This window comes from Littorina saxatilis, linkage group LG5, assembly GCF_037325665.1.
Source record: "Littorina saxatilis isolate snail1 linkage group LG5, US_GU_Lsax_2.0, whole genome shotgun sequence".
Classification (NCBI taxonomy): Eukaryota; Metazoa; Mollusca; class Gastropoda; order Littorinimorpha; family Littorinidae; genus Littorina; species Littorina saxatilis.
Window position 1 is genome coordinate 23,191,049 of NC_090249.1, and position 129,786 is coordinate 23,320,834.

Here is a 129,786-nt window from a genome sequence, read left to right on the forward strand (position 1 = left end):
AGAGAAGAAAAAGTAAAGCTTCAAAATCAAAATATCATCTGCTGTCAAACTACATACTGAGCCTCACATTTATAGTCTTCACCATTCCGATTTTTTTTTTTAATTTTACTTAAAATTTCCACCTCAAAATGCACATGACAAAAGTTAAGCTTTGATGAGAATGACACTTAGAACTGTCCTTCTTTGGGGTGTGAAGATGCAATGTATCTCCAACTCTAAACAAACGTTTTGACTTTTTGTTTTACTAAGGAAGAGAAATTAAACAGCCAGTCTCATCACAAAATTGGGTGCATGTTGAGTGCAGTGTTGTTCCCAGGCTGACGGGCGCAATGGCTTGGTGGTAAGACGCCAGCCTCCAAAGCGGAAGGTCGTGGGTTCAAATTCCGGCTGCGCCAGGTGGAGATTTTTCCGATCTCCCAGGTCAACTTATGTGCAGACCTGCTAGCGCCTTATCCCGCTTCGTGTGTACACGCAAGCACAAGACCCAAGTGCGCACGGAAAAGATCCTGTAATCCATGTCAGAGTTCGGTGGGCTATAGAAACACGAAAATGCCCAGCATGCATCCTCCGAAAGCGGCGAACGGCTGCCTAAATGGCGGGATAAAAACGGGCATACACGTAAAAATTCACTCGTGCATAAACACGAGTGTACGTGAGAGTTTCAGCCCACGAATGCAGAAGAAGAAGTTCACAGGCTGCGGTCTTCGGTCAATGATGCATTTTTTGTATTAATCTGAAGCATTGGGTTGACCCTGGTTGGTCGACCGTCGATCTTTCTGACCATCACTTTTCCTATGATACAGACCTTTTTTGTTCGGACCCATAGATACATATTTTCTTCTGCGTTCGTGGGCTAAAACTCCCACGTGCACTCGTGGTTTGCACGAGTGGAATTTTACGTGTATGACCGTTTTTACCCCGGCATTTAGGCAGCCATACGCCGCTTTCGTAAGAAGCATGCTGGGTATTTTCGTGTTTCTATAACCCACCGAACTCTGACATGGATTACAGGATCTTTTTCGTGCGCACTTGGTCTTGTGCTTGCGTGTACACACGGGGGTGTTTGGACACCGAGGAGAGTGTGCACACAAAGTTGACTCTGAAAAATAAATCTCTCGCCGAACATGGGGACGAACTCACGCTGACAGCGGCCAACTGGATACAAATCCAGCGCGCTACCGACTGAGCTACATCCCCGTCCCATACATATTTTCAATCCGGACCCAAATGACCTTTTGTCCTCTGACGCCGGGAACAACACTGTAATTGCCATACACCATGACTGAGAAATGTATGCTTTTTCATGCAGGCATCTGGTCTATTCAAATCCAGAGTAATAGCTAGCTGAGATGTACAGAATAACCCATGCTTTTTATAAAAGTTTTTACTGCCTATTTTAATTACCACCATTAATAAATACGATTAAGAGATTCTCCTTGCACAAAAAATAAAGCCATTTCTCAGTTGTTGCAACTGCAAGAGTGATAGAACCAGTACACTACCATAACCAGTGTTGTCCAAAATGTTCTCAGGCCTAGGTCTTTCAGTTTCACGCATACTTTTTTAATCTAACGCATTGCTTTGCACCAAGGCTGGTCGAATTTTCCATAAATTTTGACACAACATTTTCGGTGGTTAGCACCTTTGACCAATACATATTTTGAATGCAGGTCAAACTGACCTATTGACACTGACAGTATTATCCTCTGAAGTCTGGGAATGACACCACCTTGAAACCTGATTGCGTAAACTGGTTCAATATGTGTTTAACTTTCAGAAATGAAATCATTAAAACTTTCAAGAACAATTTTCGTTATAAATTCTTAAGAGCAAGATACAATAATTTTACATAAAATTGAGAATTAAAAAATATATTCAATTAAAGTAACTTTGTAAGTCATACAGAAAATATCTACATGGCATCTCAACTGGAAATCAACAAATGAAACTGATCAGCAATTCGATTAACTATTAGCATCCTCTTCTACTTCTAGCTCCTCTACGAGAGTGAGAGTGAGTGCTAGCGCTTATCAGTGTCATTCACTCTGACGGAAGTAACACATGAAACAATGCTGACGAACCCAAAGACAGCAATATGTCATCATATTTAAAAACTCAAAACTAAAAGACACAAGGAGTAGGGCAGTAACGCTCTCCCTCGTGAGCAAGAGCTAAATTGCTTTTGTTTCAACAACCGTAATTAGCTTTTCGGTGCCGTCAGCTCCGACCACGGTCACAGATCCCATCCAATGATTGAATGAACGTCCAAGTAATTTTGACAGCATTGTCAACAAAATGACGGAACACAAATAATGAATCGAACGTGTAAACTAAATCTAAAAGTTCTCATTCCTTGTTAAAATCTCAGGTGAACAGGAATCTGATGACAAATTGGAGCCCAGCGGAGCCGTGAAGCTGACAGCCATATTCGAGGCGGAGAGCAAATGGGTCAGTCAGCGGAAGAGCATGGTTGTGCACAGAGAAATGAATTGTCTCGTTAAAAAGACTAAATACAAGACAGTTGCCTGACAAATCAGGTTCCTAGCATCCTTAGCGAAATCATGCACATGCATCCGAAGAATTCAACTGCAAAATCTGCGACCAAAAAACGCGAAGATTCCGCATCAACCCGTAGGTTGATCGGCAATCGCAACCAAATCGCCTCTCTTGACACCGGTGAATGCGACCTCTAAACTCCAACACAGCAAGCTGGCACCGCAGCCAGTGTAACAAATAAATATCCCCATGCATCATTAGAGTATGCCATAAGGTCTACTTTACCTGGAAAGGTGTCAAATATGCGTTAGAAAAGCCCATGTATCACAAACGCCATGGAACAATAACAAGTGCCGCCATTTGCAATGGAATCAACACGCATGCGCAATAGACGACAGAATTCTGGGAGAGAAACTGGCCGAAGATGGCGCGAGAGGCAATATGAGAAACTGGTAAACAAACCGGCAGCAGGCTATTTTTTTCCCTGCAATAAGTCCCTTTCTTTCGTGAGACTGAAGGAAGCGAGAATAAAATAAAAATGCTCTGTCTTGCATCGGCATTTCTGAATAAAATGAAGAAGTAGATCATTATAAAAGCTGATTGTTTCATGCACACAAAAAGACAAGCAACAGTCAAGCAGCGGACGAACTTTCCCGACTTCCTTATTTCGTTTTTAGCGACTCGAGTTACCCAAGTGCTCTCTCTCTCTCTCTCTCTTTCTCTCTGTTGATTGGATTGGATTTGATCTCTCTCTCCGTGCGTGTGTGTGTGTGCGTGTTAAACTGCCAGCAGAAAATGCCCCGCTTTGCTTACTTTCTCAGTGCGGCGGCTCACCACCGAAGAATGATGTTCTGATTGCAACCGACACACTGAACTGAAGAAATACAGAAAAAAATATTATTCCGATATCAGCCGTTTTAACAACTGATTTCATTTGTATTCACATTTTAGTAATGTGTGCAAGGTTCGTCGGTCACGCGGTTTTCTTATTTTTGTCACCGCATCAGTTTTTACCCCAAAAAAACCAAATCCGGCAGTCACGTTGTGAAGGTTATCATTTGGAAGGAGAGTTTTGGGTGAAACACAATATAAATCCTTTAAAATGTGAATGTGTTGTATTTACTACACGTTATCAAGGGCGGATCAATTCACTTTGGAGGGGGGGGTTACAAAATGACTGCGAAGATACAAGTTGACGGCGCCGAAGGCGCCTAAGCCTCTAGGGGTGTCCGGGGGCATGCCCCCCCGAAAATTTTTTTTATCCAAAGAAGCAAAATAGAGCTATCTGGTGCATCCTGAGCCAATAAATTACCTCTTTTTTGGGGGGTGGGGGGGGTTACGTAACCCGTGTAACCCCCCCCCCCCCCAGATCCGCCCTTGCGTTATAATGAACGCCCCACCTCATCTGATTTGATTTGTTCTTTCATGCAGTCTCAAATGGGAACCGTTTCTTTTCAGTCAGTATATATACCGGCCCTGCGCCGGATTTGTGAATGTCAGTGTACACATAATGTGTGCTGTTCTTTGACATATGACGCCGGGTTGGTTTGTTTTTGTTGTTGTTCAGTGTTGTGTGTTTGGGATGTTTTGTGTATGTTGTTTTTGGCTTGTTGATTTGTTGTTGTTCTTCTCCTTTTCTTTTTTTTTATTTTTCTTTTTTTTCTTTTTTTTTCTTTTTTATTTTTTTATTCTTCATATTTGTTCTTTGTTTCATGTGTGTATTATAGTAGGGACTAGCTGTAAGAAAGGACCATATGGACCTAATGCTATCATCCCTCGGTAATAAAGTTTTCGAGTTCGAGTTCCTTTTTTTGTTTGGGGGGGGGGGGGGGGGGGGTTACTTTGTAGTGTTTGATCGGTGTATTGGGGGTCTATTGTTTTGTGTTCGTTGGACTTCGTTTTGTTTTTAGTGTCGTTTTTTGTTTTGTTTTGTTTTGTTCGATTTGCTAAAGTTGTTTTTGGTGTTTGTTTGTGTATCTGATTCTTGGTTGTTGTCATATGTTGTTGTGTGTGTGTGTGTTTGTGTGCGTGTGTTGGGGGGGGGGGGGGGGATTTTTCTGCTTCTGACCAAAATGTTCGCCGTTTTTGACGACCCAATTTCCAACTGACCTCGATCCCCCCGCATATGAAACCGAGCGTTAATTGGGCGAGAAACGTCCGTCCGTGCCCCACGCCGGGGAGATATCGACGTAACATTACACAGGCTCAGTGACCTCGATCGCCCAACACGCTGGTGTAGTACAGACCTTTTTTTCTTCTTTCAAAAAAAATCTCAGCCAGAGTTCAAACTGGGTCCAAACTTTCGCTGTCTCAGTCGGAGTGTCGCGTCCTCATTGTATATTCGATCAGCAGCAATGCGGGGGTTAGGGTTATGGGGGGGGGGGGGGGGGGGGGCACACTAGAATATTTAATAAAAACATAGTTAGTTAGTTAGCTGTTGCTTTTCGGGTCCAGCGGACCATACAAGGCCAAATCAGGACCCCAATAAAATCGAGAAGCTGAAAAACTTAATAATTTGTTTACTGGTTTAGCCAAAGGATGTAGTTTTTCAGCGTCATTATCAACCGGGGGGGGGGGGGGGGGGAGGTTGGGGAGAGCAACTTGAATTGTTATTTCAATGAGTATTGGTCGCCCTTCTTTCTTTATCTCAGGCTTTCTGATTTTTTGTTTGATTGTTTGTTTCGTTGTCTGTTTGTGTATGTAGGCCTATTTAAGCCTGGCAGTGTTGTTACTGATTCACTGATACTGTGTGTATGCGTGTGTGTGTAGTGTCACTAATGTGTTTGTGCCGGTGTGAGTGACAACAACAACTGCAGTAATCAAGGCTGACTCGGAACCGTTGAAAGAGAAGTAACTAAGAAGCCTTTTTTCTTCTTCATCCTTTTTTTTGGGGGGAGGGAGGGGGGGCTTCTTCTCAGTTTTTTTTCTCTCGCTCATCATGTGTTCAAATGTTCGTTTTTCTCTCGCTCTACGTCTGCTTCTTTTGGCCTGCTTCTTTGACCCCGCGTGATGATCGTCGTACTTTACTGATGTACAAGCAGGACAGGCCGCAACAAGAAGTCTGGCTAATGAAGAGGCTGAGCCTAAAGTTCATACATTTTATTCCTGTTCCGCCGGACTGCAGTTCGGAAACCAGGGCAAGTGACGGCAGTGCCACTGATGAATTGCAGTCAGTCGAACCTCAGCCGGCCGTCTATTACGACCATATAAGGCCGGACCAACCAAATGTGGTATTTATTGACAGGTGGTCGCTATAGAAAGGTGAATATATAGATCGTGTGCGATGTTTGCAGGGGCAGGTGATCGTAACCGAGAGGTGGTCGCTAAGGCAGATTCAACTGTAATTAACCTCTTGGCTACAACCCGCCCTTTCAGTAAATCATGACTTGAAAAGCAAGTTCAGATCAGTCAGTCATTGTTTATTTAGCCGCCTTTATATATATAAAGCGGCTCAGTATTAGGTTTCAATGTGTTTCTGTTTGTTTGTTTGTCGAGTGTTGTCCCACGACAGTCACAGTTTGGACTTGTTATTAGATAGGCGACCTTTACCTTCCTTGACGGACTATGTATGGAAGTTTAAAGGTTTACAATACACCGCCGAAGGCGCCATCTTGAGAAAGTTGCCATGCTGAACTTGATTTAAACATTTCAATGATCATTCGCTGTGCTGTTATCGAGAAAATCACTGATACACCATCTTGAAAGACCAACGTGGCCCAACTTAAAAGCATCACCGAAGAATGGAACATTCAAACATTAGTTCTGAGGCGGCGTTACAATTTACCCGTGACACGTATCATGCCAGTAAAATGATCAGTTCATAAACCGACCTCTGCTCTTCAGGCGATTTCAAAGCTGCATTTCCAGCCGAAAAGCGTGTGCCCATACGGCCGGACTGAGTTGCTCAGTCTTGGCAAGGCCGCGGGGCAAAAAGTATGACGAAAATCAAAAACGAATGAAGCAATATCACAACATTTATTCAATCTGTCGGCCTGAAAATAACAGATTAACACTGAAAACCAGTTATCACGGAGACTAAATGTCGTAAGGCGAGGCATGCGCTACTGACGCGTGGTACCTAATTCGCATAAGCCGATTATCTTTATTTTTGAACTAACTTTAAGAGTAAACATAGCATATCTATGCATTTTTAATAAGGAATATAATGCAATCGTTTTTAAATCTTTAGTGAAAATTCGATTTTAATGACAATTTTAGATTAAATATTTATAAGCGGCTTTCAAGCTGAAAGGCAACCCCATAGTCGGACAGAGTGAAAGATTGCTTGACCAAAATTTTAATCACTGAATTTGATTCAAAAAGGAGGTCGTCACAGTGCCGCCTCAACTTTCATAAATTAAAAAAAAAGATATGACGTCATCAGAGACATTCATCGATTTTTTTTTTATATATAAATTAAAAAAACGTCTGGGGAGAATTGTTATGTAAACTGTCATGACGATCTATCCAGTAGTTTTCTTGAATAGACGATTTTTGAAAATAACTCTGTTAGGATAATAAGCGATCTGGAAGAGTAAGACCCCTTGTACCTCGGACAAGGCACGGTTTTCGCAACATCCGGAGCAGTATGTTCCACGCTTCCGATCGGCTGTATATTGCGATCGGGGCGACACAACTAACTCTGATGTTTATCGCTATGCAGCGGGACGACAAAACAAAAACATTTTGAAACGAGTTACGTAACTGCCCCCCCCCCCCCCCGAAAAAAAGGTCTATACCAGAGGAAACATCTGGTTTTAAATCAGAAAAACCTTTTTTAATCAATAAATGATGCTTCATGTCCCACAGGGGGTACTTTGCCTAATATTATTCGATACCGTGCGGGGGGTGGAGGCACCAGGCCAAGAAGGTGACGTGAAGAGTCTAGCTGCCGATAATTAAATACTGATGGTTAAGAGATTTTTGTTTAAAGGTTCGACGTAACTTTGGATGGGAGAGGGCCGATAAAGGAGAAACTTTTTATTATATAATATATTAAAAGTGATAAAACTCAGGACCACCCTTTTTAAAAGATAAAGTCCAGTAACTGGTATGATGATATATATCTATATATATATATACGACTTGTGTGTGTGTGTGTGTGTGTGTGTGTGTGTGTGTGTGTGTGTCCGCGATGCACGGCCAAAGTTCTCGGTGGATCTTTTTCAAATTTGGAGACCGTATTCAGCTACACCCCGGACACAACCTCATCGATGAGATATTTCAACACGTGCTCTCAGCGCGCAGCGCTGAACCGATTTTGGTTTTTCTCTGGATCCATTCCCAGTAACTCTTCCTTATCTTCTCCAGTGTTTTCAGCCGCGTTTATCTCCCTTCCTCCGTGCGGTGCGCCGGCTGGCGCAGCCGGGTATTCGGCTCGACTTTTTCCCGGCGCAGCCATACCGGCCGGCGAAGCGGGTATTCATCTAGTATATTTACATGTACACTATGTACAGAGAAATGATGATTAGGGGGGATAAACATACATTCACTTTCTAACATACCATGACACAGAGAGTAAACTGAAGAGTACCACGTAACATATTTTGTGGATTTATTATATAATATATATTATGCGCTAAAAAACCTTTTCATGATCATTTATCCTATTTAGACTGTTTAACCAATTTTTGTCGTAACGCGGGTAGTCATGGCAAAACTGAGTTGTTCTGGCGTGCGCACCCGGCCCATCTCGTGGCCGGTGGACGCCGTCATCTTGGCCCTACCGTCATATTACCCCCTCGATTTATACTCGAGATTGATGACGGTTGTTTCAAGTCCTGGTAAAATTAATGAAGTGAAATTATTTTAGGACGAAAAGCATGTCAGTTTCTTGAATGTGAAGAAAATTGGTGGTGAAATTTAATAGATTTTCATCAAAAAAATCGATTTCTTCGAAAAAGTGTACCGAGTGGTTCCGTCCCTTGAATGAGAAGGGAAACATTTCAGGATGAATCAAATTTCTAAGTTAAATACAAAAAATTGGTTGGAAAAATTTGGCCCCATGAAGTGTAAGGTACCCAAGGTCGCTCATCAGCACTATCGAAGGGTGTTTTTTTGTTCAGTGTGGAGTTTATACAAGATGAACGAGGCCGATAATCGTAAAATGACGGTAGGGTCAAGAGTGACGGCGTCACACCGGCCACGACCGACACTTGATCAGTCCCTCAGTCTCCGCCGGACCTCGGCCCGGCTCAGCCGGTTTCACTCTGGCCGGCGGTCATCGTCGAGTGAGGCTTATCATTTGCGTTTATTTCAGTGTTTTAATTTGAACCTACCACGTTGAGTGTTCTGATTTTTTTTTCAGTTTCAGTTTTCAGTTGAGGGTTGGACGAGAGCGTATCCAATAATGCGCAACAGCCTACCGAACTTTTGATAGCGGGTGGAAGTATGGGAACCACTCATGTCAGCTCCGCGAAGCTGATACTATTTCTGTCCGAGTAATCGCCCTTCCGTTACGTGTCCTGTCAAAGCGCGTTTGCCGTGCGTTCGCTATTACCGTGTGCAGCACGAACCCAAAGTTAGATATATATTTCTTGTTCCGTACTGTGTGTTCTTGAGAGAATGAGAGAATGTTTCAGTAAAATGCAAGCTACAGAACCGGCATAGAGAGGGGGAATAACATAAGCTTGCATCGAACTGAAGCGAACGCACCTGACCGATGATAACATTGAGGTAGACAGAGGAGACGATGATTAAAATGGTTGTGGGGGTTGTTTACCTCATATCTACGTCACTACGTCATTGAAGCAGCAAACTTGTACCGACATGTCGCATGGCCTCTTTTGACGCGTCCTTCGCCTATTGTCATGCAACCAGGTAGCTGTATATAAATGTGCACACGCAACCATCCACCCCATATTCTGATTCTAAGCAAACTTCGACAGGCAGCACACTCGAAACTCCTACCCGGTTGCTTTCGGTCCCCCGAAAATCTAGGTCACAAACCGCCGGAAGGGGTAGCTAGTACATAGTTGGTAGTACTAGTAGTGTATCAAGTGATCCAAATCCGGAGATAGGAAAACAAATTGGCCAGAAAAGTGAGAGATTCATAATTTTTCAATAATCAGCGCAGTGTGGTGCACAGCTAACTAATAATATGGGTCGCTCGAAGCGCAAGGCTGTTGACGACACGGCCCAACGAGCGAAGAAAGCGAGGGGGGAAACGGATCTCTCGGACGGCCTGCAGTGGAGTTCGGAAGGGAAACCGTTGAAGGGGGTGTGTCCTCTTCTAGTGCTCAGTTCCGATCAGTTGGAGGGCCGCGGTAAAGTGGCCGCCTTTGACATCGACTTCACGGTCATCAAGACGTCCAGTGGACGAAAGTTTGCCTCTGGTAATAAGATGGCAAACTTTTAAACCAATTTATGTGAGGAGGCTGTTGGTCAAGGGGGGAGGGGGGGCGCTGAGGGGGGAGTTAGGCGGTTCTTTCCGGAAGTAAAAACAGAAGAGTGTGCAAGTTGACCTACACACATACACAGAGAGACACCCACACACATCATTTCCTTGTCTATTTTCATAGAATGAAACCATGCATATTATATCTTATTTCATATATTCTTTTTAGGATTATCAGGCTGCTATCCTTGAGCCTAGTTGCAGTGATGGTTTTGATCATTGCCTAACTTCAATAATACCTACCATTCTTGGTTTTTTTATTCTGAATTTTGGAACGTTGGCAGTCTTCTGGTTTTTGGATTGTTAGAAAAATAAAAGATGAATGTTTATTGTGATAATATCATTGTGACCAGTCTGTTTTTACATTTAGTCAAGTTTTGACTAAATGTTTTAACATAGAGGGGGAATCGAGACGAGGGTCCTGGTGTGTGTGTGTGTGTGTGTGTGTGAAAAAATTGTTAAAAAAAATAATAAAATTATAAAACGATCCAAATTTACGTTCATCTTATTCTTCATCATTTCCTGATTCCAAAAACATACAAATATGTTATATTTGGATTTAAAAACAAGCTCTGAAAATTAAAAATATAAAAATTATGATCAAAATTAAATTTTCGAAATCAATTCAAAAACACTTTCATCTTATTCCTTGTCGGTTCCTGATTCCAAAAACATATAGATATGATATGTTTGGATTAAAAACACGCTCAGAAAGTTAAAACAAAGAGAGGTACAGAAAAGCGTGCTATCCTTCTCAGCGCAACTACTACCCCGCTCTTCTTGTCAATTTCACTGCCTTTGCCACGAGCGGTGGACTGACAATGCTACGAGTATACGGTCTTGCTGAAAAATTGCAGTGCGTTCAGTTTCATTCTGTGAGTTTGACAGCTTGACTAAATGTTGTATTTTCGCCTTACGCAACTTGTTTGTTGTTGTTTATAGGTTCTAACGATTGGGAATGGTGGGACAACAGAGTTCCAGACAAGCTGCGACAACTTCACAAAGATGGCTTCCGTGTGTTGTTCATCACAAATCAGGCCGGTATCGAAAAGGACAAGGTCAAGCCACAGACCGTCAAAGACAAATTGGAAGCCATTATCAAAGAGCTTGGGATCCCTGTTCAGGTATGTTAGGAAGGTTGAGTGCACGCGTGTGTGGGTGTGTCTGTCCGTCTGTCTGTCTGTCTGTCTGTCTGTCTGTCTCTGCGCCTGTGTTTGTGTGATTTGATAACTTCACACACCTTTGTCTTCATCATCATTATGCTTTATAGTTGAATTTTGAATGGTGTTAACCAGAATTATAAAAAAAAGGTTTCTAGCACATTTGGTTGTGGCCATCTTGATACATTTCATCAACATTTTTAATGATTTATCTGTTTTCTGTTCAGAAAATGCCTGTAGGAAAAAGTAGGAAGAGGGTTGCAAGAGAAATATAAATAACAAATAATAATAAAGGGTCATAGAGAGAAAGACAAAATAAGGAAGACAAAATGTAGGAAGAATAACAATAAAATTACATTTTCTTTGCAGGTGCTCATTAGCACAGGTAACAGCCACTACCGCAAACCTTCACCTTGCATGTGGGACTTCTTTGTCAAAGACTGCAACCAAGGTGTGGCGGTAAGTTTCAGTTTGAAAACTCAGATTTTTTGCTTCCATATGAACATGTGTGATTTTCATTTTGTTCATTCATTTACATATATATACATATGTATATATATGGTAAAGACACTGACAAAAAGACAATTATACACCCACAAGAATAGCATCATTAAGCATAGATACATGTATACGCTCTGGTACACAAAGGGTCTAAATTGCACTCAGTAGGTGCATTTCAAGGAGATGTTTTTTTCTGGTACCACGCATGCACAGATGCACACATTTTCACAATCTGTCTTTCACAGTCCTGGTGCGTTTCTAAAAAAATCACTTTCCTGTGGAACACATAACTGTAAACTCAAACAGACCTGTAAAGCATCAACAACACACAGAGAAATCATGTAAAACAACAAGACCAATATTCGTGAGCAGACATTTAAGTGAGTGATGCATGTTCGTGGGATGTCATTTAGCATCAACAAAACGCAGAAACTCGTTTAAAATCACTGAAAACTTTGACGTCATTCCGGCAGGGCTGCCAAACTTTTGTTCCGTATGGGTCTTAGGACTGTCTGAAACTTAGCAGAAGAAAATAAATCCTGGTATAACCCCGCTGTTGTTATTGCATGATTTACCTGTCAACAGGTGAACAAGGCAGAAAGCTATTACGTCGGCGATGCAGCGGGCCGAGCGAAGGAATGGGCGCCCGGTAAACCAAAGGACTTCTCCTGTAGTGACAGGATGTTTGCCGCAAACATTGGCATTAGTGAGTGTGGTTGGTTCATTCTTGTTATTGGTTTACTAGTACACTGATGGTTTATTTGTGTGTGTGTGTGTTTCTTTGTGTGTGTGTGTGTGTGTGTGTGTGTGTGTCTCCGTCAGTGCTAGTGTTTCATTTAATCTTTTATTTGTGTTTTTTGTGTCTCTTCCCAGGTTTCTACACACCTGAGGAATTCTTTCTAGGAGAGAAGCCAGCTAAGTTTGAGTGGCGTTCCATTGACCCCAAAAATTATGTTACTGGTGCAGCCAAACCAGCGGCTAAACAAGAGTACCACAAAAAGGTGACTTTGACATAAGCCATAAAGAGAGAGAGAATGAGAGAGGAGAGAGCAAGAAAAAGCAGAAGGGAGAGGATGATGATCAGGGCACGAAAAGCAACTTTCAGTTTCATTGTCGTTTCTTGTACATTGTAGTATGTACTAGCTTATACTTCAGGATTTCAGCTGATCTTTTCCATCCAAAAGCTACATCTACATGTATTTGTTTTCTTTTTGTGTTGTTAGTGTAACAGTAACTCACGTGTGTTTGTGTGTGTGTGTGTGTGTGTGTGTGTGTGTGTGTGTGTGTGTGTGTGTGTGCCAGTTTACATCAAATGGAAGATGATAGATTAGCTTATTGTTCTTTTTCCATAGAAACAAGCACTGCATTTGAACGAACAGTAAGACCACTTTTTTGTCTCCAGAGAAGAATGTGATTTCCTGTGATCTGCCTGAACTGAAGGGTTGCTTTTCATTTCCCCCTTTAAGAGAAACAAAGAAGGATAAAGTATTCCAGCTTTCTCATGACATGCAACATGAAGTTCAGTGCATCCATTGTGGAGTAAACGTGTAATGATCTTTGTCCTACCGAAAGTGCTGTAAGAACTTTTTTGGCATTACAATGTTTGCCTTGTCTTGACAGGGGCAAGAACTGGTGATAATGGTTGGTTGTCCGGCGTCAGGGAAGAGCATGTTCACAAAAAGATTTTTTGTACCTCATGGCTATCTCACTGTCAATAGAGACAAACTCAAAACTGCCAAGAAATGCCTCAAGGTAGGTCAGCCATTTTGAGATGTAAATAGTTCATGGTTGTACATTTTGTTTTTCATGAAATGAAAATGCCTCAAGGTAGGTCAGCTGTTTTGAGATATGAATAGTTCATCAAGGCTTGGAATTTACAATGCAAAAGTATTATGTGTTTTTTGTGACAATTACTTTTTTTTTGCTCTCTCACAAACATGCATGGTTATGCAGTGCACCTTAAACTCTGTGCGGCTTGTGTGTGGACAAACTCATTTTTGTTCCCAAAAGGAGTGGGTGGGTGTTGATAGACGAATTCCGGAAATAACTCTGCCGGGTTTGTATGGGTTGTGAAAGAGTGAATACTCTTGCAAAAGTGAGGCAAGCTTTGTGCACATGCTCCTTGTCCATGTATATCAGACATACTCCTCGGTAATGACTGGTCTATAATTTCACGTGGGAAAGTTTGACTCACTAAAAGCAAGAGCATTTACTCTTTCACAACCCATACAAACCTGACAGAGTCATTTCCGAACATCATATGTTGGTGGCGCAAATTTGAATCCAGTTTGTGCATTGCCATACTAAAGCAATTTCATACTTTACACTCATCACTGCATTTGGTTGTGAATGGTTACAGGTTGCCAAGGAGTCTCTGAAAGCAGGGACGAGTGTGGTGGTGGATAATACCAATCCCGCTGCCAGTGCCAGGGCACCCTTCGTAGCTGCTGCCAAAGCTGCAGGTTTGTTGAAACTTTTGTTGACATGGATCCATGCAGATTGGTACGATGTTGGTTGAAAATCCTCCTAAGGCCTTTAATTTCTTTAATGCTGTTCTATCTGAAGTGAAAGAAATCTCTGGTTCAAGCCAGAAGATGATTTTGTTGATATAACTCTGTGTGTCTTACCCTGTGTGTCTGTATGTGTGTGTATTGGGAATCTGTGGATCAGCTTATACACAGCAATACTGTTTTTCAAATTTTACACAGATGCATGGATGTTTAGTGCATTTCTTTTTTTCCTCTGTGGTATGAACAACAGGTGTTACCCTTTTTTTTGTTTAACTGACTGTGATGCTTTGATGATGATACTGTTAAGTTGGCAGGGCACTAATAATTATTGTCTAAATATGGTACTTTTGAATGTACACAGATGCAATATCTTTTCAAGGTCACCTTAAACCTTGAACAATAAGTCAGTCTTTTGACCTTGACCTGTGTTCCACCAGGCGTTCCATGCAGATGTCTGTGGATGCAGACACCACTGGAGCTGGCTCATCACCTCAACCTGGTGCGACAGAACCAGACCAACGGCGAAAGTCGCAGGGTCCCTAACGTCGGCTACAATGTCTTCAAGAAGAATTTTGAAGAGCCGACAAAAGCTGAAGGCTTCAGTGAGGTGACTAAATTGGACTTTGTGCCCAAGTTTGACAGCAAGAGGGATGAGAAGATTTTCAAGCAGTGGACTACTTAGCTCACTGATCTCAGAGATGTGTGTATTCAGGTGAATTCAGCATCATATGAAGCAAAGAGGCAGCATTCAGACATGAACTGTATGAGTGGAAATGTTTTGAGTTTTCAACAGTTAATTCCAAAAGAAATCTAACACACACACACACACACACATGTACACACACACTTGCAGGTAAGAATCGAGTCGGACCAAAACTTAATCTGTTGCTGTACTATACATTATCAACCATTTTTGTTGTTGCACTCATTAGTCTTTCTTGTCAAGAATTTACCGTTTTCTTTGTTGTTAGTCGCAAGATTCGTATCTCTGTTTTTCAAAATCCAAGTCTAGTTGTCTTCTTGTGATTGTTGTTGTGCCAATTGTATATCACTATGTAGGACTTTTTTTTTAACTGTGTTAGATTGCGTCAGATATTGCACTCAAATATGCAGAAATGTTGCTTGACAAGGGTTTGCTTGACACATTCCAAGGCAAGCTATGTTCTTCTCGTTATCTTGATGAGTTGTACAATCAATGGGTGCTGTTGTGTCTGGTTCATCTGGTGAAGTTATATATGCACTTAAGTTTGAGCCATCGCATTTTCAGGGGTGTCTGTGTTGTTTTGCGTCATACTATTCCTTGACTTGTTCAGCCACTTTGAAGGATTTAGTTTGTTGGGGGGGGGGGGGGGGGGGGGGGGGTGCAATCGATGGGAGAGGGAATGTTTACAGATACCTTGTTGTCTTTTTTTTTTTTACCAAACCTCTTTTGTATATCACCTGTTTACAATATCTGTCGGTATCACAGATCATTTTTACTTTATCACAGACCATTTTTACTTTAGTAGAGACAGTGTAAACTATGTTCTTTTGAACAGGTTGCAAGGACTACTAGTCCTTGACAGGTTGATATATTTGATCTTTTTACTGTTTCCAGTTTGCTTACCCAGTAAACATTTATGGTGCGCCGCGCATGCATTCACCGTCGCTTGGGCGATCCCACCTGCGCGGACATACGCCGCGGAGACTACGCGCCGGTGCATTTAAATTCTAGGTTACACCATCGCCACTGTCAATGCGCCATACCGACGCCGCGCAGTTCCGAAATGCGGGTGTATTTGTTTTGCTTGGTTTTTGTTGTTGTTGGTTTGTTTGTTTGTTAATTTTGTTTTTACGTAGAGCCGAAAGGTACATCGGATTGTGGGTTGGTCGTGCAGACGGTAGGAAAAAAACCCAGCTTTAAAATGTGAAAAAGTCCAAATATAGCTATTTCTTTAATTTAATTCGGCGGCTAAACGGCTCAAGCGATTTCAAAATCCTTTTAAGACAGTATCATGCTATTGAAGGGGTACACTAAAAAAAAATTGGCAAAACAATATCTGGCCCCTTACAGCAAGCAGCTTGATTTCCCCAAAACGTTTCACGAGAGCGGCGTCCTAACCGTAAGAGCTAGCGCCTGCGGATTTTTTGTGAACGAAGAGGGGGGGAATGTGCTTATGAAAATCAAATTTTCGAGAGCCTATAGGTCTTGGTTTTTTTTTAAATGAATTTAGTGGGGGGCGTCGGAAAAGATCTGTTTTCAAATGTAAACACAGTACGGATAAAATAATAAGAAGATATATAGATCTGTTTAACCAATCACAATGGAACTCCAAAATATTCCATAGATTTGTTTACTTAATTTTTAAAAGATAAGTTCGAAACATTATCATCTGATAAGTCGCCGCATAACCTTATAGGTTCCAGCGACTAGATATTCCTGATCCTGTTCCCCGGGTTTTCGAACCAAGGGCGGCAACTGTGCAACCATAGACATGTACGTCATCATGATCTCCCCTTATTATGCGTTATTCATCGTCAATAATTTGACCGTCTTGGTGAAATGGTAAGATATATCTCTATGTTTTTTACATGTAAAAATACAGTTATAGCAGTTATGTACAAAAATAAGCAGCATATGCTCTTTTCGCCAAAGTAAAGTCTTTTTTTCTTTTGGTTTCTTACATGTGTCACAGCACACCGCAAGCATTTAGGCGAATAGCAAGTGAGTGGTATATATATATTATCAATTGAATAGTAGGTAACGGTGTTAATTACGCGTTTTCCATTTGTGTCTTTGATTATTGTTTGATGCCATGTATGATATTACAATATTTCTTTCAAGTCAACAGTGTGTCCAGTTAGATTGCGTAGTCATAGTCATCATAACTCGAATTTTGTTTTACTTCGAATTACTTGGGATGCGCCGCATCGACTTCTAGCATGCATGTCACCTGCTCCAGGCATGGTCACGCGATGGTCAGGCGCACCATATACACATGCGCCGCGTCGACTAGTGGACGATCATAGTATTGACTGAGGCGCATGCACCAAAGTTCCATGAGGCGCATGCACGGCGCAGGTGTATGGTGCATGCGCGGCGCATGCGCGGCGCACCCAAAATGTTTACTGGGTACTTTGATGCACTGAGGTTTTAATAAATGTTGTTCCTCGGATTTGCTACTTGCGTCCATGTTTTTTTTCTTCTCATTCACACGCATACTCTCACTGCTTCTCTTCCTCTCTCTTTGTATGCATAACAGGTCAAATTGTCATGATTTTCTTTTTTACTCCAACAAATGTAATGAGTATAACCACACAAGAAAAACAAACCTGTGTGATAGCATGTTTTGATGTTTCATTCAAATTATCTCAGTTAAAGTATTAGTGTACAATAGAAAAACATCCAAGCTATGTAACTTTTCAATGGAAAAGATCAGCTGATATCCTGAAGCGGAAGCCAGTACATGTACAGGAAAAGACAATGAAACTGAAAGTTGCTTTTCGTACCCTGATCATCCGCACACTCTCTCCCTTTTGATTTTTCTTGTTCTCTCCTCTCTCATTCTGTCCTCTCTCATTCTCTCTCTCTATGTCTGAATTTGTCTGTCTGTCTGTCTGGATTATAGTTTGACAGCAAATAAGCAGAAAACAAGACAAAAAACTATCTTGTGTTTTGGCAACAACAAAAGTATGATGCCACGGCATGCTGAGTGACAAGTGGTTTGGAATAGGTATGATTATTCAGTCTGAGGTACATTCAAAGGTACACAACAGTTTGTTCCCAGAATCATTTCTTTAAAATACAAAGACATCAATTTCCATACAACGCAGATTTGTTTACTTAACTTCTTACGAAAATGTTCATGTGCATAGCAGCAATACTGGTTCAGTGAACAAAAAAGGAATACAAAAAATATACATATCACAGTTGTCACATATCACACTATTCATATTCTTCCACAGATACTGTAAGTACAAGTACTAGTTTACCTAAAAATCTTTCGAAAACAAATTTTAAAAAAATGTGTGAAAATTGAACAAGAAGAACAGTTCATACAAGCCAATACCCCAAAACTGAGGCCAACATATATACATGCACACACTTTGCACAAAACTTCAGCAACCTGGTGTACAAGCATGAACACTCGCATAGAAACACTCAAGGTTTTGCATAGACCACAAAATCGCAGACAAACGGAAAACAAACACTTGAAACTCTCACTGAGAGTCAGCACATTTTCATGAATATTACTTTCACAACATTACATTTGAATTTCACTCAAAAACATGCTAAAATGGCACTTTAAAGAACACACTTGGCAAACATACTCTGTTTTCACGCTTAAAGCGTACGTCTGAGCCAAACAAACACAAAATTACTTATGCACTGAGCTCAGTTTGAGTATCACCTCCGTTGAAACGAGTAGACCGCAACAGCGCCTGACAACCGAGCACCATGTGAGCTGTGAAGGGCCGTCACCAACACATCGATCTGCACAAGTACACACATTAACCATCAGTGATTGTACTTGCCGTTTTACAGAGGGTATTCCCAGTAGGCAGGAAGCTCAGTGTTGAAAGATACTACAGTGGACCCCCCCCCCCCCCCTTCCCCCTTTCAAGACCACCCAAATCAAGTCTAAATAGGGAGGGACTCTTAAATGTAGGTTAACATTTACAGACATTATAAACAGAAAATCTAAAATGTGGGGTCTTAAAGGGGGGGGGGGGGGGTACTCGCTCAGTCATGGCAACAAGTCAGCTGAAGGGAAACAACCCATCTGTGTAAAAACATATCAGGACCCGACGAGAAGACAGCTTTTCCAGTGCATGTACTTTCTCATTTCAGCTAGTAAATTGCCAGATTAACTGGTAAACACTATCACTTTATGTACCTTTTTGACCTAGCTACTTTCAATAAACAAAATCAGTGTTAATCAATCAGCAAATAATAAGTCACAGGCGCATATGTCAGTGTATGGACACCAAGTGAAGAGATATAGCACCAAATGTTAACATTGTGCCTGGGACTGCCGTAGCAAGGGCGAGAACGCACAGAGAAAAAAGCACACCTTCATTTGAGACACGTACAGTTGTACGCCAGAAAAGACAAATAATGACATTAATGTCTAAAATCATCATAATCATTAATGTCATTCTTTGCATTTACAAGGCCAAGAGCAAAACGGTGACAGTAAATGAAACAATCCACTTGTCCATGCGTGACATTTTCTTTTCTTCAGGTTTAGAAGAAGGGACGAAAAAACAGCGTTCAGGTGCCTTACCTTTGTTTTGCTCTTGACAACAGCAAACTGGGATCCAAAGCGGGCTTTGTCTTCCCCAAACTTCAGCTCCACAGAGGACTAAAAAAAAAGTTATCCTTAAATTTTGAAAGTGTTTTAGGAGAGATATCACACATACCCCTCCCCCCCCCCCTCCACACACACACACCACTCTATGCTTAAGTGACAACAAGCCAACCAAACTAGAGGCAAGCAAAACACACACACAGGCAAGCATTTATCAATCTTGTTCTCTAAACAAGAAACATGCAACACATAGATAAAATAACACATTTCCACAAACATTGTGTGTTTGTTTACCTACTCATACTCATATGTGCAGTCACATGCACGCACGCACGCACACACGCATGTGTACACACACACACACACACACACACACTTAATTAGGTTAATAAACAACAACGTATGTCTAAACACCACAACCCACTCATGGCACTGGTATACATACCAAATCAGCAGGGCAAGGCTTGCAAAGAGAAGTGTCAGGACACTTTGACATGGCGTCTCTGCCTTTTGGGAATGATGCTCCACCGTAATAAATGTATGCTGCTCCCTCCTCCCCTGCAACCAACACAAATCCATTAACACTTTCTACCCCAGGTATGTTGACGAAGGTTTTTTTAGACGAGACCAGTTGCGCTGCAGCAGGTCACTCAGAATTGTAGTAACTGTGTATCAACACGCTGGAATGCAGGCGTTAGATGGATGTTACAGGAAGCGACTGAAGCTAACAGTCTGAGCGGATATATCCGTACCTGGTCAGATAGACCCAAATGAGTGGGTACGGATATATCCGTACCTGGGAGACAATGAGTGAAAGACTGACTCCTAAATTTATCCACCGGAACCTCCCTTTCAATTAAGCCGTCCAAACATCTGGAAAAAATCCGGGTTTCTTCTTCTTCAATAGTTTTTTGGCTAAGTTTATTTTGCATTGCACCAAACTGCAACTTCTATCAGTGAGAAAATTGATCACAATATTGTCTGAAACATGGGATACAATTCACTGAAAGAAAGATGTAACCCTCAGGTTTTTTCGTTCTTAAAACCTTTTGATAATGCGACCATCAAACCACTGAACATCCCCCCCTCCCCATTCCATCCTCCCACCCCATGTATGTTGTAATTGTCCAAGTGTGCTTTTCTGTTATATATGATTCTGTCCTTTCGGTTAGGTGATGTCCTGTAATGTACAGCATATACATGTAAAAAAAAACTGTACAAAAAGAGAATAAACAAAAAATAAAAAATAAAAAAAGAAAGAAAGAAAGAAAGAAAGAAAGGAACAAATCAGAAAAAATTAACACACAACTCATACACCCAAATAAAAACACCAAACAAACAAACAAACAAAAACAAACTCACCAGCATGAATCTCTTCTGTGATGTCATCAGTACGAAATGGAGCACCAACTATAAGATCATCAAAACCATCCTGATTCACATCTGAAAACTATACCAAAAACAAGAAAATTACAAACATGAAATCCATAAACAATCTTGATTAATAGAGGACACTCTTCAGAGTATATAGGGAGTGTATGAATATCCTACTATCAACTGAAAAAGTATACATGTCTTCCATCTGTGCCAAACATCAGATTGCTTAGCATTAATGCAGCTCAAAAGTCTAGTACAGTGGAGTCCGGGTACAACGAATCTCAAGGGAGATACATTTTAGTTCGTTATATCAGCAATTCGCTGTAGAGTTTTGAACCCTAAATGGCCTTAAGACAAGTTTTCCCACTCACCTTCAAATGATCGTCCCATCGATCTTTCCTTGGAGAGTACAATCTCTGAAAACCCCATCTAGACTAACTAAATGTATCTTCAAAGTGAAGTATTGGACATGCCTGTGAAAAGTAAGCCTGATTCTTGCTACATGCACCCTTATATTTGTGTTGAGAGACGGATTTTCGACAAAATCGATGCAACAATTTCAGTGCAAGGGAGGTAACTCTTGTTACTCGAAAGCACAAGTATTGATGACGTCATGTGATTAGTGCTTCCGCTCCTTCGTAAATCCTCGCACAAACACGAAAATAAAGCCATGAACGGTGACAGTTGCAAATATAAGTTACGCTGCTCAGAACTGGCACACTTCTCCAATGTACACTCCAATTTGGAGATCATATCCAAGTCACAGACATCGCTGCACTTTGCCTGCAAGTAGCGACGTAGGGTATTGGCAGCAACACGTGCTTCTGTGGCAGTCATAGCTCAGCACAGTCATAGCTCAGCAGCTGATTGGAATAGTGAAAAAACAGCGGCGGTGGCTGTTCCGTGCACCTCCCGCTGTTTGTTCAGAGTTCGCTCATCACGCGATGTGCACTTGTGTTTGTGTATTTTTGTCTTTGGAGACAATTATTGACATCAGTTCGTTATAGCCTTGTGACTTTTAGAGACAAAACGGCTCTGGGGCGATGAAAACGTGTTTGTTAAAAGAGGGGTTCGTTATGCAAATGAGTTCAAAAGGTTCGATGTAGCCGGAAAATAACAAGTAAGAAATAGAAGGCTGTCTGCCGGGAAATCAATGGCAGTTTGTTAAAAGAGGGATTTCTTTATACCCAGGTTCGTTATAGCTAGATTCCACTGTATGTACAATGTAACAAAATATCTGGCAGAAGTATAATTGTCCAATGTAAAGATCATTCATGTTGTCTTGGTCAGTATCTTAAAACCTTCCCATATTAAAGGATAACTTGCAAGTGGCAGTTCATAAAATGATCTTGGTTTATGTCAAGTATTAGCACCCATAAAATGTAAAATAGCACACTCTAGAAGCAAATAGTCAATGATCATCACCCGTGTTCCTAAATTAAAGATAGCAACTACATGTCTTCATCTTGAAATATCATTTTCACATTTCACACCATTTTCACATAGCAAGCTCGAAAAATTCCAAATGAACGTGTTCGGATTCATTTACCGTAAGCTGGCTGCCAAATCGACTGTAGCGTCTGTCTCCCTCAAAGATGGCCAGTGGTGGCTGATGGGGATTTGACATGTTGTACAGATGCACAGCTCCTGTTTGAGGGAATTGTATGTGTATACCAACACATGATCCTGCCACATCTGCAAGAAAAAACCTCACCCAATAACAACAATAACAAGGGGGATAACACATGCAGAAGTGAATACAGAAACGCACATATGCCACATAGTTATACTGAATATAAATGCTCAAATCTTTTTTTTTTTTTAAGAAACATAAAATAATGATGATGATGATGCAAATGATCTGGGGAGATGTGGGAAAAACCCTCCTCAGTTGACAGCATATGTGTCATAAAATGTCACTGATTTCTTCACTAAACTTTTCCTTTTATAATGCAGCCAGTTTCATACCTGTTCATTTTCTTGAAAGAACAATCCCCTGACATAAATGAATTTCTTTTAACAAAGTAAAAAAAAATCTAACATTTAATCTTCTTCTTCTTCGTTCATGGGCTGAAACTCCCACGTTCACTCATGTTTTTGCACGAGTGGGTTTTGACGTGTATGACCGTTTTTACACCGCCATTCAGGCAGCCATACGCCCCTTTCAGGGGACTAACATTATACTTGAATGTCTAACAAGGAGACTTGGAGATGTGACATAAAGAAGAAAAATCTCACTCTGTCCCGTCGCTCCGACAGCTCGGATAAGGGTTCCGTCAGGGTATGGTCGACCCACTGCCACACTGCTGCCAAAGCTCTGCAAGGCGTCTGATCCTCGTTGCTGCATGTCCAGTAATATTGGCCCACTTTTTGACGTCACAAATGTGCTAAGCTGTCCCACGCTTTGTGTGTCGTTGTCAGCAAAGGAGCCGTTGGGTCTGTTGATCAGGATAAGTATGTTTATTTTTGGTGCAAATTGTACTTCTGGCAATTTTTGGTTCAAACTTACACTGAGGTAACAAACGTGTTCAGCTGTTCTTATACTTTGTATGTCTTATCAAAAAAAGAGCAGTCAGGTCTGTTGATCAGGGAAAATCTGTTCTGAAGCAAATTGTACTACTGGCATTTTTTAAATTTCAAACTTAAAATGAGATGAAAAATGAGTTCAGCTGTACTATGCTTTGTGTGTCTTTATCAGAAAAGGTGCAGAAAGGTCTGTTGATTAAGAAAAATCCGTTCCTGAGGCAAATTGTACTACAGTGGACCCCCCCCCCTTTCAAGACCTCAAAACATCTGAGAGAATCGGGTCTTAAAAAGGAGGGAGTCTTAAAATGGGGGGTCTTAAAAGGGGGGTTCCACTGTACGAGCATTGTTTGGTTCAAACTTTCACTGAGGTGACAAATGAGTTGAGCTGTTCTATGCTTTGTGTGTCTTTATCAGAAAAGGCGCAGCAAGGTCTGTTGATCAAGAAGAATAAGTTTTTGAAGAAAAAGTGTACTATGCGGTGAAACCACTGTTATAAGACCCTCCATTTGAAGGCATCGTCTACTTTAAAAAGAACTTGATGATCTATGAGTTTCTCTTTAAAGTAAATTTATCTCCATATTAAAAACTCTATCTCTCCAAGCATGAGAACATGAGCTTGCAAGAAAAGTGTGAAAACTTACCCCTATCTTATGTACAATAAAATAGATGAAAAAGGATAAAAAAAATCGACAAAAAGAACAGACAGATTGATACAAGAACATACACACATGCATTGGCAGACAGAGAGACAGACAAAACAAAAATCACAGACAGACAAACAAGAACACAAACACTAAAACAGACAGACAAACAGACAGAAAAAAACGAACACAGACTGACACAAGGACAAACATACATGCAGTGGCAGACAGATACACAGACAGACAGACGGGCAGAGACAGGCAGGCAAAAATCCACATCCACCAGGAGACTCACAAGCCACACCAGCGCACGGTAGGTTCTGAGACAAATATCCATGAGCTCCCCTGTTTCAACGGGTTTTCCACAGCCTTCACGCTGTGGCCAAACCAGCTGTAGTTCTGAAAAGAAAAACAGAAATATGGAAAACATCACTTCTGACAGGTTGACACAGTAGTCCCCCTTTCATAGCAGATACCCTGCATTGACCGAGTTGTCTGCTGGCCTTGAGCATGAGCTATTTATGGTACATGTAGCTCTATGTTTCTTTTGCATCGATTAGACACAACTGTCAAATATAAGGAGCTGTTTGTGAAAGGGTCTGACTGTTGTTGTGTCCAGGGGCCAGTTTCATAAGATAGCAGTGAACCGACTGACAGTCGATCGACTGTCCAGTCGATCGACTGTGGTTGATCGCCGGGTCACCGAAAAGCGCGTTTCATGAGCGAATCACCGTCACCCGCGGACAACCGCAGTCGACCGACTGTACAGTAATCCGAATGGCCAAGTCGAGGGCTAAATTTAGCAACATTAACACTTCCGTTTGCTCATTCGCACGTGGAAATGGCTGATTTCAAAGAAAAAACTAGTCTCGGCCCGCTCAAAATAACAATGACCGAGACTTTCAGTAATTCCTTCGCGTGACGTCTAACCCTCTTACGCCATAATGTGACGTCTTCAAGACATAACCCTGACTTGTCTCCTGGATTACTGCGTCATGATAGATACATTTCGAAGAACAATCACAAGGTTTGGCTCACAATCCAAAAAAGTGTGAGCATTCTGCCACTGACTGTGCGGATAATTACATTTATTTTCGGTTTACCGCAGTAAGCCGAACACAGTGTTGGGGGGAGAGCATCACCGTGTTTGGCCGACTTCCGGTGAGACGACCCGCAGGCGGCCGACTGAAATTTTGTTCGTGAAACCCGATAACGTTGGATTACTGTGGTTCTCTCGGACAACTGCAGTTGGTCGACTGTGTTTCTGGCTTATGAAACTGGCCCCTGGTATGCTCTTGCAAACCCTGGAGTTCAGCATCAGCAGATTTTGGATAGGGCTATTAATTACATTTAGCCGAAACTCACTCCTATTTGACTGGCTTTGCCTCCAAACGTGATCGAGTGTTTCTTACACCTTGGTACACATTCAATAAAGACTTCACACAAAAAAAGAAGACCATAGACACAAGGAAAAAAGAAAAAAAAGAAAATAAGATGCTACCCTGCTCTTATACGCACACTCACACACATACATACATAAACACACACCCATTCACACACACACACACACACACACACACACACACAAACACACACACACACACACATACACACACATACACACACACAAACACACACTAACACACACACACACAGACAGACACACACAGTTGATCCTTACCTGATTGCCATAAGCTGTCCAATCAAGTTCTGACACACTCAGCATGGCAAAATGACCTGTTCACAAAAATGCAATGTTTGATTCTTAACAAACACTCAAGCGAACAAAAACAACATCTGGGTTATCATGAGGGGAAAAGCTAATTACTTCTCATTAACGCATTCAGAGGGGAGTGAGAGATTGGGGAATAGAGAGATAAGAGGGAAAGAGAGAGAGAGAACAACACCTGTATTATCCTGAGGGCAAAAGCTCATAATTTCTCATTAACGCACTCATAGGAGGGGGGGGGGGGGAGGGGGGGGGGGGGGGACAGAGACAGAGAGAGAGACAGAGAGAGAGACAGAGCAAGGGACAGAGAGAGAATGCGATTGAGAGAGAAGCACCCACACAGAGAGAAAGATGTGACCGATAAATTAGCACAAACAACAGTCTTCAAGCAAGCCAAACTGTTAATTTAACCTATGTGCTTTAGTACACTTCAATACCTTGATATTTTTTGTCAGACAAAAGCGCAGAGACCATGCCCCGTTGCTCTCCCTTGGCACCAGAAAACGGCGAACCAATCAACAGGTCAAGGAAACCGTCACCGTTGATGTCACCAGCTGCCAATGATCGTCCAAGGTTGCAGTAATGAGCCTGCGTTACAGAAAGAGATTTTTTTCTGTATCATAATGTGCATTGAGTGTTCTCTGTTGTCTAAGGTAAAAACAGTGCATGGCATCCAGATTCCTAACGAATAGCAACATTACCTGATCCTGAATTTTGTGGCTAATTATGTTTAAAGCAGAGTTACAAGAATAGCCATGCTAAATAAACTCAGAAACTTCACACGTGTACATGTATACACCAAAATTGATATTTGTCAAACAAACAAATCACCATATAAACTAAAATGTTTGTACCCCAACTAAATCATTCATGCCCCTGTCATTGCATTTAAACTTTTATGCTGTTAAAGGCATTTAACTTGGCTATCGGGCACACTTTTCGAATCATAGATTTCTTTCACAGATGTCACGTGAATGCTACACAAATTAGGGTACCCCCAAAATCAACCCAACAAAAACGTAAGGTACCAATTAAAAGATTGCAATAATGTTTTTGCTGAGTTTATATTCAAAATAATATTTGAAAGCACACACTCATGCACACACACACAAAGCTAAAGCCCCACACAGCCCTCTAAAAGTGACATTTTCCCAAAAATAAACACCTACATGGGAAAAGTTTTCGAATTTCAAACAAAACTGCATGCACTGATAGAGGTATTATTGTCTGTAAACAAGTGCATACTTCGCAAAAATCATGCTCACCTCACAGCTAATGCTCATATTGTGTATAAAGGTGCGCCTTCCAACACCGTAATACACTTCCACCGATCCCTGAAAGAATGACATTAATACTGTATTTAAAATCTGATATGAAGCAAAACAGTGCTTTCTTAAAGTCGTTCTTTAATCAAAGCTCCAAATCTAACACACCTTCTTATGTTCTCTCTCTTTACCTCCTCTCTCTCACACATGTACACACAAGCATGCACACATCTCCGCACACACGCACCCACTCTTTCTCTCTCTTTCTCAAACATACACACCTTTGGGAACAGATCAAATGTTATGACAAATTCCATAAAAAGTGTACACTGAATTATCAAATTAACTCTCTAATTTATAGCATATTTTCTTTTACTTTTATTTTTTCTCTTTTCCTTTCCTTTTTGAATTGTTTCACCAGAAAACTCTGAAAAGTATAGTAAAAGCAAATAAGCAACACACAGAGTACGTGAGTTGAGAGGAGCCCAGACTTGGAGCACCAGCTGCGACATCAGGGATCCCATCTTGATTGATGTCCACTATGGCAACAGATGATCCAAGTCTTCCATTCAACTGAAATAAAAGAATACCACAAATCGAAACGTTTTAACGATTTTGTTTCTTTCTTTCTCTGTATTTTTTTTTCTATGTACTTTTAAAGTTCAGCTACACTTGTGTATATGCCAATGGGCAGCCATCACACAAACCCCTTTGCAAGACTGTATTACAGTGGAACCTCCAAAGACATAACCCGCTGCCCTCAACCCCCACCCTCCACTGTATAAACTACAGACGAAGAAAAAAATGGGAATTACTACTAGTTTTACTCACATATTCCAGTCCATACAAAACCACATCAGCTGTTTCCTCCAGGTTGGACCCAGACAGAGGTAGACCCTTGTCTGTCCCTGAAAGAGGTCAGTGCATACAATCTCAAATGTGCAATCCATGTACTTTGTTGAAAGCAAGGAAAACTTTAAAGTTTTCTACATATGATCAAAACCCCCAGATGAACATAACCTTTTGAACAATATATAAAAAATATATAAAAAAAACAGAGCCATTCTACCCGACTCACCTGACATAACATAACAAAAATTTTAACTTTGCAAGGCAAGGCAACATTTTTTTTTTTAAACCTTGCATCACATGAATTTGGTAAATTACAAATTCAAAGGAAAAAAACAAGGCACAACACTTCATAATCATATAGCATAAATAAACCATATCTGTGCTGAGTATAAAACAAACAAAAATGCCGGGAGTTGTGCGACTTTCTTACATGGAGTATATTTGACTCACCAAACAAAATGAAGACAGCCCCCACCTGAGGGGAGTGCCCCACACGGTAGCCTGGTGCCCCTATCACAGCGTCTTCATTTCCATCTCTGTCCAGATCCCCCACAGCTATGGACCTTAAAACACATTATACACACATCTACAAATGTATCTTAAATGCTACTGAAAGTGAAAGTGAAAGTAAGTTTTATCGCAGTTTTTTCTGATGGGAAAAGTAAGAAAGAGGGAGTCCATTCAAACAAACAAACAAACATTTAAAACCTCAATATTAAAAAAAAATCTGTATTTGCTTAAAGCTGAACTACACATCATCAGGATTTAAAATAAAAAGATATACTTCCCCACATTTGAAAAATACCCCAAACTGCTCAAGTTGTTGAACAGTTTGAGAAAATGCTCAGAAGCAGATGCAAATTTTGATTGACCAGTTAGAGTCAGCTTATCTGCAGCTAACAAGTTAACAAGAGACTGTTTTAACAGTTAGCTGAGGGTAAAGTAGGGTTACAATGGTACCTGCGATGAAAGGATACTCTCGGGACCAACCAAAAGTGTCCCCACATTGTACTTGTAGGTGCGCTGTCATGACATGTGGGTTTTGGCAAAATGAACAGACACACGTCACACAGAAGGTGTGGGGTATCATCTCACCCAAGAGTTCTCGCATTGCAGGTACAGTTGAACCTCCATCTGAAGACCTCAAAAATTCTGAGAAAATTAGGTCTTAAAAAGGAGGGAGACTAAAAATGGGGCGTAATTTTTACAGAAGTTATGAATAGCTAATAAAAAAAAAGCACGGTCTTAAAAAGGGGAAGTCTTGAATTGGGGGGTCTTTAAAGGGAGATTATAGTGAACTTAAACTGTACCACTGTTGTCAAATATTCTTTCTGTGTGTGTAATATAACCAATCCAATCTACACATAATTATGTGTGCATGTGCACTTATGAACTTTGCAATGGTTAACAGCAGTCTGTTATCTTCTACATTTCAAACTGAATGCACTACTTACCAGCCAAGCTTAGCGTATGTGTTGTTCACAGAGTACACAGCATCAGGGTATTTCTGATTGGTCGATGTTTGCTTCCTTTGTTGTTCCCGTCTCTTCATCATGGCAGCCTCTTTCTGCTTCTGTTTCCGATACAGTGCTTCCTGTCAGAGAAATCATCACAAAATAAACATAAGCAAAGATTAATAAAACTGTGTGGCAAAAGTCAAAACATAGATGAAAAGCAACAACAAAGTAGACAAAGGAAAAGTGGAGGGGGTAAGAGCAGGGGCCAGAGAGAGGGAGGTGGTTGAATGATGCAGGCAGAAAGTGCACACAGACAGACACATAGACACACACAGACACACACACAGACACACACACACACACACACACACACACACACACACACACACACACACACACACACACACACACACACACACATATAATAATAATATTAATGGTTAATTAGAGTCAATTTTTTCACAAAAATAACACATACCTGTAGAGGAGGTGCAGGACTCAGAGAAACACCTCTAAGCAATTTTTTCACAATAAAGTCTTTCCCCTGAACATCGGTGAACTTCCTTTCCCTGAAGAATCCATTGCGCTCTGGTTTCTTGCCACCCTTCTGCATCTGTCTTTCTTTCCCATCACCACACTGAATGAACAGTGGGTTGTGGTCAATTGTACATGCCCTGTGGAAAAATAAACATACAAAGTCTTTAAAGGACTGACAACATGCAGAATTGTACTCTGTACTCAATAATAGTGCCCCACATCCAAATATAGCAGAGAACTAGAAATTCCAATTCTCAAGTAAAATGTTTACGATTGACTGAATAAAATCATAACGCTGTAAATAAGTTGAGCTTGATTTGCCAAAATAAGTGCATAATGCCGAAAACAAGCACTGATAAGATAACACTAGCATATAATTACAGAGATAGCCATATTTCGAACTGTGGGTATTGGTTCCTTCTGTCAAGATCGTTGAACGTGCTAGAGTTTTGTTTGTTGGACACTCGCATGCACGAAAGCTTGGGGAATTCGTTCAACGTGGTGGGGGGAATGGAAGGCGTGTCTGCGAGAGCTTCAATGTTGAGCGAGCCTCGGTGCATTTCCACGGCGTGGGTGGGGCACGAGTCAAGGATTTGACTAGCCCCGCCTTTGTTCGGAAAGTGCGCCGGGTGAAGCCAGACGTTGTCATGATTGGTGACAACGATCGTGTGCATTCATGCGATGTGGAAGAGCTGTCGTCAAACATAGTGGCGTCGGTCTCCTATTTCCACCGTGCGCTGGGCGTTCCTCGAGTTTGTGTGACACAACTATTACCTAGATGTACGAACGACCGATCAAGCGTACTGTATGACAGGAAGGCTTTTCTCGCCAATGCAGAGATGAAAACCATGATCAAAGACATAGATTATATGCATTTTGTACAGTTTGATTTTGCACGTTTCGAACATGAAAACCCAATGCGTTTCGCTACATTGTCCAGGTATTACAGGGATGGCGTGCACTTGACTGATCAGGGCTACTACAAAATGTACAAAGTTTTCCGATCTGTTGTCATTCGAGCTGTTGCAGCTATGAGTGCAGAATGATTAATATGTGAAAACCGAATCCTCAGGGACGTGCAGATGAACTGGCAATGCAAGGCAGTCGTAGTGGGAGGTTGATGCTGAATGTGCCATGGTATATGTGTCGAAATGCTTTGGTTTTTTTTAATTACTGTTACAGACAATGACTGAATGAGACACAGTTGTGTTAATTGGCTGAGAGGGCCAGTAACTGAAGCCCTTAGAAACACCAGTGATTAGTACACGGTTGAGAGCGCGTATCTGCCTTTAGATACACCAGTACAATATAATAATAGAGTTGAGAGGGCTGCTATGACGGAGTGCTATATGCCCTTAGATACATCAGTATATATATATGCTTTGTTTTAGTGATGACTGTTACAGACAATGACTGAATGAGACACAGTTGTGTTAATTGGTTAAGAGGACCAGTAACTAAGCCCTTAGATACACCAGTGATTAGTACACGGTTGAGAGCGCGTTTTTGCCCTTAGATACACCAGTACAATATAATAATAGATTTGAGAGGGCTGCTATGACGGAGTGCTATGCCCTTAGATACACCAGTATATCGTATTAACAGGGTTGAGAGGGCTTCTATGCCCTTAGATACACCCGTACGTTATGATACTAATATGTGTAACAGGGTTGAGAGGGCTTCTGCCCTTAGATACACCAGTACGTTATGATACTAATATGTGTAACAGGGTTGAGAGGGCTTCTATGCCCTTAGACACACCAGTACGTTATGATACTAATATGTGTAACAGGGTTGAGAGGGCTTCTATGCCCTTAGACACACCCGTACGTTATGATACTAATATGTGTAACAGGGTTGAGAGGGCTTCTATGCCCTTAGACACACCCGTACGTTATGATACTAATATGTGTAACAGGGTTGAGAGGGCTTCTATGCCCTTAGATACACCCGTACGTTATGATACTAATATGTGTAACAGGGTTGAGAGGGCTTCTATGCCCTTAGACACACCAGTACGTTATGATACTAATATGTGTAACAGGGTTGAGAGGGCTTCTATGCCCTTAGATACACCCGTACGTTATGATACTAATATGTGTAACAGGGTTGAGAGGGCTTCTATGCCCTTAGACACACCAGTACGTTATGATACTAATATGTGTAACAGGGTTGAGAGGGCTTCTATGCCCTTAGACACACCAGTACGTTATGATACTAATATGTGTAACAGGGTTGAGAGGGCTTCTATGCCCTTAGACACACCAGTACGTTATGATACTAATATGTGTAACAGGGTTGAGAGGGCGTCTATGCCCTTAGACACACCAGTACGTTATGATACTAATATGTGTAACAGGGTTGAGAGGGCTTCTATGCCCTTAGATACACCAGTACGTTATGATACTAATATGTGTAACAGGGTTGAGAGGGCTTCTATGCCCTTAGATACACCAGTACGTTATGATACTTCTATGCTTCTATACTAATATGTGTAACAGGGTTGAGAGGGCTTCTGCCCTTAGATACACCAGTACGTTATGATACTAATATGTGTAACAGGGTTGAGAGGGCTTCTATGCCCTTAGATACACCAGTACGTTATGTTACTAATATGTGTAACAGGGTTGAGAGGACCACTAGGCCCTTAGATACACCCGTACGTTATGTTACTAATATGTGTAACAGGGTTGAGAGGACCACTATGCCCTTAGATACACCCGTACGTTATGATACTAATATGTGTAACAGGGTTGAGAGGGCTTCTATGCCCTTAGATACACCCGAACGTTATGATACTAATATGTGTAACAGGGTTGAGAGGGCTTCTATGCCCTTAGACACACCAGTACGTTATGTTACTAATATGTGTAACAGGGTTGAGAGGGCTTCTATGCCCTTAGACACACCAGTACGTTATGATACTAATATGTGTAACAGGGTTGAGAGGGCTTCTATGCCCTTAGACACACCAGTACGTTATGATACTAATATGTGTAACAGGGTTGAGAGGGCCACTAGGCCCTTAGACACACCAGTACGTTATGATACTAATATGTGTAACAGGGTTGAGAGGGCCACTAGGCCCTTAGACACACCAGTACGTTATGATACTAATATGTGTAACAGGGTTGAGAGGGCTTCTAGTTCTATGCCCTTAGATACACCCGTACCTTATGATACTAATATGTGTAACAGGGTTGAGAGGGCTTCTATGCCCTTAGATACACCCGTACGTTATGATACTAATATGTGTAACAGGGTTGAGAGGGCTTCTATGCCCTTAGATACACCCGTACGTTATGTTACTAATATGTGTAACAGGGTTGAGAGGACCACTAGGCCCTTAGATACACCCGTACGTTATTATACTAATATGTGTAACAGGGTTGAGAGGGCCACTAGGCCCTTAGATACACCATTATGTGATAATTGCCTGGTTGAGAGGGCCAATAGGCCCTCAGATACACCAGCAAGGAATGGAATTACTATCCTTGGGTAGAGCAATATGTGGTGCCAATACAATGGCGTCATCGTGGAAGCAGTACCGTCGCCTCCTTGACAATAAGGATGGGTTGTTATACCGGTGTCTGGGCGAATTATCACCACAATTTATTCAGCTAACAATCAATTCTCTCCACAGTGGTGATTGTTGTTTTCCTGCCGAACAGGCAGAAGTCTGGACTATCAAGAATGATTATAAAATCAAATGGTAGATATCTTACCTATATGATGTTATGCTGTGCAGACCACTGACTGACCATGCCTCCGGTGAGAACTAAAGCGGTGCCTACGCGCTTTGCAGATGCGCCAGTTAGTGCTCGTGGACGACCAGCCAAGCGAGGAAGGCAGAGAGGTGCGTCCACAAGCACCACAGCTGAGGGGGCCGCAGATGCTGCACCAGCCTCCACTGTCCTGTCCGACCAACGCTTGGCAGCAGGTTTTGAGGCGGTGATGGCACAGCTTCAAGCCATGCAACAGACAAACATTCAGCTGGCGGCTCGTATGGAGGTGGTGGAGAAGGCACAGGCGTCACCCACAGCAATGGGAGGATCCCCTGCAGGAGTCGCACAACCTGGTCCGTCCAACAGTCAACACCACCAGGACGCTGTGGTGCACAACGTGCTCAGAACTGTCCTCTGGACGGTAACAGGTGAGCCTGGGGTGACCCATGTCCCAGTGGACTTGCACATTCATGATAAATTGAAGCATGCGATTTGGCAAGGCCAGTTTGTAGAGTTTGCGGATTTGCTCCACCAGGACGCTGACCCAGAGTACATACTGTCCGTGGACACCTCTGGCCAACCAAGCCTCACCCTAGCCCAAAAATCCAAGCAGAAGAAATTGTCCTTTACAAAATGGGGTGAGGCCTGGAACCTTTTTCAGTATGTTTTGACGCAGCAGCCCAACCAGACCTGTGCACAGACTGGTTTCTCTAAACATTACGAAGTGGTCTCCAGTCTGTTCCCCAAGGGACATGACTGGGACTTCTATGACAGAAGTTTTAGAACCATGCTAGAAAAGGGGCTTGTGAAGTGGGGGGACAAGAATTTTGACCAGGCTTTTGAAGCCAAACAAAGGGAAGGGCAACATGGGGGGCAACATGCCAAAAAACAGGGAAAATCCGGATCCGCAGAACCTTCTTGGGTCCCCAAGGGCCATTGTACTTTTTTTCATAAATTTGGATCCTGCAAATTCGGTGACAATTGTCGCTTTTTCCATGCCGGCGTGAATTGCGATGGGCCCCATTCAGCGAAGGCTTGCCCTGAAAACCAGTCCTTTCGCGGTCAGAAGTCCGACCGATACCGAAAAATTAACAACCGGCCCACTTCCACCGCAGGCCCCAAACAACAGTAAATATTATTTCCCACATGCCGACAGGGATCCTGCGCCATTCCCACCCCTACCATCCGACCTGAAGTCATAGACACTGCACAGATGCTGATTGGCAAGGCGTTAAGTGCCTCATCCAGTAGCCTGTACCGAAGAGACAATTTTTTCCATGATTTCCGCGTTGAGTTATGTGCACAAGTTATCTAGTGTGTCTGATCCGACTTCATCTTACATAGTCCGTAAGTCGACAAAAACAGCACATAAACTTAAACCCGCAAACGACAGTCGTCTTCCTTTTACTGAAGAGATCCCAGAACAGCTGGTGAAAACCAGTAGACAAGCTTTTCAAAATATTTATCTCACATATCTTTACCCATCAATGTTTTTGTTAGCTTTTCATGCTTTCCAACGGGTTGGGGAAATAACAGAATCAGATCACACACTTGCTTTCTCTGATGTGACCTTAACGAATGACTCTATTCTTATTTCCTTCAGATCTGCTAAGCACTCAGCTGGTAAGCATCAAGAAGCCGTTGTAACCACAGTGGCTAATCCACTCATATGCCCCGTACAAGCTCTAAAAGAATACATAGTGAAAAGGCGGCGCATGCCCGGCCCGCTCTTCAAGCTTAATGGTCGTTCATTACTTAGGAGGGATTTTGTTACGACACTAAAAGCAATGTTGAACATTGCCGGAATTCCAGCTGACCGATTTAATTCTCACAGTTTTAGAATAGGAGCAGCTACATCGAGCGCAGCAAAAGGCGCCTCAGATGCGCAGATTCGCAAGCGGGGACGGTGGCAATCGGATGCTTTCAAAAGGTATATTCGCTTACCTTAAACAATTCAGGGAGTAAACTGCAGACAAGACTGCTGGTCATAGGTTTAGGTAAGCATTCAGTCAATCACAAAAAGTCCTTATCCAGGAGGTGGGCCTGGGTTTGGACCTATGTCGAGGAAGCTGAGTCCAAAAAATTACATACATAATTCAGTCAACAGTGGAAGTTCTTATCCAGGAGGTTGACCTGGGTAGGGACCTACGTTGAAGATTGAAGTTAATAGATAAACCAGGTTACAGAGGGCAGGAGGCTGGCCATACACTGTCAGCCTCGGTTAAAGGCACAGTAAGCCTCCCGTAAACCATCACAGATACGGTCAGGCTTTTACACACAGTACAAACACCCTTTCATTTAAACACTCACCGATTGAGAACATCCTAGGTGCCCTCCGTAAAGAGCGAACAATTTTCAAAGAATTTATTTTTGCGTGGTTTATCTTACCCCTGAGCCATCGTGAACCCGTGTGATCCAGTTTCCCTTTTTCACAATGTAGTCGTCAGTTAGTCATTTGAATGCGACTCGATGTGAGATTATCTACAATAGCACGTTTTTATGCACGAAACAAACGGCTGTGGTTCACAAGAACTCTAGCGATGGCTTTTGACTGTTGAGAGGAACGGCGATATGCCGCATAAACCGTCGTCTGCTACGACCCTTGCGTGACCCTGCTTCCGGGCTTTTCTTTTTTCAAACTTTCACAACTTCGAATTGCACTGATCTTGTCTTGATGAAAAAAAAATTCTTTTATGATTAAAGAATGTTTGTGTAACAAGCTAGATTTTAAAAGTTAGGTCTAGCGCAAAAACGCACCACGGTCCAAAAACATTCTGATAATCATCGATCCACGGCTATCGCCAGTTTAAGGGAAGTAACTCATTTTTGACCTGAGTTCAGGATGGGTCCAAAAAGTGTTCGAGACAATCTGCAATTTTTTTTTTTAAATTGCTCGCTCATTACGTAGGGCACCTAGGATGTTCCCGTTTGGTGAGCGTTCAAATGGAAGGGTGTTTGTACTGTGTGTAAAAGCATGACAGTATCTGTGATGGTTTACGGGAGGCTTACTGTCCGGGCGTGATTTCCGGGATATTCATCACAGCCGTCCAGCACCAAAACGAGGCGCCATTGTTGTAAAGGGCCAAGTCCACGAAAATAAATTCTTTGAAAATTTCTCACGCTCGACAGAAAGCAGCCAGGATGTTCCCGTTCGGTGAGCGTTTAAATGCCAAAAATGGAAGTATGCTTGTACTGCATGTAGACGCTCGGGGAGCTCTGTGATGGTTTACGGGAGGCTTACTGTGCCTTTGACGTAGGTAATAATAGCAAGTCGTTCAGGTATAACTTTTTGCATAATAACCAAAGTAGGGAGGTTGACCCTGCTTAGCTGCTGTGCACGGGATCTGGTGTGGGGTTGCTGTGTAATCTCTTTTAAGTTGTATTAGAGATACCACAGTTGTGGCGGTCAACGCCCACACTGGTCATATTTTGTACATATCAAGAACGGTTTTATTCATGTGATGTTATTATGTCATTATGTAGGCAGCATGAATGACTGAGGGTGATTTGATTATGTCATTAGCTAGTCAGCATGAATGACTGATTCTTTTATGAATACATGAGAAAGTGTTAGAATGTGAAGATTTGTGTTTGTGGTCACCTGCTTGACCATGTGAAATGTTGTTTATTTGATGAGAAGTTTTGTTGGTGGTCCCGCTTGAATGTGAGAGTAAGTTGTACAATGTTACTGTGTGTGTGTGTGTTTGGTAACCCCAGTACAGCGGGACCACCTTATTTTGTCATGTATATATATTTTCATCCACTCTGGCGCTTTATTAAATAAAGTGCCCATTTCAATCTCAACTTTGGTCTGGTCTTAGTGTGTTGCATAAATGATTTTATGTGAGCTTGTGAACATAAATAAACATGTATACAAACATTGCATACACACCGATGCATGAAAGAAAGTGAAAATTGTGTTTTCTGGCTCACCCAGTTCCCTTTTCCAGCATGAGAATGGTTTCCTGCCAGACATTTTGTGTCCAAACAGCCATATCATCCAGTCCACCGAGAAAATAGTCTGTCAGCTCATCCACAAGGTATGGACTCTTGCCAGCATAGTCAGCATACAGCTGCAAGTACACAGACACACACACACACACACACACACACACACACACACATACAAATCATTAGTTTTTGTAGTTTTAATTTGGGAAAGTCTACTTCACGAAGCTCGGTGCACAAAGCTTTGGCAATGAATTTTTGGTAAAAAGTCATCACGAAGTCAACTTCGGGCTCTATTAAGGAATGCCTTAAGGGCGAACATGGGATAACAAATCATACTATTTATAGAGTTCCTAAAAAAAAAAAAATAAATAAATAAAAAAAACAATATATGTACAAGAAAAGACTGTAATCGTGTGTCCAGTCTCATATTTGAAGAGATCCCTTGCACACTTGTGATTTTCTTTGTGCCTAATTACCTTGTCAATGGCAAGTTTCTCTCCAAATCTGAACAGAAAAAAAGAAAGATCAAGAAAGATATATATAATTGCAAAGGTTACATTCTTTAAACATTCAGAAACCTGCTAATTATCTGGTCACAAAATAGTCAGAATAAAACAACAAGTAAGATATGTTGTAGGAATATTTAATTGTGACAAAACAAAATGATACAGTCACTGATCTTTGACCCAGCGGTCTTTTAAATGGACAGACGAACTTACTTACAATACAGAAAATAAATGTATCTGACAAAATGTTTGAGAAATAAAAAATCACAAAATATTCATGTTGTAACAGTCAAACATACGCTGCATCTCAAAGAGTTATCATAAAACAAAACTGGACTTACAATGATAACTGAATGCAGATTAGATGGGTGTAAAAGCAGTTTCCTACCTTTCTGCAAAGAGCTCTAATGTACAAGCTTCGATAACGTCCTTAGGCATGACTGCTGCTCCGAACAGCTCTGTGTAGATGTTGTACAAATCATCCACTGGTATATACCTAAAATAATGTGCAAATAACCTGAACAGTGAGAAACGGATGGACTGAGAAAGCAATTCAGTAATAACCCACTAATCTTTGAAAAGACTCCAGAGTGTTTAATAGCCTATGAATAAAATGAAAGGAAGTATACATGAGGCTACTTTTACGATCATGTAAACATTCTAAAATCGTGTGACCTTGTCACGATCAGAACTTTGGTACAGCAAAACCCCAAAATTAGGACCCCCTAATTTGAGACTCTCTCCTAAAAGGGGGGTTCCACTGTATGACAAAGAATTATAATGTAGTTAAAGGCATATGTACTCGATGACTATACACGCTAATTGCTTTACCAACAGCTGGAGACATGCTAAATTAAGTTCCCTGCAAAATATTGTGGTCTAGGACCCCTTCAATGTTGAGATATGTTAATTTTCATTTTGATCTGGATCGTCCTATTTATAGATTTGGCAACACATGTAACGTTGATGCAAGGGAGCTAACACCGCGGCTTTGTTGACATCCTCACTTTTTCAGAGGCTAGAACAAGCTGTAATGCATGTATTATGGTCCGCGCATGGTGACATATCGTCATTATATGGTCTTATGGTGCGTTTGACATCGATTATGGGCAAACTACACTTTGTAAACACGGGAGCGCGTACATATGCCTTTAAGGTTCAAGAAAAAAATAGAGATATGGTGAGACATTAGGGAACATAACACACTCACCATTCTTCAACGTAAGGCATGTGGCTGATATTGAACTCAAATACTGTCATAATGTCTCCACCTGCAAAGTCACACACACACACACACACACACACACACACACACACACACACACACACACACACACACACACACAGGTTAAAACCCCATTACTGAATTTACCTCATCTTCTTCTTCTTCGTTCAAGGGCTTAGACTCCCACGTTCACTCATGTTTTAAGCACGAGTGGATTTTTACGTGTATGACCGTTTTTACCCCGCCATTCAGGCAGCATACGCCGATTTCGGGGGAGACATGCTGGGTATTTTCGTGTTTCTATAACCCACCGAACTCTGACATGGATTACAGGATCTTTTCCGTGCGCACTTGGTCTTATGCTTGTGTGTACACACGAAGGGGGTTAAGTCACGAGCAGGTCTGCACATAAGTTGACCTGGGAGATTGGAAAAATCTCCACTCTTAACCCACCAGGCGGCAGCGACCGGGATTCGAACTCACGACCTCCCGATTAGGAGGCCGACGTCTTACCACCACGCCACTGCGCCCGTAGTTTACCTCATCAAAACCTCACTCAATCTGGAAAGTAAGCATCTTAACTCAAAGTAATGTAACTGCATGAAAACCTGGTTAAACCTGAACTCTGCCTTGGTCAGGTGGAGGTATATGTAGTAATAACACTGTTTTTGCAACTGAATGTGTAACAACTTGCAAACAGTTGATTAACCTGAGCTGATCCAAGGTTGCATATTTGCATCTGCTGAAAACTCAGCTGAATTTCAAAGATGATTACAGTAGTACCTGTGCTAAAAGGACACCCTTAGGATCAGCCCAACCCTATCTTGAAGGTGGCCAGTGTTGTTCCCAGGCCTCGGTCTTCGGTCATTTACGCATACTTTTTGATCTGACGCATTGTTCTGACTCAGGCAGGTTGAATTTCCGATAGCTTTATTACAAAGGATGTCTTTTGAAACAACTTTTTGTTTGCGGCCAGGATATTTTGACCATTTTGAGACATGTTTTGAATCAAAGTCCAACCTATTTTCCTCTGTGTCTGGGAACACTGGGTAACCTGTCAAGGTATACTTTGGTAAAGATATTAGATAAAGAAACAACTGTTGGTGTCTTTAATTGGGAAATGGCATGTCACCAGAGGGGAATCACATCGTAGGTATCACTGTATAACCCTTTCTAAATTATTATTCCCAATTTGAATTACTATTAGTGTGAGCCACAAACTTTAACATCAGTTGCATTGATGGCAAGCAAAACACTAAATCTACTGATTTCATTATACTTCAGGATGTATGTTCAGCATGCGCAAACTGCTGTCCTCATTTTACATTCAATTCACCACTCAGTCCAACGTACTTTATATCACGCATGCTTACCAACATCTCCAATAGGATGGGCAGTGTCAAATGAACCGTGAAAGTTTATCTGAAACAGCATGAAGGAAAGATTAGGTTAACTTTTTACCAGCAACTGAACTCTGTTGGCTTTATAGAGTTCATTCAGCTTCAAGCAACATTCCATCATTCAGTTTCACATGCTGATCTATACTGTTTATGAATTTTGCTTGTAGGTACAACGAAGTAACATAAGTTATAGTAAGAACAGTGAAAATGCATCACTGATAAAAGTGTATTTCAAGCAGAATCAACATGCCCACACATGAACACACACATGTACACTGATGCATGTGTGCACACACACTCTCACTAACACACACACACACATCCACAAACAAACACACAAGCACACACGCACAAAGATGTAACACACTCACAGCCCCCATAGCATCAAGGAAACCTTGTTCAATTCCCAGTCCATGCCAGGAAACATCAGCCGTCTGGTGGGACACCACACCCAACAAAAACACAACCAGTTTCTCGGTCGCCTGAAAAAGTGAGTCAACTTTACTAACAGTGCGGAACACTTGCTTGTGGAGATCTAAAAGGCAACAAGAAACAGGTTAACACATGTTCAATTAAGAAGAAAAGTGCAGTGAAACATGCACTAGACAACCCAATGTATGACTTGCTCCCTTTGAAGTACCTTCTTAATCATGTTTTTCCTTCATGAAGTGTGTAATTTCCCTCCAGTTTATGACTTCTTTTTGACAGCCTATTTTTTCTGATTTTAAGAGAGAAAGGAGAAACCACAGAACTGAATTGTGTAGTCCATATAAACAATCTACATAAATAACCTGAAAAAGACAGTGACTGGTCTATTATTAGCATGATTTTTGTCATTACCATCACTTTCATTATGCCATAGCTGCCATATTTGGGTCGCTTCCTCCCAACGGAAAACTAGCAGCAACAGAGTCGCTTTTACATGTACATGTTTGGGTGTAATCAGCAACCTGAACTTACGGCAGAATGACCGACAGTGGTGACACGGTGTTGGAGCATGTTTACCGACTCTGAGTCTGCAAATAAAGTTGACTCGTGTCTGGCCTGGCTTGGATTCAAACTTCTGACCCACGGATCACAAATTCAGTGCTCTACCAATTGAGCTAACAGACTGCTTGTTGTGTACTCCAGTGCATGATAGCTAGGACAGGACACCCTTGAGACCAGCCAACAGTGTGGGTGTCCTTTCATGACAGGTTTACTTCAGTCAAGCTAATACAGTAACAGACCAAAAGAAAACAGAAAGTGTCCTTTATTTGGAGGTGTCCTCTCATCAGAGGAGCCTCACACTACAGGTAGGCATATAGTCTCAAAATAACCCCGGCTGTGGAAGTGACGTATTATACTGAAACTGAAAGAAGAACTGCTGTTTGAGATTCACTCTGTGGGATGGTGCACCTGATACAAAGTTATATAATGGGGTTATTGCCTTACAGGTGAGCTACCAACCAAAATAGTATATATACACAGACCTCGTCCCAGGGTGGAGGGTAGTGTTTACGTATGTAGTTGACAGTGGCATTCATGAAAGGTGTCCAGTGCGTGGCCTCTGAGATGTTATGATATATCCCTGCAAACAAAACAAAAAGAATGAGAAAATGAAAAGTTTAAAAAAACTGGTGCACTCAACATAAATAAAGTCCTTGTTTGATGACGATGGAGTGAGAACCCCAGTGAGCTTATCTTCAATTAGAATTGACACTTAGGCAGGCCAGAAACACTATATGATCCAACACATGCCTATTCAACCCAATCTGCTTATAAAGCTGGTGTATTACTATTAGAAGGGGTGAGTATTTACAATGCTTGAAAGTTGAAGACAAGTTACTGTTACCAACACCTATGAAATGATGTGCTGACGACTAAACTCTTACATGTACCAGCTGACTGAAAACTAACTAAAATGTTTAGTTTCTTTAAAAAAAAAAAAAGACATGGACAAACTGATGAAAGTAAAATTAGTCTGTTTTAAAAGCACAAAAGAAAAGCATTTTCTGCACAGCTTATTACTGAGACTGAACTGTGAGACTGATTGTAAACCTTTTTTTTCTTCTCCAGATTCTAAAGTACAGTTCTGTCAACTTTGAGTCAAACCCTCAATTTCTACGACTTACCACCAAAGCAAAGAGAATCATAGAATGCATCAGGGTAGGGACTGCCAGCCTCCAGTGCATCTTGATGTTTTAGAAGCAGCTGCAGTGAATTAAGAAACAATACAAACAAATTCTTTGTATTCATCTGTGTATCATATTGATTATTCATAATGCATTGTCTATTGATTCCAACTTCCAAGATTCAGTTCATCATGTAGGCTATGAGTATGATCACATTTTCTCTTGATCAGATCAAAACTGTATCAACATTTAAAAGACGCGCTACATACACCATGATATTATAAGCTGACCACTGATAATGAGACAATAAAAGAAGAAAAATATCTGTCAATAAATATAAATATATATATATATAATTGATGATCAAAATCTTATGATTTTTACTGGTTTAGTACGTTATACTACATGTTTTATCCATCAGGTGAGAATGCAAGCATTTTTATCTCCTTAGTAATAGTAATTGCACTGTCAAGTTCATCTGAAAAAAACATGCTCAGGCTGCTACTGTGCTAGTATTTTTAGTTTCGCAATGGCTATACACACTCGGAGTGTATACAGGGGTCAGAATCTTGTATACACTCCGGCGTTAACTTCCGGTTACGAAGTGAATTTGCCATTCGACACCACTTTGAGGTAGGAACGCAGAGCAGTTGATTATAAGAGAACAAAGAAACGAAAATAATCTGATGCTGCACGGCCTTTGCTCTAACGTAGATTACATTTTCGGGGTGTACTGAAAATACCAGACACTAAACTGCATCAACACTCGGAGCGTCATTTGACGCCATTTTGTGAAGGTACGCTTCATTTTCGATTCACGGTATCAAAGTACGCTGGGAACAAACACAGACAAAAACAAACACACACACAAAACTGATGCTTCATGGCAGTTTATTGTCGGAGTTTGGAACACACTTGGAGTGTGTATCGACCTAGAAACGGTTGTATACTATGTGAATGTACTTATTTGCCAACCCTCGACACTACAAAAAAGAGATAGCGGAAGTCCATACGTAAGACTGATTTTTCATTGGCTACTTCCGAACGACTTGTTAGGGGGCATTTCATTGGCTACAGATTTGTAACAGAGCTTTTCATTGTCGGAGTGTATACAGACTCATCGATCCTATATACACTCAGAGTGCGTATACAGGGTTCGACACTAGCGGGGGCGGGGGGCGGAACGCCCCAGAGTTTTGTGTTCCGCCCCAAACATTGCCGGAGCTTGGGGCCCACTCCGCCCCAGGATAAATTCCAACAATGAAAAACCGAAAATTCTAATGCCAGAGCCAATCACTAAAAATCGCCAGTCAAAGTCGTCACTGAAATTTGCGTTACGATCAATGCCGCAGTCAAGAAAAAAAAATTGAAATCGTCGAAGGACAATGCCGCAAGGGAAATAACTCCCAGATTGCGCTCTTTAGCGTGAGAGATAAGTATCGCCTTCAAATTCCAAACGCAAAATGTGGCGACACTTCCCTGGTGTAAAAAGACATGGAAATGAAGATGAAGAACAGGGTGGAGAGAAACGAAAAAGGAGACCGATGCAGCCAAAAGCGCGAAGCGCTGTCGTAATTTCAATGTCAAAATAATGGTTGAAAGAATTTCCCTGGCTTCAGTACGATGAAGTAAAACAGACAATCAATGCATTGCCGCCCGTGCAGATCTTATAGTGGAGAACCACTTGGAAAAAGTGGGGATTCTGAAGGTATATATACCTTATATATATATACTTAGCATGAATAAGAGTGGGACCCAGATTTTTGTTTTCCGCCCCAGCAATTTCCATCTCTTGGGGCCAGTGTGGCCCCAGGCCAAATAAGTTAGTGTCGACCCCTGGTATAGCTTTTGCCTTTTAGTTTTTACCTTTTCAGTTTCACTCAGAAATGTGTTTGTTTTTAGATCAAACTGATTACATACCTTCCTGTAGTCTACCTTGGAATAAAAGGCATGGAAGCTGTCCTGTGCACGATAACCTAAAAATGATCAAAGATTCACTTTTAAATAATCACAGTTATATATATATATATCAAATGTTTTTGGTTTTAGTGTTAATCTTGAATGATATTGATAATTAAAGAACTATTTTGATCTGACATCAATTGCAAGGTTCAGCTCGTCTTTTTTTCATGCTGTCACTTTCACTTATTTGTACACATTATTTTTATCTGAAGAAGTTCACTCTTTACAGGAATCATTCATGTGCACCGATTATGGTTTTTTTTCCTTCTTCTTCACATATCAGAGCAAATAACTTCGAACTTCTTTTTCAAGTTGAATAGGCCTAAAAAAAAAAAAATAGGTGTGGTTACGGTAACCCGACCTACTCTATTTTTAGGGGCCGACCCTATAACTTTTTATTACATTTGTCAAAAAAACCCACAAAAACCAAGAAAACGAGTGCAGAAAACGCAATGAAAGCGAAAGCGCCCGAGTCGCACACTTATTTCCCTGTCAAGTAGGTTTAATTTGTACACATTAGAAAAAAAAGTTTTAAAAAAAAAAGTGATTGCCTACCTTCCTACCCTATTTTTTGGGGCTATGTTACCGTAACTTGACCACCAATTTTTTTTTTGGCCATATATATCTAAATCAAAAAATAAAAATCTTTCAACTATTTCTGTTCCTTCAAGCCTTACTTATTTCAATGTGTGTCGCAGTTCCACAGCTTGATGCAGGGTCGGATCTGAAGGAAACAAAAACAAGGAAGAATGATACAGCTTTCCCAAGACCCAAAACAAAACTGTCCACCATTTTGTCGATTGATTTCTCATGTGACCTTTATTGCTGCTGTAATGCTTGTCACTCGTGAAAAAAAGTCGCCCACCGATGTCGACATCAAAACGTTTAATAGGCTACCTCAATTGGAATAGATAATTTACAGACTATGCTTTATGGGAAAGGGAATGACTATATTCCTCTTTTGAGATTAAATGCATCATCAAATTTGAAATATACGACGGTCTATCTGCCGATGTTTCACAGGAGACAACAAAAATTATTTGTGACTTATCTCCCCTGTCCTCGCGCTGTGAGCGTGGATGATTCGAAACTAGATGTTTTAGCAGAGATCGTAGCACACGATCACACACGATCTTTGATTTTGGCAAAGTAGACACGCAGAAACGCAGTGGCTATAGAGGAAAATGGTGCCAAAGCTCTTCGATAGCTGCCTTCAGATCGTTGCCACAAACGTTTATCATGTTGAATCCTTGATAGGTTTTCCCGATATTGTCGGAAAGCAAGTATTTCATGCTGTCAAGGCAGCAGGTAAATTCGATCTTGACAGTCTGACAGAATCTCAGTATGCAGTTTCTCTGTTCGCGTCTGCCTACACAGATCAATTCCTTTCAGCGCTCAATATTGATGGAGAACATTTGATGCTAGCAAACTGCTTTGAACATTTGATATTATTCTCTCATTTGAAAGCGTTGGATGTCTCAGCATGTGGGCTTGGAGATGAGCATGAGCTTCTGTACCACATCGCCACACTTCCCAGGTAATTTGCTTTAAAACTGTTAGTGTAATTTAATATATATATATATATATATATAGTCCGTTTAGTTTCACTTGTTTTTCCACAGGGTTATTTCAGAAGATAGCCCTCATTTAGAATACAGTCCCCAGAGGCAGAAATTGTCTTTCTTTAATGATTTCAAAGAGAAAGTGAATTTTGAAAAGGCTAGCTGCCATGATGATGACATCAGTTGAAGGAACAAATAAAATCCAAAGTTTAGCATCTGTTTCAGTGTTTGCATAATTTCCTTTCATTATTTAGTGTACCTTTTTCCCTTTGTTAGCCTTGAAGTGCTCTCGCTGAGAGGCAACTCCTTGACAGACAAGGGGATCCAGAAGTGGACAACACCAGTTCGTGTCAAGAAAACTGGACCTACAGGGTTGAAGATTCTCGATCTCTCGGGTAAACAATTCAATATATATGAGACAGTATATATATCTATGACAATTGACATATTTGACACATAACATGTTTTCTGATGATGTATTTAAGAAAACTGATACCAAAAACAAACAGAAAAAAAGAGTATAATTTAAACAAATCTGTTCCACTGATGGTTCTTTTTCAGATATACTATCCACTGTGTGTTTGTATGCATGTGTGTTCTCATAATAGTCATAACTTTTGGCAAAATATTCTTGTTTCTGTGTTTGAATTGCTGTTTGAACATGTTCAAGCAATAAATTACAATATATTTTCCTTTCTTTTGGGGGGGAATTTTACACACATTACTTTGCTTTGCAGAAAATGAGAATATTTCAGCCAGGAGCCTTCGATTCCTCCATGTGTTTTGCAATCTTCAGCTTCTTAACCTTTCCTCGACTGTGATCCAGCAAAGACAGGTACAGTTGCAAATGGTTAAATTGCAATACACCCACCTGTGGTAGTAAATAAGTGTTAACATGTCTGATCATGGTATGAGGGCTGCAAAATAAGTTTTAGTATATTTATACAATTTATATTATGTCGTAAATTCTATGGGAAAGTTTGTTGCACATATATATATACCCTTGACCAGCAGGGGAAATTCAATAGGTCCCTTGACTGAGTCCATTTATGTTAAATTGTGTGGTGTTAGTGACTGCTTACTGATGCTTGGCCTAAGCCTTGTAGTAGTGAGGAAAAAAGGTGGAGTCCAGTGAGCGAGTGAAATAAAAGAGGAATGAGTGTGTGTCTTGTCTTTGTGTGCCTGGCTAGTCGTGTTACTTAGGAAAAAAGGGATATATATATGTGTAATATCCTGATTGTTTTACTGTGTGTAGCTTTCACCACTTTATCTGAAATCACTTGCGAACAAAGGTATGTGTCTGCTATGCACATTAATTTTTGTGTGCTCCGGGTACTTAATGCAAAAATCAAGTGTAATTCATACCTTTTATAGTTTTAACCTCCTCACTGCCACAGTATAACAGCATTTTGGTATTGCTGTGTGCCAGGGCAAAATTTCGCTTTCTTCGGTAGGTTCACTAATCTGTTCACTGCTCGATCATTTATTGAGATATCTCTTAGATCTTTGGCATGTGTTTTGCTTATACCCTTGGCTATTATAGGATGACATGATCATTGGACTTTGTTTGTGATTGTTATAGTAAAAATTGATATAATGACCATTTTCGTCAAAAATTACAGTTTCCGGACTTACACACACACAGTGACACACATTGCAGCACGTAAAACCACACAAAACACTGCTAAAACTGGTGTCAAACATCAGGTACTCACATTACAGCCCATAAAAGTATTCTTCTGTGTGGTAATCCATAAATCACTTCGTGTAGAGCTTCCAGAACACTGTATCGCTTGAAAACAGGTCTACGAGTTGAGGTCGGACTTTCGGCCGCCATTGTGAATGGCGAGAATGCTAACACAGTTTTCAACACGTGGTAGAACGTGGTAGCAACTTTAGTAACTTTTTCGAACGGTCTATGGGAAAGAACTGTGTTTAGAACCCCTACAAGTACTTGGACAGTGGTTACCTCCCATTTAGTTTTCAGAAATGTCCTGAAATGTTGGTGACACAAATCCCACGTATGAGATACGGTTATGGGCGTACGACAAACCAAAAATGACCACGTATTACATACGGGGTGGGCAGTGAAGGGGTTAATCCCCTTGTCAGCTGTCAAATTTGTTTTCACTAAACATCCCCTTTTCTGTGTTATTTTTGTATAGAGCCAAGAACTTCGTGACTTTGGTGAAAGGAGGTCTCTGCTGGTGAAGACATCACTGACAGAGAAGCAGTGTGCAAACCTTACTGACATACTGCAGGTCACGACGCAGGGATGGGCAAAGGAAATCATTTATCGTTGGATCCAGCATTCTCGGGAAACCTCTAACCAAAAAAATCAGCTTCCTATCTCTTCAGGTCCCAAAGCGAGTCGCTTTTGTAAGTGGAGGATTGACTTGCAACAGAAACCCCATTTTACGACCTTAAAAAAACACAGACAAAAATCAGGTTTTGAAATGGAGGTAAATTTACAGAGGTTATGAACAGAAAATCTGAAAAATAAGGTCTTAAAGGGAGGGAGTCTTAAATTGGGGGGTCTTAAAAGGGAGCTCCACTGGACCCAGGGACTAGCAGTATTTTTGACTCACATGCGAAGCAAAAGTGAGTCTATGTACTCACCCGAGCCGGACGTCCGTCCGGACATCCGTCCGGAAAACTTTAACGTTGGATATTTCTTGGACACTATTCAGTCTATCAGTACCAAATTTGGCAAGATGGTGTATGATGACAAGGCCCCAAACAACATACATAGCATCTTGACCTTGCTTCAAGGTCAAGGTCGCAGGGGCCATAAATGTTGCCTAAAAAACAGCTATTTTTCCCATTTTCTCTGAAGTTTTTGAGATTCAATACCTCACCTATATATGATATATAGGGCAAAGTAAGCCCCATCTTTTGATACCAGTTTGGTTTACCTTGCTTCAAGGTCAAGGTCACAGGAGCTCTTCAAAGTTGGATTGTATACATATTTTGAAGTGACCTTGACCCTGAACTATGGAAGATAACTGTTTCAAACTTAAAAATTATGTGGGGCACATGTTATGCTTTCATCATGAGACACATTTGGTCACATATGGTCAAGGTCACTTTGACCCTTATGAAATGTGACCAAAATAAGGTAGTGAACCACTAAAAGTGACCATATCTCATGGTAGAACCATTGTACTTCCTATGTCTTGAATAACAGCTTTGTGTTGCATGACCTTAGGTCACATGTATTTTGGTAGGAAAAATGTGTAAAGCAGTTCTTAGTGTATGATGTCATTGCTAGGTTTAGTTATTTGACCTTGACCCTGAAGGTCAAGGTCATGTCAAGGTCAAGCATGTGAGTCATATGGGCTTTGCCCTTCTTGTTCTAGCTAACTGCTGGTAAGCTTTGAAGTATTGATTTATTACACTGGAAGTGAGAGCAGCCCTGTTCAAAGGAAGAAGGTAATGTTGAGTTTGCTATCTCTAAAATTGGATGCATATTTTTTTATTTTAACCATTTTATGCCAGAAATGAAAAATAGGCCAAACAATCAGATTTGGGTACATACATCAATACTGCTTTAGTGTGTTTGTTATAGTTTACAAGGTTGTTCTCTCAAACAAGTAAATGCTCGAGATGGAGTTAACGTGCAAATAATTATCGTTTTCTCATGCTGTCTTTTTTTAACAGAAAAAAATGATGTTCTCCTTGTGTTGTGTGCAGAATTTTTCTCTCGTTTTAATATTAAATATGAATCACAATCAAAGCACTCACATTCATGTGAACACATTTTTCCTCTGCTTATATTTCTTCCCATCTTTACATTCAGATGGCAGAGCTGTTAAAGAAAATCAGCTCAAGACATCCAACTCAGCACCACCAAGGTCTAAACGCTTAAGAGAGTCTTCACACCTGTCCCTGGTTCTAGTCAACCACGGTTTGATATCTGGGAAAGTGGCCTCAGCGCCATTCAGTTGTCGTGAACCTGGTGCTTTGAACAGTCAGTCAAGGGGCCTTTTATCATCTCAGTCTACCGCAGAATCATCAGGACAGAGCAGCAGACTGAATGTTCAGTGTGGAGCTCCATGTTGGAGTTCAAAGCGCATTGATGTGCACCAGTGTGTGAATCCAAGTGGGGCTCTGAGCCTAGCATCTCTGACAGAAGCTAACATGGACTGTGTAGGAGATGAGAGAAAGGGGAAAACCTCTCTCGATGAAACTTGTGGAGAAAAGAGCCATCCGTCTCTTGCTGAAGGAAGTCTCGGTGTATGTAGAACTAAGAAACAACAGAGAGATCTGTGTCGTGGTGTTTCAAATGTGGGTAGTGACTGCAGGAAGGTGTGTAAAAAGTCTGGTGAAGAAAACCCTGTTGTTTTGTGTGACAGAGGGTTGAGTGAAGAGGAAGCTTTGTTGCTGAGTCAGTACGCTAAAGTTTGAGAGAAGTCAACCTTGTACAATGTACGTATGTGGATGTGTTGGAAAATATTGAGTGCTGTGAGAGCTGTGGATGTAATAAACCTTACATATGCCTATCATGTAAACCATGTAGGAAACGTATAAATAGCCCTCTTCGACTTTTTTGTATACATGTCCCTTGATATTCATCGGCTTGGTCTTGACTGAAATACAAGCCTCATAAAAAACACTTGTGTTGTAACCTACACATAGATTATACCTTTTACTTCAGTGTACACAGTTGATATATGTTTGTTGTTTTTGACAAAGTAGCAAATTAATGATTTACACACAGACACACACGCACACGCAACTCAACATGTCATACATGCACACACCATTGAAACGCAAGTAAACTTGACAGTAAAAATGTTTTTAATGATCCACCAGCTTAACAATGCATTCCCACTCAGATATGCACAAGAAGATACGGTGTAAGTAGATCTCTGCATTCTGAACAAAACTAACAATCAAATTACCAATAAAGAATGTGAAGTTACTTCGCATCCCAAGTCTGCGTCCTACCCACTCAAACTTCACCAGCAATATATACACATAGAAACGTTGCCTTTTCAACAAACCCTTGCTCTTCAAGTAAAACACAAACTGAAACAACAGTGGCTTCTGTACAAATGGAGAGATTATCAAGTAAACAGTTATTTCATCCTCGCAATTGTCTGCCCAACTCTTGAATGGTCCATGTATACTGAAAGGAGATAAATACATTGAGCAGACAACTCTTGATATCTTTCAAACCAAGATGTTAGAACAGTTGAAAACAAGCAACCACTGCAACGTATCCTGTCATTCAAAATATTTCAAGGTCAGTTACATGCCACAGACATAAATACCACATTTTTCACCTACTCACATCAAGTTTCCCCACATTCTTTTCAAATAACCTTCTCAATGAAATGTCCCACTTTTCAGTATATTCTACCGATACGCATTTTAAAATATTTACATGATGGAAATTCTGCAAGTTGAGTGTCAAATGATCTTGCACTAACGTATAACACATTTACAGTGACAGATGATTTAATAATTCTCTGCTTTAATTTACAGGCAAACACACAGGTAAATTCAATAAAACTTTAAAAAACTGAATGAAACAGCCGTTTAAACACAAAAAGCTTCTGGTAAACAAAATGCTAAGCAATATTCTCATCTACTCCTAACTTACTGCAAGTATTACTGAACAATCTATATGCCTTTGTTTTTGTTTTGCCACAAAGAACAAAAACCTTGACAGAAACCTGCAAAAAAACTGAGTTACACAATTAAGGTTCTTGGGCATGTTTGCATCCATGTCATTTCACAAAAATTATAAAATTCATCCAACTTGTCTGAAGTATGTTATTCTGCAATATTAAATATACTTTCATGTTTCCCCTCTCTCTCTTTCTTTGCCACATACACACACACACACACACAATTATGCACATTTTAAGATGAGAAAAAAGACACACCAACTGAATATAAAACAAATTCTATAACACACACACACTTTTGCAAAGTTCATAAATAATGTCATGTATTTTTGCAATCACATGCTCACACTTTCTCTCACCCAAGTCCAGAGTGCTTTAAAAAGGTTAGGTCAAGGAAAATGCTGACTGATGATTTTTTTAAAACTAATACTTCTTGATGTGTTGCTTTTTCTTGCAGCTAAACCAAAAGGCTTACCCAATGTAAGTAGCCATGCTTTTGGGGTTATTTCTCAGTTTAATTGCCACCCAATAAAATCTGTTGTCATCATTTTCACAAGTTTTCATTCACAAACACCTGGGAAATAAATCTCATGTTTCCCATGCAATAAATCGCGGTGGTGAATGGGTTTGAGCTTTCAGGTGAAACGTGGATTGTCAAAGTGAAAGCCAATCAGGCTGATTGTTTGATGTGTGGAACCATCGCGGCTTTGGATTTGTGTTTCCGAGGACAACGATAGTAAGCATTCACTCTCAAAGACCCAATCAATGTTGATAATTACCGCGGCGACTCATGGTCAATTTGCAACTTATCTCTGTAATCGCAAAATCCACAACGAAAAGTCATAAACACTTAAAAAGAAAAGAAATATGCTCAACACTTACTGAACTCACACGTATGATCGCAGCTCTGTACATTTTCAGACTGGAAGAAAAGCGTCAACAAGCTACGTTTGACGTCACATACAAGGTTGACGTGTTATCTCGAGCTAATGTGACGATGCTTTGTGGCCCGGAGTTGGATTCTAAAAATTCGTCTCCCTGTGGGTTATTGTACATTTTGTTGCACAACCAAAATGATGACAAAAACGATGTTTGGTGGCTTGTCGTCAGACCAGCATTTTGTTGTTGGTCCTCGGGGAGCATATCGCCTTTTGTCTCATATTTATCAACCGCGGCCTTCGGCCTTGGTCGATAAAGATGAAACAAAAGACGATATGGTCCCCTTGGACCAACAAAAAAGCTGGTCTGTCAACAAGCCACCAAACATCTTATATTATCACAAACCTGCAGCCAAAAACACACACCCCGGCATTAGTGCTAGCAAGGCTCTGTGATAGATACATTCTCAGATTTATTAGTCTAAAATAAGCAATGTCAGTGAATCTGCATACACTGGCAAGACAAAAAGTGATGTTAGTTGTTGCAGCATGAAAAGATCTATACATGTACCGGGGGAGGGGGGATCAATGAAGAATTATAATCTGATTATCAATGTAGCAATGTCTGGCTTACAGGCGGGCACCAAGCCGCGTTACAGTGGGAGACCACAAAACTACACCGGGTGGCGTCAGTCCAGACACAAGAAAACGAGCGACATCCCTTGAGCATGCATACCAGCCGATCTTGGCCTTAAACTTGCACATTTACTTTCAAATTCATACACAAACTTTCATTCACATGCACTCACTTGAACATATATGTGAAACAAAGCAAATGATCCTTGCAGACAGTGCACAAATTTAGACAACAGGTGCTAAAGAAAAAAAAGAAACACAAGATTTTATCACAATAATAATGGTTGCGGGAGGGGACCGTTTGGATGTATTTCACAAAAACACAAGGCTGTTACAAACACTTGAATAATGAGCTAAAAGTACATTTACAAACATCACTTGTTCACAAGCAAGAGTCATAGCAATGGCAGTTGTTCAGGAGTATATATACAGTAGTACCTGCCATATCCGGTCACCCATTAGTCATTGCAAAGGTGACCGCAAATATCAGGTGGCCGTTCATTACAGGCCCCCTCCTCCTCCAAAAAAACCCAAAAAACACGATCAAGTTTTCATGAAGAAAAGAAAGCGATCATCCACGAGCCGCCGATTCATTGTCTCTGTTAGTTTTGCTTTCGTTTATACATCTTAATTATTTGCGTGTTTAACTCGATCGTCCTGGCTAAGCTATTGTTTCGTATGTTTCTATGTGTGTTGTTTGGATTATTAGATAAACAAGTGTTTCAAACTCACATCAGCTGTGATCGATCCGGAAGTGACTGCCGTAAATGTACATGTATGCGCATGTCTGTATTTACAGTTTGCGCATGCGTAAGTATTCATGTCGTCTGCTCGTGCTGTGCCGTCTGTGCACACAACACACACACACACACCACAGGCGCTCGCCCGCGAAAGTGACAAGTGGCCGTTAAGTGGCCGCTCCTGTCGAGTAAGAGGGGCACCTTAGGGCAAAAATCAGTGACCGTTGACCGCGTCAGACAGGTTAACGGCCATTAAGAGTCAATTATAGAAGGAAAACTCATTAGTCATGGGAAAGCTGGCCGCTCCGGGTAGGTTCACGCCCACGAAAGGGCCGGAAATGGAAGGGACTACTGTACAGTATAACAATAACAACCAAAACCTAATCATGCCGTATTTCTCTGTAAATCTTGATGACCAAATGTTACAAGTTTTTAAATGGATTCTTCTTACCAGGATTAACTCGGCCAAGATACTGCACATACCCTGCATGTACACAGACACCTTTTTAGCTTGGATATTCCTAGAAAGCCAGAAGACATTTCTTATTCACGTGTACTGCAATTTAACCCTCTATTTTGCATGTTAAGGGCAGGTGGGCCAGTGCAAAATTGACCAAATCGTTCAAAACACTGTTTTGGGTATTTTAGCAGATTATGTTTCCATAACATACCTATCATCCATGTGTGTCGGTGTTTTTGTCAAAAGTGTCCTATTTATCTGTCAATAAAGACAAAATGTGAACATGTGTGGCATTGATTGTCTTCTGTAGTCGATATTCCCCCGCCAAAAAATGTCTCATTTCAAAGGCTAGTTACGGCTTTGTCCTCAGCAAAACAGTGCATTCACGACATACGAAACTGCGCAGCAGCTCTTGACCTATAACATGACCTCAGTGTTTTGATGAATGTTCCATTCACTCAGCCACTTGTCCGTTGCAAAGGCAGCAATCGTAATCGAACGGAAATGTCCTTATTTGGAAGGTACTCGACATCCATTGGTTCGTTTCATAAACCGAAATCGGGAACCAGTTTACTTTGTGAGTGCGCATGCTCAGCTTACGAATGTTGCATACGGAAACTACCGAAGAGACTCTCGGCCATGACGGGAACACCCGAAGTTCACTCGGTTTTACAACATCCTGGTTACACATCAAACGATCGGTGACAACCGAAAGCGAATTTTTCCTTGAGAAACAACCTTTGATACGATATCAATGGCTCGAAATAAGAAAGAGGACAATGTCTTTATTAGTTCGGTTAGCAACAACAAGTAGTTCCGCTGGTACTAAGCCAAAGTTTGGATTCTGTCGGTGTTTCCGATACAGAGGAAAGCTTTGATCTCCACGCAGATTCACAAGTCGCCATTTCCGAACACGCCATGCAGCACACTTTTTACGTCTCGGCTTTGGCTTGCTTTGCGCTGAATTTGAGTCAGTTTCTGTGCAGTATCTCCTCGACAAGCAAGTTGAGCATTTGCTACGCAAAAAAAACAAAAACAGGAGAAAGTATCCAACATCAGTCAGATTATCGGTAATGTTTGCTGGGCCTGCCATTTCCCGAACGAAACTGGATCAGCAACAGTTTGTATCAATCTGCACTTTCGTAAATTCCGTCACTGTCTTGACGAACTGTGTCATTTTCTTCACCGCGATACACAGTTCATTGCGAAGAGCTTCCTCAGTAAATCGTTCAGATTCCACGTACGATTTGTTGTCAAAAAACAACTCAAACGAAAGTTTCAAACTCATCATCCTCCATCTTGCTTGTCGAAGCACCAAAGTACTGTATCGATGTAAAAACAAAAGCAGAAAACTTCGAGGAAACCAACAAATCGACGAGATAACGGAAAGAAATAAGTCTCGTTCTGGCTCAAGTAAGTTACCGTTAAAAATACCGTTATTCTCGCATGCAAATACAAACGAGAATCGGGTCATTGATACACGTTTAGCGCTGGGGCAGTATTCCCATGCTGGTTGACAGAGGGAAAGAAGGGATGGACGCATAAATTCTCTGCTGGCGTGCTAAAGGCTAAGTAGTTTGCAATTCAAATAAACTAAGCTGTTCATTCATAACACAGTTTTGTCCTTGTATGTCTGTTTCAATAGTGTTTCTGTGGTGTTCAATCTTCAATGTCGTTTTTCTCAGTTCAGCCATTTTGCCTACGGTTACGTCTTGGGTTACGCGATTTCTCTGGCTGTAATTTAGCTAGAGCAATATTTTCTTTTGTAGTTTGTGCAGAATATAACATTCTGGGGGATTACGAAGGGATTTTGCTGAAATTTTATTATAGTCATATCCAGATTATTTCAAAAAATAATTTCGCAAGCGTTACCCTAAAGTTTGACAGTTGTAACAAAGAAGTGTTCCTAACTCCAAATATAAATATAATAAACAAGATCTGCTTCGTAATCCCCTAGAGCATACCCAGAAGGATAAAATAAAACAATAATTAGAAGTGTGACAATCACATCTGATGAAAATCCGGGTATCTCCTGTACTCCACTTTTGTCTGTATTTTGACTGTTTTTGTCCCGTAAAACAAAAACCAGCAACCGAAAATACAAAAAGTGACTATTCTTTGTCATCATTTGTTCATTTCTTTCATAAAATAACATTCAGACACAATAAAACATTCAAAATTAAAAAAAAGGTAGTGCACTGGCCCACCTCCCCTTAATCAAGCAGAATAAATCAACTCATTTTGTTCTTTCTCATTAAGTTATTGCTGGTCTTTTGCAATGAACATGCAAGGCCCTGTGATAGTATAGATCTGCTTTTATTCTAAGGCATTACAACTTCCACAAACACAGAATGATGACAATAACAGCAGAATATAGCAATGTCCAACCCTTCCCTTCTTTTTTCGGGAACCAACCTGAGAAGTTCTTGAGACAATCAACAAATTCTTGCCCTGCCGATCTAAAACTCTTCTAACAATCCTGTTAGATGATGATGGTTTTGATTCTGGCAACCAACATATGTCCTCCTGTCACTAAACAAATCTACAAAAACTGTCCAACTAACAAAACAACTAATGAAGCGAGAATAAGATTCTTCCCAACGTTCATACAGAAACAAGCACAATGTCAATGGTAGAATTTGGTACATTACACTGCTTCTAGTAACACCAAACACAAGAGATTCCTTATGGGGGAGGGAAAAAAGATGAAGCAAAACAACTGCATTGTTAAGAATAAATATCAATGAATTCAATCTCAAAACAAAAATAATTAAGCATAATATACAAAGATTTCAAAGTAGTCTGGATCAGCATTACAGAAAATAAAAACTAAACAAAAAAGCGCAACACAGAAGAATGAGATATAACAAATTTTACAAACAGCAAAAAACAACAGATAAAACTTGTTGAGTGACAGGAGGGGTCGATGCCTTGACAACACAAGGTCACAGTGAGCTAAACCAAGAGGCTAAAAGGTCATGGTTGAGGGTTTAGTCAATCTTGATAGCACCATAGATTCTGCGGATGAACCAGTAGGCGGCGAAGAAGCCGATAGTGCCGGTCAGGACCCAGAAAGTGAAGACAATGATGAAGGTGTATCCAAAGTACAGCAGTGTTGAGACAAACTCTGTGATCTCCAGCTGCGTAACACACAAAAGCATGCATTACACACACATGCACATACACACAGAGACAGCAACCTGTTAACCTTTGCCGTGCTTCCTGGGTTCACCTGTACCCAGAGACACACTAAAATCATTGTAACTCTGGAACCATTAAAGGTATCGTTTTGAAATTTTAAGTATCTCTCACACACCTAATTTGCTCTCTGTCTGCAAATTTTTAGTGTGTACATGACAAAACATCAGAATTAATTGATTATGATAATTTACATAAACACTACCGATGGCGCGGGTTCACACATACCCATACTTTTAAAGAGTAGTAGTGATTGTAACTATCCCTCTGCCGACGGCGCGGGTTCTGCTACACCCATAATTACCAAAGCGGCGGAACAGTGTCTGTCTGCCTGTTTGTCTCCAAGAGACTGTCTGTCTCTCTGTTTGTCTGTCCGTATCTCTCTGTCTGTTGTCAGTTGCTCTGTCTGTCTGTCTGTCTGTCTATCCGTCTATCCGTCTCTCTGACTGTCTGTCTATCTGACTGTCTGTCTCTGTCTCTGTCTCTCTCTCTGTCTCTCGCTCTGTCTCTCTCTCTCTGTCTCTGTCTCTTTCTCTCTTAGTCTCTCTCTCTGTCTCTCTCTCTTAGTCTCTCTCTGTCTCTCTTTCTTAGTCTCTCTCTCTCTCTTTCTTAGTCTCTCTCTCTCTCTTTATTAGTCTCTCTCTCTTAGTCTCTCTCTCTCTCTCTTTCTTAGTCTCTCTCTCTCTCTTTCTTAGTCTCTCTCTCTCTTTCTTAGTCTCTCTCTCTCTAGCTCTTTCTTAGTCTCTCTCTCTTTCTTAGTCTCTCTCTCTCTCTCTCTCTCTCTCTCTTAGTCTCTCTCTCTCTTTCTTAGTCTCTCTCTCTCTCTTTTAGTCTCTATCTCTTTCTTAGTCTCTCTTTCTCTCCCTTAGTCTCTCTCTCTCTCTCTTTCTTAGTCTCTCTCTCTTTTTTAGTCTCTCTCTCTCTCTTTCTTAGTCTCTCTCTCTCTCTCTCTTTCTTAGTCTCTCTCTCTCTCTCTTAGTCTCTCTCTCTCTCTTTCTTAGTCTCTCTCTCTCTTAGTCTCTCTCTCTTTCTTAGTCTCTCTTTCTCTCTCTTAGTCTCTCTCTCTCTCTTTCTTAGTCTCTCTCTCTCTTTTTTATATTTAGTCAAGTTTTGACTAAATATTTTAACGTAGAGGGGGGAATCGAGACGAGGGTCGTGGTGTATGTGTGTGTGTGTGTGTGTGTGTGTGTCTGTCTGTCTGTCTGTCTGTCTGTCTGTGTGTGTGTGTAGAGCGATTCAGACTAAACTACTGGACCGATCTTTATGAAATTTGACATGAGAGTTCCTGGGTATGAAATCCCCATACGTTTTTTTCATTTTTTTGATAAATGTCTTTGATGACGTCATATCCGGCTTTTCGTGAAAGTTGAGGCGGCACTGTCACGCCCTCATTTTTCAACCAAATTGGTTCAAATTTTGGTCAAGTAATCTTCGACGAAGCCCGGACTTCGGTATTGCATTTCAGCTTGGTGGCTTAAAAATTAATTAATGACTTTGGTCATTAAAAATCTGAAAATTGTAAAAAAAAAAAATATTTATAAAACGATCCAAATTTACGTTTATCTTATTCTCCATCATTTGCTGATTCCAAAAACATATAAATATGTTATATTTGGATTAAAAACAAGCTCTGAAAATTAAATATATAAAAATTATTATCAAAATTAAATTGTCGAAATCAATTTAAAAACACTTTCATCTTATTCCTTGTCGGTTCCTGATTCCAAAAACATATAGATATGATATGTTTGGATTAAAAACACGCTCAGAAAGTTAAAACAAAGAGAGGTACAGAAAAGCGTGCTATCCTTCTTAGCGCAACTACTACCCCGCTCTTCTTGTCAATTTCACTGCCTTTGCCATGAGCGGTGGACTGACGATGCTACGAGTATACGGTCTTGCTGAAAAATGGCAGCTACTTGACTAAATATTGTATTTTCGCCTTACGCGACTTGTTAGTCTCTCTCTTTCTCTTTCTTAGTCTCTCTCTTTCTTAGTCTCTCTCTCTCTTTCTTAGTCTCTCTCTCTCTTTCTTAGTCTTCTCTCTCTCTTTCTTTGTCTCTCTCTCTCTCTTTCTTAGTCTCTCTCTCTTTCTTAGTCTCCCTCTCTCTATTTCTTAGTCTCTCTCTCTCTTTCTTAGTCTCTCTCTCTCTCTTTCTTAGTCTCTCTCTCTCTTTCTTAGTCTCTCTCTCTCTCTTTATTTGTCTCTCTCTCTCTCTTTATTTGTCTCTCTCTCTATCTTTCGTAGTCTCTCTCTCTCTCTTTCTTAGTATCTCTCTCTCTCTCTCTCTCTCTCTCTCTCTCTCTCTCTCTCTCTCTCTCTCTCTCTTTCTTAGTCTCTCTCTCTTTCTTAGTCTCTCTCTCTCTTTCTTAGTCTCTCTCTCTTTCTTAGTCTCTCTCTCTCTCTCTTTCTTAGTCTCTCTCTCTTTCTTAGTCTCTCTCTCTCTTTCTTAGTCTCCCTCTCTCTCTTTCTTAGTCTCTCTCTCTCTCTTTCTTAGTCTCTCACTCTCTTTCTTAGACTCTCTCTCTCTCTTTCTTAGTCTCTCTCTCTCTCTTTCTTAGTCTCTCTCTCTCTTTCTTAGTCTCTCTCTCTTTCTCTCTTTCTTAGTTTTTCTCTCTCTCTTTCTTAGTCTCTCTCTCTCTCTCTCTCTTTCTTAGTCTCTCAGTCTCTCTCAGTCTCTCCCTCCCCCTCTCCCTCCCCCTCTCCCTCCCCTGCAAGAGGTCGGTGAAGGGAGAAACTCGATGCAACCACACCGTCGTTAGAGAAATAAACGATAAAAACCCTCTTTCAAATGTATGGGTTCAGACAAACCCGCATCGTCGTTAGAGGAATAAACGGTAAAAACCCTCTTTCAAATGTATGGGTTCAGACAAACCCGCATCGTCGGGAGTGTGTAGTCAAAATTGGCATCCGGCAAAGGTTAATGGACCACGAGAAAACGGGTGTTCCTGTGATTGTCAGATCTACAAATGACGACCACAACCACACTGCAATTGACTTTGCTCAGTTTTGTTTCTGTTCTTTCTTTTTACGTCAGGAAATTTCTCCTGTATTATTACACCACACTGCAGCTAGCTTCCACAGACCATTTCCTCCACTCACGCTTTCAAAGAAATTCCTCCTACTTTCACCCTAGGCTTTGTACAGGCACAAACTAGGACAGACATTTCACAGAAAACAAGCTCAACTCAATAATTAAACACAGCTGATGCAAACAAAAATATGTCACTCATAAAAATCCGTCTTGCAAGTGTAAAATTGTATGTTGATATTCTGTTTGCAACCTCCTCTTCAAGCCACCTACTTTCACAGAGGAAATTGTACTTTACGCCCTCACGGCAAGGCAATTAGGGGCATGTAAGATGGGGCAAAACCTGCCTTACCTTTGTATGAAAGTAGAAAATGGAGTAGAAGAAGACGTAGACCGCAGAGCCACCCGAGACGACAAATGATCTCCACCACCAGTGGTAATCCTATGACACAAAGCGTATCACTGTCACATTCATCATCCTTGCAATAAATCGTGGTCTTGACTAACACTACCACACCTGCACCTGATAAGCTTAAACATTTAGAAAAAAACACTTAACATTTCACACAGTCATGTTAACATAACAAAGGTCTAGGTTCATCTAGAAGTCCTAACGCTTGCCCACAAGACTAACACGTACGTACGTTCATCTTCTGCATTGATGGGCTGCAAGTGGTGCATACTTGAGTCTTGTGCTTGCATTTACACACAAAGGGGGTTAAGGCATTAGCAAGTCTGGACATAAGTTGACCTGGGAGATCAGAAAAATCTCCACCCAGAACATATCAGGCCCAGCCAAGATTCAATCCCTGAACCTTCCACTCAGTAGGCAGACATCCTAACCACTCGGCTACGCGCAAGTTAGAACTCAAACTCATGCTGTCACAGTCAGTAAAATTCCAGTCACTCTAAAACTGTACCACATATGACACTAATACAGCCATCAGGAAGTGGACATGACAGGATGACCAGATTATGCCCCAGTTCTTTACCTCTCCACACAGCTGGAAGTAGACCATAACGATGGAGATCTGAGAGACGGACACGATGAGGATGATGAAGACCAGGAAGAGAAAACCAAACAGGTAGTAGAACTGGTTTTCCCAAATAGCCTGAAAGAGGGAGAAAAAAAACCAATGTGTCAACACAATACATAGCACGTGCTGTCATACATGATTCGAATGCGATGAAAACAGTTACACTTTCACGTAGCAGAAAAGTGAGTGGAGCTTTTGTCTCACACACACACACACACACTTATGAGCTATCTTAAAGGCTTTGATGTATTAAAGACGTAGATAATCACCACTACAACAGGAGAGACTTACAGTGAAGATGAAGAAGAGCTCAATGAACATAGCACCAAATGGTAGAATACCAGCCATCAGTGTTCTGCAAAGAGAGAAAAAAAGAAAAACAATTCATAGGTGTAGAGATAAAATATAAAGTTTCAAAAGTAAACTTTGATTTAATTAATATACTTACCAACTCACATAGATAGCAATAACTTCATTTTGTTACTAAGGTATTGAAGCACTCATCCGTGGTAACACGGGGAGGTAACTCTTAAAAACAAAACTCTATGCCATATAAGGCATGGTCCATGGTAGTTACTTCCCCTACCGGTGTCCTGCGCATGCGCCGGACATACACCGGTGACACTCATTGCACAGTACACCGGTAGGGGAGGTAACTACCATGGACCATGCCTTACATGGCATAGAGTTTTGTTTTTAAGAGTTACCTCCCCGTGTTACCACGGATGAGTGCTTCAATACCTGAGCAACAAAATGAAGTTATTGCTATCTATGTGAGTTGGGTAAGAATATGTAATTTAATGCCAAATTTTAAGTCCTGTGACTTGACTTCAGTCAGCCTGTGTTCTTTTCATTGACAAAAAATAGTAAGGTGTATCTAATATTAAACAAATGTCTAATTTTCTCCCACAAGAGAATGAAAAATGGCCAACACACAACCAGCAAGCCGAGCCTATAAAAAAAAAACGTGCGAGGCACCTCAGTCGTATTGTTGTCGTTGGATTTAGCCACACTTAGCACTCCGTACAGAGAAGCTTGCTCCGTCATCCAAACCGGAAGGTTACAGGTACCCCCCCCCCCCCCCCCTTAAGGGCAGCCATATTTGGATGACCTCAGTCATGTCATACACAAACAGTAACTTACCTACATTATGTATCACTTTTTTCGATGAATACCTTGTACGTGTAAGTCAGCTTTACATCCCTAACCACAAAGCAGACGTATCTAAAAAAAATAACTCTTTAACGTCAACCCCCCCCCCCCTCACACACACACCATGCCCAGCAGCAACAAGAGATAGAATAGAGACTTACAATCAAAAAAAGAAAGAGAGACAGGAAGCAAAAGTGAGGGAGTACACAGGAGACAAGACTTTTTTTAACGTGGTAGAGATGTGAAGTAACAAAAGAATGTACAGTACTGTTTGATAGAGCCATCGGAAATTCTATTCAGAAGAGAAGAAAAGAGGCAGGCAAAATAATCATACACCCCGCCGTTGTGTATGAGGGTTGAACTTACCCCAGGAAGGGGTTCATGTACCAGGTCTGCTCTGGCACCTGCCTGGGGATCTGGTTGGTCCTCACGGGATGCTCATAAGGCTGAAGGCGAGATGAAGACAAGCTTATTAGAAGACCACAAAAATAGTATGCATCGCTTCTTTCCTTATCCATCTAAATACCCCCCCCCCCCCCACACACACACACACACACTTTTTACCACATTTCATTGCACAACTTAAAGACATGCTCAACTTTTTACCTTCCTTGCCATGGCAACCATCTTGCAAAGCATCATCAGTCTATCCAGGTTTTAAGGGGGATAAGTGCATCCTTCCACTTAGATGTGTACCGAAAATGAGCAGTTTAAGTACTTTTTGTGAAGAGTTAAACTTTTTTGCAGCTGGACAAAGGCACCAGTTACAAAATTATTTTGTTAAAAAATTCAAACTCTGCAGAGAAAGCTGGCGAGTGTTTAGTATGTGTCCAAGTGGAATGATGCTCTCATCCCAGGTAAAAGACTGGACAGATTAGTGGTGGTATACATCATCATTTAAACAAGAAGAAAGGTATGTCCAAGTAAAAAAAATTCCATCTCACACGGCATTAAGTCTCAGGAAACATGAATACACGCATGCAGGAAAAAAAAATATATGGGTAGCGCCGTATGTATGGCAGCTCGCTTTCCCCGGGGAGAAAGCAGCCCGAATTTCCATGAGGGTAACCTCACTGGACTGTAAATCTTATCCAATCCAATGACGCTCTCATCCCAGGTAAAAGACTGGACAGATTAGTGGTGGTATACATCATCATTTAAACAAAAAGAAAGGTATGTGCAAGTGCTCCCCCCCCCCCCCCCCCCCCCACCAACCAGACACACACACATTTGTCCTTGGTACAACCAATACAACTAGTTCAGACAATCCCATGCGGTTATAGGTAAAACAAGTCTCGAAAAGCTTGGAATCAAAATAAATGATAGCTCTAGTGATAATGATCAGCAATCATTGAAGAAGCATCAAAGAAAAACGACGACAGAAATGAGGTTGTGGTCTACACCTTCTCCCCTTCATTACTTTCCCCACAGTACTTGCTCAACCCATACAAGCAAGCGACCATCATTTCCATGGCTTACCGTTTTCCTGAAGCCAAAGTAGAAGCCTAGGAAGACGAGGGGTACTGAGATTCCAAACCACATGAAGAACAGCGCCAGCATTGTTGTGAAGGGCACCTGCAACCAAATGAAGAAAAAAAAAGTTGAATCAATCATAAAAACACAGAGGCACAGCATATTATTATCACAAAATGACAAAAACAACAATCTCTCTAAAACTGTGTGCTATGAAGTACCCCCCAAACCATCTAACACCCTATTTGCGCCCCTCCCCTCCCAAAAATAAACGAAGATAATGAATGAGGGTAAGAAAACAGAACTTACGGCTCCCGACGAATGTTTTCCCCAGATGAAGAAGTTGAGGATAAAGCAAGCGCCAAAGATGATGCCTGGAAACACTGTGGCCGTCTGAAAGATGAATCAACGCAACAACTCAGTTCGCAGCTAACTATCACAGTAGTTACACTTAAGGCAACCGTGCAGAACACCCTGCTTCCGAGACTACAGCAGTCCCTCTCATGAACGGACACCCTTGGGCCATAGCAAAACTGTCCGTACATTGCAGGTGTCCGGTCACGGGAGGGGTGACCACACCACCCCCTCCCCCATACACTCACACAGAGACACACAAACAACAGGATGCTATGCTAATCACTTCTTGTGGCTACTAAACAATAACAATAAACTCCTAATACTTCTTTAAACGTTCTGTAAAAATGATTTGTATGAAAAGTGTTGAAAAGAAGAGATAAAATAAATCCTCAAGGCAGTGAACACCCTCACCATGCACTGACATACGAAAGCAACCACACAAACACAGTACAGAGGAGCGTGTGCAGATGCTTTGCAAGAATAAGCTTGAAAACCAGTTTGAATAAATAGCAGCAGATCATAATCATGTAATTTGTTTTCTTCTTGTCTGGCTTTATAGACTGCATGCCGATCATGTGGCATGGTAGTGACTTTTCACTCTTCAGTCGAAAATACACTGTACATAACACAGCTCCCACTCTCCCTCACTAATGCCTACCCCAAGCCGTGACAACTGATGCTTGGAAATTGTGTGGAAGAGTACACCTCTCTATTTCTCTCCAATGCTCTTCCTGCTGACATGCAGTGACACCGGACACCCCACAGAGTTTAGCCAGCTACCCCTCCACCCCCCCCCCCCTCCCTCTCTCTCACTCCCTCCAGCCATGTACTGTTTTGGGCTGTGGCCAGAGAGGCCAGCTGCACTGTTCACTCAGAGCAAAACCAGTTGACTGTGTCGTAACTTTTGACAAAGCAAGACAACTGAAGGGTTCACAGATTAGGCAACCGACTCACTGGTCAAGGCTGAGGGGAAACAAGAGACTGAAGAGTATCTTGTCAATGAAAGAGGTTACACACAGACACACGATGCTGAGAACTGTGGCCGGTTTTTCACTCTCTTTCGCTCAAGACCTTCATCGACTGTGGTTTCTGTTGTTTACGTCCAACAAGAATAAAGAGCACAGTGCAGTTTCATGTTGGCATCTTCGCATGTACTCCACTCCTGACCAAAACTACCCCCCCCCCCCCCATCCTGATGGGTACACGTGCACTCAAGTTATCAGTGACTGTCATCACGCCATTGCGGCTGTGATCTTTGTACCAAGAGCCGGACTGCTCTGTTACTGATTTTGTTGTGGTGAAAATTTGACGATGGTCTGTCTGTACATTGGAGGTATGACCTGCTGTTGGGACCGAAAATGAGTGTCCGCGTCCACGTTTTGCAGGTGTCCGTTTAAGGGGGGGCAAATATAGAAGGAAAACACTCCGTGCCGAGCAAATGTGTCCGTACATGTCAGGTGTCCGCTCACGCCGGGGGCCGTACATTGCAGGGACTGCTGTATCACAGTTTCCATGAGTAATCCAGTTCAACCTCCTAAAATGTGAGACTACTTACACTGAAGTTCTCATCACATTTTCAACAAAAAACAGAATGGTTTGTTAAATTTCAGACTCCTTTGAGATCTCATCCATTACTATTTCGAACGTAACAGAATTGACATGAATCAATACTTACATAGAAAGCAGCTCTTTTCCACAATGTGCCTTTCATAGTCTTGTAGAGACGTGCAGCATAGTAGCCAGCAAACAACCTGCAACAATTCTCGTATTGTTGTGATAACAGTCAACACAGTCCGTGTGATCCCCAAGTCCCCAAAAGTAACTGCTCTTCAATAAGTTTCACTTAAAACAACAATACCAACAGACGCAGTCTCCAAATATAAAGGCTATTACTGCATCTCAATTAGTTATGAAGAGGTTGATACACATGCAAGCCCCCCCCCCCCCCCCCCCCCCTCTTCGACCACACATACATGTGCACTCAAATGATCATGTGAAAACAGACACATCAGATAAATTTGAACAGGCGTACACTTGACAATGCAAGGCCCACTCACTGGGAGGTGTCAACATACCCCATGAACATGAAGAGGAAGATTCCGGCCGTCATCAAAGATCCACGAGATGCAGGGGACAACATACCCAGCATGGCGAAGACTGAAAGCAAACAACCCAGGTCATCCATCGTATTTATATTTTGGAACACAGTGTTTCAAAATTTGGAGGTTCTATCTATGGGATGCACTGCTCTGACTAGGATATATATATATATATAATATATATGTCTCAGGAGATTGTCTGATTTTATTTCCTTGTCTCAGAAATCTTCAATTTATTTTTTTATAACATTTCTATTAAAAAAACTTTTAAAGTTTGAATATATACTCAAAGTAAACTAAAAGGTTTTCTCTGCACAAATACGAAAACAGTACTGAATGAATGTAATGAAAAGTAGCATAGCAAACACTCCTTTTCACATTTCAAATAAACATGCTTTCTGACAGAAGGGGTCTTCAGATCAACGTTAATCTACAGGCCTAGTGAATTAAAAAAAATCTAATAATATTCTTGATCTTAAAAAAAAAGGAGGCTTTGACCTGACAGTTCCAAATCAGCCTATTCTGTAGTAATCTAGCTAGTATGATTTGTGTTCAAGTTTTTACATTCATTTTGTATACATGTACATACTGGTATTTTGTGCATTGCCCTGAATGCTTGTGACAAGTGGCGATTAATTAAAGTTCATTATCATTATTATTTTCATAATTATTCCTGCTCGAAGTACCAGTCAAAAAGAAATCCAGGTCAAGGCGTGGCGATCTGAAGAGAGGCAGAGAAAGGAACACAAACAACACACACACAGTGTGAGAGAGAAGTGCAAGGACTCACAGATTGTGATGAGCAGCATGAAGAAGACCTGGATGCCGGCGCCAACCAGTGCTGTCAGCAGCAGCGTATGGCGAGGGGGACGGAACACATCTCCGTGCACCAGCTTCCACCCTGTCTCTTCCACTGTCTCGTCCTGAAACAAAGATAATGAGATTGCATTCACCAACTCTTCTTCTTCTTCTTCGTTCATAGGCCGAAACTCCCACGGCTTTTACGTGTATGACCGTTTTTACCCCGCCATTTAGGCAGCCAAATGCCGCTTTTGATAGAGCATTCATCAATAATCAGACATGGGACATGGTTCATAACCACATTATTGTGCTGTTTTTGACCAAAAAAACACAAAACTTCTGTTAGAGCTTTGCAATGCATGTAAAATCATAAATTTGCGTCACAATCTCATGTCTCAAAAGTTGTTGGTCTCTGACTTGATGCAACAAGAGCTTGCAAGAAATATCACTATCCTGACTCTACTGGTTCTTGTTACCTTCAACTTTTCACCACTTTCAACTTTACCGTTAGGTTACAATTCATTATTTGATATCTCACAGTATGAATGGTTCTAAGTAATGTTGCAAAAGTAGCAGGACTTTTCAAAAGCATATTTTATTTGCAATGTGTGTGCATGTGTGTGCTTGCAGGCGTGCGAGTGTGTGTGTTTGTGCATGTGTGTGTGTGTGTGTGAATGTGCACTTCTCCAGGCATTATTGGCATGGATCCTGCTTGTTAGTAATACTTGTAGTTTTTCTTCCCTGCTTTCACTTTCCCTTATTCTGCTTTTGATCATATATTTGTTTTCTACTTACCAAGTCATCATCTTTGTTGTACTGGGCTATGTCTCTGCGAAGAGTTCGCACCATGATCATGGTCAGGATACCTGGCAAGCAAAAGTAACACATTTACCTCAAGTATGCTTGAGTAAACAAGGCATGACAGAGTCAACATAGATTTAGCCTGTCTGCACAAGCAAGATAACACTACAGAATGATGCAGAAAATGTACATTTCAAAGTAAGAGATCATGTCCAAATTAGTAGGAAAAAAAGGCACTCAAACTACAGTCTTTCTCACCAGGAAGAAAGAAGAATACAACAACAGAGTTGATGTACAAACTAGTCAAGAAAAGAATCATGACACATAAACCATCCTCTTGCTCACCAGAGAGGAAGAAGACGACGACGACAGAGTTGATGATGGAGAACCAATGGATCTGTACGTCTGTCATAGCCAGGTAGATGTCCCAGCGAGACGCCCAACGCACCTCTGACCGCCGCCATTCCACCTCGTAGGAAAAGAACAGCTCTGTCTCTCCTACCACAGAATGTGTGCGACAAATGTTATGCTGACGCAATGTCAATGCAAAAACATAAAATCAGAATACTTTTGGGGGCGTCAAAGTAGAAAAAGCCTCGTAGGTGACTTATCTCATGACGTAAAATGTTAACAAAAACAAGTAAAGGCTCAAAAGTTAACATCTAAAATGATTGGAGTCAGTAATTCGCTGTGAATGTGATTGCATGTTTTATGATTGGACTATGTGTTATTGTTTGCCTATCAGTCCAGGGTGCAACTCTTCCACAATGCTTTGAAATCCTGACAGTTATTTTTTTTTTTTTATTTTTTAAATCTCAGTTGCATGCAGGCTGCTTCAACCCTTTCTTTTTTGCCTTTTTTTTGTTTTGTTTTTTGTTGTTGTTGTTGTTGGCGGGGAGCATCCTTCTTCATTGATTTTTTTTTTTTTTTAAGTAATGTTTTTACTATAACATTAACATTACTATATCTAAATGTATTTTAAGCAACTTTTCTATATAACAATTCCCTCTCAAAAATGCATACAATATCCAGAGGGGAGCCATATCTATAAATACCAACACACATTTTGGCTATCACAATCAAATAATTCACATAACTTATTAGTGCCTTGGAACTTTGTGAATTTTCAAATACGCCCAAAAAAACTTCCTTTACGGTAATTTTAATAATCATATTATATTTACAATTCACTTTATCCTCAACGCATTTCCAAATGGACATAATTTTCGGGCAAAAGTAAAAAAAATGTTCAATATAATCAATTTCGTTCTCACAGTGAGTACAGCAATTACTCACGGAAATGCCTATTTTATACAATAAAATATTTGTGGGGTAAATATTGTGCAATATTTTCCAATGCAGCATTCGCAATCTTGTTTCAGTGGTTACTTTGTTTACCATTAACCATTGCTCTTTTCCCGGCCTGAAATCAAATTTATGTTCCCAAAATTTAACTACAACCGGCTCCACATATTTTTCCTTTATAATTAATTTGCGAAATTGACAAGGCTTACTCAGGTTCTTTAAATCGTTGAATCCACATACATTTCCATTTGCAGAGCGTAGTGTTGCTGCTTTAACTGCTGTACAAATCACCCTATATTCAAAGAATCTTGTGGGCTTACATCCAACCTTCTGCTGCATAATATTAAAGGGCACAATCTCATTACCAACATATACATCCTTTACTCGACAAACGCCTGCTTTAATCCAGTCGCTAAAAAACAGGGTTTGGCCGCAATAGATTATATCCTTGCTGTTCCATAAACACGTATCTCTTAATAACATGTCTCCACCTACTGCTCTCTGAATCATGTCCTTATTTTTCAACCAACAAATTAAAACTTGTTTCCAAAATACATTTTTAATTAATCCCAATCCTTTAAATTTTTTTACCGTGGTGTTAGATTGGAAGCAACACAACCTTTCACCAAGCTTCGAGAACATATGTATCGGTATTTGTTTCCAACTTTCCTGCTTTTCGTTCAATAAATTTGCCGCCCAGGACAACAAACAAGAGGACTGCATATCAATGACATCAATCATTTTTAAACCCCCATCAGGAAACTCTTGACACATCACTTTTCTTTTAACTTTCTCAAATGCCTTAGTGTTTGAAAATCGTTTTTTCCAAATAAATCTGTAAAACATAGTATTTATCTCAGTCAATACCTTTTCGGGTATTACCAGTGCTTGCAACGGATAAATAATCTGCGATAACAAAAGAGATTTCACAATGCATATTTTCCCCATGATACTACAATTTCGTTTAAACCATTTTACAATGTTGCGTCGTATATTTTCAATACGGCTTGTCCAGTTTTCTTCAATCTCAGAGACCGATGAGGAGCTACTGAAATAAATTCCCAAAATCTTCACTTTTGTAGTCCACCTTAACCCGCACTCATTTTCATTACCATATTTATTACTGCCCAAGGCCATGATTTCAGTTTTTTGTCTATTCATTGCCAAACCAGAGAATTTGGAAAAATAGGTAACAAGGGTTAATGCGTTTTTTAACTCATCCATATCGTTCAGAAATAGGGTCACATCATCAGCATATACAGTAGTCCCTTCCATTTCCGGCCCTTTCATGGGCGTGAACCTACCCGGAGCGGCCAGCTTTCCCATGACTAATGAGTTTTCCTTCTATAATTGACTCTTAATGGCCGTTAACCTGTCTGACGCGGTCAACGGTCACTGATTTTTGCCCTAAGGTGCCCCTCTTACTCGACAGGAGCGGCCACTTAACGGCCACTTGTCACTTTCGCGGGCGAGCGCCTGTGGTGTGTGTGTGTGTGTGTGTGTGTGTGTGTGTGTGTGTGTGTTGTGTGCACAGACGGCACAGCACGAGCAGACGACAATAATACTTACGCATGCGCAAACTGTAAATACAGACATGCGCATACATGTACATTTACGGCAGTCACTTCCGGATCGATCACAGCTGATGTGAGTTTGAAACACTTGTTTATCTGACACTCAAATACATATATAATAATCCAAACAACACACATAGAAACATACGAAACAATAGCTTAGCCAGGACGATCGAGTTAAACACGCAAATAATTAAGATGTATAAACGAAAGCAAAACTAACAGAGACAATGAATCGGCGGCTCGTGGATGATCGCTTTCTTTTCTTCATGAAAACTTGATCGTGTTTTGGGGGGTTTTTGGGAGGAGGAGGGGGCCTGTAATGAACGGCCACCTGATATTTGCGGTCACCTTTGCAATGACTAGTGGGTGACCGGATATGGCAGGTACTACTGTAATAATATCTTAAAAAATCGTTTAAATGCATACACAATATACTCTTTGGAAATCGTGTCAAATGCAGCTTTATAGTCCAGTGCTACAAGGAACCCAGGTTTATTATATTCGTTTACATACGATACTAAATCGTCTATTTGCCGGATCGCTGAACTAATGGTTCGACCCTTCAGAAAACCATACTGATCTTCACCAATAATATCTAAAATAACTTTAGATAGGCGAACTGAAAGAGTCTTCGCCAATATTTTATAATCAGTGTTTAATAGTGAAATCGGTCGCCAATTATTAAGGTCGTCCCTTGGCAATTGTTTACCCTTATGAATTAATATCATTATTGCCCGTTTTTGTGTGACGGTTAATTCTCCCTTTAAAAAAGATGCATGAAAGGAATTCAATACCATGTGTTTTATTTTACACCAGAAGAACTTCATAAAGGAGGTTGTAATACCATCACATCCAGGGGAGGAACCGTTTTTCATATTTTTTAAGGATGTCGACAATTCTGTTAAAGTGATCGGACTATCAATTCCAGTCTTCTGCTGTTCTGTTAATTGAGGAACTTCAACACCATCCAAAAACTGTTCAACCAAATTTTCATCAAACTCAATATTTTTTTCGTATCTCCTTCTAAAAAACTGGACTTGTTCAGTCAAAATATCATCCTGATTTGTTATCACCTGACCATCTGCTTTAGCAAGACGATCCATAATTTTCGCGTTCGAGTGTGTTTTTTCCATATTGAGAAAATACTTTGTATTTTTTTCTCCTTCTTCAATAAATTTAATTCGGGACCTAGTTTGGGCTCCCTTAGCTTCCTGTATTGAATAAATTTCCAGTTCAGCTTTTACTTTATCTTTTTCCATCAACAATTCGTTATTATCTTGATCTAAAACAAGGGCTTTGTCAATCCTATTCAAATTTTCCAACAATTCCCCATGTCTATTAAACTTACATCTATTTTTTTCCTTACTGTACCGAATACAAAATTCTCTTATTTTAATCTTACACAAGTCCCATTTTACGTGATCCTCCCTTATTTCATCTTGTATCTCAAATTCTTCCAACATCAAATTCAATTCATCAACAAAGATATGATCCTTTAACAAACTATCATTAAATTTCCAATATGATGGACCACGCTGAAATGAACATAATTTATATGTTATGTTAACCGACCTATGGTCGGATTGTGCAACGGAACATATATTACAGTCTCTAATATTATTTAGCACAGAGTCGGAAACAAAAATGTAATCCAATCTGCGAGCAATGAAAGGATTTTTTCTTGACCACGTAAATTCCCTTTCCTGTGGCCAGAATAACCTCCACATATCATTTAACTCACTATTTTCCAAGAACTTTTTAAAGCGATTAACATCCCCCACATTATGTTTTTCTCCACTAATAATGTCTTCTTCATTATCAATTACGCAGTTAAAATCTCCACACACTATGTAGTTCAACATATTCAGCGACTGAATGTGCTTTTCCAACTTTTCAAAAAAAAGATATTTGTCTTTACCAATCGTTGGAGCATATACATTCGAGATACAAACGTCCTCATTCTGCAGAGAAATTCGTACCGTCAAAATCCTGCTATTTCGATAAATACACGTCACAGGATACTGAAAACTCTTTTTAATAAAAATGATTTGTCCCATACTGTGTTTTGTACCACAACAATAAAACATTTGACCTCCCCATTCTTTTTCCCAAACTGTAATATCGGTTTCATGTACATATGATTCCTGCACACAAATAATATCGTACGATAGTTTCTTTAAATATCGAAAAAAAGTCTTCCTCTTTGTCGTATTTCTCAGTCCATGAATATTAATACTTGTTATCTTTAAATCATCCATGATGACATATCAACATTGATTTCAGTCGAGTCGTATTCAAAAATCAGAGTCCATAGAGCGTAGCCAGGTCGTTTCCTCCAAAATCCGTCCAGTTGGCGCCAGCCAGGGGCTAGGTGATCTCGGCTGCAACGTCACACTGCTCCTCGAGAGATGATGTAGTCGGGCCAAGGGGTAGGTCATCCCGTCTAGCAGCCTTGGCTGCATCGTTGTCCACAGGGGAGCTAAGCGGGCGCTTTTCTCTCGGGCAGGACTGGGACCTGTGAAAGGCAAGTTTCGACTGCTTGATTGCACGCGCGGGACGAGACGATGGTGTTTCAGGGGTAGAGAACTGGGTCGCTGCCGCGCTGGCACCGTCTTCAGCAGAGTCTTCAGACGGGGACACTTCCGCGGGGAGCTGCTCCGACGCAGGTGCCTGAGCCTCCCTGACGTCACGTAGGAGGGAGCAGGAGGGGTGGCCACTCTTGTGGCCGGTACGACGGCAGGTCTTGCAGACAACTTCCTCGGTGCACGAGGAAGCGTAATGCCCCTTGACGAGGCATCGAGAACAAGTGGTGTGTTCTGGAGAGAATTTTTGTTCTCTGTGGTACAGAGAAGCTGTCGCCGAGCCAATGTTTATCTTGGTGGGGAGGGGCTGGTCAGGGATTTGGATATAGACAAATCTTCTCCCCGTGAGCCATCTTGTTAGTCCCCCCCTCTCATCCCTGTCCTTTTCCATCATTAGTTTGGATTGAGGTTTACAACCCATCTGGACCACTTTCTTTTCGATCTCATCGTTGCTGTAACTGATGGGGATGTTGCCGATAATGAGTTTGGTGGTCTTAACTTCCTCGTCACCGTCTGCGGATCGTACGATAAAGGGATTTTTGTCAAAAGGGGAGACGGTAAGACCTCGTAGTTGAATACCTTTCAACAGAAGCTCGATGCGAGCTTGATTGTTTTTTGGGTATACGCGCCATAGACCCCCAATGCGTTGGGCGCCTATGACCGTACCATAACCGCAAGTTTTTTCACCCGCTGCACATAATTCGCGCACTGAGAACTGTGAGTCAGAGTCCTGCACGGCGGGCAGGTTTTTACAAGGTATAAACACTGGGGGTGTACCCCTGTCTTGGTTCTGTGACGCCGGAGAGCCGGTCGCCATGGTTGAAGCACAACACGCGTAGAACACAGAGCAATTCAAATAAAATCAACTCACGTACAGTTTGTAGAGAAGATGAAGATGAAGAAACACCAGCAACAATAGGCCCACAACAGGCACACATACACACACACACACACACACACAAATACCACCGGAGACAAACCACAGCACTTTGGACGGAATTAGTGCATGGGGCCAGGTAACAGTGCACAGAGAGAATAAACCTGGGTGAAACTCCACGCCTGTGTATCCAAAGCACTAGGGAATCCTGACAGTTATTTCTGAACATCATCTTTCACCACAGCTTATCATCACTAAAGGATAATTGTGAAGGATTCCTGGCAAATTCTCACCTTTTTCACTGAGCTTCTGGGGGCTGGGCTTCCTTTCTGTGGTCTTCAACGAGCACCCTCCATCCGCACTCTTTGACAGCTGGTCAAAGGACACACTGAAAACATCCACAAAGGAATGTTCTTATTGAAGGTCTAATAGTCAGGCCTGGGAATGAGTAAAAGCGGTTTGGGCGTACTGACGGGACAATTTTGCGTTTTAAGCATTTTTAAGGGCACACGGTGGCTCTTTTCTTACACAATTAGAAAAGGACTTTGTCATATTTACGACGAAAGGTGTATCATTCCCAGGCCTGAATAGTAATACATCACTTTGGAGTCCGAGTCTCACGAGATATTCGTCCAACATGCTTTGCTAGGGTTCGGAGGTCACAAGAGCTTGGAATATCCACAGTCTATTAATTAATTCTTGCCAATCTGTACTCAGGCACAGGAATTCCAAAATAGAAAAAACTCTGAAAATAGGCCACGGTCCAGGGGCCGCCCATGCCCCGGTGGGGTACAGGGGCAGAGCCCCGTTGGAGGGACCAGGAAGGAAAACGAATTTGAGCATTTTAGACCAATATTTTGATATTTCTCGTGTAAGCAAATAATGGATAGAGAGACATTAGTATACATATAGTTAAATTTACCTTTATTTTCGCTGAAACGTAATCGAAAATTTTTAATTAAATTTTCATTTGATTAATATACTTACCCGAGTCACATATTAGCATTGACGCAGTCGAGATGCTAGGTAGACTGAAAAACGCTATCCCGTCTATAGTATAAGGGAAGCAACCCAAGCAAAAAAGTAGCAAGCTTGCTACCCTGGGTTGCCTCCCGTAGCGTGCATCACGCCACAGATCTCGTACCCGATACGAGACACCCTCATTCGACTTCTAGAATACAAAGAAACTAAAAGCGGGGAAGGTGGGAGGGAATTACCTATGTGACTCGGGTAAGTATATTAATCAAATGAAAATTTTATTAAAAATTTTCGATTAAATTACATATTCTTACTCCGAGTCACATATTAGCAGATAACTCCAACAAGGTGGTGGGTAAGATCAAAAAGTTCAAACTCACTCTAAAGTTCTGGAGAGACAAAAGCCAGCTGCCGCCAAGGAAGGAATAGGCCGAGACCCATCCTGACAGAGGGCAGCAATGTCTGCAGAACCTGATAAGACAAAATCCTAGCGCCAGAAGCTGTGCGCAGGACATCATCCAAACCCCATAGGCCAAAAAGGCCAAGGAGGAGGCCCAGGACCTGGAAATGAGCTCGGGCCGAGCCGAGGGAAAGATAGCATAAGCTATGACAAGGCGGAGGGCAAGAAAATCCCTTGCCAAGAAACTGGCCCACTGCCAAAAGTCAGGAAAGGATCCCGTGAGAAAGCAACCACTGACTCACTCTAAACCCTTGCCAGGAACTGGCCCACTGCCAAAGGACAGAAACGGACCGAGAACCACCCTGATTGACAGCCGAGATGTCTCTCAGGCAAGAAATGCGAAAGACGACCTCAGAGAGCCGGTAAGCTGTGCCCAGCACTTCTTCCAATCTTCTGAACCGTAAAACAGTCCGGAAAAGGACCCCAGTCTTGGATAAACCCGACCAAGTAGAGGGAAGGACAAGCTGCCCCCCCCCCCCCCCCCTTAAATGGAAGTAAATGCTAATGGCCTGGAAAAGATCCGTGCGTAAGGTTGCCGGCTAAGCCCTGAAAAGGACCGACCCTCACGGAGACCATAAGGCAACCATGCCAAAGTAAGAAAACTTTGGGATGGAGTGAGGCCCAAAAGGCCGTTGAGAGAACAGTCAGCTCCGGAAGAGTGACCAAACTCCAAACCGGAAAGAGAGAGACGCCTGAGTATCAAGTACCAGGGTCCAACTCAATGAGCAAAACTCAAGGGAGACGGTCACCGGTCGTCCCCTGCCCCTCCCTGCGAAAGCAGAGAGAGGGGTAAAAAAGGGGACGAAGCGACCTAAGGTAGTGCATAAGCACCGCAAATGCGGACCCGCAGTGGCCAAATCCTAATGTGACCGGAGACCGGAAACAAAATGACAAAAGCCAGCGTGATCGCAGAGCAGACTGCTTGTAGGTAATTGAAAATGAATCAAAAAACCCGAAACAGAAAGGACGAAGCTGGTAAGAAAGACGGAAAACTGTGAAGCGAACCAGCCGTCAGCCTCCCGAGACCAGAGTTCTCAGTAATAGTCATAGTTGCAAGTGAAAAAGGGGTGACCAGGCCGGAAGCCCAACCCAGCAGAAATCGTCCCAACTCACATCATGCAAGCATGATGGAGAAGAGGAAGAGACGAAATCCGCAGTCACAAGAACCAATTGCCAAAGTCGCAACACGACAGGCAGGAGACTATAACACAGGCTAAGGCCGAGAGCCTTGCTGCCCGTAGGCCGGCCATTGCACCAAAGTACTCAAAGTACACAGGCACAGTAAGAAACAAAAGTTTCGGCCGCCGAAAAAGATGCTAGAGGCCAGCACCGAGAAAACTGGAACATTAGCTAGACCTCTGCCCAAAAAGGGGAGGAGTAGCCAAAAAACCTGAGAAAAAGTGACAAGCCAAGAATGACTTCTCAAATATGCAATGCCCAGACAATGCACCCTCAGGAAAATCTGAATGTTACCTCCGAGGCCAACTCAAGTGAACCTTAAGTTTGGACGAAACACCAGAACGCGTCTGATCGCTAGAGAAAGACAAAGTCAGACTCGGCGAAAGACAAACCTGGACCGAGTCCAGAAGCTCGTGGCAAGAGAAAACGGGGAAGCCCCAAGGCAGACACCCCCTTTTAAACGGAAATCGACCTCTCAGCACCCATACGCTGGGAAAGAGAAAGAATGTCGAAGCCCGAAGCCACAAGCACAAGGAAAGCAACAACCACCACCTCCAACGGATGAAATGGCCGTTGCTCCCTCCGAGGCTAAAACCCCGAAGCCCTAAGGCCGGCTGTTGTTTCAAAAACCCAGCGTACCTATGACGGCTGTGAAAGAAACAATCTCACCTGAGCTGAGGACGTAGGCCGCTTAGGCTGAGTCCGCTTAGGTATAGCCTGCTTAGGAGCGGCCTGCTTTTGCTGCTTTCAAATTGAAGCTCAAAAGAAGGGAACCGCTGTTCTCTGTTGGTCTCAATCCCCTGCTTCTGGCATGAGAGGCCAGGCTGCCGGAGAGAGACCGTCCACCAAGGATGACGAACTGAGAATGTTCCTTGTCGACTCCTCAGAAAACCGGGAGTGGGCAAGAAACAAGTCCCTTCCGCACGAGACCGCATGGAAATAGTGCAGAGAGGACAGCCTCATCTGTGCCTCGTTCACCCTTGTAAGTGTGGAGAGGAGTGAGACACTTCCTCCGCGTCCTGCCCTTTACTAAGGGGAAAGGGCGCCAAGGAATCTGTCAGAGCGCGAGAAAGCGCCCGCAGGAGAGTCTCGGAAATGGAACTGAGTTCCAAAAGTTGTCAGCCCCCTTCCTCAGAGAATAGGAGATTCTGCCCATAGAGCGGCAGAACCGAATCCTTCCTCAACGGCTTCGTAAGAAGCGAAAGAAGATCCGGCGTGACCGGAAACGGTGCACGCGGACGGGGAAAGGCCAACAGGCGGCTACGAGACGACCCTGGCCAAGGCAACTTCCTCTGGTCCGCTAAGGGCACGAAGGAGGAAGCCTGCGCAGGAGCGGCAAGGCATTCCGACGCCGGCTCCGAAGCTGAACCCTGAGGAACCAGCAACGAAACCGACGCCGGAGGCCACCCCCTGTCGAAGAGGGGGGCTACGGCAAAAAAGGCAAAAAGGCGAAAAGCTACAAAGGGCGATTCTTCAAACCAGAAGTAGCTGCTTCCTCTTTGCCAACCGAAGTCCTTCCTGTTGGCAATCGATTGTGCTCATTCCCTAACTGAGGGAAGGATGAGAGGAATCAAAAACCAAGGAAAGTGGGAGAGAGGAGCTAGCGGCCACCACCGGAGTGTGTGGATGCTGCTGTCCCAACAGAGGCAAGAAGCCTGTATGCCCATAGGGCAAGCCTTGTTCGAAATTCACCGGCGACCAAACGGAAGCAGCGGGAACTGAACCGGAAAATCCGGGAGGAGCCGGAAGTGCGGCAGCAACAGCAGCGCTATGCCAAAGCTGGTGCTGAGCCACCTACGAGCTGAAGCTCGGAACCCAAAGGTAGGCCGTAGGCCAGAACCGGAAGTGACAGTAACCTGTGCACTACCCGCTTGACCTACCCTCCTGCCAAGGCCGGAAGCGAAGCTGCCGGAAATGGCTGCCGTGCAAAGGGCAAAGCTCAAACCGGAAAGGGCCATGGGCTGCCCACACACCGATGAACTAACATTTCCAGCCGGAGCCGGAAGAGAAGCTGTCGCGAACGACTGCTTACGTATAGCGCAGCTCAAGCAGGATGGGATCATTATTTGTCCACCTTCCAACGAGGCACTACTTCCGTGAACCGGAAGTGCCGCTGTCGCGTACGACTGCCGACGTAAGGCAAGGCTCGAACCGGACGTGACAGTAGCCTGTGCACTAACCAGTGAACCTACACTTCCGGTCGGAACCGGAAGAACAGCTGTCGCGGGCGACCGCTGTCATAGGACAAGGCTCAAACCAGACGTGACAGTAGTCTGTGCACTAGTAAGAGAACCTCTACTTCCGGCCGGAGCTGGAAGCGGCTGCCGCGAACGACTGCTGACGTAAATTCGGAAGCTGGCCAGAGCCGCCGAAGGCAGCTGCTCCTCGCACACGGACCCGAAGTCCGAAACGCCACCTGAAGGGGACGGCTCATAGCCAAAAGAACCCGACAAAATGACGCTGCGAGGGAAGGCCGTAAGCCGAACGCCCATCCTGTTGGCCATCGATGAAACTCGCACTCCTGACTAAGAGGAAGATGAGAGTCACCAACAACCGAAGGCAGCTGAAGAGAGGAGCTAGCGGCCACCACCGAAGTGGGTGGCTGCTGCTGTCCCAACAGAGGCAAAAAGCCTGTATGCCCAGGAGAACCACCGTATTCGAAATTCACCGGCAACACAACGGAAGCAGCGGGAACCGAACCGGAAAAGCCGGGAGGAGCAGGGAGTGCAGACGCAACAGCAGAACTATGCCATAGCTGGTGCTGAGGAGTCTGCAAGCCACAACCCGGAAGCCCTAGGCCGGAACCGGAAGTGACAGATGACTGTGCACGACCCGTTTGACCTACATTTCCTGCCCAGGCAGGAAGAGCAGCTGCCGGAAACGGCTGCTGTAGCAGGGCAAGGCTCGAACCGGAAGGGACCATGGGCTGTCCGCAAACCAGTGAACCAACACTTCCGGCCGGAGCCGGAAGCGAAGCTGCCGCGAACGGCTGCTTACGTAAAGCGCAGCTCGAACCGGATGGGACCATGGTCTGTCCGCAACCAGTGAACCACCACTTCCGGCCGGAGCCGGAAGGAAGCTGCCGCGAACGACTGCTTACGTAAAGAGCAGCTCGAACCGGAGGGGACCATGGTCTGTCCGCAACCAGTGAACCACCACTTCCGGCCGGAGCCGGAAGGAAGCTGCCGCGAACGACTGCTTACGTAAAGCGCAGCTCGAACCGGAGGGGACCATGGTCTGTCCGCAACCAGTGAACCACTACTTCCGGGAACCGGAAGTGCAGCTGCCGCGGACGGCTGCTGCGAGCACATACCTTGTGTCGACCGTATCCCCCAAAGGGACCTGCTCAGGTGCACTCCCGCAAGCGGAAGCCACCGAGCGCCGGCCGAGAAGAGAAACGCCTCCCTGTGCACGGACTCCAGAGCCATCACAGAAGCCAGCAGGCTGGACAGGTGATCAGGAACAAAGGAAGCCAACGACCGAGGGTCGCACACCCCCGGGAGGGAGGCAGAGCTGGAAACAGGGTCCGTCCGCGACATTTCTGTACGAACGAGCGTCCGAATTTCTGGAATCAAAGAAGACAAAAGGCTAGCAACAAGAGCGCCAGCCTCCGGCGCAGGTACAGGGGTAGAAACGGCCGTGGTAGCGGCCACACCCGCCGCCCGCGAGCCAGACGAAGTTTCCTCCGGAGCCTAAATAGGCACAGGAAAAAACGAAGTTAGTCTTCGGGTCAGAAACGTGAACCGTGGGGTTCCTAGCAGAAGAGGTGGAAGCCGAGGACTTAGGTTTAACAGGGCCTTTGCCCCTAACCTCGGCCTTAGCCGCTCGCTTTTCTCACTATCAGACATGCTGTCACACGAGAAAAACAAACTACTGAAAATACACAAGTCTCTAGGACGTAAAACTTCAGCAGAATAAACTAGCACTAACGTACCAGCTACAAGCAGCTACCAATGCTACTGGTAAACGCTCAAAGTCCGTAGCACGGACCCAAACTAACCAGCAAAAAACACCACGTGTAAGCGAAAAATGGCGACCAAAATGGCGGCCACAGCAACAAACTACTGAGCAAAATTCGTAAGTCCGCGGACGGAAAAATTCTCAGCAGAATGAACAATGCAAACAACAACAAAAAGGAACAATCTCACCGCTAGAAACAGCTATGAGCAGACGGGGAGCCGAGGCCGGTAGGTGTCAAGCAGACAGCAAAACCGGCCTAGGAGCGAAATCAAGCACGACCTGTCTCTCTGGCTGAAAGATGTCGAATGAGGGTGTCTCGTATCGGGTACGAGATCTGTGGCGTGATGCACGCTACGGGAGGCAACCCAGGGTAGCAAGCTTGCTACTTTTTTGCTTGGGTTGCTTCCCTTATACTATAGACGGGATAGCGTTTTTCAGTCTACCTAGCATCTCGACTGCGTCAATGCTAATATGTGACTCGGAGTAAGAATATGTAATTTAATTTCCTTTTCGCGGAAATCCGTGATTTCGCGGAAAATTCCCATGCCTGGTACTAAAAATTCCCTTATTTTGTTGGCCATAAATAGCAATAAATAATAGTAAAGCAGGAAACAATTTCAGAAATATAATTTCTTGTTATTGCACAAAAATCATATGTACAACTTGCAGTGATAGTTTTCTTGTAGCATCATTCTGGGATATAAGTGCGGAAATGAGCTTTTCAACATTTTTATTTCCTCATGGTCAACTAGTCCCTTACTAAGAAAAGCAGACATGAAAACTTGATTGAAAATATACCTGTAAGGTTCCACCTCAAATCCAACCACTCGATGATCCTCACTGAAAGTGAAAATCAAAGAACCAAAATAGTTACACAAGCAAACACACACAAAAACACAATCAAAGATACATAACACACAAAACAATGACAAGGCACACATTCTTCATTTACACAATATCAACACACTCCATTAAAAGGCATAATACAAAAGAAAACACATTGACACCCAGGAATAACAGATAATGAAACAAACATATCAGTCAACAACAACTTGAACAAGGCACCCATTAATTACAGCCCAGGAATTTAAATTAAATAAAGCCATCTTTTTTATCTCAACATTGAAACACGCCAGTTTCTTCATGTTTACTAGCTTATCAATACATCTGTGTTTCTTTGACCACTATGGTGCACAAGCGCTTATATCAAAAGGCCATACTATGTCCTTGTGACAATATGAAAAGCAAAACGTCAACAAAATCAACATCATCAGCTGTTACAAAGAAACTTACTCATTCTCATTGTGATAGCTCAGGATCAGTTTCAAGTGATTGTTCAAATACACCTGCAACATTGCAAAAAGGCATAAACAAAATGGGCACAGCTGACTAATTTATTCATTAACTGAATCAGTATGATGACAGATATTGTAAATGAAGAAGTAGTGATCCTAAAGACCTTCATCTCCTAATTCTCTGATGCATCCCTCTCTCTCCATTATTCCAACTATCTCCTCAGCATGACATATTGTACCGAAGTTCATTTTTACATGCATTTGTACCATTATAGTATTTCTCTCCCTCCGTATCCAATGTTAAGGTGTACACAGACACACACAAACACAAATACACTTCCTCATTTTTTTTGCAAAATGTACATTCTCCATTTTTTGCTTAACAACTGGCAAAAATGAAGTTTTATTTCGTCGGTGAAATTGTGAAACCTCGTATGTGACTTTGCGCCAAAAGTCTCTTACGAGGTCCCACGATTTGACTGACGATTTGCACTCTCTTTATTATTTAGGAAAAAAGAAAAAAAAAGAGTAATTACATCTAATAAGACACAAAACATGACTGATCATAGAAAAAAAAGACCAACTCTCAATGCCACAAAAGAGAAGACAAGCAAGGGCAAAAACATACACACATCATTACCACTGCCAGAGACTAATATGACTGATCAACTGACAAAACGACAGATTAACATGGGCCTCCAATAGAATGCTACAAACAAACAAACAAACAAACAAACAAAAAAGACATACAACATATAAAATAAACTCACTTCACCACCAGAGACGAATCCCAGCTTGTAGCCTTGTTCCACCTGTGGTTCTTTATTTTCCATCTCAAACTTGGTGGCACATGGCAAGTTGTCCACGATACTGCAATTGATTTGTCATAAAAAAAGATGCTCACAGTCACAGCAGATGTTAACAAAATAAAACTTTGTAAGGAAACAAACTGTTCTTTTAAACATGTGTTGCACTGGTGTCAAGTCTAATTATGCAGTTACATTGTCTACTCAATACTTACAGATAAAACACACATGCACTGTTCAACATTTACTGCTTGCTCTAATACATTTTAACTGTCATTAAAAAAGAAATTTTAAATGGTGAGAATATTTTACTTTAGTAGCAAAATTTAAGGTTCTGATGGTTTCCTGTAGTTTCAAAAACATTCTTACCAACAGTGATACACATCATGAAGTAACTGCAACAGCACACATCAATGACTGAACTCACAAATATCTCTCTTGAAACAGCAGCTAAAAGGTCACAAAAATACCGTAATGTGAACTTACAGGTGAACGTAATAGTCATGTTTGATCTTGTCGATGAAGGTTTTGGCCTGTTCCACCGTCAATTTGACTGATATGGACTGCTTGTTGGCTTGACAGAGCAGCTGGCATTTGACGTTCTCTGCCATCTTCACCTGTACGTTCAATAAAATAAATGTATACTTCAGAAATTGGAAGAGTAAAATTGTTAGAAACTGACCTATGAGATTGTAGTGATATAATTCTACAGGCAAAGGCTTAATAATAATATCATCAGATCAAACTGCAATACTCTGCAACACAAAAGTTCAAAAGATTCATTTCAATGCCTGTATCTTTGTTGCTTTTGTTTGCCCATTTGTTTATTTGTTCAAGTCTTCAAGTGCGTGTATCTGATATAAAGTGATGGCAAACTCAGGTGTTAAAGTCATATTGTGATTTGATCTCAACCCCAGATGAAACAAACTGCAACAGCTTTCTTACAGAAATAGTATAAACAACTCTTACCTTGTAAGGAGTGTTCACAATTCTGTCTCCTCTTAGAACTTCACCTGAAACAAACATAGATGAATTTGATAAGTAAATACATGTACAGTAAAACATCTGTTTTCAGAGTAATACCCTGTGTTACTTCCGCCATATTAATGCCCTGTGTACCTATCTTACAAGATTCCCTTCTCTAAGTCTATTAGAAGACCCGTTTTCTCAGATACTAGGTTTTAAAATAGAAGGACCATTGATCATCACATCAACAGAAATCATGTTTCAAATAATCCATGCTGATTAAACCACGAGCAGCTGCCACCAAATCAGTGAGTATTATTACATTAAAATAATTAATATCCTTGCCTACAAACATAAATTATGGGTATTGTTCTTGCAAACAAGAGCCAAAGATCATAAAACACAATGATAAGGAGCAAAGATAATACATGTATTGTGTACGATCACTTCATTGTGATGCATACAGTATGTAGAATAACCTCTTTGTCGTCCCTTTTATCTGTGTCACTTGATCTTATAAGCACACCCTATCTTGCAATAAATCAATTGAGTATACACGAATGCCAAAGATACATCTGTTTTCTTTAACCCAATCTTCATTCTTTGTTGAAACTCTAAGTTGTGCTCTTGTTTCCGCAACCATCCTGAAAACGTACAATCTGATTATCAGCTATTGATTGTTCTACTTTATCAGCCTGGGTTAAATAAAGCCAGAGGCTATGTCAGGGTGTGTATCAGTGTATGACATCTGCTACCGAGTTGCTCCCCACTCAATTGAAATTGATTGTTTCAACGCAATACCTAGGTTTTCTGTTTTGTAGATGATGCCTTCGTCTGGCTGGCAGAAGGGCAGGGAGTAATATTCATAAGGAAGCTGTGTTTTTGTACTTGTCAGCTTGACAGCCTGCAAAACAAAAAACAAACGCGAAAAATGCAGTAAATGAGCAGATGAAAAAAATATAGCTAACTTATATGTTATAAGATTAAGAACAAACAAAAAAGTTGTTAAAGCTAAGTAGAAGTACCTCAAACAAAAATCATATGTTCACACCTCCCAAACTCATTTACTCACAAGGTAATTGCACGTAACAAACTCAGTTGTGAATCTAATGTTACCAATCATTAACTAACTACCCTGCTCTGCAGAGAAAAAAGTATGATGAAAACTGATTGTTCAATGAAAATGAAACTGGAAAACATGTTCCATACATAGTACTAAGTTTAACATACTAAAACATGGTGCATATATATATCTTCAGATATGTCCTTCAAACATTAACAACTACAATGTCAGGCTCTCCAGGGAGAGGGTAATCTGCTACATGTATGCCCACAGAAAAGAAGGCACCATGACTTACCCACTGAACTAACTTGAACACCATATCTTTATCATGAAAGGACACCCGGCAGCAAGTGCAAACTGTGATTCCGGGACACTTTTACAAATCAAAGGACCCAAGTGTGTCCTCTCATCATATATTTCAGTGGGTCTAAAATAATTTTTTCTTACATTATTTCATTCAAGCTTACCTTGACTTCCACTGTATCACCCTTATGGAACTCAACAGGTGCCACCCCAGGCACATAGAAGGCTAAGGCACTGTTCAATAGCACCACCCCTAATCCAGCCGCGAAAAACATCATCTGCACAAACAAGAGAGATAAATACTGGAGACAAGTACAATGCATAGTCACACAGGGTTTTATTTACTAGTGCGCCTTGCGCCATTGGCGCATGCATAACATCTCAAAATGTCCCATTGGAATTCCCTTCAGTGCGTCAAAGGGCGCACTGAGATTACGTGCCACTGCGCCACCACATGCACATTTTTCACGGGAGTACAATGTTCGGAATGACATAAGCAAACACGCGCGCCAAGCCGAGCAACTTGCGAGTTTGTGAAATGCTCTGTGATTGGCTTTTAAAATGTAATTCATTAGTATTCAACCAATCTTGCGAACTATCTGTGCTTGCGCGATTACCTCTGTAGAAACTATCAACAGAAGCGATATCGATCGAAACACAGATAAACACCCACACACACACTAATAATAATAATAATAAAGTGTATTTATATTGCGCCTATCCCTTACAAAAAACAAAAATATTTGGCTCTAAGCGCATTACAACATGTGAAGGACTTGGTACAATCAAGTCTGACAAGTACAACAGCACAATATACAGTCGGTCTCTTAGGTAAAAGCAGCTTCGACAGTTAAACACTTCTACTAAAAGATCCTCTAACAATTTACAAACATAGTTAAAGAACATCGAGTTAATAGGAATTAAAAAAAAAAAAGGTTCTTATAATAAAACTATCTAGCGAACGACGAAGAAGAAGAAGAATAAAACTATCAATGTCAATGTATAACAAGTCATTCAACGTAAATGGCCAAAGAACAACAATAAAACAATGGTGATAAAACAGTTATACTCAATGGCTAATAACGAGGCAGAGTTAAATAGTATCGACACAAGATTAAAACAAAACATATTTCTGGAGACGAATTAACAACAATAAAGCAATGGTGATAAAACAGTTTTACTCAATGGCTAATAGCGAGGCAGAATTAAATAGTATCGACACAAGATTTAAACTAAACATATTCCTGGAGACGCATTTAATAATTATACATGTATCAAATAATCAATGTACAAAATACAGCCCTCGCAAGCAACCCGCCCCCAGCCGGCCCACAGCGCGCTACGATGGCAAGCGACCCCTCTCCTTAATGTGGCAAATACTGAACAGTGCACACAACCAATTACTCGCATATACTCGTGTCGCTCACTCGCACACACACACAAACACACACACGGACAACATCGAATCACTCGCACAGGCTAGGGGTTGAAGTATTCCCGGAAGAGGTGTGTTTTTAGAGAGGACTTGAAGGAAGGGAGAGAGGTAGAAAGGCGGACAGACATGGGCAGAGAGTTCCAAATAGAGGGAGCTGTGTAGGTAAAGGCGCGCTTGCCGAAAGCGTTCAGTTTGACGCGTGGGACAACAAGGTGCCCTGCGTCAGCGGATCTGAGGTTGCGTGTGGGGACGTGTGGCTTTAAGAGCGAAGACAGGTAAGAAGGGGCAGAGTCTTGAAGGCTACGGTAACACAGGGTAGCTATTTTATATGTAATGCGTGCTTTGATTGGTAGCCAGTGAAGGGTCATGAGGAGAGGGGTGACATGGTCGCGCTTGCGCTTGCGCAGCACAAGACGTGCTGCATTGTTCATGATGCGCTGTAGGCGGTCTAGCTTGGCGTCTGGGAGGCCGGCTAGGAGCGAGTTGCAGTAATCCAGTCTCGACAAAATAAAAGCCGAAACCAGTGTCTTGGTTGCGTCGAGGGAAAGAAGGTGTCTGATTTGGCTAATCCTCCGCATTTCAAGAAAGGCGGTTCTGCAGAGTGAGTTGATGTGGGCGTCCATTGACAGGTTACTGTCAAGGTGGACACCCAGGTTTTTTACTTTGGTGCTGAATGTGACTGTGGTATCAGAAAGGGTAAGACTGGATGTTTCTGAAAGAAGCTTTAACTTTGATTGTTTGCCAACTGGCATGATCTCTGTCTTATCATCATTCATCTTGAGCTTGTTGACTGTCATCCACTGTTTGATGGAATCGCTGCATGATTCTATTGACTGCACTAACTCTGTAAACTGTTTGGTGTGTGCGGATTTTTGTAGTTGAGTGTCGTCTGCGAACATGTGGTACAGGACATTGTGGTGCTTTATGACTTTGCTTAACGGCTGCATGTACATAGTGAATAACACTGGGCCTAACACAGATCCTTGTGGGACACCATACACCATACACTAACCAGATACACTAGCAAATTCTCATATCATCATATGGCACCAAATAGCACTATTTTGCATCTTTCAACAAAAGCATTTTCGAACCGCCTAGCCTGCTTTGTGCGTTTTGCCTATGTAATGTCCCATCAGAATTTCGTTGCGGGGGATAAATGTCCCATTGTCTTTTTCTACCAGGCTAAACCCTGGTCACACATGATTCAATGCACCTTTGTGTGTAGCTCCTTGGAGCCTTGTACGATTCACCAAGGATGTTGTTTGATCGGCACAGCCCCCACAAAATAACTTTCACATTGCCAAAAACCTTGCCATATTTTTGAGTTTGACAAAATAGACCGATTCTGGAAATAACTGTCAGGTTTTCATGGGATGTGGAAGAGGCAATTTTCCTTGGAAAAACTGAGGCAAACAAACCCATGCAACATATGTGGAGACACACCGTCCATTTGTGATTGGCTTACATCACACGGGTTTGTTTGCCCCCATGGTTCAAGGTTGAGCAATTCTTCTTGTTCTAGTTATTTCTGAACATTGTCTTTTGCTGAATTTTTTGATGGTGGAGGAAAGGTGCTGCAAAGAGCTGTCTTTTCAAGTTATTCTTTGGTGCAAAGTGAAATTAGCATGGAAGTAGAAACAACCGGGCCGCAGCATGATTGAAATGTCAAAATTTTGTTTGAAATAGGAACCTCGTTCTCATTACACTGGATCATAGTTGCGTTTTTACAGACGACAGAAGTTCCTGCACCTGCAGTTCAATAGTAATAGATGGCTTTGATTGAAACTTGATAGTACAACCGAAAATTGCGTTGCATTTGACTAGATTTCTTACTCCTAGCCTCACTGACCACTCAGGCAAGCTGTCGAATGGTTTTTACTAGCCAGGCGTAATTTTTACCCGTCCCAGGCAATTAGGCGTGTGATATCATAGTCCCTGTAAATCCCATGCCTTTTAGTTTTTGGATACAGCTTGGATACTAGAACGATCACAATTAACATCAGAGAAAAATCAATGCATTCGTGTTTGCGAATGTGTCTGCATTAGCATCAATTAAAACAAACTTTTTACATTTTACATGTTATTCGGACAGATGGTGAAAATACCATGCCTCGTCACTTTGCGAAAAAAAACCTACGTTAGACAACTAGCCATACCACAACTGCCACGTCTTCAAGACCAGGGACTTCAGGGAGATATAATTTATTTGTTCAAGTACATAAACAGGGTCTACAAACAAGCAATGCAACCTTCTTGTTTGCTGCAAACAAAAACTTTAGAGGAAACAGTCTAAACTGGATTCAATCTTTCCTGTCCGACAGAACACAAAGGGTGGCAATCGAGGGCGTCCAATCAACACCAGCACCAGTAACATCAGGCGTGCCCCAAGGCACAGTGCTAGGACCCCTCCTATTCCTGCTATATATTAACGACATGCCAGACGTCGTCAAAAATTCCAAAGTAAAACTGTTTGCTGACGACAGCCTCCTGTTTAGAAACATCTCAAATCAACAAGACCAGATGCTGCTCCAACAAGACCTGGAAGCGCTAGAGAAATGGGAGCAAGAATGGCAAATGGAGTTCAACCCAAGCAAATGTGTGGTAATGAACATCATGCCAAACAAGAATAAGATACTTCTTCCATCCAACTACCACCTCCATGGACAGACTCTTGAAACAACGACAGAGAGTAAATATCTAGGTGTTACTATTACAAGTAACCTTTCCTGGGGCAGGCACGTAGAAACAGCTGCAGCGAAGGGAAACAGGACAGTCGGCTTCCTCCGAAGGAACTTCAAGGAGTGCACCCCAAAAGTGAAAGCGGCAACCTACATCACAATGGTCCGCCCCACCCTTGAGTATGCCTCGACTGTCTGGAATCCGCACGAACAACAGCACAACAACCTGCTCGAGTCAGTCCAAAAAAGAGCGGCCAGATATGTCCACAATAACTACAGGGAAAAAGAGCCTGGCACCGTCACTAACATGCTGACAAACTTAGGATGGAAGAGCCTCGAAGAACGAAGACATAACAGTCGGCTAGCTATGATGTTTAAAATTAAAAAAGACATGGTCGGCATTGACAAGACCGCGTTTCTCAAACCATCAGACACGAGAACGAGAGGGAATAGGATCCATCAAGAACAGGACTACCACCCTTCACTGTCCCACTCCTTTTTTCCGCGGACAACATCAGAGTGGAACAAGCTCCCGATCTCCACCACATCCGCCCCCTCCCTTGAGTCGTTCATGTCACGACTCGGTGGCAGCAGAGCCCTGCAGCCATCCACCTCCCTCCCATAGCCGTTGATGGATTGTACAAAGTGTTAATAACCCCAAAACCTAGCCAAGCTCCTCTCCACTGCCCTCCTGCATCCCCCATACCCCCCCCCCCCCTCCCCCAGCTTTGGCTTTTTAACTTCCTTACACGACTGGCACAGACCGCAATGGGGGCCAACAGTGTATGGACATCACCGCGGGACCTTCAACATCCAAGAAATTGGATCCGGTCCCCCACGGGAAGAAGAAGAAGATCTGAATCTACAGATCGTACTGTACTGCAGACTGAAAGTAAGAAGTGTCTTAGCGAGTGACCTCTATTTGGAACAGTACACCACAGCCCCACATCTGAACAGTTTCAAAGCAAAGGCAGGCTGGACAACTCTTGTATAGGCTAAATCAATGACAAAATTCTCTTTTGTGTTACTGTTACGAACAACCCAATCGTGCAAGACACCAAATTGAGTCATTATCTAAAACACAAGAACGACGAACAGGCCAATTGCCTAAAACATCGAACCAGTTCAAATTCATAGTCAATTATACACTAGTTAAAAAGTGGGCTTCGTGCAGCTGTACTGTAGTCTGTAGGCTGGCTAACAGATCCAACGGTTGGGGGTTAAAGAAACATGACAATCGTGATTAGCTTATACCGCTCTATGCTTTCGTGTAAGCACACATTCAATCACTTAAAAAAACACACGTTCTGTCCATAATTACGAATAATACACATGCACAGAACACACGAAAAAGCTACACAAAAATTGTGTCTCGTCTGCCGTTGCAGTTGTCTTCCGGTGACCAAAAACACAAACCGACAGAAGCACTATTTAACTAAGGCAGTTAACTAAACCCATGCCATTTGAAACACAAGTTTTCCAATGTCTGAGAAGAACACTTCCAATCCATTGATTTCGGTGGAGTTAATGACAAATGCAAAGAGGTACACGATTCAATTTGTTATGAATGGGTTGCTACATTGTGAAAACACAGTACCTTGGCCGCCATGTTGTCACAAACGTGGACTGCTCTGACGTCACGCCCCCAGTCAGCACACAAAAACTTTCGATGGGGTGGTAAGTTTCATTTCAACACAAACCAAAACAAAACCACCACAGGATTGTGCATTACTATGCATTTAAATCATTTTTTGTATTATGCGTTTTATTTTCAGATGGTGAAAATCCTTTCAGTAATTCTTGTTTGTCTAAAATATTGGACTTGTGAAAAGAATCACCCCTTTTGGACAAGTAGATTAGTCCATGCCCGTTTCTGAGTGTTGTAGTGGTATAGTGGTACTAACATATATAGCCAGCAACAGGAACCGACAAGTAAATGTACCAGATATTCACGCAGAAAGGGTCTAATCCAACCCAAATTGGGTGTATTCCTTGTTGGAGCACATCCTGGAGTTTTTTTTCCCTGGGAACAGGGAATGCGCCAGGCCCCTGATGGAACTCAATTCCGTGCCGTAGAGTAAACTGCTGAGTTCAGTTTCACTTCAATATGATATAGACTGATGTGCTTCAATTTCGCCCTGATCAAAGGCTCGCTTTACTTGGCTACCCAGCAGGAGAAAGAACATGAGTTAAAAATCTGAGAGCAAAGCAATACTACCTCGGGATGTTAGTCTAGTTGTTCAGATGATTGTCGCGTAAAGAGATAAAAACAGCCATGAGCAACACGGTAAGTGCTTCTGTTATACTTTACACGCATAGATATCTATATATAGATATATATATATATATATGCCCTCAACAGAGTAAGAAAGTACACACACAAAAATGTTATGAATATAAAAGTGTGAAGTGTCCATTGTTCTGATACTGTGACTCTGATTTTGGCGCCCCCTTCCACCATTTTAACGCCTGCCCCCTTTTTTACAGACCCTTTTTAAGAGAGGTTTGCCGCAGTGTTCTTAATTGCTCAATATTATCCTCCAATCTAAGCCTCTTTTTTCAACCAGAATTTGGTGTGTGGTGATTTTGGGCTTTTTAAAAAGGTAATGTTGAACTTAAGCATTGTAAATTCATAGCTCAAAATCCAGGGCGTTATTGACATATTTTTTTTTTTATACAAGTCACTTATCAAAGCAAAGAATAATTCTTGGGAACTTGATTGATGGATTAACCCCCGAAATTAAGCATTATTAATTGAGTTGGTTATTTGATCAAGGGAAACACTTGCATTGTCTCCATGTGCAGTAACTGATCGCATATGTGTCTTAATTCATCCGTTAGTCAGAAGATGAAAATGAAAATACAGAATAATGTGATTTGTACAAAGGGAGATTGTCATAGTCGTCTCCCTTCCTTAGTAAAAATGGTTGTGACCTTGTTTACCTTCTACACCCCATGTAAATAAACTTATATCCCGTTGCGCATATGCGGTCCGACTAAACTACGCGCCAGCACGCGCTAGCACGCGCCAGCTTGAACCATAGCACTTATATACTTTATTTTTATATTTCTAGTTAGTTCATCGTCCATTCTCACATAATACAAAATTTCAAACTTCAATGATAAAAAATACGGAAGTTATGACGAGTTTAAGGAGAGCTAATGCACTACTCTCAAATCCGACGATTGTCGGACATGGAGCCACGGCCTTAGCTAGGATAGCTCTCCAATAACGCGTCTTAGCTATCGTAAATTTTATCACTGAAGTTTGAAATTTTGTATAATGTAAGAACTGACGATGGAATGACTAGAAACATATAGATAAATTATATAACAGCTATGAATCTCAGTAGCGTCCACTTAAATTTGGTAGCGCGCAGTTTTAGTTCGGATTTTGTCGGATTTGAGAGTAGCGCATTAGCTCGCCTAAAACCCGTCATAACTACTGAAATGTTCAACACTCAAGCTTGAAATTTTGTATTATGTAAGAATGGACAATTAACTATATAGACGATAAAAATAAATTATGTAAGTGTTATGGATCACCGGGTAGCGTCTACTTCAAAGTGGTAGCTTGCAGGCTGTTTAGTCAATGGCGGAAATCGTCGGATTTGAGAGTAGTGCATTAGCTCTCCTTAAACTCGTCATAACTTCCGTATTTTTCATCATTGAAGTTTGAAATTTTGTATTATGTGAGAATGGACGATGAACTAACTAGAAATATAAAAATAAAGTATATAAGTGCTATTGTTCAAGCTCAGGCGCGTGCTGGCGCCTAGTTTGAAGTAGACCGTCGCTACCCAGTGATCCATAACACTTACATAATTTATTTTTATAGTCTATATAGTTCATTGTCCATGCTTACATAATACAAAATTTCAAGCTTGAGTGTTGAACATTTCAGTAGTTATGACGTGTTTTAGTCGAGCTAATGCGCTACTCTCAAATCCGACAAAATCCGGCAGTGACTAAAACTGCGCACTACCAATTTTAAGTGGACGCTACTGAGATTCATAGCTGTTATATGATTTATCTGTATGTTTCTAGTCATTCCATCGTCAATTCTTACATTATACAAAATTTCACACTTCAGTGATTAAAAACAATGTCGGATACGGAGTCATTCGTTCGAACACAGTCAGTCGGATGCAGAGCCACTCATTCCTCTGTGTGTGTGTGTGATCCATAGCACTTACATACTTTATTTTTTATATTTTTTGTTAGATCATCGTCCATTCTCACATAATACAAAATGTCAATTTTCAATGATGAAAATTACGGAAGTTATGACAAAACTTCGACATTGACTGAATACAGACATTAATGCATACCAACTGCACAACCACTTTGAAGCAGGCACTGCCTTGACCTGTATCATTTATGTTACTTTATTCTTTAATTATACACAATTTCAGCTCCATAAATCAAAATGGTGATGGTTGTGTTGGATGATAGCAGAACTGCTAGGATAGTCTCAACTTCAAAGAACTTAGGACCAGCATTAGTTATACAACACGAAGCCGGTGGCGATCTGTCGGCAACTATTTTCAGTGAAGTATTTGAGCAGCAACAATGGAAAGATACGTCAGTCATGTATTTGCCATTATGTCAAAGAAGGGCGTTGTTGGTTTTTTTTTCGTCGGAAAGGGTTTGAAGTTTTTGAGCATAATTATTATTATTATTTTATCATTATTATTATTGTTATTATTATTATTATTATTATTATTAATATTATTATCATTATCACTATTATTCTCATTACTAATGCACATTAAGTGCGCTCACCCCCCCCCCCCTCCTCCTCCCCCCCCCCCCAAAAAAAAATCTTTGTTTTCTCCCTCTTGTCTCTGTACCTGTGTCCTTTTTATCTTTCACCATCTCTCACAAATAACACCAACCACACCCCACCCCCACCCCCCCCACCCCCCACACACACACACAAACACAAACACATCTCCTCTCTCTCTTCTGGTCTAGTTACTGTGCCGACTGTGTGTATGTCTTCGGTGTTATCTTCCTGGGTTTCTTTGTACGTCTCGTTCTTAACCCTTCATCGAACGATGCACTGTATGTAAGTGCCGTCCTCACAAAGAGGATTTCTAACCTGCAACTCATCGAAATCGTATCCTAGTCACTCTTCTTTACATCTACACCAAGATAAAGGGAAGTAAAGCTAGCTAACAAGCAAACAACTGTTCCTGTTTTTTTTATTGTTTTGTCATGCTATACAACTTATTTTAATTTATTTTTTAATCATTTTTTTAATTAATTTTACTAGAACGGTAGCATATCAACAACATTCGGCTTAAAAAGGCTTGTTCATCCTGTGAGGACGCAAGACTTCAAGTTTGTCCAAATAAATACATGCTGAAAAGTATGTTGTTTCTTTGCCCTGTGAAGTAATGAACATGTCCATTGTTCTGTGCTGCAAAGTGCAGAATGTCATTTAATTTTAACTTTGATATGCTTAACTCGGAACATGGCGATATGCTCATTTGCACCTCGTGTCCATGGGTGTAGTCGGGGCTTCCATCCCCAACCGAGCGGGTCCCCAGGTGGTGGATAGGGGAACGGCCCCAGGGGGGTCAGCTGCGAATCAGAATAAGCAGCCAAACGGGTAGCGTTCACACACACACACACACACACACACCGTGGCACACAGAGGAATGACTGGCTCCGCATCCGACTGACTGTTGGAACGAATGACTCCGTATCCGACATTGTCGGACATGGAGCCACGGCCTTAGGATAGCTCTCCTATAACGCGTCTTAGCACTTATATACTTGATTTTTATATTTCTAGTTAGTTCATCGTCAGTTCTTACATTATACAAAATTTCAAACTTCAGTGATAAAATTTACGATAGCTAAGACGCGTTATAGGAGAGCTATCCAAAGGCCGTGGCTCCATGTCCGACAATCGTCGGATTTGAGAGTAGTGCATTAGCTCTCCTTAAACTCGTCATAACTTCCGTATTTTTTATCATTGAAGTTTGAAATTTTGTATTATGTGAGAATGGACGATGAACTAACTAGAAATATAAAAATAAAGTATATAAGTGCTATGGTTCAAGCTGGCGCGTGCTGGCGCGTGCTAGCGCGTGCTGGCGCGTAGTTTAGGCGGACCCCGCATATGCCTTATCGGCCCTGCAATGTAAACATCCAGATCCAGGGGGGGGGGGTGATTCAGGTGTTGTTCCATTAATCAGAACGTAAAACTCATTTAGTTAGTCTGCAGTCACAAAACCAGTGGAGTACGTGCTGACGGAGAACAATTAATCTCAATGAATTAAACTTAGTTCCGGTTGCGCATGCGAGATAAATATCGTTCTCTCTTACTTCCGCACGTGTGTGTAACAGAAGAATCTGGCTCACCTCTGTTCAAAGTTCGATTGAAATTTTGATTACGTTGGCCAGAAACCTAACAAAATGGTTTGTATGTTTTTCCTTCTACCCTCTTTCTTTCACATGGAGTACTTTTGGTATATTATTTGTGGCAGATTGTGGAAATTTTTATTATTTCTTGGTGCGTTATTTCTTCTGTTCCCCACGTGTTGTTCAAGCGACGCATTCGCTTTTGAAGCCGGTACAACTCCTGACTGAGTACCTCCCCGCCAAATTCAAGATGTACAGTTAACTAGAGGGAGAAAAGCCTGTCATTCTCTTGCAAGAGAAGCAAATTCGAGGACAGACGCTATGACTTCCACCCAAACATTCAATTCATTCGAAAAGTTACCGAGGAGTTATACTGGCCGAAACCCTAGGCTACTGGTTGAAAAACTAATCGATGACGTCGTGGAATTCTTCTTTAACTCGATTTTTGGCGCCGGATTTTGATATTTGTGTGCTTTAAATTTAGTAATTCATTCTCCATGAGAAATATTCTCTGAAATAGGCCAAAATTCCAAAATGACGTCGATATGTGGATGTGTGTGGGGTGTGTGTTACTATTAGTATTTCAGTATTTGCGATTATTGGCAATGATAAGTTGCAATCACGCACACACACTCATGCGAACGCTCGCATGTACAAAAACGCATGCACACGCACGTACAAACACGCACACACACACACCATCTGATACACTCGCGCATGATGTATTCAGTCATATGTAGTGTTTCGGTCAGTAGGCCCCTTATATACACCCCTTGAAGTTGAATCGGGTGAAATGAGGGTTTTGCAATGAAGCAAACTTAAAGTCTAAACAACCATTTATCATCACTAATTTGCTCCCATCAGTGGAATACGAGTACAAAATTCAATCAGCTGTGCTCAGGAGGGGAGTTTTGAATTTAAAAAAAAACCAGACTGCTTGTGCTTACATTCCAAAATTCAGAATCAAGAAACAAGAATGGTATTAAGTAATTGAATGTAACTTTAATTTATAACGAAACATCACAATCACAGGTGTTTCGAACCAATTGTTCTATTAGTATTTAGTGGACAGACAGAAATACTCTAGTCTTATGATACAGATCATGAATTTAGCATAGAAAATGTTTGAAGTCTCTGGTGAGAACGATGGCCAGTGACTCGGTGTGGAGTTTATGTGTCACAATTTTTATAGATTTTTTATCAATCTTTCCAGTCCGCATACCCTACTAAAGGCGACCAGAAAGCCCCGGCTGACGAGGCACCCATCCATCGTATCCGCATCACTTTGACAAGCCGCAATGTGAAAAGCTTGGAAAAAGGTACAGCATTTTCGCAACACTCATACATGTATGTAATTTGGTGTTAGCTCTTGCTGATGGCAAATGCTGTTTGTTGTGTTTTCTGAGATTCCATACATTTTATGGGGGTTCACGCAGGAAAGGCTCATATGAAATGGTGAAAGTGTCCATCTGGCACTCCTGATTTAGAAGATGATTTCCTGATGTTTCAGTGGTGTGCAAATCCACTAACCCGTGACCCGGGGGGAGTTAAAAATTGGCCGGGTTAGCTGAGGTCTTTGAGTAGCATTCCCGTGGGTTAGCTAAAAATTTCACAAACAAAACTCAAGATAGAGCTTCAAATGCCAACTCCTTACTAAAATGAATGGCCAAAATACATTTCCCCTTGTTTTTCATAATGAAAACAAAGCCCAAACCGAAGCCCAAACAGTAAGTACTGTTTCTAAGGCGCTTTTTCTGAAGTGTTGATCGTGTTCGAAAATGTCGTCTGCTTCAACGATGTGAGTTACATCCCTTAGTTTAGTTTTACATTTTGACCAATGAGAAAGCGCCCCCTAATTTGTTTCGGGCCACTGAAAAACAACCATGGCGTTGTTTAGGTTCGGGTTTTCTACTTCAAAAGCGGAAAGCAAAAGTGTTGAGATAAAGACTAAACAAGCGACGGACAAAGAGTACGATAGTCACAAACGTAAGAGGACGTTTCTTTCTAGTTGGTGTGATGAGTTCCCATGGCTACAGTTTGATGAGAGCACAGGAATCATGACGTGCAAGTGTTGCAAAAACTTTCCAAGTTTCGCGAATTCCAAGTCCGAGTTTGTTACGGGTTGTACAACTTATCACAAAGGAACTCTCAACTCTCATGATGGCAGCATTGCTCATCGGCGATGCCTGATTAAGCATCAACGTGAGAAGGATAATGTGAAAATCCCCGAGAAACCCATCACATGTTTGAAGTTTCATTGTTATTGACTTACTTCTTTGTTCTTAGTTCGGACAGACTGGTCGTCGGCAGATGCTACCTTTCAGTGACTTATAATCCAATGTTTCTGTGTGTGAAACTAAGACAAAATAAGAAAAGTTGGAGTGGGTTACCTATTTTTTTCCCGGGTGAGCTGGAAATGCGATTCTACTAACCCGTGGGTGAGTTGTTTATTTTTAAATTTGCACACCCCTGATGTTTCTACCGATTTTTAAACCATTCAGGTTATCAAAATCAGAGCAGTATTAAACAGTCAGAGCTACCTAGTTCCCAGAATTAAAACATGATCAACTTTCAGATTTTTGAAAGCCAGATTTGGGGGTGAATTGCAGACTTTGGTACTGATTGCAACGATACATCCTGATGTTTGTGGATATGTTTTGTATAAGCCCCCCAAAAATTTTCTCGTTTCCGTTTCTCCAACTGACCCTATTTCTTCCCCCTGACCCTAGAATTTTTTCTTGACCCTTCAAAAATTAGGTAATTAAAAAGGACAAATTTCAATTTTGCAGACTTTGCAAAGAAGGTTGCTCTTCTCTGACATCCAGGGGACACAGTTTGCACGATTTCCGGCTAATAAAAAGCTGCATGCACCTGTGTGGATAAAAAAACTAAAAGTAAAAGTAAAAATAAAGAGAATAACTGACCAACCGACCCTAATTTTGTTGGTCTTGTTATTGGAAACAAACACATTTTTTGTTGACCTGTTATATCCATTTAGTTTTAATTCATGTGATGTATACATGTTTTCTCTTGGCTGTTGGCATAACCAGATGGCTTTGCTTAGCAATTAACAAGGTGTTGCACTGGTCCGACAAAGCGCTGTCAGGACTGGTGTTGGTTGAAATTTGTGCTTTCAAGGGGACAACTAGAAATTACCTCTTGACAGTAAGTCGTGTATGTTTGCTGTTACCTTGTTTCTTACTGAAATCTCTGTCAACAGTGTGCGCTGACCTGATCAAGGGAGCGAAGGACAAACAGCTGAAGGTGAAGGGACCAGTGCGCATGCCCACCAAGATCCTGCGCATCACCACCCGCAAGACCCCTTGCGGTGAGGGCTCCAAGACCTGGGACAGGTTCCAGATGCGCATCCACAAGCGCATCATCGACCTCCACAGCCCCTCCGAGATAGTCAAGCAGATCGTATCCTTTCTTTTCTGGTTTTCTATGGGAATGCTGGTGTGTGCTTTTGGATGAAAGCTACATGTCTGTTTTAGATTCCCCAAGCGACCCCTTTTTTTCCCTCCCAGCCCAAGGATATTTCTTTTTCTCCCATCAACAATATTTTTGCTTCTTATTGGCTCACGTAAGTGTAGCCTATGCGATGCTAACTTTTGTCTGTCTGTGCGTGCGTGCGTGTGTGATAGAAACTTTAACATTTGACTGAACACCGAAATACTAATTTTACCGGGTTATTATCCAAGCAACAGCTTCAAAGTATTGAAGCAATGATCAACATTTTGTCCGCACGTATGTAGATAAAGTGTGTATCCAAAGAAAACGGGTGATGGTGGGTTTTTTTTTGGGGGGGGAGGGGGGTGGGTAAGGTAAAAACAGGTGACTGGTTTGTGTTGTGTGTGGTATGTAGACCAGGTCAGGGGTCAAGGTTAGGTCAGATCGCGTGAAGGATTGTGGCATAGATACACTTCTCAGTTCTAACCGAGCTGCATTCACCGATTCGGGGAAGACGATTTCACATTGTTCGGTTTCGTAGCGGCTCCAGAAAAAATAGATAAAGAAGATACCAAAGGAGATTTCCTACAGGTTGATCTGCACAGAGTGTTTTCAGTGTCTGCGCGAGGAAGCGCTGTCGAAAGGGCAGTGTCGATCTCAGTGGCAGTCGTGTCCCCGTAAGTAGGCTACAGACAGATCTAGATCTAGCGTCTCCCACTCTTGCACCGTGTCTATGCTTACTGTGTGTGTGTATGTGTGACGGAGTGATTGAGTTTGTGTTACTGTTTGTCGATTTCTTACGGGAGCCTTGAAGGCTTCGCCTCTTGTTTTTTACAGAGCTTCAGTTTGCAGACATTACTAGGAAAGTTACTCTTTTCAGACATCCAGGGGACATAACTTGCCTGATTATTTGCCTGTAAAAAGCCACACACTCCGTGTAAATAAAAACAACTTCAATATATAACATTATTTTACCCACTGACCTCAATATTTTGTGTGTGTGTGTGTGGCCTTGTCATCCAAAACTAACAATTTTGTGTGTGTGGCCCTCCTGATGATCCAAGTGTTATGTATGGGATGCATTATTTCCTTAACAGTTGCACAGACCTCAATCAGCATTGAGCCCGGTGTGGAGGTCGAGGTGACCATCGCTGACGCATAAAACGGACATAAAAACTTTCTGGCGTGCATTTGCTCCAATTCGGAGAAACGAATGAATGCCAATAAAGCGAAGAAAAAAATTGAATGCATTGTCTGTTGTATGCCTGAAAGAAAGATTGAATGGTTGATTTTTCTGTGTACACTTTTTGCATAATGTGCACACCTACACATACACCACCCTTGTCTTGATTCGTCTATTTGAAACATTTATAGTCAAGACTTGAAGCGGCCTTGCATCGCAGGTATCGTCGCACTGTATGAGACGGCAAGCCATGTATTCTGTTTATCCTACATTCTGTTATTGTGTGCCTTTCTATTTCAAACTTTTGGATATTTCCTTTGCTTTGAATCGACTTACTTTTAAACTTCAACCATTTCACTCAACTTGGCAATTATTCATTCGCATCAAAAGTAATTTGCCTTTCCTAACATTTTGAGAATTAACTTTGAACATTGCGCCAGTTAAATTTGAGCATAACGAAGCGTGTTATAGTCCCGAAAATATGGTACATTCGAATCATAAGATGTGAGACAGAAAAAGTATCTCCCACTTGGACACAACAAAACACCTCATCTCTTACATATGAAGATGAAATAACACAACAAGCATAGTAGTTTCTGGCTTTAATTATTTGATCACATGAGTGGACATAACAGTAACACTGTTACAACAATAATACAGTCGCTCTGTACAAAGACAGGATCTAATATACGCTGGGGCGTTGAATACGAACACGGTGAAATGTATGCTATGACAAATGACCAGATTTTGTTGTTACGACAATACCTGTTGTTTGGACTAGGTGGTGCGACTGAGTTTTCTGCCACATGATATTCATTGATTCGTCAGGTGAAGTTAGACATCAATTAATCGAGTGTGGAAGGAAACTCCGTCACAACAAAAAGTTCGAAGAGCAATTATGTCTCACAGCTTCAATACCAGAGAGAACAAATGAGTTTTGTGTACTTGCACATTGACAAGTCTAATCACAGCAGCCATGACGTTGGAGATCTTGTATTACGGAAGTGACCAAATGAAATCTCAGTTTTTAGAAGCATAAAATTCTGTCAAATAGTTTTTCTGTCCTATCATTTTATACCCATAAGCTTCACGAGAAACCCACTTTCCAGTGGCAGCTAAAGTTGTGTATGGAAACGGTACAACATGTTGAAATTTAGTTTGCAAAATATCCTCAATAGTCATTTAAAGAAAAGAAACCGTTACTCTTGAAACAGCGGCAAAATGAAAGCGAGATGTGTACCAGGGATACTGGAGGGATAATTGCAAATTTGACTCCATTTGTGTCAAGCTTCAGAGCATGTATATACAATATCACATATATTCAGTTACAAATAGCAAAGAAAGAAAGACATTTCTTTCAAAAAGCTAATAGCAAAAATGCACCAAAAGCCATCTCAATCATAAAGGAAGAACAAGTCGCGTAAGGCGAAAATACAATATTTAGTCAAGTAGCTGTCGAACTCACAGAATGAAACTGAACGCAACGCAACGCAGCAAGACCGTATACTCGTAGCATCGTCACTCCACCGCCCGTGGCAAAGGCAGTGCACGTGGAATTGACAAGAAGAGCGGGGTATTCGTTGCGCTGAGAAGGATAGCACGCTTTTCTGTACCTCTCTTCGTTTTAACTTTCTGAGCGTGTTTTTAATCCAAACATATCATATCTATATATTTTTGGAATCAGGAACCGACAAGGAATAAGATGAAAGTGTTTTTAAATTGATTTCGAAAAAAAAAATTTGATAATAATTTTTATATATTTAATTTTTAGAGCTTGTTTTTAATCCGAATATAACATATTGATATGTTTTTGGAATCAGAAAATGATGGCGAATAAGATAAACGTAAATTTGGATCGTTTTATAAATTTTTATTTTTTTTTACAATTTTCAGATTTTTAATGACAAAAGTCATAAATTAATTTTTAAGCCACCAAGCTGAAATGCAATACCGAACCCCGGGCTTCGTCGAAGAGTACTTGACCAAAATTTCAACCAATTTGGTTGAAAAATGAGGGCGTGACAGTGCCGCCTCAACTTTCACGAAAAGCCGGATATGACGTCATCAAAGACATTTATCAAAAAAATGAAAAAAACGTTCGGGGATTTCATACCCAGGAACTCTCATGTCAAATTTCATAAAGATCGGTCCAGTAGTTTAGTCTGAATCGCTCTACACACACACACACACGCACACACACACACACATACACCACGACCCTCGTTTCGATTCCCCCTCGATGTTAAAATATTTAGTCAAAACTTGACTAAATATAAAAAAGAATAGCTATGTTACGATCACTTTTCCCCTCCATATCTGACTCCACTATTATAAGTAATTCATACTATGATCAATATGATGTTTATAACTGTATTGTGGCAGAAGTGAGCAGAAACAAAATTCTTTATCCTAAAAAAGACGACAGTTCACAGTGTATCACCATAGATAGTACGTGTGAGTATTTCAAAACATTTTTTCTTCGGGAAATCCACTCGACCAGCACATCATCTGTCAGCAGAAAAGTCTTGTTTCCAGACAAACTCCTCGGTGTAGTTACTGCCGATTGCACAGGAGTCCCGACAGGTGAAAACACACAGCGTCCCCCAGTCCAGACTGTTGCCCTCCTTCTCATCCACACCCAGGTGATTCAGCAGCTGAGGCATTACCTGAAACACACAGACAATTCAGAGATCGAGTCACAAAGCCAGTCCAGTGAAGAGTAAGCTCAGAAGTAACAATGAAAAGCAGCCACAAAATCCTGAAATCTCCTGGCTGTCTAAAAAGCACTGATTAAAACGTCTGCCGCTTTTATATCCACAGTGAAAAACATTACTCACCAAAAGCTTTCAGTTCTCCCACCTCCACTACAGGTTTTAATCTTTTTACATTTAGTCAAGTTTTGACTAAATAACGTAGAGGGGGAATCGAGGGTCGTGGTGTGTGTGTGTGTGTCTGTCTGTCTGTGTGTGTGTAGAGCGATTCAGACCAAACTACTGGACCGATCTTTATGAAATTTGACATGAGAGTTCCTGGGAATGATATCCCCGGACGTGTTTTTCTTTTTTTCGATAAATACCTTTGATGACGTCCGGCTTTTTGTAAAAGTTGAGGCGGCACTGTCACACCCTCATTTTTCAATCAAATTGATTGAAATTTTTGTAACGCAATCTTCGACGAAGGCCGGACTTCGGTATTGCATTTCAGCCCGGCTTGGTGGCTTAAAAATTAATTAATGACTTTGGTCATTAAAAATCTGAAAATTGTAAAAAAAATAATTTGTTTTTAAAACGATCCAAATTTACGTTCATCTTATTCTTCATCATTTTCTGATTCCAAAAACATATAAATATGTTATATTCGGATTAAAAACAAGCTCTGAAAATTAAAAATATAAAAATTATTGTTAAAATAAAATTTCCGAAATCGATTTAAAAACAATTTCATCTTATTCCTTGTGGGTTCCTGATTCCAAAAACATATATAGATGTGATATGTTTGGATTAAAAACACGCTCAGAAAGTTAAAAAGAATAGAGATAAAGAAAAGCGTGCTATCCTTCTCAGCGCAACTACTACCCCGCTCTTCTTGTCAATTTCACTGCCTTTGCATCGAGCGGTGGACTGACGATGCTACGAGTATACGCTCTTGCTGTAAAAATGCAGTGAGTTCAGTTTCATTCTGTTAGTTCGACAACTTGACTAAATGTTGTAATTTCGCCTTACGCGACTTGTTTTTCCCTGAATTTTTATGCATGTACATTCACGTAAAGCAAGGGTCTTTAGCAACAGATATGAACTGACAATTATGTACTCTTGCTCCCAAAACAAAGAAACAACAAGTCGCGTAAGGCGAAAATACAATATTTAGTCAAGTAGCTGTCGAACTCACAGAATGAAACTGAACGCAACGCAACGCAGCAAGACCGTATACTCGTAGCATCGTCAGTCCACCGCGCACGGCAAAGGCAGTGAAATTGACAAGAAGAGCGGGGTAGTACTTGCGCTGAGAAGGATAGCACGCTTTTCTGTACCTCTCTTCGTTTTAACTTTCTAAGCGTGTTTTTAATCCAAACATATCATATCTATATGTTTTTGGAATCAGGAACCGACAAGGAATAAGATGAAGGTGTTTTTAAATTGATTTGGACAATTTAATTTTGATAATAATTTTTATATTTTTAATTTTCAGAGCTTGTTTTTAATCAAAATATAACATATTTATATATTTTTGGAATCAGAAAATGATAAAGAATAAGATGAACGTAAATTTGGATCGTTTTATAAAAAAAATATTTTTTTTACAATTTTCAGATTTTTAATGACCAAACTCACTCATTAGTTTTTAAGCCACCAAGCTGAAATGCAATACCAAACCCCGGCCTTTGTCGAAGATTACTTGACCAAAATTTCAACCAATTTGGTTGAAAAATGAGAGCGTGACAGTGCCGCCTCAACTTTCACGAAAAGCCGGATATGACGTCATCAAAGACATTTATCAAAAAAATGAAAAAAACGTATGGGGATTTCATACCCAGGAACTCTCATGTCAAATTTCATAAAGATCGGTCCAGTAGTTTAGTCTGAATCGCTCTACACACACACACAGACAGACAGACACACACACATACACCACGACCCTCGTCTCGATTCCCCCCTCTACGTTAAAATATTTAGTCAAAACTTGACTAAATATAAAAATGAGGATCATGTAATAAAAGGATGCCCCACTCCCTCATCATTATAGTAATGGTCATGGTCATCTTCAACGCAAGTGTGACAGGATGACGCAGTAGTCCCCCTTTCACAGCAGATGTTCCGCAGAGCTGTCTTCTGGCCTTGAGCATGAGCCATTTTAGCATTTATAGCTAGTATGTTTCATGTGCATGGGTGGGACTGAAAAATGTAATGAATCCTGAAAGGGGGGGGGGGAGGGGGGGTCTGGGTGCCGCCGAAGAAAAAAAAGAGTAAACAAAGAAGGCCATAAACAAATCCGGATTTCCGGCATATACCGGAAAAATCCCACCCATGCATGTGCATCAGTTAGACATAACACCTCTGGATTGTAGAGAGTTGTTTGTGATACTGATAGGGTCTAACCATTGAGTTCAACAAAAGCGGATAGTTATAGGGCTGTGAATTTAGCCTAAACTCTCTCCTGTTTGTCAGGCTTTTCTTACAAAGGTGATTCATACACCGGGTTACAAGAGGACATTCTTAGCCTGCACGAAGGGTTGACCCCAGGCTTGCAAGGATGTCATTTGGCATCAGCAGTAGGTGAAACGCGGGAAACTTTGCTGTTATTTTGTCACAATAGCAGTGGGGAAAAGGTGGAGCCCAGGACCGCCCAAAACTTTTGAAAATTGCTGACATTTATGTGGCAAATTTGCCTAAGAAAATAAATCCAAGCAAAATCCCTGTGCTTTTGTTTAGCTGGACATAGTACTCTCATTCCCTTCCACTTTACCTGAAATTCAAACTGTCTTGGCGCGCCACAGGAACAAACAGCGATGTCTTCCTGTTTGGCTTGATGGTCGCTGGACACCCACAGTGGTTCACCTCCTTTGCTGTACCTCAGCACCTGTCACATAGATCAATATAGGTATGCATATTTTTCTTCTGTATGACATTAAAAACTACGAAAAATTAGATATTTAAAGAGAGGTAGGTGAAAACAAGAGAAACATTTACAAACAACAAAGAAAACGTCTACAGAAAGTTGGCCTGAACAGTCTTAAAATGGGTGTTAAAATAGAGAGAATGGTAAACTTTCAGACAACAGCTGTCCTAAATTTGAAATAATTTAGGATCTGGCTTTACACTGCTGCAACAATTGCAACAAGTCGCGTAAGGCGAAAATACAATATTTAGTCAAGTAGCTGTCGAACTCACAGAATGAAACTGAACGCAACGCAACGCAGCAAGACCGTATACTCGTAGCATCGTCACTCCACCGCCCGTGGCAAAGGCAGTGCCCGTGGAATTGACAAGAAGAGCGGGGTATTCGTTGCGCTGAGAAGGATAGCACGCTTTTCTGTACCTCTCTTCGTTTTAACTTTCTGAGCGTGTTTTTAATCCAAACATATCATATCTATATGTTTTTGGAATCAGGAACCAACAAGGAATAAGATGAAAGTGTTTTTAAATTGATTTCGAAAAAAAAAAATTGATAATAATTTTTATATATTTAATTTTCAGAGCTTGTTTTTAATCCGAATATAACATATTTATATGTTTTTGGAATCAGCAAATGATGGAGAATAAGATAAACGTAAATTTGGATCGTTTTATAAATTTTTATTTATTTTTACAATTTTCAGATTTTTAATGACCAAAGTTGTGCATGCCGATGTGGCATGCATTCACCTACTTTTTGTTGTAATTACGTTTGCTCAAGCCATTGCACGATGTAAAAAGAAGTAAACCGTGTTTTTATTGTGGCACCTTGTTGTGACCCGTTTTGTGGAGCGTTAATATTTTTACGTGAGATTCACGTGCTCCTTGTTCAGTTGTTGTGACCTGGTTTTGGTCGGAGCGTCACAAACTGCGTCGTTTAGTTTTAGAACACCGTGAGATTCACGTGATCTTTTCCGTGTCTTGATTTTGGGGTGAGCCCTGCGAATCTGCGTTGCAAGTTTTAGAATACGTGTGACTCACGTGTTTTTAGTTTTGTGATGTCAGCTAGTTCCTTGGTCTTCTTTCTGTTAAATATACCATTTTAAGTTTTGAGCATGCACGGAGTGCGTGATCGGTTACTGATTGGTTGTAAAATAGTAGTCTTACCCGATTCTGTCTTAGGAATGTTGTTGGTTGGTCAATACAGTGACCTTTGACTTTTGAATAACTATTCCATGTTAGGTTTTTGTTTCCATAAATACCACTGCTTGACTCCTGTCTCGTCAGTCGATCTGAGGGTTTTAGGAAGTGTTTGGTTTTGATCTGTAAACGTATGAAGGTTATCAAGTGAACCAACGGAGTGTTTCTTATGTTTTAACGTCAACGTAATGTTCTTGGAGACAGTTGTTTCTCAAGTGTGAATCGTTTTGTGCCCTTCGTTTGAGAGGCAACACGTTTTTGGTACTGCTGGTCAACCCACACAGCGCATAAGGTAATTTTGTTGTTACTTGTTTGTGTTGTGTTTTGGTCGCCATTTTGTAATGACTTTGTGAGTTGTTTATGTATAACGTGAGTTGAAAGTCTGACTTGTTGTAGTGTTTCTTTATTGTGTGTTCAACTGTTCTAGTGTTGTGAACGTACAGCAATGTTTTGTAGACGCTAGAAAGTCGCTAATGTTTATAATGATAATTTGTGTTTTCTGTGGTTAACGAAGTTCGAAGTGAAACGTTTTTCTCCAACTTTTTCAGCCTTACGTTAAAAGAATTTAGGTAAAAGAGCTTGCGGTCTGTGGTGATCGTTTGTAAACGGGCTTATTTCTTGTAACGCTATTGAGGGAAAGTGGATGAGTAAATATTTTGTTTGTGGCTTTGATTAACGCAGGAACGTTGTCGTTAGGAGACTTTTTTGGTATGACAGTTTGCTTTGTATTCCTGGCCTGATAAGTCAACGTTTTGTATTTTCCTGAAAGTAGCCATTTTGGTTTTAAACGTATGTATGCTAAGTTTCTTGAGTATTCTTAGTGCTTATGGTATTGTCGGAACGTACGGAACGTAACTCTTTATTGTTGTTGGACTAACCAACGAGTGTTTTGGTATTTGTAACTTTCTTGTCTGTTTGTCTTCGCCTGTCTTGTGATTTATTTTTCTTGTTTTTACTTCTCGTGTCTTGTTAATGCATTTAATACCTTTGCCATGTCTAATAATTTTTTTCTTTTCTCTTTTTCTTTCTGTTTAGTTTTTTACCGCAATACGTAGTACTGTAACTATATATGCATTACTGATACCTATTATCAGATGTAAATTAATAAACCAGTACTTTTGCGCGTTATCGCTTGTAACCTGTGTTTGTCATTTCGTATGAACAATATGTAGTACCAGCCTCGCTCACGAAGGCGCGCACAGTAAAAAACTTTAGTTGCTGTCGCCCAGTAAAAAACTTAGCTGCTGACGCCCAGTGAAAGAACTTTAGCTAAAGTAAACAAACTTAGCTGAAGTCCAGCCAAGTGAATGTAAAGAACTTTTGTTATTGACGCTCAATGAACGTAAACGTAGCTGTTGATAACCAGCAAAAGACTTTATTGTTACCTGTCACTGTGTTAGTGAACCATAGTTCAACGTAGATCAACTTGTCGGTTAGAGATCTTCCTACTCCGTATCCGGCGCATTTTTTGTGACTTTTGTGTATTATCCCAAACGACCCTCGGATCGACTCATTTTACTTTATAACCAGATAAACCTTATGTATGTTTAAGTGCTTTTGAATAAGCGAACATTGTAATGGAGAAGGTTCCAGTAGATAAACCATTGGAAGCTTCAGGTTATGACATTAACGGCGATGAAGATGAACATTCTCAAAGGCCTAGGCGTGACATTAAGCCTACTGAAAAAGGTAGAGAGTACCAGATTGAGATCAAAACTAGAAACTTTGCAAGACAACGAACATTCTTGGAACGAGCAATCGGTGAGGTAGTAACAGAGCTTAACCAAGAAACTCCTAATCAAGAGTCGTTAACCAGTCAAAAACAGGTTATTTTGAGCATGTACAAGGATCTTGGTGACATAGAGAAAGGTCTTCGTAGTATTGGTAGCGGTGAAACCATTCAGGAAAGTTGGGATGATGTTCAAAGGACAGTTCAGAAAATTATGTTTGACATTGATCAAGTTCTTGACAGACAAACGACTAGCGTGCAGGTGACTAAGGAGCCTACTCCCAGGCATAGCAGTGTTACACCTAGCGTTGGGTCATCCACCCACAAGTCAGCCAGTGTTAAGACTGCCAGCCATAAAGCAGCTAGCATTACGTCAGCCATCCACAAGTCAGCTAGCCACAAGTCAGGTCGCAGGAGATTAGGCAGCCAGACAGCTTCTCGCGCCGAGTCGCTCCGTTCTGGAAGTGTTAGCTCTGAAGAGGCTAAATTGACTCTTAAACTAGAGGCTGCTTCTCTGGCCATGAAAGTGGAAGGTGACACTATAAAGGAAGCTCAGTTTAATGAACTGGATCTCTTACAACAACAACAAGCTGAGAGAAATGCAGCTAGGCAGATTGAAGAAGCTGCTAGGCAGATTGAAGAAGCTGGTAGGCAGGCTAAGGAAGCTGAGAGAAAAGCTGCTAGGCAGGCTAAGGAAGCTGAGAGAAATGCAGCTAGGCAGGCCGAAGACGCAGCTGAAGAGATAAAACAGAAGAAGGTTTTGAGACAAATTCAGTCCACTGAATTAAAAACTAGCTTAAGAGAACAACAAGCTATGTTACAAGTATTGGAACAAAATGACTCAGTTCAGCAGGATCTCCCTGATCTACCGTCAGTTGATTTGTTGAACACTAGGTTCCACCCTCGTCCTTTCGTTCCCTTGTACAGTCTTGTAGCCCCTCCTCTAAACAATGAGCATACAGCGATAGGAATAGGGACAGGTGCTGCCGTCATTGCTGGCCAAGGGACACACCAGCCAGCCTTGGACGTCACGTCTGTTCCTGTCTGCCAAGCTGCCGTCATTGCTGACCAAGGGACACACCAGCTAGCCATGGACTTCACGTCTGTTCCTGTCTGCCAAGCCGCCAGCATCCATGACATCTCTACTGTCAACGTCAACACTGCCGTCACCACCTTCGTCGCAGGAACCACAACGACTGAGCCACGACAGCACGCGTTACCTGTCGTGGACCTCGTCGTTGGAGTCAGCGCCTCTACAAGCGCCGCTACTACCAACAACGCCACCTATGAGGCGTACGGACCTCAACGTAGAGAGGATGTCAACGCCCCCCATCACGTCGGAACGAGCGCTCCTTTCGTCCATCAGGAGTCCTTCACATCCAACTACACGACGGCTGCAACTACATCCTCCATGCGGCCTACAGCGCTGCTGACCACACTGCAGCACCCTCTCGGTGCGTACGCTGGTCAGCCGCCTCTGCACAACGTTGGACACTCAACGGCAAGCGTTATAGGCTCTCGCCCGCCTGATCTCGACCACACAGGTTGGTCCTATCACCTACCAGAGACAAGGGAAGGTGATGAGACGCAAGGACAACACACCTACTTCCCAGAAGAACGTCACCAACGCATGGACCACAGACGTTTTGAAGTTACCCCACCCTGTTTCCCCTATGATACCCACCTACATCCCAAACCAGAGCCTTTCGTGCCCACATTCCTGGACCCACATCAGACCACCCCCAAAGTTATTTGGGGAAACGAAAACGCAAGGCCCCCTGCGTACATGAACGTTGACAATGAACGTCATGCAGATCGTCCATTTGCCTCCTACCCCCCGTCTGCGTACTACCAACGTCCACTTGCTACTCATGCCAAGCAGGACACTCCTATGGACTCTCTCGCCAAAACCCTATCAGACGCTCTGATGATCAACCGTTTGCCGATGCAGGAGCCGTGCATTTTTGTTGGTGACCCTCTCCAATATCCAATTTGGAGATCGTCGTTTGCGTTTCTCATCGAGAGACAGAACATAACCAGCAGTGAGAAGTTATTGTATCTGCAACGGTACATCGGAGGTCAAGCAAAGGAGGCCGTGACCGGCTTCTTTCTGCTGAGAGAAGGTGATGCCTACGAGAGAGCCATGGAAGTGCTGGAAAATCGGTTCGGCAACTCATACGTCGTTTCGCAAGCTTTCCGGACCAAGCTGGACGAATGGACCCCAGTCAAAAGCAAGGATCCCAAGGGACTCAGAAGCCTGGCCGATTTCTTGCAGCAATGTTCCGTTGCTGCCCAGGAAGTTGGTGGACTGAGCATCCTGGATGATGCCCAATACCTACGGAAGATCGTCGGAAAGCTCCCAGACTGGATGAGTCACAGATGGTCTAGAACAGTTGCTCGAACCAAGGTTGAAAAGAAGAGGTATCCTCTGTTCCATGAACTCGTGTCGTTCGTTACCCTCGAAGCAGACATTTCTAACGACCCTGTTTTCGGCTTGACAAGTGCATCGGGGACACCAAGAAAGTTCACAACGAACCTGTCTACCTTGACAGAGGATGTCACCACATGTCTGCACTGTCAACTTCCGGACCATGACGCTGGGACATGTAAGGAACTCATAGAGAAGCCTCTGGAAGAGATACGAGATTTTCTGTTCAAGAACCGTATCTGTTACGGATGTCTCAAAAGTAAGGATCACCAGAGCCGTCAATGTAAGCAGAAACAGACGTGCAAGAAGTGCAAGAAGGCTCATCCCACTTGTCTTCACGATGACAATTTCAAATATCAGAACAGTATGAGTGAAAACAAAGGGGCGAGTGAACACAAGAACAATTACCGTACCTCTGCTGCTGACGTTCAAGAGCCACTGTCATCGTCGACCCCTACGGTGTCTGCTCTTAAGGCCAGCGAGGAAAACAGCATCGGTTTCACGTCTATGATCGTTCCCGTTCTCGTTTCCAGTGACTCTAACCCCAACGTAGAAGTGCTGACGTACGCACTACTGGACACTATGTCCAACGCCACTTTTGTAGTGCAGTCAGTGGCTGAAGAAGTTAAAGCCAAATCGCAGCCGACTACACTCAGGGTCTCCACACTGACTGAGGACAATGCTGTGGTCTCCGGCAGGAAGTACTCTGGATTGCGTGTCCGCTCTCCTACCTCCAGTGAGTTTGTCAGGCTCCCTTCTGCCATCTCACGACCTTACCTGTCCGTTGACCCCACGCAAATCCCCACCTCAGAGACTGTCAAAGTTTACCCACATCTCCAACACCTGTCTCCTAAACTGCCCCCCTTGTACCCTGACTGCGAAGCAGGCCTCCTCATTGGCTACGACTGCGCTGAAGCCCTCATGCCCCTAAACGTTGTCCAAGGACTGCCATTTGCAGTAGAGACTAAGTTAGGTTGGAGCATCGTCGGCAAGGCACCGCATTCCGTCGCTTTTGATGGTGTAGGCTCGTCCATGCACGTAGTCGTCAAGCCAGGATCAAGGAAAGAAGAAAGTGCAGCTCACGTCTACAAAATACAGGTGGATGAGGTATCGTGTACTGACCTACTACACGTTATGGAGAGAGACTTTGCTGATAGTGACACAGGATCCATGTCTCAAGATGATTTGAAGTTCATGAAGATCGTGAAGGAAAACGTGAAAGTCAATGAAGCTGGTCACTACGAGATGCCTCTGCCTTTTCGACCAGAACAACCGTCTCTTCCTGACAACAGAGGTGCCGCAGTCAAGCGTCTCATGGGACTGAAACGCCAGTTTGAGAAGAAGCCTGGGTACCGTGAAGACTATATCAAGTTCATGAACGTGATTTTGGAGCGAGGTGACGCTGAACTGATTCCCAAGAACGAAGTCGAGGTCCCAAATCGCTGGTACATCCCACATCACGGCGTGTACAACGACAAGAAGCCAGGAAAGATTCGTGTGGTTTTTGACTGTAGTGCACGTCACCTAGGCACGTCCTTGAACGATCTTCTCCTACAAGGCCCAGACCTAATCAGCTCCCTTTCCGGCGTTCTCTGTCGTTTCCGCAAGGGTCCCATAGCATTTTCCTGTGACGTGGAAAAAATGTACCACCAGTTTCACGTCTCCGAGCCCCATCGAGACTTTCTGCGCTTCCTTTGGTGGGAGGACGGTGATACGAGTGACCAGCCGCTTGACTACCGCATGAAGGTGCACATCTTCGGAGCTACATCGTCTCCAGGCTGCGCAAACTTCGGCCTCAAGCAGGTGGCAAAGGACAACGCCAAAATCAGCGCCAAGGCATCAGCCTTTCTGCAGCGTGACTTTTATGTCGATGATGGACTTCAAGCCAAAGACTCTGTTGAAGAAGCAGCAGATGTGCTCATGAAGGCTAGAGAAATTTGTGAACACGGACAATTGAGGCTGCACAAGATAGTCTCCAACTCAAAGGAGCTTTTAGAGTACTTCCCCGACTCTGAAGTTACGTCAACCAAGGCCACAGAACTTGCAGTCCCTTGTAGCACACCAGAAATTGAGCGGACTCTTGGCCTTCACTGGTGCACTGATGACGACACACTGGGTTTTACTGACAACCCCAGACTGGGTTCCTCGAACAGAAGAGGAGTTCTCTCTACAATTGCATCAGTCTACGACCCCCTTGGTTTTCTGGCCCCCTTTTTGCTGACTGGAAAATTGATCCTCCAGGAACTGTGTCGCCAGGAGCTCGGCTGGGACGATCCGCTGCCACCATCACTTCAAGAACGTTGGGAAGAGTGGCTGAAGGATCTATCCCGACTGGGTTGCGTCAAGATACCCAGGAACTACTTGCCCACAGACTTTGGCACCGTGAAGAATGTAGAGCTACATCACTTCTCAGACGCGTCTACAGCAGGATACGGCCAGTGTTCGTACCTTCGCGTTGAAAATCATCTAGGCAACATTCACAGTACGCTTGTAGTCGCCAAAGCACGAGTGGCTCCGCTTCGACACGTCACTGTCCCTCGTCTGGAGCTAACGGCAGCAGTACTTTCCGTCAAGATGGCAAGATTTCTTCAAGAAGAACTGGACTTTGAGAGCATTGAACATTTCTTTTGGACTGACTCTATGATTGTACTCGCTTATTTGAAGAACGAGTCCAAGCGTTTTCACGTCTTTGTCGCAAATAGAGTCCAACAAATACGTCAGTTCTCACAGGCCAGTCAGTGGAATCATGTTTCTACAAAGGAGAACCCAGCTGATTATGCATCACGGGGATTGTCTGTGAGTGACCTCATGACATCAGAGTGGTTCCATGGTCCCGCGTTCTTGAGCCAGTCCCTTCCGGAATCAGATGACTTTTTCGAGATCCCAGATGACGATGTTGAGGTGAAAGTGTGCAAGGCTACTACCTCTAAAGAAGTGTCTGTTCAGTCGTTTGAGCAGATCGCCCGACGATTCTCCTCCAAGACATCTCTGATAAGAGCCATGGCTGTTTTGGTACGCAAATGCAATGCCATTAAGGGGCACCAGTCGTCTCCCCTTGAAGTGCTTGAAGTCACTGAGAAGAAGTTCATCGAATGTCTTCAGAAAGAACATTTTGAACGCCCAACGCCTTCTTTACGTAACCAGCTTCAGGCACTCAACGCTCACAAGGACGTTGATGGAATACTGAGAGTATACGGTCGCTCTCAAAATTCATCATCCTCTTCAGCTGACAAGTTTCCCATACTACTACCTCGAGACAGTCACTTCTCTTTCCTGGTGGCTCAGGACTGTCATGCTGCGATAGCCCACCAAGGGAGAATGTTCACAATCAACCAAGTACGAGCCAGCGGTTTCTGGATCATTGGCATTCGTCACGTCGTCTCCTCGTTGGTGCGCCGCTGTGTTCACTGCCGATGGCATCGCTCAGGGCCAGCTGGACAGAAGATGGCCGACCTCCCTCTAGAGCGCCTTGACCCATCCCCACCGTTCACGTACTGTGGCATTGTGTTTCGGCCCATTTCACGTCAAAGATGGACGTAGGGAGGTGAAAAGGTACGGACTGATCGTGACGTGTTTTGCCTCTAGGGCAATCCACATTGAAACCCTGGATGACATGTCAAGTGATTCCTTCATCAACGCCCTACGCATTGTTGTCTCCATGCGAGGAAACATATCACGCATTTGGTGTGACAAAGGAACGAACTTTGTAGGTGCATGCAATGAGTTCAAACTGGCATGGAAGGAGATGGACTCTGAACGACTGACATCAAAGATGCTGGAAAGCAAATGTGAGTTCAAGTTCAACCCCCCTGCAGCTAGTCACATGGGTGGCGTTTGGGAGCGTCAGATCCGAACGATACGCAGCATCCTGAACGGTCTTCTCAGAAGATCAGGCCAGAGTCTCACTACCGCATCACTTCGTACGTTCCTATACGAGGTGATGGCCATCGTGAACAGTCGACCACTGTCTGTCGAGTCATTGGAATCGGCAGATGGACCACGCCCTTTGACCCCCAACCACGTCCTTACCATGAAGTCAGGTGCCATCCTTCCGCCCCCTGGTGTGTTTGAGGATCCAGACCTGTACGCCAGGAAACGTTGGCGCTGTGTCCAGCGGATGGCAGACGAATTCTGGCTGCTATGGAAGAGCCAGTACCTTTCACTCTTGCAGAAACGTCGTGTCTGGCAACGTCCCCAGGCAAACGTACAGGTGGGAGATGTTGTTGTCTTGCATGACCAGAACTTGTGCAGATCAGAGTGGTGCATGGCTCGTGTAATCGAGGTGATGCCTGGATCTGATGGACTGGTCAGACGAGTGAAAGTGCATGTTGGAACAAAGGCTCTAGACAATCACGGCCGTCCCACTGGTGATAGTCGCATATTAGAGCGACCTATTCACAAAATGACTGTGTTAGTAGATCGTGAAAATCACAAAGACAAAGCTGTGTAAGCAAACTGAAAGAACATCGAACTTTGGAGTGTTGTTCCAATTTGACAGTTGTTGATTGTTGCGGTTTGTTTTTATACCAGATGATGTAACGGACATTTATGGTTTAAGTGGTGCGTTCTTTTTATGCCGTCGAGTAAATGACTAGTGGCATTTAGTTGAAACGAGATGTGTTGAAACACTGAAAATGATTGAACCATAATATTGTTGTGTAAATGTTTTGCAACACAATGATTTTGAGTTGTAAATTTGAAATGTCTAAATCTGCGTTATTCTTCTTTTGATATAAGGAATATGTTTGTACAAAGGTTTTTGAAGTAAATTATATTAATATAATTTCCGGTGGGAGTGTGCATGCCGATGTGGCATGCATTCACCTACTTTTTGTTGTAATTACGTTTGCTCAAGCCATTGCACGATGTAAAAAGAAGTAAACCGTGTTTTTATTGTGGCACCTTGTTGTGACCCGTTTTGTGGAGCGTTAATATTTTTACGTGAGATTCACGTGCTCCTTGTTCAGTTGTTGTGACCTGGTTTTGGTCGGAGCGTCACAAACTGCGTCGTTTAGTTTTAGAACACCGTGAGATTCACGTGATCTTTTCCGTGTCTTGATTTTGGGGTGAGCCCTGCGAATCTGCGTTGCAAGTTTTAGAATACGTGTGACTCACGTGTTTTTAGTTTTGTGATGTCAGCTAGTTCCTTGGTCTTCTTTCTGTTAAATATACCGTTTTAAGTTTTGAGCATGCACGGAGTGCGTGATCGGTTACTGATTGGTTGTAAAATAGTAGTCTTACCCGATCCTGTCTTAGGTTGGTCAATACAGTGACCTTTGACTTTTGAATAACTATTCCATGTTAGGTTTTTGTTTCCATAAATACCACTGCTTGACTCCTGTCTCGTCAGTCGATCTGAGGGTTTTAGGAAGTGTTTGGTTTTGATCTGTAAACGTATGAAGGTTATCAAGTGAACCAACGGAGTGTTTCTTATGTTTTAACGTCAACGTAATGTTCTTGGAGACAGTTGTTTCTCAAGTGTGAATCGTTTTGTGCCCTTTGTTTGAGAGGCAACACGTTTTTGGTACTGCTGGTCAACCCACACAGCGCATAAGGTAATTTTGTTGTAACTTGTTTGTGTCGTGTTTTGGTCGCCATTTTGTAATGACTTTGTGAGTTGTTTATGTATAACGTGAGTTGAAAGTCTGACTTGTTGTAGTGTTTCTTTATTGTGTGTTCAACTGTTCTAGTGTTGTGAACGTACAGCAATGTTTTGTAGACGCTAGAAAGTCGCTAATGTTTATAATGATAACTTGTGTTTTCTGTGGTTAACGAAGTTCGAAGTGAAACGTTTTCTCCGACTTTTTCAGCCTTACGTTAAAAGATTTTAGGTAAAAGAGCTTGCGGTCTGTGGTGATCGTTTGTAAACGGGCTTATTTCTTGTAACGTTATTGAGGGAAAGTGGATGAGTAAATATCTTGTTTGTGACTTTGATTAACGCAGGAACGTTGTCGTTAGACTTTTTTGGTATGACAGTTTGCTTTGTATTCCTGGCCTGATGAGTCAACGTTTTGTATTTTCCTGAAAGTAGCCATTTTGGATTTAAACGTATGTATGCTAAGTTTCTTGAGTATTCTTAGTGCTTATGGTGTTGTTGAACGTACGGAACGTAACTCTTTATTGTTGTTGAAGGACTAACCAACGAGTGTTTGGTTTTTGTAACTTTCTTGTCTGTTTGTCTTCGCCTGTCTTGTGATTTATTTTTCTTGTTTTTACTTCTCGTGTCTTGTTAATGCATTTAATACCTTTGCCATGTCTAATAATTTGTTTTCTTTTCTCTTTTTCTTTCTGTTTAGTTTTTTACCGCAATACGTAGTACTGTAACTATATATATGCATTACTGATACCTATTATCAGATGTAAATTAATAAACCAGTACTTTTGCGCGTTATCGCTTGTAACCTGTGTTTGTCATTTCGTATGAACAATATGTAGTACCAGCCTCGCTCACGAAGGCGCGCACAAAAGTCATTAATTAATTTTTAAGCCACCAAGCTGAAATGCAATACCGAAGTCCGGGCTTCGTCGAAGATTACTTGACCAAAATTTCAACCAATTTGGTTGAAAAATGAGGGCGTGACAGTGCCGCCTCAACTTTCACGAAAAGCCGGATATGACGTCATCAAAGACATTTATCAAAAAAATGAAAAAAACGTTCGGGGATTTCATACCCAGGAACTCTCAAGTCAAATTTCATAAAGATCGGTCCAGTAGTTTAGTCTGAATCGCTCTACACACACACACACACACACGCACAGACACACGCACATACACCACGACCCTCGTTTCGATTCCCCCTCGATGTTAAAATATTTAGTCAAAACTTGACTAAATATAAAAACCAAGAAGATAACGTCACGCTCATAAGAAAAATACCTATCTCAGTGATAGGCATTTCTGTAGGGAAACTACAGGGGAAGCTACTGGAAAGGTATACATCATTTGTTAGCGATTACAAACTCTCAGACCATCGAAAACCATAGCCACGGTAACGTAAGCAAAACTGCCGATCTCGTTTCTTGAGTTAGGCACTTTTTCTTTATGATACAGGAAGACTTGTTTTGAGAATGTGAAGGTATGCAAAAGCTCTTTGAGGGTTGTTATGCCGTTTTGCTGTTTAAAAATGTTGCTGTCAGCTCTTTATCTCACGTTTATCTAGCTGTCAACGCTCGAGATAGGCAGTTTGCAACTTATAACAAAACTTTGATAGGCAGATTGTTCAGAAACCAAAGAAGGTTGTTTGCGTTTTTCTCAAAACATAAAAAAATTACATAGGCAAATATCTTATGAGCGTGACGATAAGATCTGTACTTAAATAGTTTCAATCTCTCTTAAACAACTTTAACACAGACCTTGGGCACAAACATGCACTTAACCCACCTGTTCCTCATTCTGCGCTACTCTTTTCTTGAACTTTTTGAAGATGCGGTCATCCTCTGTCTCCTGGGCGGCCATGCCCTCCAGGTCCTGTTCACTGTACTGGTCACCTAGCCCTGACCCCGACTGACCGGTGTTGACATTCTCCGCATACTGCTGGTACTCTTGTGAGGCCTCAGTCTCATCTTTGGTGCTTTTCTCTGGGCTGTATGTCTCCTCTTCTATCTCCAGTTCAAGTTCTGGGAACAGCACTCCGCAGGCAGATGGGTCTTCTGTTGGTGCACATGAAATGAAACATGACAGAACTAGTAGTACTCAGTAGTAGTAGTGGTGGTATAATCATTTTGACAACAAATAAAGTAAAAGTAGCATGCAGTTTCATTAAAGAATAGTTTAATTAAAGCATAATAATTTCAGTACACAATGACAATAGAATTATCAGTAGACCCCTCTAGGCTTGGTACAAACATCCACCTCCCCCGATCACATACTTCAACCATGCAGCGCTTGGAGTCCAACTTAGACGGCAAAGACGCATACATACAGATACATGTAGGTGCATGGTTTTGACAAGAAAAGATGATGGATCGTGAACACTGAACTTTGATAGTGTAACTGACTCTCACATGCTTAGATGTTTTGCCCTCCACGCAAGGCTTGTGAAGTCAATTTGGGAGAGGTAGATATTATGACTAATGACAGTGATTGCTGAACCAGAATTCGTGTAAAGTTGCTGCTGAGCTTTCTTATGCTGTTTATAAGAAAGCTCAGCAGCGACTTTTTCTTCTCAGGAAGCTTAAATATTTTAATGTCAATCAAAGTGTTATGGAACTTGTGTATCGCAGTTTGATTGAAAGCATACTGACTTTTAACATTGTGACATGGTATGGTACCACAAATGTTAAAAACAAAGCTAAACTCCACCGCATTGTTGCGACGGCTAGCAAGCTTGTTGGGCAACCCCAACGACAGCTGACCAGTCTCTACGAAGCTGCCATTAAGCGGAAAGCTCTCAAAATTGTCCGTGATCCGATCCATCCTCTCAACCCCTGTTTCGAAATTCTCCCTTCAGGTAAACGTTATAAGGTCCCTTTGGCACGCAAAAACCAGTTTAAAAAGTCATTCCTGCCTTCTGCAGTCACCATTTTAAATTCTTCTCGCATCACGTAGAGGCTGGTCGGCTGGGAAAAAACAAACAATGTGTACATGTGAAGGTGTGTGGGAAATATTTGTAATGTGATTACTCGGCTGTGAAACCCAACTCCTGTGATATGAGAGGGTAAATTTACATAGTGCAATATCATATTTGATTGTATCCCTTTTATGTTTTATGTTTTATGTGTGTCGTCCTATACAATTGTTGTTATAATCGTTTACAGGCAAACAGGGTGTGCCGAAGAAAAATTTCCCTTTTTATGTAATATTTTAATGGACAATAAAGTGCTGTTATTGTTATTGTTATTTGCCAGTTAGAGTTACATTGCACATGTTGCGATTCATTGTACGTTACCTGAATCATGTGAAACGTGTTTCCCGCAGGCTGTCTTGTGCCCTGCCTTCCAGTGCAAGGTCTGATGGTCTTTACAACAATAGCTGACAGATTTGCACTGGCTGCACTGTTTTGGTCCAATGCATCCACAAACCTCGCATAGCGGCTGGTATTTCTGTGCAGACGGAGCAGGCCCTATTTCATCTGCTGGATCATCGGGAGGCGGATCAGAGCTGAAAAACTGGTTCATGCGGGGCAGCTGTGATCGAAACACTTTGAAATTACTCGCGTCGTTAGGCGTGGAACATGCGGAGTTTTGACATACGAAGAGAAATAAGGTCCGATGAAAAGCATCTTCCTCTGTCTTGTCACGAGGCGAGTACACTTGCAGCAGAAACACCAGTGGATTGTTGCATCTAGGACAAGATAGCTGTTCCGTTTTGGGGATGGGATTCAGCGACAACCAAGCCGGCTTTCCACCCACTTTACTCGGGAAATAATGACTTTGCAACAGCCTGGCATCACAATCATCGTTGACAAATCCCAAATCCATACGAGCAGTCGCCATGCTGTTTGTTGGTGACGTCCCTTGAATACACTGTTGCGACCCATCTCGTCATCGGCGCTTTTCCGGAAATGACCTGCGCTTTGTTGGAATTCCAACAATGGTCGCCATTGTAGGAATTCCAACTTTGTGCTACGCGATTCTAGAAATGTACCGCGCGCATAGTGAGAATTCTGCTCTTTCTTAGAATATGCGATGTAAAATGAAACAAGTCATGATGGCCCATGATGATCTTTGTGTTTTAAAGTGATCAATGCTTAGTCTTGAAAAAGCAGATGCATTCTATAACGCACCAAACCAACCGAATTACAAAAAGCAAAAACACTTTTGATAACTTCGGCGGGCTGTTACAACACAGTTCAACGACCCATCCCACTCAACCAAAACGCACCAATTTTACGTAATTTTTAACGTTTCAGATCTTACATTTTACAACAACAAAAACTTGACACAACAAGAGTGTTCCGATATAACTTTTCACTGGTAACTATCGATTAATATTGTATATTAAACTCACACAGTCTCTCTGGGCTGCAGAGACAGCATTACGTCCCTTTACTGAGTAGGCTCTTGTCACTGCATGGTAATCTAGGCTCTTGAAATGCAATGTGCAAGTCTGTGCGCTATATTGATGTGATTGATTGTTGCAAAATGGTGATTCAAATTAAAGATGATTTCAGACTGTTGTAACAAACTAACACTCTACTCTGAGAAAAAAAAAATCATTGTGTTCAAAATAGATCGAGACAGCAGCAACTAGCTGAGTGTCACTGAGAGAAGTCAGTGTTACACAGTGTATCCCCCCCCCCCCCCCCCCACACCCCCAATTGAAGACTTCCCCTGTATAAGACCTTGCTTTTTCATATACCTTATTCATGACTTGTGAGAAGGGTATACTTTTTTGTGCCAGTCGAAGGGTTGCCATTTCTAGAACGAGGCAGCTCGTTTCCGGAAATGCGGCGCTTTGTTGGAAATCAAATGAGGTTTCGGAAAATCCCGATTATTCCAACTCTGCCCCGGATTCTTACTTTGCGCCCAACATACACTATTCGGAATGTTCGCCCTTGCTTCAGAAAAGGTTAAATACCTTTGAGTCACCGGGAACCCTGTATTAACTTGAACAGCAGCTAATAATCACAACCTTTTTGCCAGGTCTAGTTTAAAGTTTGTTTCCCACAGTGACTGTCCTCGTTTGTTTCTTTTCTACTGTTCTCGGTTTTGTCTCAGTTTGTACGTGTACTTCAGTTGCAGTGTTCACTATATAGCCCATGTGTGCCAGCCAGGGCCAGTGAGTGGCTGATAGGGTCTATGTTGACCAAAAGAGTGGGATTCCCTGTAGGTGGATTTCCTGGAGGGGGATTCCCTGTATACAGGGAATCCCACAGGGTGGAGTTTTTCAATAAAACTTGCAAACCATACTCGAATTTCTAAGAAATATAAAAAAAGATTGAAAAACATCAAATTCTACCGATGTCACTAAGCATCACGTGACTTTCAGCGATATCAGCGACACGCTACAGGAACTAAATCCTGTGGTATTCCCTGTATACAGGGAATCCCCCTCCATGAACTTCACCTACAGGGAATCCCACTCAGTCTTTTGCGGGTCGACATAGACCCCATCAGCCTCACGCTGAGTGTGTGTATGTGTGTGTGTGTGTGTGTCAGTGTGTGTGAATGTACTGTGTGTGTACTGTGTGTGTGTGTGTGTGTGTGTCAGTGTGTGAAATGTGAGTGTGTGTGTGTGCCCTGTGTGTACTGTGTGTGTGTGACGGTGTGTGTGTGTGTGTGTGGGGGGGGGGGTGGTCTGTGTGTGTATCATGTGTGTGTGTGTGGGGGGGGGGCGTTGTGTGCACGGTGTGTGTGTGTGTGTATCAGCCTGGTGTGCGTGTGTGCAGTGTGGGGCGGTGTGTATGCGTGTGTGTATGTCAGTGCAGTGTGTGTGCGCCGGTGTGGCATGACGGTGTGTAGTATGTCGTGTGTGGTGTCAGTGTGTGTGTGTGTGTGTGTGTGTGTCAGTGTGCCACTGAGTGTGCATGTATGTGACACCAATGGCTATGTACAACTCAGTTGAGGAAGTTCTTAGTTTTTCTCGCAAATCAGTCAGTGAACAAGTTCAGTCGGGTTTGATGATACATCAGCTGTCCTTTTCGTCACGTTCAGAATAACTGACTGTTTTGTTTCCACTGGTTTAGTCTAAAGTGAATCAAGAATGATCTTGTCAAGACTAAGTGCGCACGAAAAAAACACCCTTTAACTCCATGTTAGAGTTCCCTGGGTTATGGAAACACCAAGCATGAATCCCCCGAAACAATCAGCGTAGGCCCTATGGCTGCCTAATGTGAATGGCGGTTTTAAACTAACGGCCATACACGTAAAAATCCCACTCGTGCAAAAATGTGACACAAAAACCAACAACAATAACGACTGAGTGGACGTGGGAGCCCCCCACCCCCCACCCCCTGCCGCTTTCCACAGCGGTACGTGTTATCATAAGTTGACCTGATAATCAGTCCACCATTTTAAGCATTTCTCTCTGACAATCAGTTCTTCCTCCTCCTCTCAGTCTCCCCCCCCCCCCCCCCCCCACAACCCCTCTCTCTCTCAGTCTCTCTTCCAGCCTACACCTCTAGCATTCCTTCACCACACCATCACAACCCATTCTGCAATCTTTTGCCGCACATCTTAGTTTCCATGGCGACGAACTGAATCAGACCTGATTTAAGCAGTGTCACTGGGGGACACGCGTGGCATATTGACTAGCTCCAGAAAACGCGGTTGGCTTCGCGTGCCGCATTGAACTGCAGAACATGGAGAAAGCGCTCTAAGCTTTTAGTGCAAGTTTAGATGACAGCATACGTGCGCCCAAAGTAAACATTTAATAAAAAAAATAAAAAAGCACCACGATCTTTGTTGTTATCAGTAGAAAACGCCAACTGGCTATCTTGGCGTTTCATTGACTTAAACCAAAGAGCTTCCCCAACTGACGTACTATGGGAAGCTCTTTCCTTGAACTGACCGGGATACATGTAGACAGCGGTCCAAGCCGGCTTCACGTGCAATTACCGTTAGAGGTAGATTATGACAGCAAATTTGCAGCAAAAATTAAAAAAACAAAAACCCACACACAAATCATCTAGCTTCAGCTCAAATGTGCCACAAAGAGCAGGTTCCTGCTATTGTGATACTATGACACCTTTATCCCAATGCGAACCGGTAACTTTTTGTTTATGAAACAGTGTGTCAGTTTATAGACATAGCCGAGTGCGCCACGGTCTAGTACAACCTTTCCATTTTAAACAGTTTATTGACGGATAATGTCCCTTTAATATTTTGGCGCGTTTCGCTGAGTATACCTCAGGTCAATTCTCACGTTAGTGCACGTGCATAAGAAAAACCCACATAACTCGCAGAAAACACCGACAACTTTATTGTCTGGGCAAACCTTTGGAGCAGTGGATGGGGATTATGGTTAGCCGGCCCCCCTTGGTTTTATGACACGTGTAAGCTCGCTATGTCTTGCAGTTATTTTGTCAGCGCATACAGCTGTAAAACATCTTCATGCAGGGCCGGACCCAGGGGGGGGGGGGGGGGGGGGGGGGGTTCCAGGGGTTCCGGAACCCCACCCCTGGAAAAAGCATGTACCTTGCTTTGAGTTTTTTGTTTTTTGTTTTTTTTCATAAATTTTGTGTGTGTCTCTAACAAATTTTATTCAATGTGAAATCCGATGAGAAAAAGGTACCCCCCCCCCCCCCCCCCACCAACTCACACTGACAGGCCTTAACCCTCAAAACAAGGCCCAGAATGCACCAGATTGCACAGATTTTAACCGTTTTTCAAAAATGTTCCGGGGGAGCATGCCCCCGGACCCCCCTAGTTCGCGCGCCTGCTTTGCAGGCGCGCGCTTGTGGCTTCGCCACTTCGCTGATTTGCCCCCCCAAAAAAGGAGGAACCCCCCCTTACAACTCATTTGGTCCGGTGTAACACGAGAAAATTACTCCCACGAGATTTTTACTCCGGGGTAAACATTTCGTACGAAAAAGTTACTCCCTTTACAAAAAAAGCACTCCCCCATTACACGAGAAAAATACTCCCCAAGACAGGTGAGTTCCGAGTAAACATTTCGTACAAAAACGTTACTCCCCTGACGAATAAATAACGAATAAATTACTTCACCCCAACACGAGCAATTTAACTTCCCATGCCAGGTGTACGAAATTTTTACTCCCTTGTCCCCTGTTAGTCTTGGTGGTGGAAGGGGTGGAAGGAGGGTAGCGCGACATTCGTGTGCGCGAGATCACTTATTGGCATTATCCCTTCGCCCGCATCCCATTTTTGCGTACGAGATTTTTACTGGAAGTAAAATAAACGGGGAGTAAACATTTCGTGGAGGGAGTAATTTTTTCGTGCCTTGGGGAGTTCTTTTCTCGTACGAAAAGTGTACTCGGAGTAAGAATTTCGTACGAAATATTTACTCCGGAGTACATTTTTCGTGGAGTAAAAATTTCGTGTTACACCGGCCGTGGTAGGCCTATTGACCGGTAACGAAATTGCGTATGTGCCCGGCATGTGCGTTTGTGTGTGTGTGTGTGTGTGTGTAGGCCTATTGACCGCGAACGAAATTGCGTATGTGCATGTGTGTGTGTGTGTGTGTGTGTGTGTATTCGTGTGTGTCGGTGTAGTTTGTGTTCGTGCCGCGTACGTGTTTGTGTGTTTACGCAAGCGCCGGCCGGTGTGAGTGTGTGTTAGAGTGTGTGTGTTAGTGTGTGTGTGTGTGTGTGTGTGGGTCAGTGTGCGCGGGTGTGTGCACGCGCACGTGTTTGTGTTCAAGCGAGTGCGTGTGTGTGTGTGTCTGTATGCGTGTCTTTTTGAGTGTGTGTGTGTGGGTGTGGGTGTGCGCGAGAATTTGCGTGCGTTTGTGACGAGTAAATGGTTTTCTGAGTCAGTGTCTGCGTCCACGCGCGCGGGCGAGAGTGAGCGCGTAGCTAATTGTGCCTGTGACTTTGAAAAATAACATTTCTTTTGGTCAATACGGATCATTGGAAAACTTCAGTTGCGTGCGGTACGGGCATTGCTTCGAACACTATTTGCACCGGCTTCCTTGTTTTGATTTGTTTCCTGTTACGCAGATACAATTCTCTAGCTGTTATCAGCATATTTGGTCTTTGATCGAGAACTTCAGAACAAGTAAGTACATGTTCAATCAAAACGTTCTGTTTGTCCGTTTTTGCATTTCATTTTGTCTTTTAACGGTCTTGTACCCACGACTGGCTAAGCGTCTGCCCTTTGTGGTGTCAGTACTCGGCTCTCTCTCTCTCTCTCTCTCTCTCTCTCTCTCTCTCTCTCTCAGTCTCTCTCTCTTTCTCTGTCTGTCTCTCTCTCTCTCATTCACTTTTTACATCTTTTTTTCAACAAGCAAGGCAAACGCCTAAATGTTTTCTCAAAAATCATTCATTTGCTCGTCCGATCGTGGTGGGAATCAGTCTGTGTACAGTTGCTAATTAAGAATGTATCAATATCATTGAGTATGTAAGAATAAATAATATTTATGTTGTCAAATCTATTCATTTCCTTCATTTATCCATTCATCCACACAGACAGACAGACAAACAGACAGATACACACACACACACACACACAACACACACACACACACACACGCACGGACACACGCACAGTGACACGCACACACACACACTGTCACACACACACACACACACACACACACACACACACACACACACACACACACACACACACACACACACACACACAGATGTATTTCCCCAAGGGCAAAGCAAAGGGCGAACGAACCACTGTAGTTGTACTACATAAAAAAAACCCACCTTCTGGCTGTATGACAATCATGCACGGAACAGATGCTAAGGCCAAAAAAAAAATAGGTCTGTTTACGGTAACATAGGCCAAAAAAATAGGGTCGGTAGGTCGGGATTTTGTTTTTGTTTTTTTTGTTTTCCAAAAAACCATATTTTTACGTTATTTTGCCAAAAAAACCAAGACTTTTTTTTTTTTTCCCCAAATGTCAAAAAAAAGTCTAGGGTCGCGCGAAAAAACTAGGGTCGGTCGGGTTACCGTAAACAGACCTATTTTTGGCTCACGTAAGTGTAGCCTATGCGATCGTAACTTTGTCTGTCTGTGCGTGCGTGCGTGCGTCTGTGCGTGTGTATGTCTGTGGTAGAAACTCTAACATTTGAAGACGTCACATTACATTGACGTCACATTATGACGTAAGAGGGTTAGACGTCACGCGAAGGAAGTACTGACAGTCTCGGTCATTATTATTTTGAGCGCGCCGAGACTAGTTGGCAGTCGTGTCCTTGTAGGTAGGCAACATGCAGACAGACAGATCTAGATCTAGTGTCTCGCTTTCTTGCACAGTTTCACCTATGCTCTTTCTGTGTGTGTGTGTGTGTGTGTGTGTGTGTGTGTGTGTGTGTGTGTGTGTGTGTGTGTGTGTGTGTGTGTGTGTGATTGAGTTTGTGTTACTGTTTGTCGATTTCTTACGTGAGCCTTGATGGCTTCGCCTCTTGTTTTTTTTGGCCTAAGAAGTTTCATTAGTTGACTTGGCCAATATTTACACAATCCTAACGATCCTATATATTAGCGTCCGTTTTTGCATCATCATTATGCACATTTCACATTTCAACTTGCAGATAAATAAATTAATGACCCGCACGCACGCACGCACGCACGCACGCACGCACGCACACTCACACACACAAAAACACACACACACACACACACACACACACACACACATGCCGCACGCGAAATTTGATAGTCAATAACAGGGATAAAACCTGGAATATCTACGATAAGGATAACATTTTACGTCGAGTTACTCTTTTCAAGGTATCCCAGGTGACTGTAAAGAAACACGAACCACTGAAGGGCGGGAACATTTGCGCTATTATTTCGTGATCGGTTTACAAGTGTTTTCCCTGGAATATCAATGTCCATTTTGTAACTCATTATACGGGGCCGAGTGTAAAATGGATATTTTCGTTCCATGAGCTGTAAGTTTTGTCCACTCGTTGCCTTTTCAAATATTAAACAAATCATCTATCAATGTCTCTGAACAAATCAACTCGTGTAAAGCTAGCCAAGTAGTATTCTCTAGATCCAAATTGCCGCCAGCCAATTTTCACCTTAATGCCACTCGCTGCAAGTGACTGCGCAAGCTATCGTGTCTAGGGTCAGCGAATAAGGGCAAATAATTGCTTTGTGATTTGAAGACGTTCTGTTTTGGGGCCTTTAATTATTTCCCCTATATCTTTCGCGAGTGAGGCAAAGATGAGACTTCGCTTTTAAACAGTTTTGCGCCGGACAACCGTTAGTTAAAGGCGCAGTCCTTCCCGTGACAACAGTTTTGTGCTGGACAACCGTTAGTTAAAGGCGCAGTCCTTCCCGTGACAACAGTTTTGTGCCGGACAACCGTTAGTTAAAGGCGCAGCCCTTCCCGTGACAACAGTTTTGCGCCGGACAACCGTTAGTTAAAGGCGCAGTCCTTCCCGTGACAACAGTTTTGTGCCGGACAACCGTTAGTTAAAGGCGCAGTCCTTCCCGTGACAACAGTTTTGTGCTGAACAACCGTTAGTTAAAGGCGCAGTCCTTCCCGTGACAACAGTTTTGTGCTGGACAACCGTTAGTTAAAGGCGCAGTCCTTCCCGTGACAACAGTTTTGTGCTGGACAACCGTTAGTTAAAGGCGCAGTCCTTCCCGTGACAACAGTTTTGTGCCGGACAACCGTTAGTTAAAGGCGCAGTCCTTCCCGTGACAACAGTTTTGTGCTGGACAACCGTTAGTTAAAGGCGCAGTCCTTCCCGTGACAACAGTTTTGTGCTGGACAACCGTTAGTTAAAGGCGCAGTCCTTCCCGTGACAACAGTTTTGCGCCGGACAACCGTTAGTTAAAGGCGCAGTCCTTCCCGTGACAACAGTTTTGTGCTGGACAACCGTTAGTTAAAGGCGCAGTCCTTCCCGTGACAACAGTTTTGTGCCGGACAACCGTTAGTTAAAGGCGCAGCCCTTCCCGTGACAACAGTTTTCATCACCATCTGAGATCTGGCCAGACTTTTACATGGGATAAGACCGTCCCTCCACCTAGACACATACCACAAAGCAACACCCTGACTGCTGCCTGTGCGGAGTGGGATGGATGGTCAGTGTTTTTGACTCACATGCGAAGCAAAAGTGAGTCTATGTACTCACCCGAGTCGTCCGTCCGTCCGTCCGTCCGGACGTCCGGACGTCCGGACGTCCGTCCGGAAAACTTTAACGTTGGATATTTCTTGGACACTATTCAGTCTATCAGTACCAAATTTGGCAAGATGGTGTATGATGACAAGGCCCCAAAAAACATACATAGCATCTTGACCTTGCTTCAAGGTCAAGGTCGCAGGGGCCAT

At 42.1% G+C, this 129,786-nt stretch overlaps 8 protein-coding genes and 1 long non-coding RNA gene across 12 annotated transcripts in view; 4 read left to right on the plus strand and 5 right to left on the minus strand.

Annotated features, from left to right (window-relative positions):
- Positions 1–2,873, minus strand: part of LOC138966588 (streptococcal hemagglutinin-like) — a 21,678-nt gene extending 18,805 nt beyond the window's left edge. Inside the window, exon 1 of one of the 2 annotated variants that reach the window (XM_070338871.1) lies at positions 2,782–2,873. The gene's annotated coding sequence lies outside the window, so the exon portion shown is untranslated. The remainder of the gene's footprint in view (positions 1–2,781) is intronic. The other variant, XM_070338870.1, reaches the window with a different exon arrangement.
- A 6,338-nt stretch (positions 2,874–9,211) lies between these two features.
- LOC138966592 (bifunctional polynucleotide phosphatase/kinase-like) lies at positions 9,212–16,105 on the plus strand. 2 transcript variants are annotated; one of them, XM_070338878.1, is made up of 8 exons: positions 9,212–9,315; positions 10,835–11,016; positions 11,422–11,511; positions 12,139–12,259; positions 12,427–12,554; positions 13,174–13,305; positions 13,913–14,015; positions 14,501–16,105. In XM_070338878.1, exons 1-8 carry the CDS (start codon positions 9,306–9,308, stop codon positions 14,743–14,745), a joined length of 1,011 nt encoding a protein of 336 aa, XP_070194979.1. In that variant the 5' UTR covers positions 9,212–9,305; the 3' UTR covers positions 14,746–16,105. The 2 variants fall into 2 exon arrangements, with proteins under 2 accessions (XP_070194979.1, XP_070194978.1); XM_070338877.1 differs by lacking the exon at positions 9,212–9,315 and adding an exon at positions 9,374–9,830.
- A 1,206-nt stretch (positions 16,106–17,311) lies between these two features.
- LOC138966589 (phosphatidylinositol-glycan-specific phospholipase D-like) lies at positions 17,312–45,450 on the minus strand. 2 transcript variants are annotated; one of them, XM_070338873.1, is made up of 25 exons: positions 45,299–45,450; positions 44,580–44,635; positions 42,660–42,738; positions 42,018–42,115; positions 40,917–41,027; positions 40,519–40,567; positions 39,131–39,191; positions 38,309–38,416; positions 37,891–37,918; positions 37,397–37,536; positions 29,680–29,875; positions 29,199–29,338; positions 28,195–28,307; positions 27,724–27,800; positions 27,355–27,465; positions 26,893–26,961; positions 26,065–26,215; positions 25,580–25,635; positions 24,194–24,297; positions 22,970–23,169; positions 22,281–22,426; positions 20,717–20,804; positions 19,800–19,912; positions 19,331–19,408; positions 17,312–18,537 (listed from the first exon to the last, which is right to left on the minus strand). In XM_070338873.1, the coding sequence occupies exons 1-25, from the start codon at positions 45,411–45,413 to the stop codon at positions 18,451–18,453; spliced, it is 2,574 nt and encodes an 857-aa protein (XP_070194974.1). In that variant the 5' UTR covers positions 45,414–45,450; the 3' UTR covers positions 17,312–18,450. The 2 variants fall into 2 exon arrangements, with proteins under 2 accessions (XP_070194974.1, XP_070194975.1); XM_070338874.1 differs by lacking the exon at positions 44,580–44,635 and having other exon boundaries at positions 45,299–45,428.
- On the plus strand, positions 34,722–35,648 carry LOC138966593 (integrase/recombinase xerD homolog). The gene has a single exon (XM_070338879.1). The coding sequence runs from the start codon at positions 34,741–34,743 to the stop codon at positions 35,410–35,412; it is 672 nt and encodes a 223-aa protein (XP_070194980.1). The 5' UTR covers positions 34,722–34,740; the 3' UTR covers positions 35,413–35,648.
- Positions 45,451–45,552: 102 nt separating the features above from the next.
- Positions 45,553–50,879, plus strand: LOC138966591 (leucine-rich repeat-containing protein 42-like). The gene is made up of 5 exons (XM_070338876.1): positions 45,553–46,158; positions 46,460–46,578; positions 46,921–47,018; positions 48,349–48,562; positions 49,983–50,879. Exons 1-5 carry the CDS (start codon positions 45,806–45,808, stop codon positions 50,588–50,590), a joined length of 1,392 nt encoding a protein of 463 aa, XP_070194977.1. The 5' UTR covers positions 45,553–45,805; the 3' UTR covers positions 50,591–50,879.
- Positions 50,880–50,965: 86 nt separating this feature from the next.
- LOC138966595 (uncharacterized) lies at positions 50,966–56,740 on the minus strand. The gene is made up of 2 exons (XR_011455721.1): positions 54,439–56,740; positions 50,966–53,771 (listed from the first exon to the last, which is right to left on the minus strand). It is a non-coding gene; the product is annotated as an uncharacterized lncRNA (long non-coding RNA).
- A 470-nt stretch (positions 56,741–57,210) lies between these two features.
- On the minus strand, positions 57,211–91,580 carry LOC138966590 (transmembrane 9 superfamily member 4-like). The gene is made up of 21 exons (XM_070338875.1): positions 91,548–91,580; positions 85,999–86,112; positions 85,270–85,372; positions 84,472–84,515; positions 83,989–84,119; positions 83,467–83,566; positions 82,695–82,747; positions 82,200–82,241; positions 75,118–75,212; positions 68,829–68,981; positions 68,478–68,548; positions 67,672–67,804; positions 66,858–66,939; positions 66,458–66,533; positions 64,735–64,818; positions 64,432–64,527; positions 63,319–63,398; positions 62,092–62,155; positions 61,756–61,875; positions 61,116–61,205; positions 57,211–57,673 (listed from the first exon to the last, which is right to left on the minus strand). The coding sequence occupies exons 1-21, from the start codon at positions 91,557–91,559 to the stop codon at positions 57,524–57,526; spliced, it is 1,893 nt and encodes a 630-aa protein (XP_070194976.1). The 5' UTR covers positions 91,560–91,580; the 3' UTR covers positions 57,211–57,523.
- A 4,666-nt stretch (positions 91,581–96,246) lies between these two features.
- Positions 96,247–101,021, plus strand: LOC138966596 (small ribosomal subunit protein uS10-like). Its single transcript, XM_070338880.1, has 4 exons — positions 96,247–96,382; positions 97,539–97,644; positions 99,546–99,745; positions 100,881–101,021. Exons 1-4 carry the CDS (start codon positions 96,380–96,382, stop codon positions 100,935–100,937), a joined length of 366 nt encoding a protein of 121 aa, XP_070194981.1. The 5' UTR covers positions 96,247–96,379; the 3' UTR covers positions 100,938–101,021.
- A 2,215-nt stretch (positions 101,022–103,236) lies between these two features.
- On the minus strand, positions 103,237–121,471 carry LOC138966597 (programmed cell death protein 2-like). Its single transcript, XM_070338881.1, has 4 exons — positions 120,815–121,471; positions 119,308–119,576; positions 106,422–106,535; positions 103,237–103,624 (listed from the first exon to the last, which is right to left on the minus strand). The coding sequence occupies exons 1-4, from the start codon at positions 121,359–121,361 to the stop codon at positions 103,463–103,465; spliced, it is 1,092 nt and encodes a 363-aa protein (XP_070194982.1). The 5' UTR covers positions 121,362–121,471; the 3' UTR covers positions 103,237–103,462.
- Positions 121,472–129,786: the final 8,315 nt, after the last annotated feature.

Coding starts and splice junctions, on each gene's coding strand:
- LOC138966592 (XM_070338877.1), top strand. CDS start 9,596: ATGGGTCGCTCGAAGCGCAAGGCTGTTGACGACACGGCCCAACGAGCG. Junction 11,512..12,138: donor ACTGCAACCAAGGTGTGGCG/GTAAGTTTCAGT, acceptor ACCTGTCAACAG/GTGAACAAGGCAGAAAGCTA. Junction 14,016..14,500: donor AGCTGCTGCCAAAGCTGCAG/GTTTGTTGAAAC, acceptor GTGTTCCACCAG/GCGTTCCATGCAGATGTCTG.
- LOC138966593 (XM_070338879.1), top strand. CDS start 34,741: ATGATTTCCGCGTTGAGTTATGTGCACAAGTTATCTAGTGTGTCTGAT.
- LOC138966589 (XM_070338873.1), bottom strand. CDS start 45,413: ATGGTGGACAGTTTTGTTTTGGGTCTTGGGAAAGCTGTATCATTCTTC. Junction 28,308..29,198: donor ACATACGCTAAGCTTGGCTG/GTAAGTAGTGCA, acceptor ATGTGTTTTAAG/GTCCATAGCTGTGGGGGATC. Junction 23,170..24,193: donor ACCGTGCGCTGGTGTGGCTT/GTGAGTCTCCTG, acceptor CCTGATCAACAG/ACCCAACGGCTCCTTTGCTG.
- LOC138966591 (XM_070338876.1), top strand. CDS start 45,806: ATGGTGCCAAAGCTCTTCGATAGCTGCCTTCAGATCGTTGCCACAAAC. Junction 46,159..46,459: donor CACATCGCCACACTTCCCAG/GTAATTTGCTTT, acceptor TCCCTTTGTTAG/CCTTGAAGTGCTCTCGCTGA. Junction 46,579..46,920: donor GAAGATTCTCGATCTCTCGG/GTAAACAATTCA, acceptor TTTGCTTTGCAG/AAAATGAGAATATTTCAGCC.
- LOC138966590 (XM_070338875.1), bottom strand. Junction 67,805..68,477: donor ACAACAAAGATGATGACTTG/GTAAGTAGAAAA, acceptor TCTTTGTTTCAG/GACGAGACAGTGGAAGAGAC. Junction 61,876..62,091: donor AGCTCTTCTTCATCTTCACT/GTAAGTCTCTCC, acceptor TCCCTCTTTCAG/GCTATTTGGGAAAACCAGTT.
- LOC138966596 (XM_070338880.1), top strand. Junction 97,645..99,545: donor TGTGAAAAGCTTGGAAAAAG/GTACAGCATTTT, acceptor CTCTGTCAACAG/TGTGCGCTGACCTGATCAAG. Junction 99,746..100,880: donor CCGAGATAGTCAAGCAGATC/GTATCCTTTCTT, acceptor ACAGTTGCACAG/ACCTCAATCAGCATTGAGCC.
- LOC138966597 (XM_070338881.1), bottom strand. CDS start 121,361: ATGGCGACTGCTCGTATGGATTTGGGATTTGTCAACGATGATTGTGAT. Junction 106,536..119,307: donor TAGCGCAGAATGAGGAACAG/GTGGGTTAAGTG, acceptor TCTATGTGACAG/GTGCTGAGGTACAGCAAAGG. Junction 103,625..106,421: donor CAAGACAGTTTGAATTTCAG/GTAAAGTGGAAG, acceptor TGTGTGTTTCAG/GTAATGCCTCAGCTGCTGAA.